Here is a 144179-nt window from a genome sequence, read left to right on the forward strand (position 1 = left end):
CATATGAGTGAAGTCATATGGTATTTGTCATTCTTTGACTGACTTATTTCACTTAGCATGATACTAACTCCATCCACGTCCTCGAAAATGTAAGATTTCATTCTTTTTGATGGCTGAATAATATTCCTTTTAAAAGTTTTTATTTATTTATTTTGAGAGAGACAGAGAGAGCGCAAGCACAAGCAGGGGAGGGACAGAGAGAAAGGGAGAGAGAGAAAATTCCAAATAGGCTCCACACTGTCAGCATGGAGCCTGATGCAGGGCTTGAATTTGTGAACCATGAGATCATGACCTGAGTTAAAAGCAAGAGTTGGATGCTCAATCTCTTGAGACACCTAGGCATCCCTGGATGGCTCAGTAATATTCTGTTGTGTATGTGTATACATATACATATACAAATATGAATATAAATAAATAAATATAAATATAAATCACCTCTTTTTCCATTCATCAATTGATGGACATTTGGGCTATGTCCATAGTCAGCTATTGTAGATAATGCTGTTATAAACACCGGGTGCATGCACTCCTTAGAATTAGTGTTTTTGCATTCTTTGGGTAAATACCCAGTAGTTTGATTACTGGATTATAAGGTAGTTCTGTTTTTTTAATTAAAAAAAAAATATTTGTTTTTTATTCATTTTTGAGAGTCAGAGAGAGACAGCATGAGCAGGGGAGGGTCAGAGAGAGACAGATACAGAATCCAAAGACAGGCTCCAGGTTCTGAGCTAGCTTGAGAACTCCAAGTGTTTTTACAGAGTGGCCACACCACTTTGTATTCCTTCCAGAACTGCAAAAGTCTGTATTTCTCTACATCCTTGCCAACACCTGTTGTTTCTTCAACACTTGTTGATTTTTAGTCATTCTGACAGGTGTGAGGTGATATCTCATTATAGTATTGATTTGCGTTTCCCTGTTGGGAAGTGATATTCAGCATATGTCTGTTGGCCTTCTGTCTTCCTTGGAAAAATGTTTATTCATGTCTTCTGCCCATTATTTTTATTTCTGCCCAGTTTTTGATTGGATTATTCATTTTTTTGGTTTATGGGTCTGTTCACATTTTCTGTTTCTTCCTATTTCAGTTTTGTAGTTTAAATATTTCTAGGAATTTATCTGTTTCTTCCAGATTGCCCAAATTGTTGGCATATATAATTGCTCATAATATTCTCTTACTATTGTTTGTATTTGTGGGGTGTTGGTTGTGATCGCTGCTCTTTCATTTGTGATTTTATTTCTTTGAGTCTTTTTCTTTTTGACATGTCTGGCTAAGGGTTTATTTGTTAATTCTTTCAAAGACTGCTCTGTTTCTCCCTATTGAAGATGACATTAGCTGTGGGTTTTTTCATATATGACCTTTATTATATTGAGATATGTTCTCTCTAAACCTACTTTGTTGAGGGTTTATATCATGAATGGATATTGTATTTTCTCACATGCTTTTTCTGCATCTATTGAAATGATGTATGGTTCTTATCTTTCTCTTGTGAATGTGATGTATCATGCCAATTGCTTTGTTAACAAACCATCCTTGCAAATCAGGAATAAATACCACTTTTTCATGGTGAATGATTTTTTTAATGTATTGGTGGATTCAGTTTGCTAGTATTTTATTGAGAAGTTTTGGATCTTTGTTCATCAGGGATTTTAGCCTTTTTTCTGGCCTTATTTGGTTTTGGTATCAGTATAAGGCTGGCCTCATAAAATGAATTTGGAAGTTTTCCTTCGACTTCTATTTTTTAGAATAGTTTAAGAAGAATGGGTATTAATTCTCATTAAATGTTTGGTAGAATTCCTCTGTAAAGCCCTCCAACTCTGGACTTTTGTTTGTTGGGAGGTTTTTGGTTACTGATTCAATTTCTTTGCCTGTTATAGGTCTATCCAAGATTTCTATTTCTTCCTATTTCAGTTTTGGTAGTTTATATGTTTCTAGGAATTTATCCATTTTTTCCAGGTTGTTTAATTTGTTGGTATATAGATTTTCATATTTTCTTATAATTGTATTTCTGTGGTGTTGGTTGTTATTTCTTCTTAATTGTGATTTTTTTCTTTTGGATAAGTCTAGCAAGAGGTTTATCAATTTTATTAAATTTTTAAGGACCAGCTTCATTAATCTGTTCTGTTTTGGTTTATTTATTTGTTTGTTTGTTTCTGTTTCATTTATTTCTGTTCTAATCTTTATTATTTCCTTCCTTCTGCTGGCTTTAGATTCATTTGCTCTTTTTCTAGATGTAAGGTTAGGTTACTTGTTTGATTTGTTTTTTGCTTCTTGAGATAGGCCGTATTGCTATATACTTCCATCTTAGGACTGCTTTTGCTGCTTTCCAAGAGTTTTGGACCAGTGTGTTTTCATTTTCATTTGTTTCCATGTATTATTTTATTTTATTTTCTGGCTGAACAATTCATTGTTTAGTAGCATGTTGTTTAACCTTCATGTATTGTGGCCTTTCCAGATTTTGTCTTGTGTTTGACTTCTAGTTTCATGGCATTGTGGTCAGAAAAGGTGCATGATATGATTTCAGTCTTTTTGTATTTGTTGAGGCCTATTTTGTGACCTAATATGTGATCTTTTCTGGAGAAGGTACCATGTGCACTTGAAAAGAATGTATATTCTCCTGCTTTAGGATGAAATGTTTTGAATATATCCATTGAGTCCATCGAGTCCAGGTTTATTCTAAGCCATTGTTTCCTTGTTTATTTTGTGTTTAGATAATCTGTCCATTGACATAAGTAGTGTTAAGTCCCCTACTATTATTGTATTGTAAGCTAGTTTGTGTTTGTTATTAATTGTTTTATGTATTTGGGTGATTCCATGGTGAGTGCATAAATATTTACAATTGTTATATGGAAGGTGTGTGTGTATGTGTGTGTGCATGTAGATATGGATATGATTTGTGTCTTGTGATGAGCTGTCTATCCCTCCCCAGCCTCTGCCTTTGGTAACAAGTCTGATCTCTTTTCCTGAGTATTTTGTTCTGTTTTGTTTTAGATCCCACATATGAGTGAAATAATACAGTATTTATCTTTGACTTATTTTACTTAAAAAATACCTTCAACATCCATTTATGTTGTTGGAACTGGTTGGATTTTCTTGTTTTGTTTTGTTTTTTAATGGTTGAATAATACTCTATTGTATATATACACCACAACTTTTCATCTATTTTACCCATCAGTGGACACTTGGTTGTTTCCATATTTTGAGAATTATAAATAATGTAGTAGGAACTTTGGGATGAAGATATCTTTTCAAGTTAGTGTTATTTTTATTTGGATATATTACCAGAAGTGCTATTGCTCAAATATATGATAGTTCTATTTTGATTTTTTTGAGGATTCTTCATATTACCTTCTGTAGATAATTGCCATATGTTTTTGTGTGTTTTATTGTATTCTATTATGAGGCCTTTCATTTTATCACTTTAATTCAACACAGACTCACATGCTAATGGATTTTCCCAATGTCTGCAGACTCAAGTTCATAACTCACTGCTACCTCACACAATTCTAATTAAGACAAAGGATAGATTTAATACTAACTTCTTTCTTGGTTAGGACAAGTAATATATATAGCTTGACTTTTCTTCTAATCAGATATAATTCTACAGAACTAACACTTTATAACTTCTTTAGTCTATAAAAACAGAACTTATTAGTACCAAGATATTCTGTTACAAACAAAGTGATGAATTCAAGTGTGTTTCCACTGTTGTATTAAACAGGATTTAATTGGTATTCAGGCAGAAGAAACCAATTGAAATTCCAAGGGTGCTTTGCTTTTAATAATGAACAGTAAAGCCACAGGCAATACTTAAAAACACATAAATGATAGGAAATTTTAACAGCTTGGTGTGCCAAATACAATCCTTTGGACTGATGTTCTGAGGTAGCTGCTGTGAATCGAATCATTCCTCATTAAAAGCTCCAGGTAGAGCCCATTTATTTATAAACTGTTATGAGGATGTTGGTACAAATGATAACTGAGATAAAATCAGTTGCTTCCAAATGGTCAAAACAAAAACCAGTAAAATAAGCATGCTTACTGTGTTGATATGGGTACTAATAAAACCATTTTTTCAAAATGAATGATAATTATAAAATTTTTCAGAATGAATATGAAAAACAAATTATTTTCCTTATATTCTAGACCATTTCTTTTCAGTACACTGAATAAGTTTAATTTTTCTATCAGCCTAACATTTCAGCTAATTATACCCACAGTATGGAATGACACATCATTGTATAAATCATTTTTTGATATCAAAACTAATTGCATGAAGATCTACCATCAGCCAGCACAACCAGGTAAGAACAAACCAAAAAAAACTCGAGCCCCTCAAAAAGTTATATGATGAAGTCTTTGGAAAAAGAAAAGAAAGGAATAGAGTAACACTTAATTTTGTAGCATTTCTCTTACAGAACTGTACATAAGAAGTTAAACTCTGCAGGACATTTTGTGTGTAATGTGTAGAGTCCAACCCAGTTTCTTGAAATTGTCTCATCTGCTCCAGAGAAGTTCAATAACCATTTTGAAAATTATTGTACCTTTCTAGAAAGTAGTAACAGTCCTAGCAGTAAAGTTATGTTAGAAGGTGTTTTCTTTGAATAGTAATATTCTAAGGATACCAATCTGTTTTCCTCTTTTGACAGTACTTGCCACTTCTCACTTTAAAGTTTCCCTCATTCTCCTTCATATAACCAACTCTAAAATTCTTTGTTTGGTGTGTACATTTTACTAGAAATAATTTTTTTCTTGGTTCTAGTCAATATTTATTGAGTCATCATTCAATTGTTCAATCCCTATAGATTCCCACTTAATATACTTTGTGTGTATAAACATACCCTGAATATTATTAATATTAATAATAAGTACTTAATAACTGTCCATTCCTACCGGAAGCTTGGAAAGTAAAGTGGAAAGTAACACTAATAACTGGACTTAATACTCATCAAATATATATTTGAGTAATTTGAGATGACTTTGTTTTTGAAATTTTGAGATATCTAGGCATGGATTTAAAAGGGTTTTCAAAAATTGTGCTTTTATTCCTCAATAACAGAGAAAGACTGATCCAGTATAACTCTTTTTCTTTAGTAAGGAGCCCAGCAGAAAACTGTATCTTATATTATTTATTCGCCCATTCATTTATTCATTCAACAATTATTTATTTGATCTCCTCCTATGAGACTAACTTCATGCTAGAAGTTCTATAGAAAGGAAGCCAGGCAAAAGAAAAAAGAAAAACACTTTTTTTCTCTTTATCTTAAAATTGTTTAACCTTACAGAGAACTTGAAAGAATAATATCATAACATCCACATTACATTTGACATTTGACTCCAGTAGTGGTGATGGTGTTATTGCCTTTTCTTTTTCCTCTTCTTTCTCCTCTTCTTTCTGCTTGCTCTCACACACTTTTCTAATAGGAAAAATAAAGTTTAATTTATTGATTTTATTTTATTTTATTTTTAATGTTTTTATTTATTTCTAGGAGAGAGAGAGAGAGAGAGAGAGAGACAGCATGAGCAGGCGAGGGTCAGAGAGAGAGGGAGTCACAGACTGAAACAGGCTCCAGGCTCTGAGCTGGCAGTCAGCACAGAGCCCGACGCGGGGCTCGAACCCACCAACCGCGAGATCATGACCCAAGCGAAAGTCCGACGCTTAACCGACTAAGCCACCCAGGCGCCCCTAATTTATTGATTTTAGTTATTAAATTCGTTTATATAGAAAGGTTTCCCAACGATTTTTTCTGTTTCATGACTTTGACATTTTGGAAGAGTCTAAGTTTTCTTGTAGAACACTTCATGTTCTATATTTCTCTGGTAGTTTTCTCAGTGTTGAAATCTGCATGGTAAATGTAGTACATAAACAATGGTGTTTTTATGTGTGTGTTTTACTTTTTCTATTTGTATTTCAGTTTCTTCACATTTTTATGTACGTATCTGCATATTCCTGAATTCTTTTAAATCTGTAAGGCATTTTGTGTGGGGATTTGTGTATATCCTAGAAGATGTTTTGTGTGTGACATTTGTTATAACTCTGGCTAATGTCAGTGGCTGAGATGCTACAAATTCCCCTGGTCATACCTTACAGTATGGGCTAATATTTCAGGGGCTTGTCTAATTACTGTTGGCTTTGAGTCTGCTCTCTTGACTTCTGCTCTTCCCTTTGTACTATTTCCAAAAACAATACCCTGGAATTCCAGTGTCATCTTCCTTAAAGCTTGTTAGTGTGGTGGTCAAGGGTCAGTGGAAATTTCTCTGATGATCTGATGAAGACTTCATCTGTGGCTGGCACTGTGAAAGTGAATCTCAGTGGCATGGCTTTCACAGTGCTCTGCATCTGCTACCAATATAATGCTGACTCTGCTTCCCTTCAGAGGAAGAGATTCTACTCCTCTCCCACAGAACATCTGTCTATTATTAATTAATTAATTTTTTGAGTTTCTTTTTTCTACTAGATACAGGGAGATTCTACTAGAGCTCTCAAGGTAGTTGCATTGTTCTCCTTCCTTTTGTTCTAAGAGGAAGTCATAGAGATAATTCTGGGAGGATTTTGTCAGTGGTTGCTGATGTGGAAATGTTGGGGTTCAGAGCCAATGGCCAAGAAAGAATTCTTAAGATGTCTTTGGTGCAAAAAGGTGTTTTTTTGGTTTGTTTGTTTGGGTTTTTTTGTTTTAAAGAATGGGGACAGGACCTGTGGGCAGAAAGAGCTTCACTGAGATTGTGAGGAGAAATTGATTACATACTTTCTAGTTAAGAGGGGGTGAGGGATAGTGTACGTCTCTAAGGAATTTTGAAATCAATATTTCTAGGACCTTGAGGGGTCTAACTATTGTTAGGAAAAGGTCAAGGTCATTAATTACTGTCTAATAAAACCATAGTTATGAGACCCTTCAGATGTTAATCATGTTTGGAGAATGATTGTTAATGCTAACAAATTTGGGGAGGTAGAGATAAAGGAAGTTTCCAAAGGAATTTTTTGTTTTCAAGTAGACTTACAGGCTCCTGGTGGTCAGGATAATGTTAAGCTAAGATTGCCTTTTGCCTCTAGCTAAGTATTAACACAGAGACAGCTGAGTTCCTAGAGAAAGGTCACTCTCTCTGTTTTGAGGACTTGTCAGTGGGCTGTAAGTAGCAAGGGAATTTAATTTTTTCTTTTGCCTTTGTTTCCCACACCAGCCACTATTCCTCTCATCCAGCCAGTATCACAAGAAGTTATTTTCAGAAATCTCTCTCATTTTTCTCATTAATCATCTAGAAGAGTTCCTGTAGGAACTTCCCTTCCCAGTCTATAGCCCCAGATGCTTCACTGTTTTACACTAGCCCAAAATGGAACATTGGGAATTCTTACAGGCTTTTATGGCATTACATGGTGTCTTTGCCAAGTATATAGGTATCCTGGTCCCGTTTCTGCCTATAGGTGGATACCTCACTACGTATTTTGGGTCAGTTGTTTGCCCTCCAGTTCTCTAATGAATATTAAAAAAAAAGTTGTTTTCAATGTTTCTAGTTTTTTTTTCCTTGTTATGTGTGGGAATAGCACCTTTATCTATTTGTATCTCCAAGACATAATTTTTTAAAGCACCACTTTTTTTTTAAACAATGATAGCAAAAAGTGTGCTCATCTCAGCATCTGGAACATACCAGGAGTTCAATAGTTATAAATTCCTTTTCCAGTTCCTTAATTTAAAAGTATTCTGCCCATTTGAAGCTATTATTTATGAGTGATCACACTTTAAACTAGATTTTCCCACAATAATATTCTTTTTTTTTTTTTTTTTTTACAAATAGTTTATTGTCAAATTAGTTTCCACATAACACTCAGTGCTCATCCCCACAAGTGCCCTCCTCCATGCCCATCCCCCCTCCCCCCCACATCCATCAGTCCTCAGTTTTTGTCAGCATTCAAGAGTCTCTCATGGTTTGCCTCTCTCCCTTTCCCCCACCATTTCCGCCCTTCTTCTCCCCCTTGTTCCTCCGTCAAGTTCCTCCTAATCCTCCTATACGTGCAAACATATGATATTTGTCCTTCTCTGCCTGACTTATTTCGCTCAGCATAACACCCTCAAGGTCCATCCATGTTGCTACACATGGCCAGATTTCATTGTTTCTCATTGCCATGTAGTATTCCATGGTATAGATAAACCACATCTTCTTGATCCATTCATCCGTGGATGGACACTTAGGCTCTTTCCATGTTTTAGCTATTGTGGAGAGTGCTGCTATGAACATTGGGGTACATGTGCTCCTATGCCTCAGCATTTCTGTATCCCTTGGGTAAATTCCTAGCAGTGCTATTGCTGGGTCATAGGGGAGTTCTAGTGTTAGTTTCCTGAGGAAACTCCACGCTGTTTTCCAGAGGGGCTGTACCAGTTTACATTCCCACCAACAGTGTAGGAGGGTGCCAGTTTCTCCACATCCTCGCCAGCATCTAGAGTTCTCTGATTTGCTCATTTTAGCCACTCTGACTGGCGTGAGGTGGTACCTCAGTGTGGTTTTGATTTGTATTTCCCTGATGAGGAGGGATGCTGAGCATCGTTTCATGTGTCTGTTGGCCATAAAAATATGGAACGCTTCACGAATTTGCGTGTCATCCTTGCGCAGGGGCCATGCTAATCTTCTCTGTATCGTTCCAATTTTAGTATATGTGCTGCCGAAGCGAGCACTCCCACAATAATATTCTGACAAATATCCTTCAGCAAAATGTTAATTGGTAACTTGTGGCAAGAAGAAGGGGATGGAGGTATAGTATTCCATCAGTAAATAATTTGAGAAGAAAATTGGTTAATCAAAAAGATTTCTTTAATGAAATCTTTCTCAGAGCAATTATGCACTGTATAGCACCTAGATAGAGGTGTAATATGCACATTAGGTTTATCATAGAACATCCCCTAATAATTCCTAAAAATACATACAATTTTTTAAAAGTTTGTCTTTAATCTGTTGTTACTTATATACTTCACTGAGATTGAAGAGATTAAATCTGAGACAAAATTTTGCTAAATAGTAAAAAGAAAACTATGAAAATACCAGGCATTAAACATGAAATAAAACAATTAGGAACTACTAACGATGTTGAGTAGTATCACTTGTGATGGGAATGTTCATATATAAGGGAATAAATGTGTATGTTTCATAATAACTATATAAAATTTGTATGCCAAGTAATCTAATGATTAAAATTGAAAAAGACTTTGTAATATACATATTAATTTGCCTCAGAATTTTTCTTGTTTGTTCATTTAATATTTGTTTGCCATGTGAAATTTTATGCTTTACCTTTTGCCCAAAATATTTCCACTGAATCTAATTTCGTTCTGTTTTCACATTAGGCTAAGATTTGCAAATTCTATACCCATATTTCTCTACATAGTTACAGTTGAGGATGATACATCATATTGCCTAACGTACAGCCTCTTTTAGCAAACCAGAGAGTTGTTATTAAGATAAATAGCCATTGAACTTGCACATTAGAGGTGCACAGCGGGTAGTCTTTGCTACTCTATGATTGAGGTTCATGACATAACTTATGTATGTCTCTGGAGGATGTGTTGAGCAAACTAATTCTAACAATTCAATCAGTCTGAACTCTTTCCTGAAGGAGATTTGTCTTTTTTTCTCTCCTGAGGTTTTCTGAGTCAAATGCAAATAAAGGGGGAACATCAGTGTTATCTCTTCCCTAATCACAATTGTCACCTCACATCTCCTCAGGGTGGTAGACTCTTGCAATGTTATAGTTCTCAGAGCTTAAGAGAATGAAAGCTGAAATTTCTAATGAAGAAAAACAAAATGAAGGCATTTCTAATATATATCGCCCTAAATATAATGTTAATAAAATATATATAGTTTTGAAATTTTGAAAAAATAATGTTAATAAACAGGTTTTTGTGAATTAAAATACTAGTCAATCAAATGTAGTTTTAAACTGAGTTGGAATTTAATGTCAATAACTGTATTGCCTTGGATATGAATATCATTACTATTAAGAATACACATAAACATCAATATACTTTTCATTAATGCTATTCAGTCCTACTTGTTACAAATATGGAGATGTACTTAAAACATGTCTAAACACAAAAAAAAATATTCAGGGAAGAAGCATTGATTAGTGAACTCAGTTTTGTAGCCCATCAGTAAATATTTTATAAGAACAACCATCAGTGATAGGGCTCTTAGATGGAAATGGAGGTAGAGTAAAAAGAATTTTATGGGATGCAGTCCTAATTTTTGCTTAGTTATGTAAACGTTGGAAAGATAAATAACATAATTGCTCTTCAGTTTCCTTCTCTAGTTAAGAGAATTATGTGATAACCAGATTCAGAATATTTTCACAAATATTTAACTTTTTCTTTTTTTACATTTGGACCTATTAATCTTTTTAGCTTTTCATTTATTAACTATACTGATAATCCAAGTCATCCACTCCCCTTCCTTCCTTAAAGCTAAATTCTTTCTTTTGAATCCATTTTCTTAATAACGTTTTTCTTTCCATCTTGCATTCAAAGGTTACATTTTCATTGTTCAGACAAATAAAACCATGATTGTTTCATCCATCCCAGTATCTACTAGTCATCAGTAGGGGTGAGTTTAGAATCACTGCAAATTGCTTGGAGAGCATTTAATATTACCGGGAAATCCTTTCCAAATCTCCAATGATTGAAGTTCACTCTCTAAAGAATGTTCCCAGAGCCCTGATTCTACCCTATATCCATTTCCCCAATTTCCAGTTTCTTTGCAAACTACAAAAGTCTGACTTCTGTTTATACCTCCATTACAGAAAAAAAAAGACAAATTCTGTGATTTCACTGATCAATATTCTTCCTCATCTTACTCAAACTCAATGAAATACATGATTGTATCATTAACCAAATTGTAGAACAACAATGATTATTTGTCATAAGTTTTTATGTTAACTGGGTGGGTTTGTTTGTCTGTTTTGTCTACAGTCAACTCAGACATACATTTATATGCATTTGTGGTCAAATCTCTAGGATCTCAGACATTAGAAGGGTTTTGTTAGGGGGTTGCCTGGGTGGCTCAATTGGTTGGGTATCTGACTTCAGCTAAAGTCATGATCTCGTGGTTTGTGGTTCCTGGGTTTGAATCCCACATCAGGCTCTGTGCTGATAGCTCAGAGCCTGGAACCTGCTTCAGATTCTGTGTCCCTCTTCATCATCAAGATAAAAACCTTCTACACTGCAAAGGAAATAGTCAACAAAATCAAAAGGCAACTGATGGAATGGGAAAAAGATATTTGCAAATGACAAAGCAGATAAAGAGTTACTATCCTAAATATATAAAGAATTTACCAAACTCAACACCTGAAAAACAAATAATCCAGTGAAGAAATGAGCAGAAGACACAAATAGACACTTTTCCAAAGAAGACATCCAGTTGACCAACAAACACATGAAAAGATGCTCAGTGTTACTCATCATCAGGGAAATACAAGTCAAAACCACACTGAGATACCACCTCACACCAGTCAGAGTAGCTAAAATTAACAACTCAGGAAACTACAGATACTGGTAAGGATGTGGAGAAATGGGAACCCTCTTGCACTATTGGTGGGAATGCAAACTGGTACAGACACTCTGGAAAACAGTGTAGAGGATCCTCAAAAAATTAACAATAGAACTCCCCTATAATCCAGCAATAGCACTACTAGGAATTTATCCAAGGGATACAGGAGTGCTGATTCATAGGGACACATGTACCCCAGTGTACATAGCAGCATTTTCAACAATAGCCAAATCATAGAGCCTAAATGCCCGTCAACTGATGAATGAATAAAGATGTGATTCATTTATACAATGGAATACTACTTGGCAATGAGAAAAAATGAAATCTGGCCATTTACAGCAACATGGATGGAACTGGAAGGCATTATGCTGAATGAAATAAGTCAATCAGAGAAGGACAATATCATATGTTTTCACTCACATGTGGATCTTGAGAAACTTAATAGAAGACCATGGGGGAAGGGAAGAGGAAAAAATTGTTACAAACAGAGAGGGAGGGAGGCAAACCATAAGATACTCTTAAATACAGAAAACAAACTAAGGGGGGTTGGGGGAGGGGAAATGGATGCTTGCGTTGAGGGGGCACTTGTTGGGATGAGCACTGGGTGTTGTATATAGTGACGAACCATGGGAACTTAGCCCAAAAACCAAGAGCACACATTGCACATTGTATATTAGTCAATTTGACAATAAATTATATTTAAAAAATAAAAATTTTAAAAATTTTAATAAAAAAAACGATTCTGGGTCCCTCTTTCTCTCTGCCCTTCCTCTGCTAGTGCTCTGTCTCTCAAAAATGAATAAACGTTAAAAAAAAAAAGAAAAAGAAGGGATTGTTGGCTTGACTTGTTCACATTGTGAAGGGAGAAGAGAAGGAATAAAGGAAGCAAGATGTTTTGAGTCATAAACACAAAACTGCATGGTGATGTTTTTCCTTCATTCTATCCCACCAAGTCAGAGACCTGGTCTAGATTCAAGGAATGGGGAAAAGATTCCACTTTAAATGGGAAGAGCTGAAAAAAAGACTGCGATTATAGAAAAAGGAATAATTACAGACATTTTTGCAGGCAGCCTACCACAATGACACAGTTGTCTATGCTGCCTTTTGGAATTCTCCTTCCCTTCATTTAAAGGTATCATTAACTCATTCTCTCTTTCAAACTCTAGTACTTTTCTCCTTCATAAGGCTCCTCTTAATTTGTTCACAGTTGTGGTGTTTTTTAACAGTAATTCCATCTTTGTTCTTTGTTCTCACACTATATTTTCCTTCTAGGGTTTTGCAGCCACATCCATGCTTTTGAAAGCCACTTATAAGCAGATATCATTAAAACTATACTGGAGGCACCAGAACACATACCAACATTTCACTTGGCCAATGGTAGGACATGTAAAAACAGAAACTTACAAAACAACTCTTCTTCATAGCATTAGTTAGTATATCCTCATTGTATGTTAATGATTCACCAAATCTTTAAAAATGAAAATGTTGAAATTTTGTTTTCTCTCTTTCTTAAATTTTAACTATAGAAAACAAAGGCTGTTTTATCACTGTTTTATATTGGGCTAGTCTCTCATACTTATTGGTTGGGAAGCATCTAGAATAACTTTGTTGTGAATAAATTGTAAGCAGAAAGTAAGATTTTTTTTATCATTTCATGGTCATACCCCACCTTAGTAATTACCTCCAGTTGGTCTTGTCAGAAACCTGTGAGTCATCTTTAAAAACTCCTTCTATGTCATCCTTTAAATCCTATCAGTTCAAATTATTAATCCTGCCAATTCTACTTCCTGTGTTTTTGACACTCCCAAGATACCATTATCGATTCCCTGTATTACTATAAAATAAGGATATTCTAGCTGGTCTTTGATCATCCACATTTTTTCTCAGTCGCAAACCACAGTGAGGCAGAGATTAGAGATAAATCTTGTTATCATGCTCTGCTGAAACACACTTTGGTGATTTGTCATTACCTTTAGAATAAAAAACAAAGCCCCTCGCCAAATTTTCATAAGCACTATATGATCTGACTGCCATGTAATTCTGAAACTCCATTTTATACAACTTTTTCCTTTTCTGTGTACTTCAGTCATATTTACTATATTCTATTTCTTGAAAACAACCTTTTTTTTTTTTTCCCTCAAAAGAATCTTTGAACTCCTTCACTATTCCTTCACACCTCATTTGCAAGCCAGTGCAGGTCTCTCCATCATTTTTTTATATGTATATATTTCAAAAGGCTTCCTGTCATTACATAATTAATTTGTTTCTCTTTTGGGTTCTTTTAAAATACTTTGATTGCTTTGTTCATCTTTGTCTCACCAGTGTTATGCACAATCCCTGACATGTATTAGATACTAAATTAACTTCATTATTATTGAATAGAGGTATTAGGCAATGATTCCTTAAAAATAATTTTACATACAATTTGCTAGTTGCCCTTGGAGGGAGAGCAGTTTTTTTTTTTTTTTTTTGTCAATGTCTAGTTTCTTTGTACTTACTGCACATAATTGCTAGAGCCATTTAACAGTAGCATTCATGTTTAAATTCTAGCCTTGAGGACCTAGAGAAATAGACTACCCTATTTTCTGATATGATGTTCAAAGGATTTGTCTTTTTAATGCAGTCTTTATGTCTACTTTTATTTCAGAAGGCCTTTGGGCATGACATATTATGTTTCTTTATAGTTTTAGAGTGTTCTTAATACTGTAAAATTTAATTTAATTTTACCTGGCATAAAATTCCAAGTTGATGTTATATAAAAGAAATCACCTATGAGTGCATTAGGAATATTTTGTCTGTTGCTTGTGATGTTACTATAGAAAAATAAAAAAAAAAAAAGAAAAATAAAAAGTAAGAAATGAGAGATCTGTATCCAAATTTCACATCCTACAAGAAAAATTAGGAAGCTTGTTATCTTGAATTACTCTACCAGCAAGTTTTAAATCTGATTGCATATAATTTTAATTAAGAACTTCTGTAATCTGAAAGTGTTATAAATAGTTCAAACGTTCTTCAGTTATTCTCATTTTTTTTAAGACTAAAGACCTAAAGACCAAGCAATCCTCCTTAAGATACTACTGCATTAATTGAAATAATCTCTTATTTACTATGTATATATTAAAATAACAAACTTGAAATCAGAGCATGTTAGTATAAAGGGACAAAGTCAATTCTGCCCAGCAGTGTCTTAAAAATATTTAATGTCTAATGCTAGGTTAAATGTTCCATAGCCAATTGAGCTCAGCTAGCCATGACTGAGATTGAGGAACAAAGATAGAAGGTCAATTTACCTAAGATAATAATTATAATGTGCTTAAACTAAGTGGACTCTTTCTAAATGTCCAGGGAAATCAAATCAGTATTAGGAATGAGCAAATACATGGGGCGCCTGGGTGGTTTAGTCGGTTAAGCGTCTGACTTTCGCTTAGGTCATGATCTCGCGGTTCGTGGGTTTGAGCCCCACATTGGGCTCTGTGCTGACTGCCAGCTCAGAGCCTGGAGCCTGTTTCAGAGTCTGTCACTCGCTCTCTCTCTGACCCTCCCCTGCTCACACTGTCTCTCTCTCCTAGAAATAAATAAAACATTTTAAAAAATTAAAAAAAAGGAATGAGTAAATATAGGAAGTATACCAAAATAGATTTTTTTTTCCTTTTGTAGATGAAAAAATCATATATATATATAGCTTGAAAAGTGATTACCATGGGAAGCATAGTTACATAATGCTACATTGGCTTACATTTTTGATAATATTTCTTTTAATATTGCTTTTAGTTTAGGATTTTTTGATATATGCTCAAAATCAGATTTACTTCTTTAGAATCATAACTTTTTTATTGTTGCTGATAGATAGTATATGTGTGTTTCTGTGTGTGCATATATGTGATTTTTTTATTTAAAAATTTTTTTTAATGTTTTATTTATTTTTGAGAGGGAGATAGAGACAGCGTGAGCAGAGAAGGGTGAGAGAGAGAGGGAGACACAGAATTAGAAGCAGGCTCCAGGATCTGAGCTGTCAGCACAGGGCCCGACGCGGGGCTCAAGCCCATGAACCATGACACCATGACCTGAGCTGAAGTTGGATGCTTGACCGACTGAGCCAACCAGACACCCCTGCATATATGTGATTTAGACACAATTGAGGAAAGGATTTTAAGTTGCCATGCTATTGTATATAGCATGATGATTTTCTTTAAAAAAACTGAATAATCTCCATAGCTTGATATTTCATATCACTTAATCTTTTTTTTAAAGTCACAAACTCAACACCCAAAAAACAAATAATCAGTTAAGAAATGGGCAGAAGACATGAATAGACATTTTCCTAAAGAAGAAATACAGATGGCCAACAAACATATGAAAAGATGCTCAACATCACTCATCCTCAGGGAAATACAAATCAAAACTACAATGAGATATCAACTCACACTTGTCAGAATGGCTAAAATTAACAACACAGAAAACAACAAATGTTGGTGAAGATGCGGAGTAAGGGGAACCCTCTTGTACTGTTTGTGGGATGGCAAACTAATGCAGTCACTCTGAAAACAGTTGTGGAGGTTCCTCAAAAATTTTAAAGTAGAACTATTCTATAATCCAGCAATTGCAGTACGAGGTATTTAGTCAAAGGATGCAAAAATACTGATTCTAAGGGACACATGCATGTGTGTTGATAGCAGCATTGTCAAAATAGCCAAACTATGGAAAGAGCCCAAATGTCTGCCAACTGATAAATGGATAAAGAAGGATATATATATATATATATATATATATATATATATATATAGGCAATGATTCCTTAAAAATAATTTTACATACAATTTGCTAGTTGCCCTTGGAGGGCATATATATATATGCAGTACAGAATATACTCAGCCATAGAAAGGAATGAAATCTTGCCATTTGCAATCGTATGGATGGAACTAGAGTATATTATGCTAAGTGAAGGCAGTGAATCAGGGAAAGACAAATATCATATGATTTCACTCATATATGATATTTAAGAAACAAAACAGATGAACATGGGGAAAAAAGAAAGAGAGGCAAACCATTAAAACAGAATCTTAACTATAGAGAACAAACTGTGGGTTGTTGGAGGGGAGGTGGGTGGATGGATATGTTAAATGGATGTTGGGGATTAAGGAGGGCATTTGTGGTGAGCACCAGGTGTTATGTGTAAGTGATGAATCACTAAATTCTACTCCTGAAACTATTATTACCTACAAGTTAACTAACTAGAATTTAAATAAAAACTTGAAGCAACCACCACAAAAGTAAGGTCAAAGATCTAAAATATTCCAAAATAACTTCTAAAATCTGTTTTATCACTGTCAGTATATATAAATATAGGTACTGTATATTGTGAGTTTGGGGGAGTGAACACTCAATTGTTTAAATTTCAGTAAGCTCTTTTAAAATAATCCATATAGCTCTTTAGCCTCTCTTAGTAAAAACTATTCTACAATATTAATGGAGAAAAAAAATGTGCAAACTAAAAAAGAGAAAACTCACTGAAACAGATAAATGAAAATTAGTAGTAAATTATATGATTAAAATTAAAATCAAACTGATTAGCAAAATGGAGGAGGGTAGAAAGCATCAAGAATCAGTAGATTTCCATAATTCATCAAACAGAGCAAATATTACCATGGAATTATATCCAGAACAATGGTCAGAATATGTGAAAGAGAACTAAAATTGTCTATATTAGCTTTTCAGACACATCTTTCAGTATCACATATACTTTGGAATAATTAAAATTCTTCCACAGAATATATATACATATGTTTATGTATATACACACATCTATTCAATTTCATTCAAGAAGATATGTAGTCCTCCAGGCCTTTTTTTTTTTTTTTTTTAATAACTAACTTCTATAAAACACTTGACTTTTTGGTGGCCTACTGAAGAAATGGCACACACAAATTCTCATCACAAATGAGTATACTGGTACTTTCTACTCTTTAATAGGTGATGTTTTCTTATGAAATGTGAGTAATTCAGAATGTCTTTGTGTGCCAAAGTTAATGAGGCTTTTAAAAGTATTCAAATTATACTCACTTAAAAATTACTTTTATGAGCCTTATGAGAAACTTTAGTCCTTAAATTAGCTATCCGCATTGGACAGCCTGGTCTCACTCACCATTGTACTTCCGTTATTTCAGTCTCAGACTTTCTAGTCTATTCACTTTGATCATTCATGCATTCATTCATTTAGCATAAAATTCCTTGTTGTTGATATACCATGAACATAACACTCAAGATTCCAACCTTTCATGGCGCCAGGCTGACTCAGTCAGTATAGCATGCAACTCTGGATTTCAGGGTCATGAGTTTGAGCCCCATGTTGAGGGTTGAGTTTGCTTTAAAAAAAAAAAAAAAAAAGACCCCAACCATTCTAGGGCATAGAGTGTAGGGCATATACACAGCAGTAAGACAAACAGCAGAAAGCAGGATGTTAAAATGTAAAGCAGTAACTGCTATGCTTGGGGAGTGTGTAGTACTCCGTGAACACAGAGGAGATTTAGGGGGAATTAAAAATGCTTTCTGGAACCAGTGATGACCAAACTGACACCATGAAGAGAAATTGGAGCTTTCTAAGTGAAAACTGGCATATTTTGGGAGTTTTAGAATATGAGAGATAATGAAAATGTGCCCAGCAGAGGAAATATTACAGTTAAAGATCATTAGACAGGAAAGCAATTCTTAGAGGAACTGAAAGAAGGTTGGTAAGACTGGACCACCCCAAATGGTATTTATCCCATCATTACTGTTTTGGTAAAATGTATGCATGTGTGGGTGGGTGGTGAGGAAGGGGTGTGATTTCTTTGACTTTAATACAGAATTGAGTATCTCAGAAATGAAGATCATTTTTTTAATTGCATTTTCATTTCTGGTTGGATGTAGCAACACCTAATCAACTAATTTGGTGCTACCTGTGGTCAAAAAGAGCTCCTGAAAATTAAACTGTTCACATTTCAGTGAAATGTGAAAACTGTGCCTTTAAGTGTATAGTGTATTGTACAATGGAACCACATTACTGATTTATTTGTGATGTTGAACATTTAACCATATATCCTGTCTAAGGTTAGGCACATTTCTAAAGTAGAAGCACATTTGATGCGACAAGACATGTGCAGCCAGGCCAAGAAAAGAGAAAGGGGTGCTCTATCTTCAGTGCCTTCATTTTGCTAGGGAACGGAGTTTTGAGAACACCTTAAGAAAAATGAGAATGGATTTCATAAGTTCCATGGTCAGCAGAAATCAGTAGCTGTTTTCAATATTAGCCTATAAATATGCCAATATTGTTCTTTTAATTCAGAAATTTGGTACTTATTTGAAGGATTTAATATTCAGAATCACTTAGCATCTGATCTAGTCAAATTAGCTAGAAGTTAGTCACCTCCAGTCTTATTCCTGAGTTTTCTGTACTACATCATACTGACTACAACACTCAGAGAATTCTGAATTTTGTAACCGGTATTAAGAATTTTAAATGCATTTAAATAATACACATAGCTATTATTGTATATTGAAATATGACTTTAGGAATTCATTGGCATTTATTTAACATTGCCAAAATCTTATTAGAGCTAAATTAAATGCATCATTGGAAACTTTAATTTAAATCTTATTATTCTATATTTAAATTCAAAAAGTGCTACTATCCAGTATCTCTGTTTCTATATCCACCAGAGTGTTTAATAGTTTGATTTGAATCACTTAATCAAAAATTAATTTCAAGAGAGATGTTCTTGTTGGTGAAAAAAATCACTGATGACTTTTAAAGAGTAAAAAATATGTTTTGGTTAATTGGTTTCTTTCTAGTTAAATTTATTTTGTCAAGTGGAAATACTTTAAATACTTTAAATGTTTTTTTTTGAGAAAAATGTGATTCTATACTTTCATATGATTGCATCAAAGCTTACTGTCCTGAAAACAAAGTATTGCTTTGAGAATTCAAGAGTTTAAATTATGGAATCCTAATAATTTCTCACTACTAGTAGCTATCATAAAAATATAATTTGTTAACTATTTCCTTTATCTGAAGAGATTTATGTAGTGAGATATAGAAGCAATGATTAAATATTAGTGAACAAGTAGAATTTGAATCTATGTATAGATGGCTTTTCTTCTAAATTTACATAGTAAATGGAGTAATTAAGGTTTTTTTCTTGTTTTTGACTGTGTCACTGAGTTCTCACATTAAGGACTCATAATAAATTTAGTTGAATTAATGAATTTTGTTAATTCAAAATTCTATCTAGAGCTAGATAACAGAGATTTACCCGGGCTTTTATGTGAAGGAGATAAAACCTCATAATTTGTCTAAATATAATAGGTTTTTGGCAGGAATTTATACAGGCTTTAATGTATGTCTGTACTGGAGGATTATGTTATGTGCCTTTCCCCCAATCCTAAATGATCATGGAGCACTTTATTTGTAGACTATTTTATGATGATAATGTTATACTCTTCAAGAAATACTACTGGGGCTTAATTGTAGAGCATCTTGGGGTTGTAAGTTCAGGCCCCACATTGGGTATAGAAATTATTTAGAAATAATAAAAAAAAATCTTTAAAAAATACTGAGTACTTGTTAAGTTGAAGTAAAATAATAGTAATTCTTAAATTATGAGATGAATAAGTATCACTTTCTTTCTTAAAATTTTTTTAACGTTTTATTTTTTGAGTGAGAGCAAGCACAAGCAGAGGAGGGGCAGAGAGAGACACACACACACAGAATCCAAAGGAGGCTCCAGGCTCTGAGCTGACAGCATAGATGTGGGGCTCGAACCCATGAATGCGAGGTCATGACCTAGGCCGAAGTCAGACACTCTACTGACTGGGCCACCAAGTACCCAAAAGTATTTTTCTTATTCAAGCTCATCATCTACTGCTTTTCTTGCTTAGAGGAAAATATAAAATTTTTTAAAAGGATAAATTTGTTTAAGGTATACTTTGAATGATCTATGTCCAAATCTTCCACCCAGGATTAATACCTAAATACCTCGTCCAACACCTACTGCAACCATTTTTTTCCCTTAAAAGATAAATGCTTAATTCAGCCTGTCTATTGGAATTTCAAATCAAATGTCTTGCTATATGATAATAAAGAAAAAAAAAGTAGAAAGGAAAGCATTTTTCTCCTATCACCTAAAGCAAAAATGGTACACGTGAACTATTTTAACCCCCTAAAACCAGAGTGCTAATCTTACTTGTTCTGTACCTGACATTACTTAGCCTGTTAAGGTTAGGAACATTTGGGAGGATATTCCTTTAAATACCTTCAACTACATGATCACATGAGAAGAAAATATTTTCTTTTAAGCTCTAAGATCCATGCTTAAGCAGAATCTCCCATCATGCCTCTTTGTACTCCACCCCATCCTAAGCTTTACTGAGATATAACTGACAAAATAATATATATTTAAGTTCAATAACCTAACTAGCAAATCAGGTGAAATTTTCACCACAACTAAGCTAATCAACAAATTTATTACTTCATACCTTTACCTTATTTTCCTTTTTCTTTTTAATTTCTTCTCCTTCTCTCCCTTATCCTACTTCTTCTGTGGTGAGGATACTCAAGCTCTACAACAAATTTCAAGTATATAATACTGCATTGTCAACTATAGTCACATTGCTGTATATCAGTTCTCTGGAAATTAATCATGTTGCATAACTGAGGCTTTGTAGCTCTTGACCAATATCTCCACATTTCCACCTCTTTGAAGCCCCTGATAACTACCTTTCTGCTCTCCGATTCTATGAGTTTAATGATTTTAGATTCCACATGTAAGTGAGGTCATGCAAAATTTGTGTTTCTGCATCTGGGTTATTTTGCTTAGCATAGTAGCCTCGAGATTCATCCATGTTGTTGCAAATGACAGGATTTCCTTCATTTTTAATTCTGAATAATATTCTATTATATGTATATACTACATTTTTAAATCCACTCATCTATTAACAAACATTTAAGTTGTTTTCATATCTTAGCTCTTGTGACTAGTGTTAAAATAAACATTGGAATGCAGATATCCCTTTGAGATACTGTTTTCATTTTCTCTGGATATATACCCAGAAGTAGAATTGCTGGATCATCTGTTAGCTCTATTTTTAATTTTTCGAGGGACACTTATACTGTTTTTCTGTAATGGTTCTTCCAATTTATACTCCCACCAACAGTATACAGGAATGCCTTTTCTCCACACCCTTTCTAACATTTGTTTTCTCTTGTCTTTTTGATCACAGCCCTTTCAATAGGTGTGAGGTGATATTTCATTGTGGTTTCAATTTGCATTTCCCTGATAATTAGTGAAATTGGGTACTTTTTCATATTTGTATATATTATTAAGAAATGTTCTCTGCCCCCAAAGGCAGAGAATGAAATCTTGCCATTTGCAACAACGTGGGTGGAACTAATGTATTATGCTAAGTGAAATTAGTCAGAGAAAGACAAACATCATATGACTTCACTCATATGTAGAATTTAAGATAAAAAACAGATAAAGAGAGGCAAAAATAATATGAAAACAGGGACAAAACATAAGAAAATCTTTTTTTTTTAATAGTTTATTGACAAGTTGGTTTCCATACAACACCCAGTGCTCATCCTCACAAGTGCCCCCCTCCATGCCCATCTCCCCCCACCCCCCCACCCCCATCAGTCCTCAGTTAGTTCTCAGCATTCAAGAGTCTCTCGTGGTTTGTCTCTCTCCCCCTCCCCCGCTATTTCCCCCCTTCTTCTCCCCCACGGTCCTCCGTTAAGTTCCTCCTAATCGTCCTATACGTGCCAACATATGGTAGCTGTCCTTCTCTGAAAACATAAGAAACTCTTAAATATGGGGAACAAATAGGGTTGCTGGAGGGGTTGTGGGTGGGGGGATGGCAAGGGACGTTAAGGAAGACCCTGAACGGGATGAGCACTGAGTGTTATATGTGGGGAATGAATCACTAGAATCTACTCCTGAAATCGTTATTGCACAATATGCTACCTAACTTGGATGTAAATTAGAAGGAAGGAAGGAAGGAAGGAAGGAAGGAAGGAAGGAAGGAAGAAAGAAAGAAAAGAAAGGGAGGGAGGGAGGAAGGAAAAAGAAAAGAAAGGAGAAAAGAAAAGAAAAAAGAAAAGGAAGTATACTTTGCCCATTTTAAAATCAAGGTTTTTTTTTTTCTATTAAATTATATGGTCCCCTAGATATTTTGAATATTAACTATCAGACATATAGTTTACAAATATTTCCCCATTGTATAGTTTGCTTTTTCAGTCTGTTTGCTGTACAGAAGCTGTTTAGTTTGGTGCTATTGGGTTTGTCTATGCTTTTGTTGTCTGTGATTTTTGGTGTCCTGTCTAAAAAATAATAATAATATTGTCCAGACCAAAGTAGGAAGCTTTTCTCATACGTTTTCTTCTAGAAGCTTTATGGTTTCAGATCTTGCATTTATGTCTGTAAACCATTTTGAGTTGATTTCTGTATATGGTGTTAAATATTAGGCCAGTTTCATTATTCTGCATATGGTTATTCATTTTGCCCAGCAATATTTATTGTACAGACTGTTCTTTCTCCATTTTGTGTTTTTTGGCATTCTTGTTGAAGTTAACTGAAGATGCGTGGATTTGTTTTAGTGTCTTTATTCTTTTGCATTTGTTCATATGTCTATTTTTATGCCAGTGTCATTCCATTGTGATTACCGTAGCTTTGTAGTCAGTCTTAAAATCAGGAAGTGTGACGCTTCCAACTTTGTTGTTCTTAGTGAAGAGTTCTTTGACTATTTGGAATCTTTTTGTAGCTTCATTTGAGTCTTAGAGTTTGTTTCTGTAAAGAATGCCAATAAGATTTTGATTGGGATTACATTGAATTTTTGGTTAGTATAGACATTTTAATAATAATCTTCTAATCCATGAATGTGGAGTGTCTTTCCATATAACTGTGTTTTTAACTCCCTTTATTAATGTTCCATTTCTCATGAATCCATGATGTTACTATTCAGATTTAATGCAAAAAAAACCCCCAAAAAACAAAAAACATGTCTCATGACATGAATAGAATTAAGTGCTAGTTTTGGCCAACATATTTTTGTATCTGAAGATATCATTTTGTCTCTGGACTTACTTGTTTTTCTGTATCTTAGGGGAAAATGAGAGGCTGAGTCTTGAAATCTGCTGTAATTTCTGAGTCCAAGGAGTCAGAATGTAGCCAAAATTTCAGCTCCCTACTTTGGGGCAAATTATTAATATGTGACTATAATATTAAAAATCTTGTATGTATCTTTTAATTTTTAAATGCTTTTTAATTCTTTATTTTTTTAAATTTAAATTCAAGTTAGTTAACATATAGTGTAATATTGGTTTCAGGAGGAGAATTCAGTGATTCATCACTTACATTTTTTTTATATTTTATTTATTTCTGAGAGAGAAAGAGAGAGATAGCATGAGCAGGGGAGGGTCAGAGACAGAGGGAGATACAGAATCTGAAGCAGACTCAATGCTCTGAGATAGCTCTCAGCACAGAGCCTGACGTAGGGTTTGAACCCATGAACTGTGAGATCATGACCTGAGCAGAAGTCGGATGCTTAACTGACTGAGCCATCCAGGCACCCCAATGATTCATCACTTACATACAATAACCAGTGTTCATCCCAATAAGTATCTAATTATTTAATTTTAAATAATTTTAATTGTCTAAATTAAATAAATTTACTGATTTCCCCTAAATCCATAAAATATGCCATTTTCTCTAAGTAACCCTGGGAAGAATTCATATTAAGATTTGTCATTTTGGAATCATGACAAATTTCTATTTTCTTATGCTTTGTAATTTTCTTTATCTCTAAATATACTGATAATAGCTAAAAATGTTCTGTGTCCTATACTGATATTGTTATAACTTATGCTGATGTCATTGCTTGCCTATCCTGTACTCTAAAACAAGATGTCACAACATCTGGTTTTGTTTTACATATATACTAAATGAAATTTTATTTTGTGAATGATTCATTCAACAAATGGATACTATGTTATATGTTTACTTCAGGACACATTAAAATAATGTAATATACCACTATTATTATTATTATTGCCTATGGCGTTTATCATTTATTCACTGGTTACAAAAAAAAAAAGAAAGAAAAAATATGATTTTCCATAGGGCATAAGCATTCCTCAACATTAGTCCATGTGTTTGAATGGGGATATACTTGCATAACTTGCAATTGCCTTTTGTCTCTTAACAACCTCTGAACATCTAGGTATTTCTTCAGTGTTCATTCTGCTTTCCTATTTTAGAACCAAACAACTATTTTTATTATTACTTTTGTGTGCTGATGAGCAGACATGTGACTTAATTGCCATCAGTTAAATATGTCTGTTTTAAATGGAATGGAAGAAGATAGTTGCAAATGACATATCAGATAAAGGGCTAGTATTCAAAATCTATAAGGAACTCACCAAACTCCACACCTGAAAAACTAATAATCCAGTGAAGAAATGGGCAGGAGACATGAACAGACACTTCTCCAAAGAGGACATCCAGATGGCCAAAAGACACATGAAACAATGTTCAGTGTCCCTCATCATCAGGGAAATACAAATCCAAACCACACTGAGATACCACCTCACACTTGTCAGAGTGGCTAAAATGAACAAATCAGGAGACTCTAGATGCTGGCGAAGATGTGGAGAAATGGACACCCTCCTACACTGCTGGTTGGAATGTAAAATGGTGCAGCCTTTCTGGAAAACAGTATGGGGGTTCCTCAAAAAAATTAATAGAACTCCCCTATGACCCAGCAGTAGCACTGCTAGGAATTTACCCAAGGGATACAGGAGTGCTCATGCATAGGGGCACATGTACCCCAATGTTCATAGCAGCACTCTCAACAATAGCCAAAACATGGAAAGAGCCTAAGTGTCCATCAACTGATGAATGGATCAAGAAGATGTGGTATATCGATACAATGGAATACTACATGGCAATGAGAAAGAATGAAATCTGGCCATGTGTAGCAACATAGATGGACCTTGAGGGTGTTATGCTGAGCAAAATAAGTCAGGCAGAGAAGGACAGATACCATATGTTTGCACATATAGGAGGATTAGGAGGAACTTAATGGAGGACTATGAGGGAAAAGAAGGGGAAAAATAGTGGGGGAGAGGGAGGCAGGCAAACCATGAGAGACTCTTGAATGCTGAGAACAAACTGAGGGCTGATGGGGGTGAAGGAAGAAGGGAAGGTGGGCAATGGGCATAGAGGAGGGCACTTGTGGGGATGAGCACTGGGTGTTATATGGAAACCAACTTGTCAATGAACTATTTAAGAAAAAAATAAGACTGATATTCAGAAAACGGCTGAGGAAGGAGGTGGCCGTGTGTGTGAGACCCATTGTGCCTGTGCAGGTAGCAGCGAGGATATACAGTTGTAAAGGAGTTGGGGGAGGAGACAGCTCTTTACGGAAGTAGAGGGAGCTTAGTTTCAGTATTGCTAACAGTGTTACTACTCCTGCTTAGATAATTTTGAATTGCAGTTCTATCTAGAAGCTCATCCTGGAGCTTAGTCAAAGTATTTTAAGCTTCTTACTTATACAAACAATAAAAACAGAACTTCCTGCCTAATACAACAATAATGCTATTTTACCTACAATTAAGAACCCTAATTGGGTCATCTAGGTGGCTCATTGGTTAGGTGTCCAACTCTTTATTTCGGCTCAGGTCATGATTTCACGGTTCCTGAGTTTGAGCCCTGTGTTGGGTACTGTGCTAACATTATGGAATCTGCTTGGGATTTTCTGTCTCCTCTCTCTCTGCCCCTCCCTTGCTCATATTCACTCTCTCTCTCTCTCTCAAAAAATAAAAGTAAAAAAGAAAAAAAAAACCACCTCAAAACAAGCAAACAAAAAAGAACCCCAACAGATCTAAAATGACTCAACTAGCTGTATCAGGAGAGGTCAATGGACTTGTTCTAAAATTAATATATTTCATGTCCTTGGCCACATTATAAACATTAAACGTCATTAGAGACAATGAACTACAATTCTCAGGATGTTGTTTGAATAACTGAGACATAAGACGCTTAATGCCTCTGGGTTAGCTTGTACAAATCTGTTAAACCAGGAATATTGTTAGCCTGAGGGGTATGTCTGCTTGAGAATGAAATGGGGGGATGATATAATACCTTAATAAAATGATTTGACCTTTGAATCAAAGTGTATCTCAAATCAGATGTACCCCTAGACTGTTTACTTATGAAAATCAATGTTTCCTATTTTGTTTAAATAATTTTGCTCTGGTATTCTGCCATTTTTCAAAAACATTTTTAAATATTGCATATAAGAACCATTGCTGTAAAGATACATACAAAGAATTCATGCTTTTGAGCAGTAGGAGGGGCAGATTTTTAAACAAAGAGCAATGTAAAGCCTGCTAGAATAAAGGTATTTTCAGTGTCTGTGGGGAAGAATTCAGCTTTTGTCGGAAACCTACAGCAACTGGAAAGATTAATTATCAAGGAGGATAATTAATTGCTCTGGAATAATTGTCAAAATTTAATAGAATAACTAATTTGACAAGACTGGAAAAAGTCATTTCTAAAAAGAGACCTAAAGATCTCTAAAAAGCCTCAAAGTAGACTACAAAATCTGTAGAAATAGAAATTATATAACAAAAAATGTTCACTAAATAACTGAAAATTTCCTAAGAAACCCTACTCACTCCCTGTACTTATTACTTTAATGTAATAATGCACCTTGCAATGTCTATTCATAATTTTCCTGAAGCTCACTCAGCGTTGGTTGTTCATGTTTCATAATTAGGCACAAAAGCTCCAAATCATAATGCACAGAAGTAATTACTTGGTCATTTTATGAACAAGACAAGTAAATCTTGTACATCTTCTCTTGAAATCTAAATAATCATCTTTACTAAGGTAAAACAAAATTTCAAATATATTTAAAACCCAACCTTCTTCTTTAAAGGTACAATCATATAGTCACCATGATCATCACAAAAGATTTTACTAGTGTTACCATTGCCTTAAACATCTTGACTCTGCAGATGAAGTTTTTCCTTCATTAAAAGATCGAAGTGGACTCTCGAAAATATTTTATCAGAATAGCAAAGCCATTAAGAAGTATGTGGGGGTGCCTGGGTGGCTTAGTCGGTTACGTGTCCGACTTTCGCTTAGGTCATGATCTCACGGTTTGTGGGTTCGAGCCCCACGTCGGGCTCTGTGCTGACTGCCAGCTCAGAGCCTGGAGCCTGTTTCAGTCTGTGACTCCCTCTCTCTCTGACCCTCCCCTGCTCACGCTGTCTCTCTCTCTCTCCTAGAAATNGTCTGTGACTCCCTCTCTCTCTGACCCTCCCCTGCTCACGCTGTCTCTCTCTCTCTCCTAGAAATAAATAAAAATATTAAAAAAAAAAAAAAAAAGTATGTGGCTCAAATTGTCTTGGGAAAAAGCAATGTTCAAGGCATTCTTTTAAGAAAGAATCTTCTTAGAATGAGTATAGAATTAGTTTTTTAAAAGGGTGACAACGATAGTTGCTATCAGAGTACATTTCACCTAGGATTAAAAGATAATGAAAAGAGACAATGGCATGTAGACTGATATTCATCTGTGCCCTTAAAAGAGTATGTGTGAGATTTCTTTATTAAAGAAAAAGTATGTAGTAGGAAATTATTAAATTCCAATCTTAAAATATGAAATGAAGTTGAATATAAGAGTTTAAGTGAAAATGCTGAAATACGAATAAGCTATATTCTTGATAACATTGAGGCAACAGAACAAAAGGCAAAAAGCTAAAAGGAGAATAAATAGATGAATAAAAGAACTTATTTCCTAAGAACTTTAGCCAAGACATAAATCAGCTGAAATACTGAAATGCCTAATGTGGATAAATAGGACACTAACATTAGGGATGACAGGATGATTCAGAGAAGTAATATTTAGCAATATTTTTCATTAGGGTAAGAATTTTACTGAGGAAATGTAAGTTCAGAGAGGAGTAGATTGCTTTTCAAAAAGCTTCAAATCAACCAATAACTTGGTAAAAGAACTATGAGAAAAAACAATAAAACTTGGATTTGTAAGTGTTCTTTCTTCCGAGGGATTCAAAATACTTTATATATTGCCACCCTTCTATTCAAAGAATAGACGGTAAAGTATTTACTTTTACAGGTAAATTAGTACTTCCCAGGTATTTGAGATCGTGTCATTCATTAGTGCCTCACATTGAGGCAAACCTGAGATTGTCCAAGTTGAGTAATCTACACAATATTCAAGGAGATAAGTTATACCTATAAACATTAGGATTACTGAGAACATCAGTAAAATAAAACAGATAATTTTTGTTTCTCATTTACTGCATTATAAGATATTTATATATCTTAGCTCATTGAGTCTTTATGATAATATGAGATTGCCATTACTGTCATTATTATTTTATGGGTGAGGAAAATGAGGCACAGATAGGGTAAGCAACTTGCCCAAGACCTAGTACATGACAAGCCAGGATCTGAACTAAATCACCAGATCTTGTGTCCCCCTAACCATGATGTCACTCTTCTCTTATACCTTCTAGATTAGGTCGAATCTAGGTGTTCAAGATAAAGACAGAACAGTAAGAATTCTCCCTGCTCTTGTCACTTATAAATTGGAAGATATTTTCCTGGCCTCTTTTAACAGACTGACACCAAAGACTAGCTGACTTTTCAACCAATCACTAGAAAATGTAAAGGGAACTATTATGAATGACTTATATCAACCCTGATTCATCCATAAATTATTCACTGGAGCTTGGTACAATGGCACAGTATTAGACAAAACCTTTGTGCAAACTTCTCAGATTCCTTTATCCCCTTCCTTTATTCTCTTGGTAAGTGCTCTGTTCCCTTCATGTCACTCCTCTACTTCCAGATTGTGATGAAGTATGGAGCCTGGCTTTCAGAGTAGCTACTGTGGAGCCCAATGACAACATACAAGAACATAGAGAATCTAACTCTCAGTTAGGTAAAGTTCAATCAGTGAGAAATAAGGAAGAGAGTTAGGAGAGAATCAAGCATATCCTCCTCCTTCTGCCTTCATTGAACTGCCCTGAGGTGATTTCCCTTTACAAATGTTCTAAAATAGAATCAGTACACTTTTTAAGTAATCTGTCATAGTCTCTTCATAGCTTGCTGTGAGTCAACCATCATCACTCACACACAGTTGAATTGCTTTTGATCTTTTACTCACCTTACTCTGTCGTTTTCACATTTATTTACCTCTGCAATTAGCATCTCTCCATTAATCACATTGTAAATCTTTGTCTCAGGCTCTGCCTTCAGAGGACTGAGGCTAACACAGTACCAAACTAAGTCAATAGAATTCAAGTTCCCTTACCAAGGAAGAAGAGGAGGTTTTTGTTCAATAGACAAACAAAAGGCCCACCCCATTGCTGAAAGTTAGTAAGTGACAAAGGCACTTCAAACTTTGGTTTACCAAACCCTAAATTAGGGGTTCCTAAATATTAAGTTAAATTATATTAACATGAGTGCAAATGTAATAATTGAACTTTCTGTGATACAAATTCTAGGTACAACAGCAAGACTAGGAATTAGGTTTTCTCTTACTCCTCGATATGTTCAAAGGGGAAAAAAAAGATTCCGGGAACCTTTACCCATGCTATCTTACCTGCCAATCCTGGTAATTATTCCAGCCTGAGAGTTTGATGGACACTTGTCTTTTCCTCCTTAGTAGCTATAATTAATGTTCCGTGCTGTACAACAATTGCCTGGGATGAAAATCATCTCGGTGGTGATGCTTTATTGCTCCAGTTCACCAGGTGCACCCTCACAGAGAATGGGGAATTGAATTGTATAAAAGGCATGCACCTTAATCTATAGTCTGAAACAGTATTATCAATCAGCCTACTCTGTGCAATACCAATTAGATAGAGATACAATGACAGAATTTTACCTCTAACTTCTATTTGATTTTGGACCTGTGATTGAATGTCATTAACTATTTCTATCAATCCCCTGTTCATATTCTCAGATTGTGTAACAACACAAATTTCATAAATTTTATTATTACTGTCCCCATGACTGCCAAGTTGTCAAGGCATGGGAGAGTCAAGTGATGATGAGTAGGATTCTTAGCATCAGAGGTGATATTAGTATAATTCAGATTGTCATTTTTTCAGAAGCAGAGCCTTCTGTACTTAAGGATGAGGATCATGGGATGAGCTGATTTGTAGTCTATGAGAGAGACAGGTTTGTGTGGAAAAGAGGAAGTGAAAGGTGACCCATACAGGTCAGCAGGGGGTAACTAGCTGGTCTAATGTGTAACTAGTTTACATTTGTAATTGGATTGGATTTCACCACTGTCAAATATTACCCAAGGACCTTCCTCTCCATACTGCCACAATGCCTTTGAGAATCATGAAATCTATATACTTTTTTTTGAGGCTATAGGACTATTGAGAATTTCCATTTAGAGCAGTTCATTTAATCACAGGTGAGTGTCTACCCTTGAGCAGATTTCACTTATGCAGGACATACACTCACTGGTAATACTCAAGGAGCAGTTTAGAAAAGTCTAATCAAATAGTAATGAGAATGATTAATGTCAATGCAAGTAATATGTGGTAGTCACTTGAATGGTGATAGTGACTGCCAGCATTGGCTTGTCCTCCATTTAGGTTTCTGGTCCTTATGCCAGGCGGTTCTGGGCCACATCTTGATGCTGATTTTAGTACTTGGACATTGCCATTTCTTACAGGCTCTACTGCCTATAATTTTTCTCGTTAGTTTTCTGTTATCTCATCCACTAGGATCTGTCTGTTCCAGTTCCCTCCTGCCTTTTGCATGCTTGCGTATTATTCAATTCTCCTCTTTTCCTTCCGCTCACATGAAATTTGTTTGGTGTTCAAAGGGAGTGGGTCAGCATGGATTTTCCTCTAGTGTCTTTGCAGTATTTTGTCAAATGCTTATGCAATGCCCTTCTTTAAAGAAACTTATTTTCTCTACCACATCTTGCTTTTGTAAAGGAAAACAGAACAGAGTTTTACAGTTTTTCTTCTGATGTTGGATTCAAGAGCTTATTGTGGAACTCCAAAGTAGAATACTTCCCTTTCTTCTTCATTAAATTTCTACTCTATCAAGGCAAGTTCTCTTCCTAATACATGAGTACCAAAACAAAAAACAATAAAACCAACAAACAAAACCCACAAAGATTAATATTTCATGATGTTTTCTTCAAAATGTGTAAGAGTGGTGACTCTCCAATGTACATATGTGTGGAGAGAAAATATTCAAGTTGCTCCCATACCAGAGCTACCAGAATTAGAGCCTGAAGGTTAATTTCAGTCTGTTTTATTCTCTTTTCCCCTTATTTCCCTCCTTTATTCCCTGTGAAATTTGCTAGTTATGCTCCTCTACTTCTCTCAAGAGTACCCTCTTACTCTAGCTTGGGCATCTATCTAAGACTTGAGCATTATTTTTATAACATGCATTATACATTTATTATATGTGCTGATTATTGTCAAAGTATCATGCTTATTTAATGTTGAACTCAATAACATTATTCAACTGAAGAATACATACTTTATATACTTTTTCTGTTTAAATATGTTCAAACTGTTAATGCTAAATGACACTGTGATGAATTTGTGATAAATGAGATTTTGCTTATTGGTATCGTAGTTATTATTATCAGCATCTATAATATGTGATTAGTCAGTGACCTAATTAACTAAGCCTTGTTTCCTTTTCCTCAATGTTCAGAAATTTATGTGGCAAATATGGAAATCTTTTAGAATTATGATTTGCAAGGGATTTTTTTTTTTGAGAGAGAGAGACAGGGAGAGGGAGTGAGGGAGGGGTACGGGGAAGGGAGAGAGAGTCTTAAGCAGGCTCTATGCCCAGCACAGCCCAATACGGGCTTGATCTCACAACTGTGAGAACCTGACTTGAGCTGAAATCAAGAGTGGGATGTTTAACCTACTGAGCCACCCAGGCACCCCTGCAAGGGATTTTTAAAAGGTAATTGCATTGCTATAAATATTATTGATATGGATCTAATCAAGCCTCATGATTTGAGTCATAACAGTGTGGGAGAAATGCTATAGGTGGGAGAAGATGTTCAACAAACACTATGAGGATGTAGTCAGCCAAATCCAGAATGTGAGAAATTCTATGGAGCAGTTTCTTCAAAAAATAAACATCTCAAAAGGGAAAGCTCTTAGAGATTAAGAGTTTTAAATAAATATCAAGTGCCACAAGTATACCTCATTTTGGGGAGGAAAAGCTTGAAAAATACATTTCATTAAATATTGGGGAAAAAGTATTATCAAATTATATTAAAGAATTGTTAATTTTTGCAAGGTTGTGAAAATGGTACTGTGAATTTTATTCTTAAAATGTATGTTAGAAATGCATACATAATTATAGGTGAAATAGGTGAAATCAGATGATATATAGGCTATACTTTTAAATACTTGGTAAGCATATATATAGATAAAGTGATTAATTAGATAAATACATAAATACACATATACACAGAGATACACAAATATGCACAGAAACATGGAAAAGGATGAGTTTCTTTAAGGTCATGTTGATGGGTATTTCTAAATGTCATATATTTAAAAACTGCTTTCTAATAGCAAGTGATCCGAAGGTGGCATTCTTGTACAAACGAAAGATTATCATGTTCCTTGGGACTGTTGGTATTTATAACTACTGTTTCTGACTTACAGCCATATGTAAAAAAACATTTTAGCACAGAGAAGTTTTTTATGAAGATAAATAGAATATAATTTATGACTTACAATACTGAAACAGTGCAACTCATTTAATCAGTACAGTAGATACAAAACGCTTACAAAATTGACACCGAAAACACTACTCTTAAAGAGCTTTTATTTCTCCTTTACATTTTACAGTAGCCGTAATCCAGGGAATAATCAACTGTGTAGAGCCTCTTCCCATAACATAATATCTGAAGATAATTGTTTATTCTTTTAATCAAAATTTTGTTTGACACATAATTTAAGTTTTTAAGATTATTTATTTATTTACTTAGAGAGAGTGTGCATGAGTGGGGAAGGGCAGAGAGGAGAGACAGAATCCCAAGCAAGGTCTGCACCATCAGTGCAGAGCCTGATGCTGCGCTCAAACTCACCAACTGTGAGATCATGACCTGAGCTGAGACCAAGAGTTGGATGCTTAAACAACTGTGCCACCCAGGCACCCCGACACATAATTTTAAAATTAGCATTTTTGCATAGGTAGCATTACTATAATACAGATAGATATTATATTGGGTCAAAGTTCATTCATCTTGCTTTATAATAAGTTCCTAATTGTAAATGTTAATAACAATTCAGATAGTCTGTAGGCTAGCAAAGGTACTTGGAAAGTTATCAACAAAGCCTTACTCATTAAGGTCAGCTTTATCAAGGACTTTTCATCATATCAATATTAGTCATTTTCGAGTATGTTGAGACTAGCTTCTCAATTATGATCTTAAAGTCATACCCACTTAGAGGGTCACGTACCTTTTATTATGGTTTCATTTCTTAAAACCTAATGAGATTTCTGCTTTGACTCATGAAGGATTGACTACTATGGGAACTGAACTCTTGCTGTGGGCAGTGGACTCAATATGGCTGTGATCTGTGAGACAAGGGAAATAAGCTAGTTTAGCTCCATGATTGTCATAGTATATTGGCCAAAGACAGTTTTTAGGTCATCGTGCAGAGAGAAAGAATTCAAACAGAAGTCCTGATAATGAATTATTGAGACAGAAATTGAGAGAGGCCAGATGTATGGTTTGGGGAAGAGGGAGCTTGCAGAGAGATCTTCTGAGATCAGCAGAAGGATCCATCAGATTTCTGCCTGGGGGCGCCTGGGTGGCTTAAGCGTCCGACTTTCGCTTAGGTCATGATCTCACGGTTCGTGGGTTCGAGCCCCGCGTCGGGCTCTGTGCTGACTGCCAGCTCAGAGCCTGGAGCCTGTTTCAGAGTCTGTGACTCCCTCTCTCTCTGACCCTCCCCTGCTCATGCTGTCTCTCTCTCTCTCTCCTAGAAATAAATAAAACATTAAAAAAATTAAAGATTTCTGCCTGAATACTCGTCTACATATCGGTGATGGGAAACTCTACAAGCTAGCAAAGAATTGTCAAAACCTGGAAACACAGATAATTCCCAAAGTTCACATATGGCTTGTAACATGAGAGATTACATGCAGGTAATGCAGGAGATTATATTTTCATCAGAGAGAAGAAATGTCTTCATACTTGGGGCAATTGATACAATAATTGCAAGTTATTTTTATTTTTCTTAAATTTATTATAAGATTTTTGCTTAGAATTGGTATTCTGCTTAAATGTTTAGCAAAATTCAGTGAAACCATCTGTGATCTGTGTTTGGAGTTTTCTTTTAGGGAAGGTTTTTGTTGTTTGTTAGAATTTCAGTTACTTTGATATACTGTGATTCAGGGACTCTATATCTTCTTGAGAAAGCTTTAATAATTATTTTCCTAGAAATTTGCCCATTTCATTTAAATTGTTGGATTTACTGTTGGGGAACGTCATTAAAAGGATGTGACTGTCGATTGACTCAGGAGTTGCACCCAGGCATTCAGAGAGGCTCCTCAGCCTTTCCACTGTCCTTGGAATGTGGGCTCCACTTGCTTTCCTACTCACAGAGATTGTTTTGAAGACAAACCCTTGAGAACATCTGCACAGTTTATGTGACTAAACCAAGTTAGGACCTCTTTATATAATTATAGGATTTGGTGGGCTGGTTCTAGTGATCTATGTGTCTTGCTGCCACCCAAGGCAAGCCTACTATATCAGTTTCTTTTGCGTATTAACACTGCTACCTGCCAACCTGGAGTGACTCTTTCTTTGGTCTCTCCCTCTGTGAGGGCCAGTTTAAGGTTACAATAAGAAGGCTCCTGGGAGGGTTGCAAACCAACATTTACTATGACAAATTTGGTCATAATATTCTCTTATAATTCATTTAATGCCAATATATACTGTGTAGTTAAGTTACCTCTCTCACTCCTTTCCCCCCCATGTATGTTTATTTTTTTTTAATTTTTTTAATGTTTTACTTATTTTTGAGAGAGAGAGAAAGAGAGAGAGAGAGAGAGAACAGGGGAGGGTCAGAGAGAGAGGGAGACACAGAATCTGAAGCAGGCTCCGGGCTCTGAGCTGTCAGCACAGAGCCTTGACGCAGGCTCGAACCCACAAACCGTGAGATCATGACCTGAGCCGAAGTCGGACGCTTAACTGACTGAGCCACCCAGGCGCCCCTGTATGTTTATTTTTGAGAGAAAGAGAGAGAGAGATAGCAAGAACATGAGCAGGGGGAGGGGCAGAGACAGAGAGAGGGAGAGAGAGAATCCCAAGCAGGCTTTGTACCTTCAGCCCAGAGCCTGATGGAGGGCTGGATTTCAGGAACCATGAGATCATGACTTGAGCTGAAATTAAGAGTCAGAAGCTTAAGCAACTGAGCCAGCTAGGTGCCCTCTCTCATTCCCAATATTGGTAATTTGTATCTTGTAACCTTTTTTTTATCTGGCTGGAATTTTATAAATTTCAATGATCTTCTAGAGAAGTCAGCATTATATTTCATTGATTTTTTTCTGTATTTTTATGTATTTTTCTGTTTCCCATTTCACTGATTTATTTCAATTTTCTCTTAGTTGATATTTACTTTGTTTTGGGATTTTGTTTAACAAATCATCATTAAGAAAAGGATTTTTGCTTGCCCATCTTTAAGGTTTGGGATAATAGAATAGTTTCTCATGTCACAGTGACAAAGTACCACAAATTTAGTAGCTTAAACAACAGGAATTTATTCTCCTACAGTTTCTGGAGGCAAGGAGTTTGAACTGAGTCTCATGGAACTGAAATTGTGGCATCAGCTCAAGTTCCTTTCATTTAATCACATCTGTGAAGCTCCTTTTGTCATATAAGTTAACTTCACAGGTATCAGGCATTAGGGATTATATATTTTAGGGATCACCACAGGTAAATACAGCTATATTGTGCATTCTCAATCAAATACTCAAGAAGTTAAATTGCTCAATCAAATACTGGTAAACTGTCTTTGAAAAAGTTGCAACCACTAACAATATTCTTTCACGATTAGGTTAAACATGTCCTTTGGTCTTCTGGTCTCATAGTCATGCTTGAAAAAGTACTTTACATTCTAAGCAACAAAATGTCATATACACTTTCTTGTATTATTTTTAGAAAATCAATCTTAAACCTTTCTGCAGTTTACAAATGTTGATGTAAAATAAATTTTGTGTATCTTAAATCAGCATCTTATTTGATAAAAATTTCCCCTCTTTCATTTTAAATATCTTAATCATTTATTAACTTCATTAATTTAATGCTATTAGCTTTCATTTCATTGTGTCTAATGTTAATATCCTAATTTTATTTTTATTTTGAATGAGTTTTATTGGTGTGTTCCATGCCCATGTTTTTGTTTTAAAGCTTACCATGTAACTTTGATTTATACATTTCATTTATGTAATTTGAAGCCAGATTGTTGCTCTTTTTAAGTGAGATTTTCAAATGTATGTTTGACATGATTCTGTCATCTTATATTTTTCTTTAATTGGCATGCTATTTATTTTTCCTCTATTTATATTTCCTCTATTCTTCCTCTGTTAGATTGAAAATATATAGTTTGTTTTTAGTTTTTCTGGTGGTTATTTAACATCTTTAAAAATTGTTAGAGTATCGTATTGCTTTCCTGATATGAAACATGGGAAAAACTAATGAGCTTGAGATTGATCCACCACCTTTATCCTGTTATACTCCTCCTGTTACCACTTTACAAGTTTTTTTATCCATCCCATTATAGTTCATTATAATTGTATATAGTTGCATCATAATTACTGTGTTATTTAGATGTGAATCATTTTTTTTCTTTTTCTGTGATATATATGCATATGGGATATGGTAAAATGTATTTATTTTTCTCTCTACTTATCTATCTAAAAGAGAGAAAGATATTTACTGAAGGGAATATAAAAAGCTAGAAACCCCAATCTGGGAATAAAGGAAGTAGGAAACTTTGAGTAATATTTTTTAAAAACTGAAAAGGTGGATGTACATTGTTAATTTAATTCCATAGAATGGTCAAATCTCTAATTTGAATTTATTTTTCATTGTCATTTGTTTTATACTTTTTTCTTGTTTATTTCCATGGGAGCATAGCACACACAAACGTACAATACCACAGCTTGGAACTAAAACTTTCTGATTATTTTCTTCTGAATTTAATAAAGTAGGAATCAAGCTGCAAGACCTTATTCTCATCTTCAATTTTAGAAAACAAAACAACGGTGTAGTAAGATTAGAATCAATGTCATTCTCTTTCATTGATTATGGGAGGGATGGATAGTTTCATGAGGGTTCAAGCCTCAGAAAAATCATTGCTTTTTAGAATCAACTTTTGAGGGATTCCTTATTCATAGATTTCGTTGAGACTCTGACAGTACCCCTGACAATACCTATTTCCAACACACTGTCTTTTCAGTACAGCTTTTGGTAATTATACCTGTGTTTTAGATGAGATGAAGTCTTTATAATGATCTAACATGTTATCAGTTATATAGAGAAAAGAGTTATGGCCATGGAAAGATACACATACAGAAGAATTGAAACCTCCTTCAAACAGCCACAGATAGGAGGCTGGAAGTAGTTCCTCTAAGCCAAGACAAGTCTCAGATAATCACAGTCCTGGTCAACAGCTTGTTTGCAACTTCAAGAGAAACCCTAAGCCTAAGCACCCAGCTAAGCTACCCCGAGTTCCCTGACCCTCAGAAACTCTAAGATAATAAATATTTGTTGTCTTCAGGTACTAAATTTTGGAGTGATCTGTTGCAAAGAAATTGAAATCAAATCATACAGTGGGAATTCAGGCAGTAATAAGATGAGAAAATCTCTTGACAATATCAAGGATAAGGATGGATTTCTTTTAGCCTTGAAAGCTATCTGTCCTGTTCAGGTCAACAATTCATTCCTTTAGTGACTATTAGTTCTTGTCAAAGTGATAGTGAATTAAAGACTAAAATATAAAAATGAACAATTAAAGCTTTGCAAGTTATAATTAGAAATGTGTGCCTGTTAATCCCTCCTTCCCTGCAGTCTGTTTGCCTTCTTTTCATATCATTTTTCTCCCTGGTTTTTGCATTTTAGGTTAGGTATTAAATAAAATGCAGCCTTTCAGTAGTAGGCCTGCTCCTCAGTTCTGAATGAAAGTCAACACTTTATTGAACACTATGAAGCATGTTTACTATTAGACAATGACACTTTAGTTAAACCAAACCAAACCAAATATCAAAACATCATTAAGAGCAATTGACTTAAGCTAAGGAAAAAAAAAATACTATGAAAAATTTTCTTACAAATATAACTGATTTCATGTTAATTTTGATTAAAATTGAAGCTTTGGGATTAAAATCAATATTTAAAAGGGTTATGCATGTCCTTTTTAATTGAGCAGCCATTTGGTAATTTTCATTTTGGCTTAATTATTTCAAATGCATTTGGTTATGTGTCATGAAGTCTGTTATATGTTTATAAACATGAACTGATTAACTGATTGGGAACTTCAGAATGCTGGAGGGTATTGCAATTGACTGTGCATAGTTGCATAGAATCCATGAGGTGAAAAGCAAATGGATTGAAAATGGGAGGTGGAATGACAATGTGGCAACAATGGGAGGTGCTGGAAAATTGTCTTCTCTATAAATCAGAAGTTCAATATTGCTTAGAATAAATGGACTTGTCTAGATGCAGAATTAAAATAAATATTGACAAAATTCCTTCCACTGCCAAGTCTTCCTTAAAAATAAATAAAGAATAAATAACACTCCCCAAGCACATCTAAATATCTGCTGATTATCTACATGCACATATACATACATGCATACAAATATGTATTTGTATATGTATGTATACATATGTATGTATACATATGTATCTATATAAGTATAGGCATATGGAAGTATTTAGATATCAACAATATAAAGTATATTTAATTAATGTTTATCCCTTTTCAGTTGTAAAGGAACTGCTTTTGAACAGTTTATAGTGGGAAAAAATTGTTAATCTTTTCAATTTAGGTATGAAATTAAACTTATTATTTCTTGAAAATTTTAACCAACATCTGTTCTTAATTTTTTTAGATATCATTTATTTAAAAGCATAGTTTTATACTATTTAACAGAACACTTAAATTTAGAAACTATTCTTGTACAAAGAAAAGTGACAAAACTCTAATGCTGGTTGATAAGATAGCCATTTATTTTTGAAGTATTATAAATATAGAAAAGTGAAACAATATATTACCAGCTAAAAACTATAAAGTGACATTTTTTTATTCAGCTTTTGCTTCCTTTCAGGCCTTCATAATTCCCCACCTTTTCTATTCAGCTCCAAGATATATTCTTCTAACAGGTCTGTAGGCATCAAGGAAAAGGAAAAAATATATATATGTCATATATAAAAGTATAATTCATGTGCATTATGTATAAAATAGGAATGATACATAATATGTAAATATGGTTATTATTTACATATATATGTTATTTGAAAAACTGGTTCTCTTTTTATGTAATTTATAGCTTAGTGGTGTGATAGACATTAATTATATAATTCCTTAAAAATGTATATATTTAAACCTTTATATGTGCTATTAAGTAAATGATCCCTGGTCTGAATTTACATCCAAGAACTGAGATGGCTTCCATGAGGCAAAATAGAGCTGAGATCTATGAGCCAAATAAGAGTTGGCTGGGCAAAGAGAGAAACTTTATTTCTAATGAAAGGGACAATGTCTTAATGGCTGCCTTGAAAAAACTTTGAGAATTTGGGGAAATAAAGGGATTTCAGAGTGTCTGGAATGCAGAGATAACAAGAAGAAGAAAATGTTGGGGGCGGCTGGGTGGCTTAGTCGGTTGAGCCTCCGACTTTCGCTTAGGTCATGATCTCGCTGTTTGTGGATTTGAGCCCCGCGCGGAGCCCCGCGACCTATAAATTGTCAAATCTAAGATTCGCTTCTCTTTTATTTTACTCAGCATCTCTAGAATATTTAACATAGTTTACCACAGTCTCTCTTTATGGCACATGTGAATCTCTTTGCTACTGTGACAGGTTAAATAATGACCCAAAGTGTACACATCCAAATCCAAGAATTTGTGAATATGCTTACACCTTAACATGGTAAAAGTGACTTTGCTAATGAGATTAGAATAAGCAACATGAGGTGGGGAGATTATCCTGGATTATCTCAGTAGGACCAATGTTGTCTTAAATTCCTTACAAGATATATGTAGTCCCAGAAGATGTGACAACTGAAATAGAGGTCAGAACAATGAATGCAGGAAGCCTCTAGAATCTTAAAAAGACAAAGATTCTTCCCTAGAATGCAGCCTTGTCAACCCGTTTTAGACTTCTGGCCCCCAGAAATGTAAAATGTAAATTTGTGTGATTTTAAGCCACTAAATTTATAGTAATTTTTTCAGCACCAATAGGAAACAAATGCAGTTATTATGACTCTGGATATTTTGATTTATTTTTTCTTACCACATTGGTCAATATTTTAATATCTTCTTTACTAGTTCTGTCTCCTCCTCTTGAAATAAATCTTGGGGCAACACAGGCCTTAGTTTTGAGGTTTCATGTAGTCATCATGTGTGTATGCTCTGTGTTGCATAGTGTTTCAGTGGATTTAAATAGCTTCTTTATGTTGACGGCTTTCCATCCCCAACTTCTGAATCTTTACACTGAACTTAAACTATCTACTTAAAAGTTGTGTTGTATGTCTGACAGGCACATCAAACTCCACATGACGAATCTAGACGTAGCTCAATTTCCTTCTCTCTGTAAATGACACTGCTGTCTTTCTATATACTCAAGACAGTTCTGTTTATTGTCTTACATTCAATCTAAAATCAAGTATTCTGCCAAAATATATCTCAAATCTGTCCATATTCTCCATCTCTTTTCCACTATCTTAGTGCAAACCACAATAATTATTAACTATTATTAATTATTAAATTGTTGCTACTATTCTTTTTTTCTTACTTTCTAATCCAATGGTTACATGGCAAACAAAGGTGTTTTTTTAAATTAAACAATTATTTCACTCTCAGAAATAAAACCCTCCAATTGCTTTCCATCTATCTTATAATTAAACCTAATCTAATCTTTCAGTATGAATTCTAAATCTCTATGGAGTTTCACCCCAAAGATTAAGGTTAGAAAATTGTAGTAATGAGGTACCTGGGTGGCTCAGTTGGTTGAGTATACAACTCTTGGTTTCAGCTCAGGTCATGACCTCATGGTTCCTGATATCAAGTCCTGCATAGGGCTGTGCGCTGACAGAATTAGGCTCATTTATTTACATTTTACTTATATGGAAGCATATTCACTCTCTGTCCCTCCCCCATTCATGCAGACATACTGTCTCTCCCTCTCAGAATAAACTTAACTTATAGTAGAAGATACTGGAAATGTAGGCATAGTACAGGGAATGTTTGATGTCTTACTAAAGAATTTGAGCTTTTCCCTGTGGCTGAAAATATAGTTGTATAGAACTTACATGACAATGTCAGATTTGTCTTTTTGAATGACTGACACTCATGAGGAGAGTTACTGAAATGAAAAATTATTGGAATATAAATTATTGTGGATCCTGATGGGGAACAGTGGACCCCGATGGGTAAGCTTATAGAAGCCCAGTGAACAAAGCCATTCTCTTGTGCTAATACTGTTTTTCAAAGTTATATGATCTTCTTTCTTGTACATCTAGAAAGTTTGAGTTTTAAAATGATCTTAGTGGTAGTTAGATGATACATTTATTTTATAAATAAGAAAACTAGGTAGATACTAAGAGGTTAGGAAATGTTCCTTAAATCATGTACTTAACAGTGAGGACAGGTATAATTTTGTAACTTTACATGTATGTGTATATGTTTTGTGTGTGAAATTATATATGTTATTAGAGTATATAAGGCTTTTTTACATTTTCATAGAAGGTTTTTCAACATTCTTTGATGACTCCAAAGCATTAACAGAAAAGGTAAGTAAAGTCAAGTGTCTTGACTCAGCGCCATCAAGCAAATAGGATACAAACTAGAATTTAGGTTTCCAGATTGTTCTTCTTCATTTTCTGCTATATTGGATGACAAGTTCATGGGATGTGTCATGCCAGCAGACCCTGAAAATTGAATGTGATTTCTTGTCAACTTCCTAATCTGATCAGTCTAAGAAGGACCCCAAAACATCTCAAGAGAGATGTCCTAAGAGTAAAAAAGGAAGAACTAGGTTCATTAACTTACATTTTACTGATGTGGAAGCATATTTTGCATTACAGTTAAACTCAAATGTCACTACTTCATTTAACATTTTTTTCTTCAAGCAAGAAATTTCAATGTCTATTAATGATATAATAAAAAAGAACAATTGCTTTTATGTTTAATTAAGTGCTATCTATAATATTTTATTTATATAGTATTATGCTTTCCATTTTAAGCTGTAAGATATAAAATAATTCTCATTTATATTAGTATTCTTCAGATAGTCTTTTAGAGAAGAATTCTAGGGAGATTGGAATCAGTCCTCAAGTCCTGAATACCAAGTAGATCCAATACAGCAGTGTGCAGATCAGCTTCTTAAAACTGGGTTGGCAGTAAAATACCTGACTAGGATTGTGGGATTTTAGAAAAATTTGTTTCTTCATTCTAAGGAAAAATGCTCACTGTTCATTTATTCAAGAATATTTATTCAGGACTGGTTAACCAAAGTGAATTGGAGCATAGATTTTCTAGAAACCTGCTTCTACAACTTTCTAGGTATGTAACCCTGGGTAAGTTAAGTCACCTCTGTATGACTTGTGTTCTCATCTGTAACCCTCCTGATGAGGTAGTTGTATTAAATGAACAGAATTTATAACATTTAGCATGAAAATACAATTTTGTAAAACACTCAGAAAAATTTTAATTATCCTTTGTAAAATAATTAAAACAGAAATGATACAGGCATACCCCCTCTCCCTTTCCCCACAACACAATCCCTCTCTTCTTTCTACCTATGTCTCCCCTGAGTCCTTGATGAAAAGACTTTCATGCAAGGTTTACAAAGTTCTCAAAGGGACTATTTTGAAATTGCTATAATCCCAAGTAAGTGACATGAAGCTGGGGTAATACAAATATGTCCAGCCTTTATACACAAAGGAAACTGCAACTTAATCAAACAACAATGAAACATGCTTTCTTCTTTGCCCTATAAAAACCAGAAACATGCTTTGCCTCAAGATATTACCTGGTCTTTAGCTGTTCCTTGTTGTATATCAGGTCAGGTAAGCCTGTAACCTTGATTTGGGTAACATAAACTATATATCTTTTTCTTGACAACCGTCACTAAAATATAAGTTCAGTGGATGTAAGTTAACTAGAATTAGGGATATTAACTATTTTTTTCACTCTTATAATCAGTGCCTTTATCATTGGCTAGAATACAGAAAGTGCTCAGTTTGTATTTGTTGAATGAAGGAATAAGAATCTATGTTGTGCCAGGAACTGTGGTAGTGGTGATATAATCATGACCAGGGCTAATAAAATTTTTCGCTTTATAGGTCTACATGGGTGTTGTATAAATTCTTGATGTATTTTGGATGCTAATCCTTTTTGGATGTGTCGTTTATAAATATTATCTCCCTAGGGAATGGGAGATGACTTTTAGTTTTGTTGATTGTTTCCTTTTCTGTGCAGAAGCTTTTTATTTTGATGAAGTCCCAGTAGTTTACTTTTGCTTTTATTCCCCTTGTCTCAGGAGACATATCTAGAAAAAAGTTGCTACAGTCAATGTCAGAGAAATTACTGCCTGTGTTCCCTTCTAGGATTTTTATGGTTTCAGGTCCTTACGTTTAGATCCTTTTGAGTTTATTTTTGTATATACTGTGAAGAATTGATCCAGTTTCATTCTTTTACATTTTGCTCTCCAGTTTTACCAACACCATTTGTTGAAGAGACTGTCTTTTTACCATTGCATATCTTGCCTCCTTTGTCAAAGATTAATTGACCTTCAGTCTTGGGTTTATTTCTGGACTCCATATTCTGTTCTGTTGATCTATGTGTCTCTTTTGGGACCACTACCATACTGTTTTCACTACTACAGCTTTGTATATCTTGAAATCTGGGGTTGTGATATCTCGTTGTTTTTTTTTTTTCTTTTTTTCTTTTTTGAGATTACTTTGACTCTTCCAGGTCTTTTGTGGTTCGATACAAATTGTAGGATTATTCATTCTAGTTCTGTGACAAATAGTATTTTCATACATATGTATTTGATATATATGTATTATATGTACATATTTTGATAAATATGTAGAGTACTTTGGTTAGTGTAGAGATTTTAACAATTTTTGTTCTTCCAGTCCATGAAATTAAATTTTTCCTAGGTATTTTATTATTTTTGGTGTAATTATAAAGGAGGCTGTTTCCTTAATTTTTCTGATACTTTATTATTAGTGTATAGAAATGCAACTGATTTTTGTATATTGATTTTGTAACCTGTGACCTTACTGAATTCATTTATCAGTTCTAGTGTTCTTTTTTTTTTTTTAATGCTCATTTGTTTTAGAGAGAGAGAGAGACAGAGAGAGAGACAGAGACAGACCGACCGTGAGTAGGGGAGGGGTAGAAAACAAGGGAGACACAGAATCCAAAGCAGGCCCCAGGCTCAGACCTATCAGCAAAGAGCCCAACATGGGACTCAAACCCAAGAACTGTGAGATCATGACCTGAGCCAAAGTTTGATACTTAACTGACTGAGCCACCCAGGTGCCCCTATTGGCCTGTAGTTCTCTCTCTTTTTCTCTCTTTTGTAGTGTTTTCATCTGGTTTTGTTATCTAGTTAATGCTGGACTCAGAAGGAATTTAGAAGTCTTCCTTATATTTTTTTGGAATAGTTTGACAAGAAAAGGTATTAACTCTTCTTTAAAAGTTGGTAGAATTTACCTGTCAAGGTAGCTGATAGTTGACTTTTGTTTGCTGGGAGGTTTTTTATTTGATTTCATTGTAAATAATATGTATATTCAAATTTTCTGTTTCTTCCTGATTCAATTTTGGAAGGTAATATGCTTCTAGGAATCAATCCATTTTTTTTCTCAGTTATACAGTTTATTGGTATAAATTTTTATAATATTCTCTTATAACCCTTTATATTTCTGGGGTGTTGGTTGTTATTTCTCCTCTTTCATTTCTGATTTTGCTTGAGTCCTTTCTCTCTCTCTTTCACTCTTTTGAAGAATCTGGCTTGCAGGTTTATCAATTTTGATGATCTTAAAAAAAAAACTAGCTCCTGGGTTCATTGATCTAGTTTATTGTTTTTGCAGTTTCTTTTTCTTTGTTTTTGTTTTGTTTTGTTTTGTTTTTTAATTTCTGTTCAGATCTTTATTACTTCCTTACTTTTACTGGTTTTGGGCTTTGTTTATATTTTTTCTAGTTCCTCTAAGTATGTTTGATACATGGTGTCATATTTACATCCTTTTTTTGTTTTACATCCTTTTATTTGTGATTTTCTTGTCTACTTTTTATAGATATATGTAATTTTCTGTCTTTTTGCTTCCTACCTTTTATCTAATCATGGTCTTTCCTCTCCACTCAAAAAGTCCCCTTTAACATTTCTTGTAGGGCTTGGCTTAGTGGTCACAGACTCTTTTAACTTGTTTGTCTGGAAAACTCTTTATCTGTCCTCATATTCTGAATTATAGCCTTGATGTATAGAGTATTCTTGGTTACAGTCCCCCTGCCCCCACTTTGAATGTATCATACCACTGCATTATGGCCTGCAAAGTTTCTGTTGAAAAATCAACTGATAAACCTATGGGTTTTCCCTTATATGCAGCTGTTTGCTTTTTCCCTTGCTGGTTTTTTTTTTTTTTTGATGTTTTATTTACTTCTGAGAGAGAGAGAGAGAGAAAGAGAGAGAGAGCATGAGCAGGGGAGGATCAGAAAGGGAGGAAGGCACAGAATCTGAAATAGGCTCCAGGCTCTGAGCTAGCTGTCAGCACAGAGCCCAATGCAGGGCTCAAACCCACGAACTGTGAGATCATGACCTGAGCCGAAGTCGGACGCTTAACCACTTAACCGACTGAGCCACTGAGGTGCCCCTCCCTTGCTGCTTTTAAAATTCTGTTTTTGTTACTACTTTTTGCTATTTTAATTACTATGTGTCTCGGTGTGGACCTTCTTTGGTTGATTTGTTGTGGGCTCTCTATTCCTCCTGGATGTGAATTTCTGTTTCCTTCCCTAGATTCAGGAATTTTCAGATATTATTTCTTCAAATAAATTTTCTGTCCACTTTTCTTTCTGTTTTCCTTCTTGGATCCCTATAATTTGAATGTTACTATACTTAATGGTGTTGTTCAGTTCCCTTAATCTATTTTCACTTTATTATTAGTCTTAGATCTTATATTCTGCAACCTTGCTATAATTGCTTATTATAGTAATTTTTGGTAGATTTTTTTCTACATTGATAATAATGTCATCTGTGATTCTTATTGTATTTAGCTAAAATTATTAGTATAATGTTGGAAGGGAGTTTGAGGGGCGACTTAGTGGGAAAGCTTTAAGTATGATGCTAGCTGCAGGTTTATTTTTATTTTATTATTATTTGTTTATTTTGGAGAGAGAGAGTATGCACAAGCAGGGGAGAAGGAGAGAGAGAGAGAGAGAGAGAGAATCTTAAGTAGGTTCCATGTGCAATACGGAGCCTGGCACAGGACTCAATCCGATGACTCTGAGATCATAACCTGAGCTGAAACCAAGAGTCAAACACTCAACTGACTGAGCTACCCAGGTGCCTTTAGTACAGGTTTTTTTAGGTAAGCTTATCATGTTGAGGAAGTTCCCCTTTATTGCTAGTTTACTGAGAGTTTTTAATATGAATAGGTGTTATATTCTGAGGCACCTGGGTGGCTCAGTCGGTTAAGCGTCCAACTCGTGATTCAACTCAGTCATGATCTCATGGTTCGTGAGATCAAGCCTCACATCAGGCTGTATGGTGACATCATGGAGCCTGCTTGGGATTTCTCTCTTTCCCTCTCTCTGCTCTCTCTCTCTCTCAAAATACATAAATAAACATTTAAAAAATAGTGTTAAATTCTGTCAAATGCTTTTTCTAAATTTATTGATCTGATTACATGATTTTAATTTTTACAAGCTTATAATAATCTATTTTACTGTTCAAATGTTGATTATGACCCACTCAACTGATTTTCATGATTTATTGGATGTGACAAGTCAGTAAGTAGAAATTGAGGGTGAGAGAGAAAAAATGCTTGTTTGGAAAGATGTATAGATAATGGAACTCATTTTGAGATAAGAGGAGGCTTAGGTTTGGGGTTATGGTTATTTCTTTTGTCTTCTATGAGATTTTCAATGGAGGTAGCTAGTACTTGGCTAAATACTATTCTGGAATTCACTGAAGAAATTTGGACTAGATAGGAATACAGAATTTTTTAGTAGCATATGAATTGATACTGACTCCAAAATCTGACCATTGCAATTAATGGCTGTCGAATAGTGAGCAAATTATTCCACTCTTTTCAATCCTTTTTTCTTTATGTATACAATGGAGAACACAACAAAAATAATCCTCATCAGGATTAGATTGAATTAGTGCCTGGGGAGTGTTTAGCATATAACTGGTACATGTAAGTGCTCAACAAATACTGGCTATTATTGTTACTACTAATTCTCTGAGTCCCTAAATGCAGTATAGGTTAGCAGTTAGCCGACTGCTTTATTTTCTACTAAGGATAATCAAGTGCTATGCATGGTCTCAACATAGCCCTGCTTATGTACCCTGATCACAACTGCCTGTACTTCCCTGAGTGCAGCATTATTATAGAATAAATCAATAAGGGGTTTCTCCACTTTACCTCAACCTATCTGATAAAGAAAAAGGGGATAGGAACCAAATAAGGATACCTGAAGAGTATATATAATGAAACTCATAATTAATGCTAGCTTAAGGAAAGGAGTTGTTTTTGTTTGTTTGTTTGTTTGTTTTCACAGTAACAAGTTTATAGGTGGAGAGCTTACTGTGATAAGACAGTCCTGGGCACAGGCTTCACCCATCTTTCTTCTCTGCCATCCTCAGTGTGTTGGCTTTAGTCATTATAATTGTTACCTGATTGTTTCAAGATGATAGCTCCATTTTCACACATCCTCTTTCCATTAGAGGAGTTAGAGAGTTGAAAGGAAAGGATCATACAACAGGTCTAGGGTCACCTTTTTGCACCTCATATCTCTTGGAATTGCGTGGTACAGAAATTACATAATAACTTACTTTTAGTAAGGAGAAAAGGGAAAGGAATAATGTGTAAGCAATTAAATGTCTGCCATCAGTGGCTAATACAAAGCCTGGCACATAAAACCTGATTAATCAGATGACTGGATAAGATCCCAGAAATGGACAGGAAACAATTCCTAGGGCAGTTATTTAATAAATTTGTTCAGGGAATGTATGATCTTAAGACAGATTTTTTTTTCCGCAAGGGCACACCCTTTTACATGTTTTTAAATAGATTTTTAATAAAATTTCTTTCACTTGAGAAATTTTAGATTAGATACATATTATGTTTATCCACATGTGATGTGAGTGGGAGAGCAACAATTTATACATGGCCAGCGAAGAATGACCAGTCAATTATATGAGGCAGAAAGTAGGCTTAGGGAAAACACGGTGCTAAATAAACAGAGGCTGGACAGAGGAAATAGGCCTGAAATGTGACAAGAGAGATCACAAACAAAACATTCTCAAAGGAATGCAGAATCAACAGTTTGTCTGCTCCTAACAGATTAAAGTAAGAAAGTTGGGCTTATCTAGCCCCCAGAATATATATCAATGGGTGATATATGTTAGAGCAATTATAGTGAAGTATTTGAGGATGGAGTTAGAGAATGGTTAGATGAATAAGTATTAAGTGAGGAAATGAAAGATGTAGGATTGAGAATTCACTCAAGATTGTTATATATAAAGGTGAAGATAGTGATTGTGTAGCAGCTTGAGGGAAACATGAATTGAGGAAGCTTATTTTTTAGGATGTTAATGTGAAGACAGTTTGATAAAAATGTACAAAAGAAGAGAAACAGGGAGTGCAACCAGGAAAATACAGGAAAGCAAGGGAATAATATATAAATGGTAAGGAAAGGAAGGCAGAAGCCTACATGTGCAGAAAAGAGAAGGCATGAGATTATAATCCTGACAAAGGTCTGGCTTCAGAACCTTATGGGTCATCAGGGAATGTGGATTTCAGAAGACTTTTCAGTATCCCCAGAATGGATAAGAGTGGCTCATCATATGCTTAGCTTATTTTTGCAAACAATCTGGCTTATGATGAACACCTGCTTCCCTTCTGGGAGTCTGAAATTTTGATATAAGCTAGGCAAGAGTGCCTCCCTATGTGACCAGCCACCAATAAAAGCCTTTGGTGCTGAGACCCTAATAAGCTTTCCTGGTAGACAGCATTTCCCACCTGTTACAACTCCTTGTTAGAGGAATTAAGGGTGTTCTATTAACTCCAGTGAGAGAGGACTCTTGATTTCCCTTGGATGTACCTCATATGCCTTTTCCCTTTACTGAGTTTGGTTTGTATCTTTTCCTCTGTAATAAATCACATCCATAAGCATAACTATATGCTGAGTCGTACGAGCTCTTCTTATGAATTATTGGAACTTGAGATGATCTTCGGGACCCCGATACACCATGGAATTGAAAGCACGCATTGTGCTACAAGGTGAAGAATGCCTATTACTCCATAATTAGGGAACAGAGATTGTGTAAGGATAACAGATTATATTAAAGAAGGCTGAGAGTATTTTGAAAGAGAATGAGGAAAATTTAGAATAAGGTATTTGAGAAAAATGAAGTTTAAAAGTAATCTGTATAATTTAAGAGATCTAACTAGAAACATATAAGTGGTGTGCCAATGAGTACCCATAGCCCAGGTTCATTGGCAATCATGAGATTATAAACATGTTGCTCTGTATGTTTGTGTGCATGCACATTAATCCAGCAGCTCTGAGAATCCTGTGTACAGTCAGAAGGATAATAGCTGAACCATTTCATCGTCAGAGGTTTACTAAGTATTTGCAATGTCATAATGATGGGGACATTTTGAAGAAAGCAATTTATGTGAAGAAACAGGATTTTAGCTTTCTGGGAAAGAAAAATCAAGAAAGGATTGTAGAGTTTTATAGGAATACAAGGAAAAAGTAACTGGTATCTCTGTGAGGGAGACTGGAACAAACTACTGAAAAACAGCAAATGAGAAAGGCCGAGCTGATGAGGAAATTGAAATAGTGACTATGGTGCATGGAATAGTGGTGTCTCCACAGTTACATCCATATCCTAACTCCAGGAGCCTGTGACTGCGACTTCATTTGGAAGAAGTGCCTTTTGGATATAAATAAAGATTTCAAGATGGGATCCTCCTGGATGAATCCAATGGCAAGTATCCTTTATAAGAGACACAAGAGGAAAGATAAGGTTCTATGAAGACCGAGGCAGAGCTTGGAGTTATGCAGTCATAAGCCAAGGAATGCATCAGAAGCTAGAAAGGGCTAGGAAGGTCTCCTCTGAAGACTGCAGAAGGAGTGGGGCCCTGATACACCTTGATTTTTGACTTAGGGCCTCAAGAACTGTGAGGAAAAAAAATTATGTTTTAAGCCATGAACTTTGTGGTAATATGTTACAGCAAACCTAAGAAACCAATATAGTGATTGTGAAAAGTATGATTAAATTGGAGTGATGTGAAAATCATTAGCAATGAGGAAGTCAAAGATACGATATAGAAGGTTATTGAATCTGTCATCCAAGTGGAGTTAGGTGTCTCCCAAAATAAAAACAGTATCTAGACAAGAGAAAAAGACAAGTAGGAATAGTATGAAATACATCAAAAGCAATATATAACACATATGTAATTGATTTATAATTATAAAATATTATACAAGTATAAATTATATTGGAGGGTTTCTATGAAGAGTATAATTATATTAATTGCTATTGTTTTATTTCAAACATCATCTTTTACTTTATAAATTAATGAGAAATACCTGAATGCTTTCAGTTTTACTTATGGGTGCCTGAACATAAACATCTAGGAATTCCAAAATTGGCATAATTATTTCTTTTTTTAATATTATTTATTTTGAGAGAGAAAGTGTGCACATTTTAATGGGGGAGGGGTAGAGAGAGAGAGAGGGAGAGAAAGAATCCCAAGCAGGCTCCCTGCTGTCAGTGCAGGCACCTTGGTGGCTTAGTCAGTTAAGTGTCCAACTCTTGATTTTGGCTCAAGTCATGATCTCATGGTTTGTGAGATCGAGCCCCATGTCAGACTCTGCACTGACATCATGGACCCTGCTTGGGATTCTTTCCCTTTCTCTCTACACTCCCCCTGCTCTAGCATGTGTGTATTCTCTCACAAAAAAAAATAATAAACATTTAAACAAACAAAAATCTACCACATGTGGAGTATACCATACTGTTGCCCTCAATTGCTTCTGCTGAAATATTTCAATTCCTTTATTGCAGTCCAGGGGCTGAGGTTGTTGCAACATTTATAATGTGCCTGACATCATATCTTAAATCCTCATGTCAGTCCTTTAGACATTGTTATATCAACTCCTGCTCATGTCCAAAGAAATTATTGACCTCCAAAATTTCATAGCTAGTTAGTGCTTGGCAGTTAGGGACTTGAAGATAGGTTTTTTGAACTTCTTAGACTATACTTCTTCCCTTCACCAGATTTTCCTGAAGCAAGAAAGGAAGGTGCAAGTCAGTTATGCTTCTCATAAAAATGAGGGTTGTCCCTGAGTTTTCTGTAAAATGTCAGATGAGTGATTTAAATTATGAGGGGCAGCATTTTTAAACCTAACACATGATTGGTGGGGTCATTTTGCTTAATTGATTTGGCATCTCTGAAATATCATATCATTTCAATACTTTCCTAATCTATAAAATGATGTGGTACATTTTAACAACTCAGTTTTATATTTGGCCTTTCAAAAGCATCATGCTTTATGGTCCATCAGCTATATAGTGGCAATAACCAGAGATATTTTGTTCATGGCATAAGCTGCAGTTAGACTTTTTCATTTCACTTGTATAGGCTCTCTCTAGAAAAAAAATAGATAAATATCATCTAATGAGTAAATTTTAGGAAAATATAATATTGGTGATGCAATAGAAATAAATACAGCAGGGTATGCATCCTTTTTAATTGACTTTTTTCTTCATTATGGTTCAGTAATTAGGCCAACTTATGCTAACTTCCATACCAATGTCCAACTATTTGAAGTATAAATATGTTAAAAACCCACATAAAACTTTGTTCTAAAATACTGATACTTTTGTATTATTTCAGTTGGTATCTGTTTTCTATACCTTGAAAAATAGTCATCATGTACATGGCATACTAACTTTCAAAAACTAAATTAAAATAATGTTGATCATAATACAATCAATTAAAATTATTTGGTAGACATATTGAGAATGATAAGATAATAATGAACAGTAACAATTATAAATGACTAAGAATTACTACCTATATATAACCCTGTCTAATAGATAACAGTGATAGGGAGGTGGCTGAGCATCAGTTCCACAGTATTGATTGATTGTGGCCTTCATTATTTTAATATGTTTAATCTACTATATGGAAATAGAAGAATAACCTAGTTTTACCTTTTTCATTAGTTATTTATATCATTTTTGTTTTCACAGGCAAATCTGCTATATAATAATTCAAGTTATTTTCTTCTTCCTTTCCTTCTTTCCATCCATGATTTTGTTCTAAACAGTTTATTCATGGTATCCGATATTTCTCGATATCTGATGCTTCTAAACCAAATAGTTTAGCTCCAGCTGATGAAAGCAGAATTAGTATGGTCAGAGAGAATTGATGGCATATTCTGGATCATGCAGCCTATCTGATCAAGCTGAATGGACTGAGAATACACAACTGACTTCAAATCAGCCAATCCATTGTGTTTCCAACAACTTATGAGATAGCTTTTTTGAAATGTTCTGGTAAAATCAAGGTATATTTGATTGAATAAGCACATGTTTTATCTTAGATGTATACAAAAAAGGAAAAATCTTCAGATAAGTAAGTAAAGAGAAGACACAAAAATTGAATTTAATTCAGAATTCTCAAATTGTGACAAGGTTAGACCCAAAAGACTTTTTAGGCTTTACCATATTATCAGCATTCTAGTTTAATTCACAGAAAAGCATTTATATGTAACTACAGAGCTTTCCATCAATCCATTTAGTAGGAGAAATAAACAGAACATGCCCATTTACTAGGATTAAAAAATATATTTATTTTCCTTTTGAGAGAGAGTGAGCAAGAGAGAAGACGAGAGGAACAGAGAGAGAAAGAGAAAGAATCTCCAGCAGGCTCTACAATGCTAGTGCAGGGCCCAGTGCAGGATTCAAACCCATGAAATGTGAGATCATGATCTGAGCTGAAATCAAGAGTCAGACACTTAACTGACTGAGCCACCCAGACACCCCTAAAAATACATATTTCTAAGAAATATTCACATCACAACACAAAGGCAATGCATTTGGGTTCTCATCTTACTTTATTGCACTAATAACTTAAATATGTTATATTCACCTGAATCTAGTGATTTTTAAGTTTTATAGCATTTTTTGAAATTAATTTTATTAGATAGTATAGGTTTAGCTTGATCGCATATTGTGTGTGATTTATACGAATACTGACATAGCTCCTTTTTCCGATTTACTAGCAACCTCAAATAGTTTTCTTCATATTAATATAGTAGTATTCATCATAATAAATTCATAATCATATGATTACAGTCTTTTCTGAGCACTGTTACTTTCTGGTGCTTTACAAATATTTAATTTTCCCAACAAGCTGCAAATTAGATATTATTAACTCTGTTTTTGAAGTGAGGAAACAAAAACTTACAAAAACTAAATGATTTAACTACTCTATAAGTCATAAATCAAATGTGTAACTCCAAAGTCTGCATTATATCTACCCTCTAATTTCTTCAGAAAACACTTGCTTTGTTGATATATATGAGATTGAAGTTACATTACATTTTATTTATACAGCTTCTAGGTGCCAATGTGAAAGGACACTATGAGGCAATGCTTTGTGTTCTTTTTCTTCTTTTATTGCAAGGAATTAAATATTTTTGCATAAGTAAAGAATTGTTTTCTGCCTCATAGCTCTAGGTCATTAAACTGAATAACCCCATTAAAGTTAGTTTACCATATAAGATGATGATAATAACTACATTGGTATTGTGAATGTTATGTTCATATTATATATGTTTTTTGGGGGGTGCCTGGGTGGCTCAGTCTGTTTAACATCCGACTTCAGCTCAGGTTGTGATTTTGCGGTTTGTGCCCCGCAACTGGCTTTGTGCTGACAGCTCAGAGCCTGGAGCCTGCTTAGGATTATGACTCTCCCTCTCTCTCTGCCCCTAACCTGCTTGCACTCTTTTTGTCTCTCTCTCTCAAAAATAAACAAAAAAAAATTTAAATATATATTTGGGAATTCATACAATCATTCCCACTTTTAGGGTGTAATTTTATTAATGTTGTGGTAATGGGGGTGGAAGTATACATTAGAAGTGGAAGAGGTGATGGTAGAAATAATTGTCTCTATTCAAACTTAGTTTTGCTTAAACCATGGTTAGCTCAAGAAGGTTACAGATTCAAGAAGTGAACTAGTTTGGAGCTTCAGCCACCTGGAATTGATGATGAAGCCCAAGTTAGTGTTTTTGTTCATTTTTATTTTCTCTAGCGAAATGTGAGTATCATGACACAGTCTGTGCATAGTATGCTTTAGTGTTATTTAAGCCTTCACTACCCGACAGAAGTTGGCATCATTAATGCTATTATACTCACATGAAATTTTTCTCTCACTTATAATTATAACTTTCAAATACAATTGGTGACCTAGGATTTTTTTTTTTCCCCTCAATCTTATATTCTCTATACAGCTGCCTGGAAAGCCTTTTGAATTGAAGTGCAACATAGTAGATGAAGATACAACTTTCATTTCCAGGCTTCACATTAGGGAAAATGTCCCCTGGAAGATAGTCCAATATGTTGACTGTTGTAGAAAGGAAAGGGATGACACTTACAGCCAGAGATATTTTAATGCCAGTAAGTGGAGTTGAAAAAATGTATCACAAATGTATCACACTTGGTACAGTTTAATTAGAAACTTATATTCAACAATTTGAATATCTGGAAAGCAGGTAAGTTAAGATTACATTCAAAGCAAAGACATGTGACCCCTTGGCATTTTCATTCTCCTGCCTTAAGCAAGAAAAATTTCAGCTGAGATTTCTGACCTTAACATAAACCTCAATATAAAATACAATTCAAATACTGTCATTTCCTGAAGATTTTCAATTATTTTCAGGTGAGGAGAGGTTAAAGGTTTTTTTCTTGGTACTCTGTCCCCAAATAGCTCATACTCCTCCTCCACTGGGAAACAGAAAAGAAATGTAACTTTTTAAAAGTACTCATGAGAAGGGGAAAAAAGGAATAGTTAAGGAGGAAGAATATGAGGAGAGAGAAAGGGAAGGTGGTGGAAGAGGAGATGTGTGTCTCCACAGGCAAACACAGGAACTAACTGCAACAAACTGTAAGAAGAGAGGCCGAAGCAGGCAAGTCAGAAGAAAATAAGGGAAAACACCTTAAGGGAGAAGAAAAGGTAAAGCAACGCAGAGGAAGAAAGATTTAAAACAGGCTGTTGGGATTTGGGATTGAAACAGAATTTAATATTTAAATGAGTTAAATTAGTAGCATTTTTATAATTGGATTGGATAGACAAGAGTTTGTGCTACATTGGGGCACCTGGGTGGCTTAGTTGGTTAGGCTTCTGGCTTCAGCTCAGGTCATGATCTCATGGTTTGTGGGTTTGAGCCCTCCGTTGAGCTCTGTGCTGACTGCTTGGAGCCTGGAGCCTGCTTCGATTCTGTGTCTCCCTCTCTCTCTGCCCTTCCCCTATTCATGCTTTGTTTCTCTCTGTCTCAATAATAAATAAACATCAAAAAAATTTTTTTGAAAGAGTTTGTGCTACATTAATTAAAATTACATATATTCTTATTTTTAAAAATCTACAGGCAATTTATTGTACAATATAAATTCACTTATGAAAGACATTCTCCTTTTTAAAATTCTTTTTCAGTGTTCCATTATCAGTGCTCAGTCTTCTCTTACTTTGACCTTATTCCTTAATGTACTTGTTTAATTGGTTAGGATACATTGAAAAGTATATAGAATTCAGGTTATATTTGACAGAAATGGTTAAGTAAGTAGGATAGCAAACAAACAAAACAAAACAAAACAAAACCTAACTAGTTTTGACCTCATATAGTAAAATTGCCTGTAGATTTTTAAAAATAAGAATATATGTAATTTTAATTAATGTAGCACAAACTTTCAAAAAAATTTTTTTGATGTTTATTTATTATTGAGACAGAGAGAAACAGAGCATGAATAGGGGAAGGGCAGAGAGAGAGAGGGAGACACAGAATCTGATTCAGATAGAAAAGTAGGGTTAATACATTCTTTTAATAGTTTTTGCTTGTTTCATTCATTTCCAAGGGCTAATCGCATACTTGGCTTACTGCAGTTGTGTCTATTATCTGTGTGATTTACAACTACTAGTAAATGTTTTATGGAAAAAAAAGTATGCATTCACATTGAGTTGTAGGTTTGACAATAAACTGTATTCATCAGATGTCACTGAAATTGTATGGCTTACATAGTTAGGACTGAGCATCCCTAAATGCCTACAGACTTCTTATAATCACAGAAAAATCCCAGTGGAAGGGCCATGCCAAGACATTAGTGTGCTTCATTTTTACCAGGGGCCTTTGAACTCTGCCTGGTTCTCTTCTTGGTCATCTTTCTTGGTGGTCAAGTTTGATTCCCAAGTAAGCAAAATGTTCCTGTTTCCTTAAACTGGAAACAGGCCTAAAATAATTTTAACAGTTACCTCTCTTTAACTCTTTGGGCCTACCTGATATATAAATAAATGGTCCTCAGAGGCAGTGAGAGAGATACCTTCTCCTGAAAGAAAGGAGCCTGGGGCCCCCTTTTATCTGCTGTGCTGCCATGAGAGATTTTAGCGAAAAAAAAAAATAAAATAAAAAAGAACCCATATAGGAAAAGGAAACAAGAAATGTTCTCACATCCAAAGACCTAACAAAGACCAACTGAGAAAATTCCAGTACAAGAGGAGTTATTGTTGTCTTTCCCTTAACACATATTCTAGGGCTACCTTTGATTTGATTATTGTTACTCTGTATCCTGACAAAGTAGAAGGGACAGATGTGAGCCTCTGGAGTTCCTTTGATCAGATACAATGCCAGTATTATTGGTGGAAGTCATGAGTGTGAAAGGCATTCCATAAATAGAGAAGTGAAAATACTGACAGATAATATGACAGGCAGGGAAGTAAAACATTAATTTAAAAAAATGCTTTTCTATAAGAAAGAAGAAATTTCTTCTATCCATGAAGAAATCAAACTGTATTAAGGATCTCAGTGCTATTATAAAGTATCATCAAATATGGGGCCCCACATTGGTCAATGCTTCTTAAAAGTTGCACAAAAACATGGTATCTGGGTCATTTTTGTTGAGTCCTTGTTTGAACTCAAAAGTAGCTTCTGTGTTTGCTGTTATTGTCCCTTTTCATGAACCCATTTGCCAAGTGTTATAGTAGGCAAAGGTGACTGGATAATATCCAGGAAATAGATAATTTTGTTTAATTTTGCTTCTGCAAAGGTGGGCTAAGATTTCATATGTTACACAGGTATCCCCACACCCTCTCATTACATGCTATACTCTATCGAGTCATATCTTACCAAACTTTCTTGTCAACAGTTTTCCAAATTATTGGATCTTTTCCAAAGTCATTGAATATCTCAGCAAACCATTGCATATTAATTAGTGATTATTCTTATCTATACTGTCTTCACTAGAAGAGTGGGGAATAATTTACATTGCATAGATTTTAGCCAAAGCAAGACTTCCCTATTTCTCCTCTGCACAGACCTTCTGAATTTCCTTGATATAACAGTTGGCAGGCCATTAGCAGCTGGTTTAGCCTACCATGATGAGTCTGGGCCATTATGAAAAATATATTGCAAGTTATGCTCTAATTAAAAGAGGTTCCATTTCTTTTGACTAAAAGTGGCTACGTATAGAATTTGTGTAGAATTTATAACCAACATACATTCTTTCAGCTAAGCATCAGCAGGTTGACCATAGGAGCCAAATGGCTGTTCTGTGAATATTTCAGCCTGAACTAACAAGTAAGACTTCCCTTACTTTGAACTCCGCTTGTGAGTCTACTTGGTCAGTGGGTTGAAGGACAAACCCAAATACGAGATCTATTTTCTCAAAAGTCTAGAGATCCATCAATTATAATTTTTTTATACAGATGTAAGAGACAATAACTTCCTCTTTTTTTTTTTCCTTGGAGGCAATATCCTAGCATTCTTCAGATCACAACTGATAAATTAACTGAAGGACCCTTTTATTTTCTGATAATTTATATTCAACATACATATGTATATTAGCAAGAAATCTAGGATATCTGTACTTCTCAAACTTTAGGACACATCAGCATGAAATCATCAATGTAATAGATTTTTTAAAAAAGTTCCACAGACACTTCAGTCTGAGTATGATCTAGTGTTGTTGAATTGATGTGTTCAAGAGTTATGACCCTGAAGGTGTACTGCTCTTCTTGTCCAGTAAAAGCAGACATCTATTTACAAGAATAGCAAAATAGTTATCCAGGTTACTATGCTACATAGGAGATTTTTAAAAAGTACCTATGTTAGACTAACACCAGTAAGAAGACTATATATGGAATAACATATGAAATTGGTGACACTAACTCATTAAATTAAAAATAAATTCCTCTCTCTTTCCCTAAGAACTATCTATCTTCTATGAATCCAGTCAAGAAAGTTAAATGAAAGTGAGGATGATCACTCCTGCAACTCTAATTTGTTTGATATTGGCAACAATCAATGCCATCTTCCAGAACATGGTAATTTGTTACTTGATTTGATATTTAGGTAGAGAGAAGGTCATAAGTGTTAATTGGCTCTCCCTTCAGTTGTAACACTGACTTCACAAGATAGGAAACCATTGTGAAGATAAAAGAAGCTAAATAAATTTGTTTCTACTACAAAATCAGGAATGCAGGGAGTAATAAATTGGTAAATTTAGATTCTTCCTAAGATTAACATGAAGTAGATTTTCACCAAAGTGCTATTATAATGATACATTTGTAAGTCTTAGTGACCAATAGGCTCAGTGACATTGTAGAGATCTGGGAATTTACTTTACAACCAGTGCTCAGTAGTTTACAAATCATTTGGTATTTAATTATGTCAGTTTATCTTACTTTAAAGAAGTCTTGGAGGAAGATTTGCAGAAGCTACTTGTAAAATAGCTGTTAACGTCTTCTTAAAGAGTGTCCAGGCTCTATTTCATTAAAGGGCCACAGATTATGTGAAATGATCTGGGAATTGGATTTGGATGAGGAATTCTCATTTTATATTTTCTCAACTCATGACCCTGTTCATTATACCTGGGTATCTTCCCTAGTTGACAAATCTATGGACACTTACTAGGCTACTCTTGACTTTTGTACTAGTAATCCTGTGGTTAATGATGCACAACCAGGAGGAGCAAAATGCCTGATTTTACTTACCTCTTATACTCATTTCTTATTTTTTTAAGCTTACTTATTTTGAGAGAGAGAGAGAGAGAGAAACGAGCACATGAGTTGGGGAGAAGCAGACAGACAAGGAGATAGAATCCCAGTTAGGCTCTGTGCTGTCAGTGCAAAGCCTGACATGGGGCTTGATCTTATGAACCCATGAGATGAAGACCTGAGCTGAAATTAGGAGTCAGACACTCAACAGATGGAGCTACCCAGGTGCACAATTTCAATCTGTAATTTTATTTCAAACCTTTTTCAACCACTCTAGTATATTTATATTCAGCCAGGATCATATTTCTACTTACTGCTACATCAATGGCATTTATATTTTACCTCATCTTGGAGAAAGGGTCAGTTTCTCATTAAGAAGTTCCAGGTGACAGGGCACTTGGGTGGCTCAGTCAGTTGAGCTTCCAACCTTGGCTCCGGTCATGATCTCACGATTCGTGAGCTTAAGCCCCTTGTTGGGATTTGCAATGACTGTGCTGAGCCTACCTCAGATTCTCTGTCTTCCTCTCTTTCTGCCCCTCCTCTGCTTGCTCTCTCTTTCTGTCAAAAATAAGTGAACATTAAAAAAAAACAAAAACTAAAACCTTAAAAAAATAGTTTCAGGTAACAGGAACTATTAGGGTAGAAATGGTGAACATTCTATCATTTTATTCTGGTCATAGGTTCTTAGGGTGTTTTCCCTTTTGACTATTTCAAGTCTGGAATCAGGAGTTTCACATCGTCTTGGTAAAGTCTCATAAGATCCCTATCCTTCCTTAAACTCACAGCTAGTGGAAAGCTACCTTAGAAGGAAGTTGTATAGACCTGGATCAATGTATTGTTATCTACTGATCTAGCATGGGCTAATTTGTGGCAGAATTTATAATTAAGCAAGTAGGAGTTCTTGTCTTAATTGTTTTGTACCCCTTAGATCCATCTGCAATTATCTTTTTTCATTTTCTTATACCTTTGACATTTGTATATACTTTTTTCTCTAGTGCTTCTCTGTATTACCATTAAAGAAGCCCACATTATATGTATACTGGTGTTCCCCAAAGTTTGTCTAGTAATTTTATATGTGACAGAATAATAAATCCTCTTCAAAAATATAAGTTGGGGCATAAAAGGGTGTGATGGTAAAAGAAGTAGCTCTAGATGGAGAATTAGTGGTCTGAATTAAAGTTTCAGCTCTACTTTCTATTACTGTTATCTCATATAATTTAATCCCTCAGATATTCCCATTTTCTTATCCATAAATATGAATAATAATTTGTTTATACTACAAAATTAGGAACACAGGGAGTAACAATTTGCTAAATTTAGAGTCTTCCTGTGCTTAACATGCAGTAGATTTTCATCAAAATGCTATGATCATGGGACGTTTGTTGAGTCTTAACTCTGATCCGTAAGTTCCAGTAGTATTGTAGAGGTCTAGAAATTTTTTAGCGCTAGTGCTCAATAGTCTACAAATCATTTGGTATTAAATTCTGCCAGTTTAACATAAATGGGCTTTTATAGGAAGTAAATGAGACACTATTGGTGAATGTGTATAAATCACTATAAAATATGATAATATTTTGTATAGCACAGATTTATGCTTGTGTTTTTTTGGTGCTTGAAAACTTACTGGAGGGGCGCCTGCGTGGCTTGGTCAGTTAAGCATCCGACTTCAACTCTGGTCATGATCTCATGGTTCGTGGATTTGAGCCCTGCGTTGGGCTCTGTGCTGACAGCCAGCTCAGAGCCTAGAGCCTGTTTCAGATTCTGTATCCCCCTCTCTGCCCCTCCCCTGCTCGTGTTGTCTCTCTCTGACTCTCAAAAATAAATAAAAAACATTGGGGCGCCTGGGTGGCTTAGTCGGTTAAGCGTCCGACTTTCGCTTAGGTCATGATCTCGCGGTTCGTGGGTTCGAGCCCCGCGTCGGGCTCTGTGCTGACTGCCAGCTCAGAGCCTGGAGCCTGTTTCAGTCTGTGACTCCCTCTCTCTCTGACCCTCCCCTGCTCACGCTGTCTCTCTCTCTCTCCTAGAAATAAATAAAACATTAAAAAAAAATTAAAAAAAAAATAAATAAATAAATAAAAAACATTTAAAAAAAGAAAGAAAACTTACTGGAAACGGTTATTTCTGTGAATTAACTATTTTTTTAAGTTCATTTATTTTCAGAGAGAGAGAGAGACAGCACCAGTCGGGGTGGGGCAGAAAGAGAGGGAGATAGAGAATCCCAAGTGAGATCCACACTGCAGAATTCAGTGTGGGGCTTGTACCTATGAAACCATGACCTGAGGCGAAACCAAGAGTCGGAAGCTTAACTGACTAAGCCACCCAGGCACCAACTGTGAATTACTATTTATAATAACTTACCATTGCTACTAACATAACAAACAAGCTTACCTGGCAAAGGCAAATTACTAAAATATCTTGAATGAAAACATGTCCAATTTAATATACTCTATTGCTCTTATTCGTATAATACTTGACTTTTGAATCTTTAATAATCTTTCATCTTCAGATTAAGTATGAGAAGAAATTTTATTGTTTAAAAGAAAAAAGTAAAAAAAAACTATTAAACCTGTTTCACTTATATTTTTTATATTCATTAAATAATCAACATTTTGAAAGAATCAATCATTCCAAAGCAAGTATATATCTTTACTTTGTAGCTACTTTCTTATTAAACTTGTTTCATTACTGTTAACCATTCATACCAAAAGAGAGTATATTTGTTCAAATTAGATGTTTTTTAAAAAAATTTAGATATTTTATATTTAAAAAATGTTTTTATGATACTAAAATGAATTTAGAATAACAATCATCTATATGATAAAGTGTACAGTTTCTGTTTCCATGTTAAATATCATTTTTGAGAGTAACCTCAAAAATAAATTACAACCATAATTAATTGTGTTTAAAAACATTTTTAAGAAATTTGTATTTTATTATTGATATGAAATTGGTATACACTATATGAGTTTCAGATGTACAGCATTATAATTTGATATTTGTATTTACCAAAAAGAAAAAAATGATCACCATAGGTCTACCATCCATCACCTACAATTTTTTTAACAACTCAGACAAAAATGTATAAGTATTCAGATATAAGTGAAGAGTCATGTCTAGTGAACAATGTGTTACCTCTTCAGTAATACCTGTAAGCTCTCTCACTGGCTTAGGATAAAGCATTGACTAAGAACCACAAGTGATCAGGGCTCAGGTCAAAAGTTGGACCTGCATGATTCTCTCCCTCCTAAACATTTAATTCAGAAACCATGCCTAAGCCAATTCTTGCATTGTATGCCCCTAGCAACACACATTGACATGTGACCCAATTTATGTTAATAAAATCCCACAACAGCTAGGGCGATTTTTGCCATCTTGAATAACTAGGTACAAAGCTCCTATTGGATGTTCCTTGTCAGAATTACAATTTTGTTATCTGTGACTTTTCTTACTGTTTAAAAGCTATTTAATGTGAATTTCTTTCTAAATTCAACCAAAGGTTTCTAAAACACTGCTCTTTATAAGAAGTGAATTAAAAGGATGTAAGACATAAGGAATAACTTTAAGAATGGAAACAAATAGGGGCGCCTGGGTGGCTTAGTCGGTTAAGCGTCCGACTTTTGCTTAGGTCATGATCTCGCGGTTCTGTGCTGACTGCCAGCTCAGAGCCTGGAGCCTGTTTCAGTCTGTGACTCCCTCTCTCTCTGACCCCCCCCTGCTCACGCTGTCTCTCTCTCTCTCTCTCTCCTAGAAATAAATAAAACCTAAAAAAAAAAAAAAAAGAATGGAAACAAATACAGACTCAAGAATAAATGAACACAGAATAATTATTTCAATGCAAACCACTTTAACATGTGAATATAAATAATGAATGAATGCTAAATATCTTGAATTATTAATTTAACATTTATTATTTACTCTAAGCTGAGCTCAAAATACCATGACCCATCTTGAAGAAGATAATATCTACCTGGGTAATTTCATATTACAAAGTGTGATAAGTGTTAGGGGATTAAGACATTATGGAAGAGTAGAGGAGGATTTTCTGCCTGCAAGGAGAAAGCAGTCAGAAGATGTTTTAAAAGGTAATTTGAGCTTAATCAAGAATTATGAAACTGTGAGATTGATTATTACATGGACTCATTGAAGAAAAACTTAAGATCTTGTATCATATGTAGTATCCAGAGCAGTGATACCTAGTGATTACTGGTGTTGGCAAATGATTTTTTTTATTACTGAATAGGATACTATGGAGAAATTAAGGGACCTGAACTTGACAGGGTAGTTGGGGGAACCACCTTATGAACAAGTTGTTATTTTAAACTGAATTTGATATTCCATTGGATTTTTTTTTTAATGTTTTATTTATTTCTAGGAGAGAGAGAAAGACAGCGTGAGCAGGGGAGGGTCAGAGAGAGAGGGAGTCACAGACTGAAACAGGCTCCAGGCTCTGAGCTGGCAGTCAGCACAGAGCCCGACACGGGGCTCGAACCCACCAACCGCGAGATCATGTCCCAAGCAAAAGTCGGACGCTCAACCGACCAAGCCACCCAGGCGCCCCTATTCCATTGGATTTTTAAAGGAGTACACACCTTGTCAGTTTTGGTTTTAGAAATTTAGAAAGCATGATTATGAGCATTTGGTAGTAAGGGTAAGATATGAATGGTTAGTAAGGAAGTGATCACCATTTTCCATGCTATAAATAATAAATAGGTAAACTAGAGTAATAACTCAGAGCTCTGGGAAAATATTCAGAGTTCACTCAAGCTTTTTGTGGGTTTGAAACATTAAAAAGAAAAAACAAAGAGGTATAAGGAAGTGTTCTGTAAGCATGCAGAAAAACGAGTTTGTTTCTATACAGCATTAAAAGACAACTTTTTAGTTACTAAAATGGTAACTTTCCTCTCTTCACTTAGCTCCCCGTTATACTAGTATCTTATAAGTAGTAGTCTTCAGTATTCAATTTCATTTTCTTTTTCCTGAGATATTGTTTTCCCTCGCTGCAGTGAAACTACTTTTGTCATATGTTTTTAAAATTTTTGTTGTATTTAACTAGTTAGTAGCATTTGACAGAATTGATCATTGCCACACTTTTAAAAATCTGCTCCTGACTTCTGTGGTAGTTTCCTCTTCAGCTGTCCCCCTTGCCTCACTGACCACCATTCTGACGTTCTCAACATGTCTTTTTTTCTAAATGTTTCAGATTCTCAGATCATAGGTATGCTTTTCTCATTTTTTCTTCTATCATCACTTGAAGTTATTTCATTCACTTAAATACCATCCATACACTTTCACATGTGTAGCTACAGCCAAGATATTTTCACTGAGCTTTTGATATTTCCACTTGGATAGCTCATAGACTTCTAAACTTAGCCAATCCAAAATTGAAATCTTTAATTTTTTGTCCTTTAAAGTCTAATAGTTTGCCAAGTTTTAAGAGCTGGAATAACAATTTTCCCAGTTATTGAAGTCAGAAACTTTAGAGATATTTTGCATATTGTCTTTTTCTGATCCACAATACTCAGTCAATAGTTCTTGGCCAAAAGATGTATTTCACCACTAGCTATTCCTTTTTTAAAAAAATTTTTAGTGTTTATTATTTATTTTTTAGAGAGAGAGAGATAATTCATGCAAGTGGGGTAGGGTTAGAGAGAGAAGGGGACAAAGAATCCAAAGCAGATTCTAGGCTCCTAGCTGTCAGGACAGAGACTTGATGCGGAACTCGAACCCATGAATTGTGAGATCATGACCTGGGCCGGAGTAGTATGCTTAACCAACTGAGCCACCCAGGCGACCCTCATCACTAGCTCTTCTTAACTTCTTAACCTTTCTTCTCACCTAGACAACCCCACTAACCTAACAGCTCTTTTTACTGAGGTATTTTCTTTCTTCCCAACTGTTTTGTACACAGGGTCTACAGTGAAAATTTGAAAATAAAATTATTTATTATCTATTCACTTCTTTCCACCAGTGGTTTCTAAGACATTTGTAATAAAATACAAACACTTTCAATGACTAAGAAGGTAGTGGATGAAGTGCTTTTAAGCTATGTTAAGTATGCCATGTTCAGCTTTACTATGCTGCTTTTCTGTTTATATTCAAGGCACACAGTCATCTGTCATTCCTATTATACCCAATCCTGTTCACTACCCCTGTATTTTTCAGTTTGTTTCCATGCCCCCCATATTCTTTTTCTTTATATGATTTTTCTCATTCTTAGTGTTTCAACTCATACTTCACTTCTTCAGTCAACCCAACACAAAAAAAGTACTACTTTCACTTTCTTCCATAGTACCTTGTTATTTTCATGATTACCATTACATAGTACCTGTATCATTGAATTATGTTTCTGTTTATTTGGTTAATGTCTGTTTACCACACTGAAATGTGTCAAAGAGGGAAAGAGACATTTATTTAAGGTGACAAGACAGATTTTTTTTCTATTGTAATAGTAGGATGAGGCATTGGTATAAAACTAAGACTGTGCTCATTGCCACTAAAACAAAAGGCATGGGGTGTTTTAAATGCTAAAGGGAAAGTACTAAAGGATTTAAGAGAGGGGAATGAAGGAGGGAAGGGATAGATTGGTCAATGTAATTAGGCCATCTGTGTTTGCTAATCAACTCTTATTGAAATTAGGCTCCTACTCTCCCAGAGAGTTTGGAACACAGGAATTCTGTTCTTGAGGATTACATTTCAAAGGGATTCCTTCTAGGTCCTTTAAAAAGGCATTTTGGGGTTGCAAAAATTTATATCTTGATAAAACAGAAAAAGGATTTAAAATTGCAAGTTTTCTAAAGTAAATGCTCTAAGGAATAGGAAGTCAGAGGTCTGTAGTCAAGCTTTGGCTGGAAGAAACACTAAATTCTTTTGGGAGTGTTGTACTTTCTCAGAAAGGTAATTTAAGGGAGGTGGGTCATCCTCAGGAGAAGGTCTTGAGCTAATAGTATTCATGCTAAACTTTGGCCAAGTGTGTGTGTGTGTGTGTGTGTGTGTGTGTAAACACACATGTGAGAATGTGATTAGGGTATTCAATGGAGTCATTTGGGCCAAGAGTTTGTAGTTCTCAATTCCTTTTTGTTTAAGGGAGAGAGTGGATCTCTTGCTTGCAGAACAATTTTTAATCATGGTGTCAGTGTGTTTGAGAAGGGTCCGGCCTTTGCTTCCAGCCACTGTGCAATTCAGGAAGGGTCAAATTGCCACCATTAGGCAAACAGTGACACAACTGTTCAATAGAGACAATGATACATTCAAAAGACAAAAGCATGACCATTAGGAATAATGTAAAGAATATCTTAAGGAGTTTCCTAAACTATCCAGTAAGTGAAGGAAACCATTTAAAAAGATTGTGAAATAATTTTTTTCTGGAGAGGTGTAAGTTATGTTGGCTGCTTCTCAGACATGCACCTTTGCTGTGACTATTTCCTGAGGAGTAGGTTTTGTGTGTGTGTGTGTGTGTGTGTGTGTGTGTGTGTGTGTGTGTGTGTGACTCTTGTTTACAAACATGCAGCCTTGGGATCCCACCAGTGCATAAACATCTCCTTGAGATGCCAGTAAGTAGAATAAGACAAACTTGGTTTATAAAGTCATTTTGTGAAGCTTAAATATTTCATGGTTTAATGAAAATAGTTTGACCTAAGCTAGAGATAGATTGTTCCAATTCTAGGCTAAATTTTCTAACACCATTTGTAATTTTATAGTATATCTCCCAGTACAGAAGAAGGGTGAAATGACAACACATAAGATACTGAGGACAGAGTGCCTTGTAAGTTAAGCCTGAGTCAGTGGCTTTCTCGAAGACCTGTTTAAGGCTACTCTACCATGATTTGTTCTGAAGTTTAAGGATCAGAGTTTCCAGGATATTTAATGTTTCCAATTTTCAGTTTGAGAAATTTATTTTAGATAGCCACTTGAAGAACAACATAAGCCACAAAACAAGGATCAGTCACGTAGGCTGGTATGCTTTTTTACTGCATATAAAATAATATCCCTTAAGAACATAACATTCTTGGTTGCTACTTCTCGTGGTTATAACAGAATCTTGAAGGGCTAATTGGTAGTAGGCTCCAAAGAGAAGTTCATATCATCATCTCCTGATTGGGTATTTTGGTCTCATTTAACCAACAATTTCTTTTACTTGTATTCTATATTAAATAAATGATCTTGACATCACAGGGGCATTAAAGGAAAATGATGTCCTTAAAGGGAGTTTGTTCCTTATAACAAGTTCTAGTTTCATGAAAATAGATTTTACCTTGCCATAGGGATATGGAGAATTTACTGTGTCCCACAGAGCAACTATATTTATTAGATTGATTACTAATAAAACTTCACTTTCTTTGGTTTAAAGATGCTATATAGAGACCTGTCTTGAGAGCAAATACAGCTTAGTGTACTACCATTCAAAAAGGGAGACCTTTTGGTGTATGTGATGTTTCCTGTCAGAGCCACATCTAAAAGCATAAGTGGGGCAATTATTAAGGGAATATCAGTTTTAGAGCTGGGGTGGGGAACCATGAGAGAAAATCTAGCAATTGCTTTGATTTGTTTTATGGGCTACTTGGTGGACATAATGGTCCCAATAAGAAAACATGGGATAGGGTGAGATAAGGAGCAAAGAGATGGGGATCAAGGTGGAGAACTGGATGTATTTGGGACAAGAAGGAGGAACTTTTAGAAAAAGAGACAGGATGTTGTGCTAGATATAGGAATAGTAGGAACATGCTTAGACATTAGCAAGGATGGAAAGAAGGGGAATCTGTGGAGAATCTTGTTCTTGGGTAAAAGCTGTCTGCCATCTACTTATTCTGTAGTTTGTCAGAAGGCTGTCTGCCTCTGGTGGTAGTTGATTTCTGGAGGTTCTTGGTAGACCTTATTCTCAGACCTCTAGTGGGAGTATTCTTCTACTCTGAATAGTTTATTTCTTCAGCTTTAAAAAAGGATCAGGATTGAACACCCTGTAAATTTGACAGCAGTGTTAGCAATGACTAAAACAGCATGAGGGCCTTTACTTCTGGGTCTAAGGTTAGTTTTCCAATAGTGATATTCCTAAAATACCAGATGTCCTTTTTTAAGTCATGTAAGGGCTGACCAGAGTATTTGAGGAGAATGGTAGCCTTGACTTCTTGTTTATTATAAGTATGTGTGCATTAAGTTAATCCCTAACTAAATATCTGAGTCAATTACAGTGGAATCCTCTTTTAGCCAGAATGAGTAGAGCATTCTCATGGATCTTCGTACAGTTATTTCTAAAGAGTATAATCATTGAAGAGGTAGGTATGACGATTTTAGTGTCATGAGGGCAGTGAGTAATACTTGTGGCCAAGTTCAGTTCAGTTCTTCAAACAGTTCAGGCAGTTTGGCCTTGAGGATATCATTGGCTGTTTTTAATGGGGCCTGATGGCTGAGGATGATAAGAACAGTAGAGTTTTTGACTAAGGCACCTTGCCTTTTCAATTTCTTGTACAATTTTGCCAGTGAAATATGTCAGTAGACATGGTAGAAGGAATACCTCAAGTAGGGAAAATTCATAGTAGGATGACTTTGGAAACTGATGTTCTGAGATGTTTCAGCAGGGAAAGTTTCTAATCATTTAGAAAACATGTAGGTGAGAAGGGGTACATATTAGAGATATGTACATATTGGAGATCTTTTGGCCACAAATATAGAATTTTATTTAATAATTGATTTAAGTTCTTAGTTGAATAAGTGCTAGGGTGAATGGTCAGAGGAACTTGGGGAAGTAAGGTAAAGGGACATAAGCATAACTGTGATAGTATAACTGAAAAGGAAGTTGTGCTGAGCTTTAACAGATCCTATAGAAATGGTAAAATGTTAAGAAAGAGGCAATTCATAAGGTAAATTATCAAAATCCCTCACTGATAAAGTTTTGTAACTCCAAGGAAGGGAGGCAGGAAATAAGATAATGTTAATAGGAGAATGTAATGTTCCATTATTGATGAGAAACATGGTGAAGTCCTTTTGAATTTCTAGTTGTTTTTCCTTATGAGTTCAGTGGCATTTGAAAGCATTGGACATTTCTGTCCTTGGAGGGGAACCAATTACTTTCTTGTAAGATGGTGGGGACTTTAAATTTTCCTTTCCCTCTTAAGGACCAGGCAGTCTCAAGTTCACAGCCCCTGTTCCTTACAATTTTAGCAAGTGTTACAATCAGTGGGAGCCCACAGTGGGAGTTTGCTGTGGAATAAATTTTTCAGGTTCCCTAAACGTTGGTCTTACTTGAGAGCAGATACGGGCTGCATCCTGGGTTTCATCTGCAGAAGATGGGGTCCCTGGTAAACTGTACACTTATAGGGAGTTGTAGGGTTAGAGGTACAGCTGGAGGAAAACATTCTAGGATAAAAGAATGCAGGGGAAAGCTAGGAGAAGAATATGAAGGTAGTGTAGGGGCTATAGGGCACTTACTGAGTCAAACATTTATTTTCTGAAGATATTATTTAAGAGCCTTGAGAACTGGAATTTGAATGAGAATTTGGTTTACTTAGTCCTTTATTTATTTATTTTTTTTTTTTTTGCTTTATCATACTGAGCAAAGTAAGCAGACTATGGTACATCTAAGATTTTTGTTCCCATTTGCTCTAGAGATTTCTTCTTAAATAGACTGATTTGGAGATATTTCAGGAGATTGAGAGAGGCTATTATAGCTCGAGGGTTTTTGCTCAAGTTTTGCCAATAAGAAAGAAAGTAGATAGAATTAGGGCTGTAGTGGTGAAACACATAGCATGAAAGAATTTCAGAAGAGGATGTTCTAGTCGACTAAGAACCTTCCATGTTCTTATCTAATGATATCTTCCAAACAGGGAAGCCTGGGCCTGTCTCTCAGTCTAGAGCGTATTCAGCAACTTAAGACTTGTCCTCATGTTGTGTCACCAGGCATGTGTCTGGGACTGTATCAGGAGTTGAACTGATCACTGGATGGATACACAAAGGAGCAAGCAGACAGAGGTCTTGGAGAGTGCTTTTCAGTTCATTTGTTGTGTCCTGGGGTCTGGTGGTGGTTCCTATTCATATCTGAGTAACAGCTCCAAGAAATAGTCCAAGAAAAAAGTTCCAGCCATTGGTAGAAGGTAGCTAGACAGTTTTTATTTGTACTACTGCAATGGGGAAAGAGGCTCCAATATAAAGTGAGCTCAACTCTACTAAAACAAAAAGTGGGAGGTTTTTAAAATGCTGGGGTGTGCTAAAGAAGCAATACTGAAGACTACTTTTGGTGATTATATTTCAAAGGGATAGCGCACGGGTCCTTGAGAAAAACATTCCTGGGTTGTAAAACATTTACGTCTCAAAGGGATAGGAAAAGGATTTGCTATTGAAAATTTTCTAAAGTAAATGCTCTAAGTAAAGGGAGGTCAGAGACCTATAGGTTTGTGGCTACAACAAACAGTAAATACTGTTTTGGTAGCATTTCTCATTATTAAGGATGCTGTTGCTGCCCAAGGGGATACAGCCTTGAATAGAAACAAACATGCTAAATTTTGTCACTTAGACAATGTGTTTGTGGAGGTGTGATGGGTGGTATTGGATTTGGTCATTCATGCCAACAGGTTTTCAGTTCTCAGATACAGGCTTCATGGTAAGGGATACATTGTTTCCTTTTTCCTTTATAGCCATTAGGTCTGATTTCCTCTCTCTCTCTCTCTCTCTCTCTCTCTCTCTCTCTCTCTCTCTCTCGGGTGAATGAGAGATTAAACCCATTAAGCCAGAAGGCCCAAATGCTTAAAATGTGCTGGAGTAAATTACCAAGAGTAGATACTATATAATTGTTTAATTGAAATACATTTACTTTTATTATAAAATAATAATACTGCCATATTCATTAAACTATGTAATAACTCCAGTTTTAAATTTTCTTTAAAATTATGTCAATTTAAAATATTTTATACTTGTTCATAAAATCCGTTATCATTTTTTACTACACTTGATCTCTTCCTGATATGAGATGAACTTTAACAAATAGAATAGCTGAATTCAAGAATAAAATAGTAACTGTCTGTAATCAATGGTAACTATGTTAAATATCTAAGGAACAAATTTATACCCTTGCAGTTTTTCTTTTTTGACAATATTTTCAGATTTAATAAAATATATGAAGGTACACCGACTAGATTTATATTGTATTTTTCTCTGTACAATTTAATTGATTTAATGGTTGTTATTTAAAAAATTAGCAGTACCTCTTATATGCATAGCATAATATTCTACACTTTGTAGGAATTGCAAGAATTATTATAGTCCCAAGAAGGGATAATTTGACTTGTTCCTAAAAAAAACTGGTATTTAAATGATTTCATAAGTAACAGTTCTGTTCTATTCTTTCATTCTGTTTGTACAGATATTTACTGAACAGCTCTCAGGAGCTAATAGATTCTGTGCCAGTGCTTTTCTTTGTGAAGAAGATCTAGGTAAAGTCTTATTTAGTGTACTTAGTGTATTTAGTGTCCTTTTACCTTGGACCCCCAAATCCTACAGATTTATTTGTATTGTACCATGAGCCCTCAAAGAACATACAAGGGTTCTTTTCCAGTAAAATCCCTGATGAATTACAAATACTGACAATTTATCAGCACAGTGTTAAATTGGCTATTGAAGTTTAATAGCTTAATATCAGCACTCATTCTCTATCAAACTTGTTCTCTACTTCAGTTTTCCTAATACATCATAGATTCTCCAAAAGTAGGAAATTGTAGAAGATACCTTGGGAAGTCTTATTCATCCACAGAGACGTATAAATCTGTCAAACTATTTAAATTTATCAACTGTTTCTAAGCATTCAAGAGAAAGAAATTCTAACAGGTTAGTTCAATATTTAGATAGTTTGTGAGGGTTAAAATTTTCAAATTGCAACTGAAACTCTGTTTTTAAATTATCCTAGCATGTGAGAAAGAGAAGGCATGATTCATTTTATTCATATATGGAGATACCCACTAAGCATTAAGTGATAATTAGTTGATAATTGATGATAATAAGTATTTTTCCATTATGTTAATATATTTGACTTGAATCACTTAAATGAACAAAAAACATGTGGCATGTATTTTCAATTTCTCTTCAGGCTCCAAATATTTAGCTTTTATGAACTTAATTGATTCCAAGAAAATACCATTTTGTGTAATCTCTCAAAGTCCAAACTATTTCCAGTCTATTTTGCTCTTTTTTCTGTTGCTTACATTGATGCAGAAGACCAAAGAAAGCATTTTCTAATTATGAACTGAATCTACTTTGGGTAGAACAAGATTAGCCCTTGATATGTGACTTTTCATTGCACAAAGACTAGTGCATGTGATTTAGAGACAGAGGGAAAGAGACAGAGGTTAGAAAAAGAAGAAGAGAAGAAAAATCAGATGAAGGAATTGCTCCTGTCCTTTAGAAGTACCTGATTAAAAAGTATGGAGTAACTGATTTAAAAAACCCAAAACACTAAAAAGTGAAATTATACACAGCTTCTAAAATCCAAATTTAAGTTTTTACTTTCAAATAGATTTATTTATAGGAGGTCTTATATACATCACTAAATGGCTTTTAAGAGTTAATTCTGAAGCTGATTCTTGAAAGTAAAGATATTGAAAAGTGAAAACTTGGTTATTTACCACTGGTGTAGCAATGTGAGACCCAAAGCCCTTAGACCAGTGTTTCTCCATGAAAGCTCAGCCGAAGGCAATAATTATGTGCGGCTCTCGCTCTCTCCCTCTCTCTCAATCTCTCTCTAGAGATGGATCAGGAATGCACTCCCAGTTTGGAGATGTCGGCTTCACTGTAGTGAATCCGGGGACCCACTTTGGCTACCTTTACTGAAGTAGGGGTGGACAAAATGACAGTCAATGGGCCCTTCCAGAGGGATTTTAGGGGCTGGACATTTTATTCCTTTATCCATATTGCATCTCTGGGTTTAAAGAGGTGTGTTTATAGTCAGACTCATAGGTCATCATTCTCTGACCCAGTGGTGAAAGGTGGTTAAGGTAAAGTCAAGGGCCTGCATCTGTTGTTTTAGGGTTAGATTGTCTATCTCATTTGGATTCCCCCCTTATGCCCCTGATAATGGGGGGAGAGTGCCCATAAAGGATCATAAGGGGAGAACTCAATCTGCTTTTTTAGCCTCCCACTTGCAGCTGCAGTCTGCCTCCCTGAAGTTCCCTTATCTCTCCCTGTCTAATGTTAACCCTTTCCCTCTTTATTTCTCCTCTGGAACAGGGCCTGGAACTGCTCTTGAGGAACAGGGACAATGAATGTTCTGGTTTCTTAAAGTTGATAAGGGATGATGTATGTGTATAGTAGTTAGAGTCTACCCAAAGGATGGTCGAGTGACACACAGTATGGTTTTGCAGGAAGGCTGGCAGGCATGAAGCAACATAGACATTAGTAGGCATAAAGAGAAAAACACAAAGTAAAGATTATACTGACCAACAGGATGACATCTTAAGATAATGTTTACAGTTTCCAAACCTGTGAAACAATCTAGGAGAGACCCTAACTTTGTAAACAACATGTCAGGGAATCTCTCATTACCCAGCTAATGGAGAACCAGGAGCAATAAATAATGGTGGCTCTATTTTCAAGAGTTTGGTCTTAACTAAAAAAGAATTTTTTAAAAGCATCTAATGATTATGAGGTGTTATTTAGAGTTTTGCTGAGTAATAAGCTTTATCTTGATGTGTAAAAACATTTTCAAGAGCCAGGTGTTCTACTAGAGAAAGAGTCAAGGCACCCATTTACCATTATTAATTTGTAATTTTTAGGTAAGCCAAACCTGAGTATTATTTTATAAAGCAGAATTTTTATTACTTTTTGTGCCTTTTCTGTTTTGTAGGGGAAAGCCCCTACCCAATTGGTAAAAGTATTAACCCATACCAACAGATGTTGGCTTTTTTTTTTCTTGACCTTGGCTACTGAGTGAGACCTAATTGATAGTCTTTTCCTGAATAGTCCCTAGTTCCTTGATTGTCTGGGAGAGCAAGTTTGTGGTTGAGAGGATTGTTTTTAAGGCATACTTTACAGCCTGATACCACTTGTAGAACTTTCCTTGACAATTTCTTTTTCCCAGCAAACATCCTTTGAGCCATTTCATAAGTTTTGTCCCTCCCTAAAGAAAAGGTCTGATGCTGTGTTTTAATAATCTTTTAGCTCTGTGACCTTGGTAATAGTAATTGTCCTGCTCTGTTTTAACCATTCCAAGGGCTAGAGATGGTGTTTAGGAGTCAGACCCCAGTTTATTTATTTATTTATTTTGGGGGAGGGGAGAGTAAGTGGGATTGAGTCTTTTTTAATAATTGATATAGCAGCAAACTAATTACCCAATAATTTTCAAAAGCTCACATAATTGTTTACCTGTCCTGAGTTACTAGCACCAAGCCTCTAATTTAGTTATAATGTCTCTTTCTAGCAAGAGAGTAGGCTCTCTGGCTTTATCAGGAAAGAATGAGAAAAATATTAGATTTCCCCATATACATCCTAGGGGCTGAGAGAAAGATTTAGTTAGAAGTTTTCCAGAGGTGCCCCTAATAGTCATGCTGCATTTGGATAGTTGGCCTGGAGTGGAAAGGACAGAAAAGGTAGCTCTGGTGTTAAGGAAATCAACCAGTTTTTCTATATTTAGAGTTACCAAGGTTCTGGGTTTCTGATAGACGGTTGGTTTAGGGGAGCCACTATGAAGAGCCCTAGGTCCCGGTTAGTCCCTTCAGGGGACATTGGCTTATCTGAGCCTCACAGACAGAGGTCCCTGAAGGCTTTCAGATCTCCAGTGATTGTTTCCCTATCAGGGGCATGGCTTATGAGGTTTCCATTTTGACTGTCCCCTCTGAGGATGTTCTGATTTAGTGCTCTGAATGGACATAGAAATGGCACTTGGTGCCAGGACCTTGGGAAGTCCGGTCTGACATAGTACGTAAGGCCACAACTAAGGCCTTAGATTTTTTTTTTTTGTTTGTTTGTTTTTAAACCTTCTTTTCTGTAAGAAGAATCTGTTTGTAATCTACCCAATTGGCAGCTCCTAAGAGCTCCTCCAGAGTTCCTTGAAGGCCAACATCCAATTTTTTGCATTTTTTTGGAATATCTAGGGCTGATTGAGTGACAAATTTGTCTTTTAAAATTATCTCAGCCTCATGGGTGTCCGAGGAGATAGCCATATATTTAATGAGAGCCTCCCTCATCCTCTCCAGGAAGGCCATCAGGCTCTCATTTTGTGTTTGTAAAATAGTGGCTAATTTAGCATAATTTAAGGGCTAAATCTTAGATTTTCTTCATTTTTTTCTAAAACATCTGTGTCATTAATAGTCTGATTTAACAAAAGCATGATACCTTTTCAGATCAACTCAAAAATATATGCAATACTCTGAAATGTCTTTATACATTTATCCAATTAGAAAATATACCTACATCTCCTTTTATCTATCTTAAACCTTGTAAAGTAAAGTATTTTTTTGTTGCTGTTGTTGTTTTGTTTTGTTTTTACCCCTCTGTTTTCTGCCTATAGGACCTTGGGGGTAGGACTGTAACCAAGCAAGATTTTCTTGGTTGTCTTAGGATGCACTAATTTTATTTTGGCCCAACAGTAACTTACATATTGATCATTGGCCATTGAGGGAGGAGGTTAAAGGACCAAAGTCAAGATCTTTCCCCTGCCGTTTTCAACAATGCCCACAAAAATATGTTTCAGCCATGTAGGTATCCATTTTTGGCATACCATGAGCTGAGTTTAGTAAAATGGCTCCCATGTTTCTTAGTAAAAAAGCCCTTTATGTCATCCATCCCTCACATAGCAGAGTCATCCATTCCTGTAGTAAACAAGAACAGAACAAATGAGGAGGATTTTGAGACTGGCATCAAGGGTATTACTATCATTTTCCCAGCCTTTGGATCAAAAGAGAAAGAATTTTAATCCTAATCCTGTATACTTTTAAAATCCGTTTATTTTCACCTTAGTCCATCTTGACCATATGTAAAATTTCTTTTTAAAGATTATCCTTCAGGAGCCTTCTGCAACTTTTCTTTTGCATTTAGACTTTGTCCCAAGTTGTTTTTCTCCAAATAACCAGTCTCATTTGGGACAAAATCACTTTCTTTTATCTTTAACAAAAATATAGTTTCATTCCTTATATCTTTCTTACATACCTCCTACTTTCCTACATACAGAGTTACTTTCCTTATTTCTAATAGTCTTAAGTACACTTAGCAGAATTTTAACTGCTAGAAACCTTAGTCTCCAATGAAAACTAAGTAGTAATCAATTGTGAACTCTATGTTATAGCAGAATCTTATTAATGGCAAACTCTATTAAGCACAAAGCATGTTTTTCACCAGTTCCAAATATCCTTAGTTTTTTTTTGCAACAAGTCAAAAGCACAAACCTACATCTAGTAATTAGTGCTTTAGCTTCTTGTCTCCTTAGATAGCCAATGAATTCAATCTCAATTTATCATGCAAGCAAAACTTTAATGTTTTAGCTTACCAAGGATTTGAAAGCTATCTTAACAATTACCCATGAAAACTATGAGACAGACAAAATTAACCATCATTTTCACTATTCCTTTTCTTAACATATTGGAACAGAGATAACATGAGCTTATCTGGCCTTCAGCAAATCTAGGTAGAATACATGTTTGTTTCTGTTTGTTTTTTTTTTAATGTTGATAAACACTTCCTATCTCAAACCAACAAACTTTAACTTAAACACTGAATACATTTTACTTGAGTCCACCTAAGACACTTTGCTCCCCATGGTTAATTTTTACCTGGAAAGTTGGTGGGGAAATCTGACTTTGGTGGTCTTTGCTCCTCAACATCTAGGATAGGAGGAGGAGCTGATAGTGCCTGAGGTACTGAGGAGTCAGTCAAGCAGCCTGCTCCCCCCCACCCCCCAGGTGGTGCAGAAAAGGAATGGGGGAAGGTAGGGCAAAAGAGGAGAGGTGCCAGTAGAAAGCAGAGAAAGAAAATTCCAAGTTTTAAATCTTGTCAGCTCAGAGGAGCAGACTTCAGGTTTCTTTAGTTTTGTTTTCCACCAGTGGAATTAGGCAATCCATGTCAGTCCAGATAAGACAGGGAATTTCCCCAAAACAAAAGGAGTTTCGGCAGCTGCTTGGGAATATTCCCTGAAGTCCCTGTTCTGAGGTTAGAATAACCAGCGACAGTTGGCTCTAATTATTATAGTTATTGACCCAGAAAGTGAATGAGAGACATATCCCCATGCACAGTTACACAGCGACTCCAACCTGCCGTCCAGCGCCCAATGCCTTAGAGTTGCAGCTTTGTTCCTCTTCCCTTGTGGAACTACTAGTGCAACCCTGGGAGGTGATAAGGCCCCCCTTCTGCCTATTATGGCAGGTCTACCAAAATGAACCTGGGTTCTTACCAGTCTGATGGGCGCTCCCTGAGCTGGTTCCTGGGTCTCACCAGTTCCGTTGGAAGGGCTAGTCTCCTGCAGATCAAAGGGTCTGCTTGCACCAGGTGAGCCGCCTCTCCCTGCGCCTTGAGGTTTGCATCCCCGGTGGCAAAGGAGGTGGAAACGGAATCCCAGATGAGCCCCCAAGGAATGTAGCAGGATTCTCGCACAGAGATGGTGACACCGAGGCTTTTCTTTCCAGGAAGCAACTTTTTCTAGCCGGCATTGCTCAATTGGGTTCGTACCAAAAAAATGAGCCCTAAACACCACATGGCATGTTTTTATATATATTTTTTACTTCTTTGTCTCCCATATATGGTAACACACAAATATGCAGTCTGATTAACGTGGTCTCATGTTACAAGGTCATGAGGGATGTCGTCACATACAGAAATAGCAAGGTTCCCTTGAGATGTTCTTTTATTTTTTCTTAGGGAGGGGACCCTACCACAGTATGTATGCAATAAAGGAAACCTCTTGGTTTCAAATTTATACCAAGAAATTCTGTTAAGTAACAGAAGTAAAATCCAATAGTACTAAGAAACTGTAACCATATTTTATAAAATTCAAGAACATTGACCACTATGATTATTTTGTTCTAGTTAACTTTAAATTTTTCTTTCTTTCTTTCTTTCTTTCTTTCTTTCTTTCTTTCTTTCTTTCTTTCTTTCTTTCTTTCTCAAATTTGAGAGACAGGGCAGATTGGGGAGGCAGAGTGGGGACAGAGGGAGAAGGAGAGAGAATCTTAAGCAGTCGTGTGCTGAACTGACTGGGCCATAGTTAGCTTTTATTATGATGGAAGCTTGAAGTCAAGAAAAAAAAAGTAATAAAATTTGACATTTTGTCAGTTTATAAAGGAATGGAATAATTCATTCTAATGATTTAGGATTTTCTTCTCTGGGATTCCTGGGTGGCTTGGTCAATTAAGCATCTGACTTCGGCTCAGATCATGATCTTGTGGTTTGTGAGTTCAAGCCCCGTGCTGGGATCTGTGGTGACAGTGCAAAGCCTGGAGCCTGCTTCAGATTCTATCTCCTGCTCTCTCTGCCCGTTCCCTGCTCTCTCTCTCCCTCCCTCCGTCCCTCTCTCTCTCTCTCTCTCTCTCAAAACTAAATAAACTTAATATATATATATATATATATATTTTTTTTTCCTGACATCTACCCATTGTGCCACAGGCCATTGTGAAGCAACGAATGCTCATGTTTTCAAATAGCAAGCTCAAATTTTAAGACTATTGCTTCATCATTTGCCTATGTCCCATCCTATATTAAATCACTAGAGAGGTGAATCCGAAGCTTCTATTTACCCTATCAGGGGCCAATTTTGGGATGGTTTTTAAATGCAGGGTGATTGCACATTCAATATAAGTAGGTTTCAATCCCTTTGAGGAAAAATGGACAGAAACTGTGCTTGTCCCTTCTACTTTAAGTTTTGACTGATCCTGCAATCATTTTTTAAAATTAGGGTATGTTTTCTAATATCAGGCTTAGTCTAAAAGATAAAACACAGTAAGAGATAAATAATGTTATTTATTATTAGGGAAGCTACTGCAAAAACAGGAATTGAGTAACAATGCTATTTCCTAAGAGAGCAGAATATGTGTTGGTTTATTTGCTCAAGCCTCAAGCTAACCATTCTATTGATATACTCAGTTGTAATTATTGCAGTAAAGAAAACATTATTTGGGCAGAATATTCTTCAGAATGTTTCTGCTTAATGCTTTCTGCCAATCTGTTGAATTAGATTAAATTGGATTCTATTAGAAATTAGAAGGAAAGGGAGAAAAGATTCTTTTAGTTGCTTAGCCTCAAGAATAGTTTATTTCCAATATAAAATACTAATAGTATTCCATATGTGATATATATCTTAGATTTTATGATAATAAAAGAATAATTGGGAATAAAAAAACAAAATCTGAGTTGAAAAATAAAGCACTATGGTTGGCTGGATTTATCTGATTTAAATTAAATTTTAAAATACCCATTATTACAATTTTATATAGCTAATAAAATGTTTAGTTGGTATTCTTAAAGAACTTTGTTAAACTGCTGTCTGTGTATGAATTTGATAACTGTAGAATCATTTTAATAACTTAAAACTGAAATAAAAAATCCAAAATCATACTCAGATGATATTAGATGTTCTTGTGTTTCATCTCATTCCTGGGGGAAAAGCAGGCAAACATGAGTTGTTCTTAGTGACACATAGAATTAATTGATTAATCATTATATATTTCAACTACCACTTTCAAATTTTGGGATAGGGAATTTAGTTTTTTTCTAAGATTCTCAGGAGTATCTTATCACTACTTTTTGGTTTGTTTAAGACCTTATTATTTAGAGCAGTTTTAGATTTACAATAAAACAAGAGGAAGGCACAGAGATTATCTCAGTAGTAAATATTATATGTAAAAGTGTTTTGCTAAATTAATTATATTCCTTCTAATTGCAAAATGGATTTGGGATGAAGTTCTTTAGAATCTGTAAGAAGAAATACACATATATAAGTAAGTATTCTTGTTTTGCTTTATTTTTAGAGTGCTAGTTTTCTGACATTATATACCATTTGATTAAAGATAGAGACCAGTCAAGTGTCAGGCCAGTAGGAATAAAATAAAAAGTTACTCTGTGATGATATTTATTGGATTCAGTTAATAAAGAGCATATATTATACTTCTATTAATTATGGTCTGAAAATAAATAACCCTTAAAAAGCAGGAAAGATTAAATTTAATAAATAATTCCTAGGTCTAGAATTGTTTTCTAGATATTATAGTTATTTATAATTATAGCATATTTATATTTAATTTATTTCTACATGTTGTAATATAGCATATTCATTTATTTAATACCAAATAAGATTCCTTAGATCTCTGGAGAACCCTCTTTTTATGTGATTCAAATTCGGTGCTGAATTATTTTGGAAAATTTCATGTTTGGACATGCATGTGTGTAAGTGTATGTGTGCATACACACCATTTTTTAGTGGTTATCAAGTTGGGACTCAGCTACTAGTGTCTCATCCTTACACGTGGTCCTCTCCAAATGCAGTCCATAAAGGTCCTGCCAAATATGTCCAATGCTTCAGATTTCTCTAACTTCTCCTTCTCCTAACGGCCAGAGAAAATTTCTATTTACTGTTTTATTATTATTATCTTTATTTATTTTGATAGAGAGAGAAAGCATGAGCAGCTGAGGGAAAGAGAGGGAGAGAAAGAATCTCGAGCAGGCTCCATGACCACAAGATCGCCACCTGAATCAATATCATGAGTAAGACACGCAATCAACTGAGCCTCCCAGGTCCCCTGAAAATTTCTTTTTCATGTATTTGTATGATTACATTGAACCTACTCAAATTACTTCCCTTTTGGTTTATAATATAACATTTTGGATAGTATTTCATCATTTAAAGATCCCACCAACATTCAAAGGGGGAGGGCAAGCATCATTAGCAGCCATTCTGAGAGTTCTGTCAACTACAGAAATAATTTTAGTATTCACAGGTATACCCATGAATGAAGTCTATGAAAACTTTATATTCTGCCTTCAAGGAAAGTGAATAGCTTACTAGCCTTAAGATTTATTCCAAGGTTCATCAATTTAGCTTTTATTTGAAACACAGGCTTTTAATTTTTCTTCAAACAAGATATGAACATATTTCCAGAAATTTCTACAGTATTTCATTTCTGCAAATCTTTACTCTAGGAAAAATATGACCTGCAACTCTCATAAGTTTTCAGTATAAGATTCTCTTTCAGCTCCTGAAAATGCTTTGTAGAACCCTAAAGTAGTTATAATAAATGGTGGGACTTCATGGGTTTTAAGCATAAACCACCTCCACCACCACCACCACCATCATCATCATCATCGTCATCATTATCATCATCTTCATCCTAGCAAAATGTAATTTGAAAGACTCTACTCCATTATTTAAACATACCAGGTTCTGTGCTTTGTTCCCTCATCTAATCCTTCTTTTCTTTCTTCTTTGACCTAAAGTGGTGTAAAAAGCTTGTTGCTTATTACAACTTGCTGCTTCTCAATGCCTTTTTAAACTTACTTTTGGGCCTTGCTGTTTAGCTGGCACATACTACTGCTGATATATTAAACATGCAGTAATTGTAAGAATATATTAATGATAACAGGTTATTTTTATATGGAGTGAAGAAAACACCAAAATCCTTCTCATTAGCAACATCAAAATACATAGGCATTATATTAATGGGTTACCAGAATCTTGTATAACCATATTGCTCAAATATTTTTTCTACTTTCTCTCTAATTGGGATATAATCCTTCATCTTATGTTTATCCTTTTCTTATACTCTATTTTATGTTCACTCATCTGTAGGAATTGAAATGTCTGCAATTCACCAAACAGTCATAGTTTCTGTTTTATGAAACTTAACTGACTATGGCCCAGGAGAATTTTCTTTCTTTTACATGAATTCCTAAATATATCAAAATATATTCAGAAAACAGCACTCATACTATTTTTCAAGTAGAACTATAATATAGTAGTACTATATAGTTTGTTCAAAAATAGGCATTATTATTTTGGTGCCAGTGTTAGGGAGAGACTGATAGAAGTGGCTGATTTTTCCTTGAAACCCTCACCAACACACCACAAGTGATGGTGTCAGATTCTAGGTGTAATGTCGTATAAGGAAATAAAATTATACACTTAAGTTTGAGCTCTGAATCAATACTTTCTTGGATATATTTCCTTGAGAAAATAATAAAATAAAGTTGAACTATGTCCTTTATTTTGCGGCACTTTGCAAATTTGAAATTAGGTAATTACCCATAATCATTTTTTTATTGCACATCTTTTCAGCTAAATCCAACTAGATCACTAAACTTCATAATGTCAGAGACAGTTTATCAATGAATGTCCGAGACCCAGAAGGTTATCAGGTGAAGAAAACTGTTCAATAAATACATGTCGGTTGGCAAATTCATGAACTAGTTAAAATACTTTCACAATTGTGAAATTGTGAAAATGTGAAATGTGGTAAATGTGGTGTATCAAACAATATAATGCCCGTGAAAGCTGTTGATAAAACATACATGATTTAATTTTGTGTCTTATGATAAAATGTTGTAAATAATAAGCTGTTTAGGGTAACATTCAATGCCATCAGAAATAGAATGTGTGAAGACAGACATTATTCAACAAATTATTTTTCTCTTATTAGTGACTTTTCAGACCCTTTTTGATATCTAAAAATATGTAAAATTTAGTTGAAAATCTATCCATGAAGAGCCTGTTAAGTAAAGAAACTGGAGAAGCTTATATTGGAAGGAGGCCTCTCTCATTTTTTTTCTGTAAGTTCCCTACTGAGTCAGTTCCAAAATAGAGGAGTTTATCATTTGTTTACTATGGAATGCTAATTTCCCCAAGAACTCTGGTAAAATATGTTTAGAAGGCTCAAGTTTTAGCATCTTGACAATTTTACTTCATATTATTTGAAAAATTTCAGCATATTTTGATGAGAGATCAAAGTTGTTAACCTCAACTACCTACTTCAAACAAGGACACCTTATCCTTTTATTTGCTTTTTATAGACTTTTCTACAAACTTGAATTCAAATTTCTATTGTACCATGTGTAGGACCTCCTGATGATGATTACTATTCAGCTACAAATTAAAGGACAATTTTGATCAAAGTGATTATAATTTGGAGCACAGACCCATGATAGAACAGTTCAAAGGGTAATTTCTTACTAAGTATGTGGCAGAGGTTTACAAAGTTGATTAAGAAATTGTCAGAACCTGTTTGCCAACCATGAGTAAGTGATTGCAATGTAATTATTGATATTATGTACCTTAATAAAAGTAACTGATATACTTTATAAATTCTGTATTGAAACACTAAAATATAAGGTAAATGAAATTTTTTATTTAAGAAAATAAAACAATTTTGAATATCTAGATTTATAAAATACAGTTGCATAATATGTACCATAATATTGTTTTTTCCCCACATTTTAAATGGTTTAATGTTATGTGAATCTTATCTTTAAGCTGTTGAAAAAATAGTCCAGAGAGTTCCAATACATGCCTCATTCACCTTTGTTTTGTGTCAACAATAACAATAAGCAATGTCTTGCACAAGCATGGAATATAAATTAAAGCTAAGAAATTAGTCTTAGTACAATATTATCAATTAAATTATAGAACTAAGATATTTTTGCATTTTCCTACTAATTTCTTTTTTTTCAAGTCTTTATTTAAATTCTGGTTAGTTAATATACAGTGTAATATCAGTTTCAGGAGTAGAATTTAGTGATTAATCACATCAATATAACACAGTGCTCATCACAAGTGCCGTCCTTATATCCATCACCCATTTAACACATCTTCCTGCTCACCTCCCCTCCAGAAACTCTCAGTTTGTTCTCTGTATTTAAGAGTCTCTTATGGTTTGCCTCCCTCTCTCTTTTTCCCCCTTCACATATGTTCATTTGTTTTGTTTCTTAAATTCCACATATGAGTATATGAGTGAAATCACATGGTGTTTGTCTTTCTCTGACTTGTTTCACTTATTATATATACTCTAGCTGCATCCACATTGTTGCAAATGGCAAGATTTCATTCTTTGTGATGACTGAGTAATATTCCATCACACATATGTACTACTTCTTCTTTATCTATTCATTAGTCAATGGACATTTGGACATTTTTCCATAATTTGAGTATTGTTGATAATGCTGTTATAAATAGCAGTGCATGTGCCCCTTCAAATCAGTATTTTTGCATCTTATAAGTTAATACCTAGTAGTACAATTGCTGGGTTATAGGCTAGTTCTATTTTTAACTTTTTGAGGAACTTCCATACTATTTTCCAGAACGACTGCACTATCAGCAGTGTAAGAGGGTTCCCCTTTCTCCACATCCTCACCAACATCTGTTGTTTCCTGTGTTGTTGATTTTAGCCATTCTGACAAGTGTAAGATGATACCTCATCATGGTTTTGATTTGTATTTCCCTGATGATGAATTATGTTGAGTATCTTTTCATGTGTCTGTTAGTCATCTGTATATCGTCTTTGAAAAATATCTATCCATGTCTTCTGTTCATTTCTTAAGTGGATTATTTGTTTTTTTGGGTGTTGAGTTTGATTAGTTTTCTATTTTTTTTTTTAATATTTATTTTCGGAAGACAGAGACACAGCATGAACTGGGGAGGAGCAGACAGAGAAGGAGACACAGAATACAAAGCGGACTCCACACTCTGAGCTTTGAGTACAGAACCCAACATGGAGCTCGAACCCAAGAACCATTGAGAGTGAGATCATGACCTAAGTCAACGTCAGACGCTTAACCAACTGAGCTACCCAGGCATCCCATTAAGTTCTTTATATATTTTGGCTACTAACCCTTTATCAAGTATGTCCTTTTCAAATGTCTTCTCCCATTTCATAGGTTGCCTTTCAGTTTTTCCTTCGCTTTGTAGAAGGTTTTTTTTTTTTTTTTTTTGATGAAATCCCTATAGTTAATTTTTGTTTTTGTTTCCCTTGCTCTGGTGACATGTCTCGTAAGAAGTTGCTAAGGCCCATGTCAGAGAATTTGCTGCATCTGTTCTCTTCTATGATATTGATAGTTTCCCATCTCACATTTAGAATTTCATCCATTTAGAATTTTTTTGTGTGTGTGTATGGTGTGAGGAAGCAGTCCAGTTTCATTCTTCTGCATGTCGCTGTCCAGTTTTCTGAACAGAATTTGCTGAAGAGACTGTCTTTTTTCCATTGGATATTCTTTCCTGTTTTGTCAAATATTAGTTGACCATATTATAGTGGGTCTGTTTCTGGGTTTTCTGTTCTGTTCTACTGATCTACATGTCTGTTTTTTATATTAGTATCATACTGGTTTCATCAAGACAGCTTTGTAATGTAGCTTGAAGTCTGGAATTGTGATGCCTCCAGCTTTTCTTTTCTTTTTCAAGATTGCTTTGGCTATTCAGACTCTTTTGTGGTTCCATACAAATTTTAGGATTGTTTGTTGTAGCTCTGCAAAAAATGCTGGTGGTATTTTGATGGGGATTGCGTTAAATATGTAGATTGATTTGGGCAGTACAGACTTTATAGCAATATTTCTTCTTCTAATCCATGAGCAGGGAATGTTTTCCATTTCTTTGTGTTCTCTAAAGTTTCTTTAATCAGTGTTCTATAGTTTTCAGAGTACATATCTTTTACCTCTTTGGTTAAGTTTATTCTTAGGTATCTTATGTTTTTAGGTACAGTTGTAAATGGAATTGATTCCTTGGGTTCTCTTTCTGTTCCTTCATTATTGATGTATAAAAGTGCAACAGGTCTCTGTTAATTTTGTATCCTGCAACTTTGCTGAATTCATGTATCATTTCTAGCAATTTTTGGATGGAGTCTTCAGGGTTTTCTACATAGAGTATCATGTTGTCTATGAATAGTGAAAGTTTGACCTCTTTCTTGCTGATTTGGATGCCATTTATTTATTTAGTCATTGTCTGATTTTGAAGCTAGGACTTCCTGTATTATGTTAAATACAATGGTGGGAAGGGACATCTCTGTCTTGTTCTTGACCTCAGGGGAAAGGCTCTCAGTTCCTCCCCATTGAAGATGATATTAGCTGTGGGTCTTTCATATATGGGCTTTATGTTGAGTTATGTTCCTTTCATTCCTATTTTGTTGAAGCTTTTTATTATAAATGGATGCTATACTTGGTTAAATATTTTTTCTGCATCTATTGAGTGGATCCTATGATTCTTATCCTTTCTTTTATTAATGTAATGTATCATATTGATTGATTTGTGAATATTAAAGCAGCCCTGGAGCCCAGGAACAAATCCCACTTGATGGTAGTAACTAATTCTTTTAATGTACTTTTGGATTCTATTTGTTATTATCTTATAATAGATAATTGAGAGAATTGTTGCATCCATGTTCATCAGACATTGGCCTGCAATTCTCCTTTTTTGTGAGGTCTTGGTCTGGTTTGGAAATTGAGGTAATTCTGGACTTGTAGGAGTTTAGAAGTTTTCCTTCCATTTCTATTTTTTTGGAAGAGTTTGAGAAGAATAGTTATTAATTCTTCTTTAAATGTTTGATAGAATTCCCTGGGAATCCATCTGGCCCTGGACTTTTGTTTGTTAGGAGATTTTCGATTACTGATTCAATTTCTTTGCTGGTTATGAGTCTGTTCAAATTTTCTATTTCTTCTTGTTTCAGTGTTGGTAGTAAATATGTTTTTAGGAATTTATCCATTTCATACAGATTCCCCAATTTATTGACCTATACGTTTTTATAACATTTCCTTATAATTGTTTGTATTTCTGCCATGTCAGTTGTGATCTCTCCTCTTTCATTCATGATTTTATTTATTAAGTCCTTTGTCTTTTCTTTTCTATTTTAGAATGAAAGAATCCTAAGCAGGCTCCAGGCTCAGTGTGGGGCCTGATGAGGGGATTGGTCCTATAATCCTGAGAACATGACCTTAGACAAAATTGAGAGTCAGATGCTCAATGGACTGAGCCTCCCAGGTGCCCCTCTTTTCTTTTTGATAAGACTAGCTATGGTGTTATGAATTTTATTAATGCTTTCAAAAAAAAAAAAAAAAAACAGTTCCTAGTTTCATTAATCTATTCTATTTTTTTCTATATATTTATTTCTGCTTTAATCTTTATTATTTCCATTTTTGTGCTGGCTTTAGGATTTATTTGCTGTTCCTTTTCTTTCTCCTGTCAGTATAAGGTTAGGTTGTGTATTTGACTCTTTCTTGCTCTTACTATATACTTGCCTATTATAACCACTTTTTCTGCATCCCAGAGGTTTTGGATTATTGTGTTTTAATTTTCATTTGTTTCTATATTTTGTTTAATTTTTTTCTTTAATACTATGCTTAAACCATTCATTCTTTAGTGGGATATTATTTAACCTCTATGTATTTGTGACCTTTCTAAATTTTTTCTTGTGTTTGACTTTAAGTTTCATAACATTGTGGGCTGAAAATATGCATGGTATCATCTCACACTTTTTGCACTTGTTGAGGGCAGATTTGTGAACCAGTATGTGATCTATTCTGGAGAATGTGCACTTGAAAAGACTGTGTATTCTGCTGTGTTAGCATAAATTGTTTTGAATATATTTGTTAAGTCCATCTGGTCCAGTGTGTCAAAGTCATTGTTTCCTTACTGATTTTCTGCTTACATAGCCACCCATTGCTGTTAGTGGGATGTTAAAATCCCCTACTATTATTGTAGTGTTATCAATAAGCTACTTTATATTTATTATTAATTGTTTTATATATTTGGGCGCTATATGTTGGGGGCATAAATATTTACAATTGTTAGCTCTTGTTGGAAGGTCTCCTTCATTATGATATAGTGCCTTTCCTTACCTCTTATTACAGTCTTTAGTTTAAAATCTAGTTTGTCTGATATAAGTATGGCTACTGAGTCTTTCCCTTGATGTTTATCTCTATGATAAGTATTTCTCCATCCCCTGTTTCAATCTATAGGTGTCATTATGTCTAAAATGAGGCTCTTGTTGGCAGCATATAGAAAGGTCCTTTTTTTTTTTTTTACATTTTTATTTATTTATTTTTTAAATCCATTTTGACACTCTATGTCTTTCTTTCCTCCCCAAATCACATCTCTACACCTCATACTTTCCACAGTGTGGCCTATTTTCTTCCTCTTGTTGTGCAGTTTGTTCTCTCAGTCCTCAGATTGAATTTTTTGGGTTTTCAGAATGATTTGATATTTATCTAGCTGTATTTGAGGGATGAGGTAAGCATAGAATCCTACTACTACTCTGACATCTTCCATGATAATGTTTATGCTAAAAGTTAAGCAACTATAAAAATCCTGTGTTTTAGTGCTAACTTGGGCAGCACATATACTAAAAAAATCCTATGTTTTGAGATTCTATATCAACTTGGTTTTGTGTTCTTAATATAATTTTAATGACATATTGGTACCCCTGAATTATTTCTAAAGTTGAACTATTATTAAAAGTACTTAACCTGATCATAAATCAATTGTATTCCTGCTGTCTAACATCATTGTTTCTTAATCCAGTGTTCTGCTCTTTCACTGACCAAAATCATTTTCTATAATCAGCTTTACGTTCTGCTGAACAGGGAGATGCATATTTGTGTTTCAGGCAACATTCTATTGGATTGATACTTAAATCCAGTGCAATGAATGTAAAATTTGTTCTTTTGCTGTCATGCCTTTGACTGTGGTTCACCATTGTGTCATAAATCCATAATTCTAATTCTGTTGTGTTCATAGGAGTCAGTTAACAAATAAATTTAAAAAAAATACTGACTTGTTAGGAAAAATAAGCATTATTTTATAAGAAAGTGATGAATTACCAGGTCTCCCTATCTAATTAAGTTGATAATTCCTTAGCATGTGTTACTTATACGTTTGTATTTCTTAACATTTTATTGCTTTTTGAAGATATTCAGCTTCATTCTCATAACCCTAATTAATAATAAAATTCAATTATATTTTGAGTCAGAATCTTTAATGCTCTCTTACCATTGTAGATTTAAGAAAAAAAAACAATATTTACACAGTATATTAATGTCAAGACAAGCCCATAGCATTCAGAGCATTTCCTAATGATACTATTACTCTAGTAATAAATTATTACTTTTATTAATAAATGATAATAAATTATAACTTTATCATAAGTGTTTGAATTAGAACTTTGAACATTTTGCTTCTATATAATGACCATATGTAATGTAATGTAAGGAAATTATATAATAAATATGTATAATGGCTGATCATCAGGGGAAAGGATCCTAATAAAGAAACCTATTAAACTGTAGAAAGTTATCTCTCTAGGGAAGTTGCATGAGCATCATTGTTTAAGTCATATAAAACTGGACCAGAAACAAAGAACACTAGAAATTACACCAGGGGGATCAATTCTGCTTTAGCAAAAGGAGAAAATAGGTGATGTAATGATTGCCCTTCTACCTTTCTGCTATAAACATTTATAGCTTGTATCTCAGAGAGCTCCCTTTCTACATATTGTTGGGTTCAGTATAACAGACACATGGGCCTTTTATCTCTTCTTTGGAATATTGACAGTTTAGACTCATGAAGATTTATGTCTCAATGGTAATTACAAAATGTATCAGTACATGATTTATTTTCAATTTAATTCAGAAAAATTTAAATTTATTATTAAAGATACTACACATAGGACTATAGATGGCACACATTATTTTATTTAACTTAACATCCCAGTGATTAAAAGGAACGTAATTTAATATTTTCATTTATTATGAAAAGAAGGCTGATATCCTAATGGAGACATAGTTGGATCCTTTAAGCTACAGATCAGAGAGAGAAATATTAGAGAAAATAAACAAACAAAAAACCCCAAAAGTGCTGTATATTTTTGAATGTGTGAAATTAAGACCTGGCTAATAGCAATTAAACACTCATGTCCTTCAAATCTTAATATATAGATAATTTTGGAAATTAGTCATTTGGTGAATTGGTGAGTGTAGAGTAAGTCAAAAACTCAGCTGTGAGTTTTGGATACAACTTTAGAATATAGAAACAGTACATGGATTATTTTCTACAATAAAGAATTTGATCATCTACACTGTACTCACTATAAACCTTGTCCTTAAGGACATGGGACACTATGGAGATCCTAAAATTAACATGGTTCTTTTTTTTTTTTTTTTTTCATGGCACTTGTACTCTGGTGAGAAAGAACTCTATCAGTATAGCCTCATATACATGCTTTGAGGGAGAGTTACATAATCACATAATAGCTCTAAGGAAAGTTGCTTGACGTGAACCTGGAGGAAGAAAGTTGCCAGGTCAAGATTGCAGAAGACCATGTGTTAACTAAGTGAAAAGCACAGAAGAAACTAGGAGCAGATTGTATTCTAAACAGAGATAGTAGCATTTGCAAAGGTCCTGTGGAAGGCAAGAGCGAGTAGTATAAACTGAAAGAAGGCTTAGTGACGCAAGTATAAAAACTAAAGATAAGAGACTGGCAAAGTAGGCAAGGTGATGAGGGTGCCTGTTTATTGGGATTTATGCCTTTAAATAGCAAGTTTATATATAGTGGAATTACTTGTCAAACTGGAATATTTTTCTCTGTTAGGGTGAAGAATTTTTAATATACTTAAGTTATTATTTAGTTTAACGTGATCTTATTTTGATTAAAAAATCCAGTCTAGGAAGATGTTTGTCTATGGGTGTTTTGTGGATTAAAATAGCATCTTGGTATCAGAGGGAAGGATTTAAAATTGTCTTAAGTGGGGTTTTAATTTGTAAGGTCAGGAGTGTGAATATTTTACCTGTAATTAAAATATATATGAGATGAAAGATAAGCTTTATATGTTGTATATTTAATCTTGTTTTTGTGATTTGGCAAGACAGCTAATAAATATTTACAATATAAGGTTTATACAGGATAAAGGATAGTCTAAACTAATTATTTATTTGAAAAGCATGCATGTTGTGTATACATAGATTCTTCTATGTTCAGTAACCATTGGTTGAATTATACCTTATGGTTTATAATATTGGCAAATAATAGTTTAAACTCAGTTACAGTTTGCTTGACTGTGTTAAGCCCTTTGAAAGCTCTAGCTGAGATACATCACTCCCAAATTAAAAAAAAAATACTTACTAAATCCAAATGCATGGCACAGTTAGTCATGGGACAATTGTCCCATGGGGCAATTAGTCATTAGTGCATTGAAAAGCCTTATTTAAAAGGAAAGAGTGGGTAGTTTTAGGTAAGGTGGTCCTGAAGTAAGAACAAGATTCCAGATACAGGGGGCGCCTGGGTGGCTTAGTCGGTTAAGCGTCCGACTTTCGCTTAGGTCATGATCTCGCGGTTCGTGGGTTCGAGCCCCGCGTCGGGCTCTGTGCTGACTGCCAGCTCAGAGCCTGGAGCCTGTTTCAGTCTGTGACTCCCTCTCTCTCTGACCCTCCCCTGCTCACGCTGTCTCTCTCTCTCCTAGAAATAAATAAAAATATTAAAAAAAAAAAAAAAAAAGATTCCAGATACAGTTAATTTCTACATACCTCCAAATGTTATGGGCCCAGAGTAGGAAGAGGTACACATTTGTGGAAAGGTTGCTAGTTTCCTGAAGTTTTGTGATTAAGCATGTTTATCAGTTATGATAGGCATGTTATCTAGAAATGATTTGACTTACTGAGGTATGTACAACCAATAATTTTATGTGCTATGTAATATGAATCATGTTAATTGTGCTGCTTATTCAAGGGGTTTATAATGTATGGACAATATACCATTGTAGGTATTACTCAGTATCATATGCATGGGATAAATTGTGAATGTGTGATTATACTTAGAGTGCCTTATATATGATAGAATATATGTACTTATACATGAGATCACTGGATACACAAATTACATAGTTATGGGAGGATTTATGATCTATTTTTTGGTACAGATATAGTACATGATAATAATGCTTCTCTTTTCATGCACAAGTTTCCAGGAAGTAGTTTAAGTAGAATTTTAGTCTTGGGTGTGATGATGGAGTTGAAGCTTCTTTCCTGAGTGTTAGAAAGAAATATTACTCCTCTTTTCTGCTTTATAAGACTAGAGTAATAAATATACTACAAATACTATTTATTTTAGAAATTTGTTTTCAGTAATGCTTGTGATTGATATAACTAAGAGAATAAAGAGAAAATACGGGACTGATGCTGGTTGGCTAATAATTATGAATGGATGTTCAACTGGTTGTCCTTCAATTCATGTTAGCGTTAATAGATATTCTACAAGTAATCAGAATAGGAACATGATGGAGAGACCGGAATATTATGTTTTGTTGTTTTTATATATGAAGTGTAAGTAAGGCTGATTGCCAGGATTACAGTGGAGAAAATTAGGACTAATATGCTGCCCAGTTTATTAGGGATGGATCACAGAATTGAGTAGATGAATAAGAAATATTGTTCCAGCTTGGTGTGTGGAGGAATATTTAGGAGATTAGCTGGAGTATAATTGTTTAGGTCTCCCAGGAGATCAAGTGAAAATAATACTATCTTGGATAACACTAAAATTAGTAATATGACTCCTAAGATGTCTGATTGTGTAATAATGGTGGAATGGGATTTTATCTTTGTTGGATGAAGTTCATGATGGTTTGTAAGATCCTGTTCCTGGGACAAATAATAATTGCATGACTACTTGGGTTGAGATGATTAATGGAAAGATGCAGCAAAAGTGAAGAATCAAGTAGGGCTGCCTTTGTCGACTGAAAATCCTCCCCAGATTCCTTCTGCTAAACTAGTGCCAATGTAGGGGACAGCTGACAGGTTTGTGATGCCTGTTGCTTCTCTGAAGGATATTTGGGCTCATGGTAGAAAATAATCTATAACTGCTCTGGCTATTACTGTGAATAGCAGGATAACTTCAATATTTCACCTTTCTAAGAAGGTATAATATCTGTAGTATAGACCTCATTCCATGTGTGTGAATAGGCAGATGAAAAATATGGAGGTTGTTAGTGTACATAAATCAGATAATTCATCCATGATTTATGTCTTGCTAGGTATAGCTTACTGATAAACAAGCATTTCTTATATCTGATGTATACTGTATAGCTAGGAACAGCCCTGTTAAAATTTGTAAGACTAAACAGATTCCTAAAAGAGACCCAAACTTTTATCATACTGAGAGAGATTTGTTGAGGCTGGTAGGTCAATGAAAGAGTTGTTAAAAATCTTGATTAGTGAGTTTCACTAGGTCATTAATGTTCTTATAGTCGAAATACAGTGGTGATTTTTCATGTCACTGGTTATGGGTAAATTTCACATGAGAATTTGTTCTAAGTACTAGTTTTGTGCTTACTTTTCTAGGGTTTTTGAAATTTTCACCTATTTATGGTAGACTCAGATTGATAATGAGTGGAGGAAATGTGAAATTATAATAAATTTTGGTGTATTTTTTATGTTTAATATTTTTAAAGATTTATTTCGGAGTGGGAGAGTATATTGGCCATTATTTGGATTTATAAGGGCTATGGCATAGTAAGCATTATCCTGAGATTTGACCCTTTAATATGACCGTCTTGGGGACTTTATTTTTCAGAATTGTTGATAGAGGGTATAGTGGTTTTAAATATCTTGAAGAATGGTAAAGTAAAAATTATCTTTGAATTTAAAGGATTGGGGGATTAAGCAATTTTTGATCCTGGAGATACTGGATTTTTTTTTTTTTAGTGGGGAAGCTATGGGGATTACTATGTTATATACATGTGGGACTTGACTGGCAGCTGTGACTGGCTGGTCTTTATTCATTCTGCTTATTATGGAGGTTATATATAAATTAAATAGGGATAAGCTTAAGATTAATGTAATGAATAAGGAGAAGAAATGTAATTTAATCAGGCCGTCTTGATCACAAATTAGTGTGGAAGTTTTTATCTGGAAGTAGATGAATTTGGTTCTAATAAGATTAAGTCTAGTAATAGTGATTTTTAACTTGCTGATAAATTCATGAATAGTAGAAGGTGATATATAATGGTTGAAAAATACCATGGGAGAATTTGAATTGGTTTGAAGGGTGATCAAATTTTGGATTTTGTGATATAAGATTGAGTTCAATTGCCAGAATAAAACATAGAATAGTCACAGCATGCACTGTTAATTTCAGATAATAAGGCACGATTATCTGTGGAATAGTCATTGGAGTAATATTGTTGGAAATTAAGAATCCAGTGAAGATACTTCTGATCAAAAGCCATTTAATAGAGTCGATTAGGAGTGGGTTATTTTCACAGTGAAGTCAAGGGAAGACTGTATTAACACAGGAGGAAACATTAGAACAGTGCATCAGATGTAGAATTATTAGGTGCTATTACTGTCCTGTCACTTTTCTGTGTAGGCAGGCAGAGAAGATAAGCATGTCAGGTGATAGTACTACAGTGATGAGATTCTTGTATTCTTTAAAAAATAGTTATTTCTGTAGTAGCTGGAGGTTATACATTATTGGTGGCATTGTGTCTGATTTTTAATAAAATTATTACTTGGCCATTGTAACACCTTTCTCTAGTTACAGAACCTAAGATGAGAAAAAAATATATTCTTAGCTTATTCTTAAAAGTTGTAAATACCTAATATTTATTTCAATTTAAAATTGTCAAACAGTAGATTAAATCTTAATGTACAAATTACACTTAACAGTATAAATGTGGTATTTCATCTTTTAGCTTAAGGATTTCGCTATGGGCCCTATCTAATATAATACAAAAGGACATTTGAGATTGATAATATGTAAAATATGATTCTATTTTTGTAATAAAATATTGAAATCATTAATATTAACCAGTTTCTATCTATTTGTTGCTTGTAACATCTATCATTTTAAGAATATTTAAGACTGCATATGACATTGCTTTGTGACTAACCATAATTTTGAAAAATACATAAACTTGTAAACATATCAAATTATAAATGATAATATTCACATGATAATATGAAAATAATAAACAAAAGAATATTCCATTTCAATAGATAAACTCAGAGTATAGATTGGTTTTGAATCACAATTAGAATCTCAAATGGACCTCACTGTTTGTATTGACTCAAAGACCTGGATAAAATTTTGTTTTAAAACAGACAGTTTGTTCTGTGTTTCAGAAGCACTCTTCAGAGGTTACAATTTTTTTCAAAATCTAAACATACCCAAAACTTTTTAAATGTTCCTCTAAAGTTTTGGTTTAAGCCTATCAAACTCCTAAATCCACTCTGAGGTTAAGAAGTTAAGGATAACTAATAGAAACACATAGATCCAGAATTAAAACCTCTTGTTTAACTTTCAGAACATCTAGGTGATTTAGAACTCATCAGAAGCTGAGCAATACTGTATTAAAAAGGGATTGTTACTTCCCCACTTCCCATTGTATATATAAGTTGAACTTTATGATTTTAGGCTCAAATGTCAAGAAGTCAAGAGAAAAGCCAGACCCCAATACACCTGTTGTTTATTCTATGTTAGACAAAAAATATAGGAAGTCACTTCAATTATCACTAACTCTGCCATTACCATTTTATTTTATTTTTATTGTATTGCTTTCCTCTAGCCCAATTAGAACCCAAAGTCAGTTCTTGAAGTTTTCAAGGTCCCACAGATTCCCTGTAATGCTGGATTATAACCTCAAGGCAGCTCTAAACTACAGTATTATCTATATTGAATAGGCATTCTGGTATTGTCCTTCAGTTAGTGTTAAGTGAGTGATAATGATAGTAGGAAATCAAATAAACCCTGAAATGCTTGTAGAAGTCAGGATATAATGACTATTGTTCAATGGAACTATGAATAATGAATGATCTCTTCTACAGTTAAATGATTATAGCACTTGGATATAAGAGCCCATGGAAGATATTGAACGCATCTTGGATCTATAGGACAGTAGAAGTTAATACAGTAAGATTTACAGAGTGAAAGAAACATTTGTCTATGCTGCTCCATTCTTTCAACAATATTTATTAAACGTCTGCTAGGGAGAAGATACTATGTGCTTTGAAGCACACAGAGATAAATCAGATGAACATTCTGTCCTCTAGGAGCTCACATAGGATATAGACAAAGAAGTGAACACACCATCAAAGACAAAAATAAAGTATAAGGTAAAATACTGATTTAGATAGTGTATACAGAATGAAGAAAGGGCATGGCAGTTCAGTGGAAGGGGATTATTTCAGAAGTGAAACAGGAAATGGCTTTTAGAGCACTTGGAATTTGTGGTGGGTTCTTAAGAATTTGTAGGATTTGAATATAGGAGAAGAACTAATAGAAAGTCCAGGAAAAAGATAGATAAAGTCCTAAAGATGGAAAATGGTAAGATAAGGATAGTAAACATAAAGTAGTTCAATCTGGCATCGCTGGAAGTGCTATGATATTGTACTGTGGGAAATAAGCTTGGGAAAGCAAAATGAAGTCAAATATTTAATATTTAGCTTTTAACATATAATGATTAATGTAAAGGTTAAGCACAGTGTTTTGAAAGTAAGACAGATCTTGTTTAATTCCTGACTCTTGCACTTAGTATTGCCTCAGAGTTTGTATGAAGTCAGACTCTTCTAGGACTCCTTTTTCTCATCTGTAAAGTAAGGGTAATAAAAATACTTAATGATTTTGACATTATGAATAAATGAATAAAATGCATGACAAGTGCCAAGCATATGGTAAACATTTAATATATATTATAATTAAGTGTTTTAATAATACTATAAAGAATTTTTAAAAAAGTAATGGTAAGATCAAAGCTGTGCCTCTGAATGAATTGAGCAGCTTTTGAATAAAATAATTTACATGATGAAAAATGGAATAGTGGAAGAAGACACTGGAAGTAGAGAGATCAGGAATAAGGCTATTGTTTCCAGGCAAACTCCTGAGCTAGGACAGTAGTATGAAAAATAAATTGTAAGAGGTAGGTACAAAATATTGAACTGTATTATAAGCTACATCAAGGATGGGGTTTAGCAAATGATGTTGAACTCCTGATCACTGGGACCAGGGATGGTAGAATTTTATGTGCAATAATTTCTAAATCATGAAAGGAAAACACTAAAGAAGTAGATTTTCTATTTATGAATATTCTTAGTCATGTTACTTTTAATACTGTCTTAGATTTAGCAGTTAAGTACCTTTCCCTGGAACTACTTAAAAGGCATATTAAAAAAGTCATTAATACGTAAAGAAATATATTGAGTCCTCAAAGTACAGTGGGAATAGGTATTTTTTAGGTACATTGTCCCTAAATCTAGCCTGTAGGGAACTCTTGAATAGTTCCCTCAGATTAAATGACCCCTATTCATTAATTTACCCACATTAATGAGTGGCTTCTTTTTTGCAGGGTGTGGGGGAAGATAGATTACGAATAGTTGCTTTGGAAGGCAGCATGGTACAGTGAGAAGTGGAATAACCATGAAGCCAATGAAGCTTATGCTCAAAAGCCTCTCATAATGGCCTTTATAAAGGTCTTGTTACTAACTGTATTTATAATTTTGAATTATTTTTCTTAAGATTGACTCATAATGTTGTGTAATATTCAGAAATCCACAAGACCTGATTCATCCCTGGGGAATAATTTGAGAGCTCTTAACTTTTTATTCATTGTATGTGTTTTGGATGGTACGAAGTCCTCTGAAGTTGCAGGCAACCTTTTGTGTATGTGAGCATTTGTCAGTTGAGAAGGTTTATGGATTTTATCAGATTTTCCAAGAAGGAGGGAGGTCTTAAAACAACAAAATTAAGAACCTCAAGAAAAAAATTGTGAATGTGGGCATCAGGACAGAGGTGAGCAGAAGGAGGACCAGGACACCAGATCAGGGCATGTTTTAAGCTCCCCAGGTGACTCTTATGTGCATCCAGGTTTGAAAACCAATGATGTAGCTGCTATTTATCCTCCTGAACTGTGTTACAATAGTTAAAAAGAACAAATCAAGATTTTGCTGTTGGAAAAATCTCATTGTGAATGCTATGACCACTTGGGCAAGATATTTAACCCCTTTGAGCTTCAGTTTCTAAGTTAAGAAAATCAATATACTATAAATACAAGCCATGTTATCTAGGGTAGGTACACATGACAAGTAAGGAGAGATCACTGAGAGTGAACAATGGTAGAGTCAGTAGGTAGAAGATCATGGTGGCATGAGTTCTTGGAGTCAGGGTATTAGATTGTATGGACAAGGAAGTTAATTTGATGAAGAGGAATAAATGCTCATAGATGATAATTAGAGAGAGGGATGTCTGAGGCAGAGATTACTGAGTGAGTGCTGCCACTGGTCCATGACAAGATCTAAGATATGATCATGTAAATGGATGACTGAGTTCACACAGGATTTTGGAGATAAGGATAAGTGGGACTAATTGGTCATGGAATTGGAAAGGTTTTCAAAGTGGTTTTTGAAATTGCCAAGAACTTGTCAAAGAATGAAGAAGGATGATCTCAGATTCTGTACAGAGAGAGGTAGTCACATTTATTATTTCCATGCCAAGAATATTCTTTAGCATTCTCAGTTTTAGAAGCGTAATAATAACTCCTAAAGTGTTACCTTAAAGTATCATAGTAAGAAACATAAAATTTTACCCTGGGTCATCATGCAAAGAAAAATCAAAGACCTGGATTGGTTCATTATTTTACTTTTTCTTTCGCCCCAAACGTAAGGTAAATAATTAAGATGCCACCTTAATGTTATCATTAATCAGGCTAATTAGTAATATTATTTAATAAAAAGGAACTGAATTTGGGAATTTCCTGTCAGTTGGTACAAATGTCAGATTCTGTGTAACACTTTCTCAAACACTGTTGAGACTAAAATTCAGCATAATATTGGAACTGACTCTCACTGCTCAGCTAGCCAAAAAAAGTTTTGTTGAGTCAGGAGTTTGCAGATATAGGAAGAAGATCCATATTTACCTTTCCATATGTCTCTTAATGTTTTGCTGTTTGAAATTTTATTAAATTTTTTTTAAGAGCTGAAACAAAGTAGAATTCTCCTAGGTTTCCAAAGCTCGTTGCTGACACAGCTGTTTTTTGAGGTCTTTCAGATAGCCTATTGCAGAAATGTTGGTGCATCTACTCACTGCTACCACTCGGTCCCTCCTTCTACCAACTTAGCACTTAAGCACTTAAGACACACAGCTTCTGAACTTTCCACTTTTTAAGTGATCTTTAACTTCAAGAATTTGCCAATTTTCCCCTCCTCCACCAATACCTTTCATACCTCCACTACCCCTCCTATTGAGACAAGCAAATATTAAAAAAAAAAAAAAAAAATACCCATTGGTTTTATACTCTTTAAATTCTCTAGGAGCCACATATCACATTTTTGCTGTTGTGCTATTTAGGACATTTTAATTCTTCATCTGTCCAACTCTGCCTGACATACTCACCTCAGCCAAGAAACTGCCCCAGTGGAAAAACAATTGTGTATTGAATTCTGTCCCATTTGACAAGTAATAAATGAGATCTTTAAAGGGGAATGACCAATGTTTTCTTGCTGAACACTGTGCAAACAAATAAAGCTTTAAATGCTATAAGTCAAGTTTCCAATTTTTTAGGTGACTGAAAACATGGAATTTTTCTAATAAAAATTGAGCCTTCTGACAACAGTTAATTAGATCATTTTTATCAACAACTGATTCTCTATTATGTATTTGCTTACAAATTTGCTAAGTATAATAGAATCTCATGTTCACAAATCTCATTTACTGGATTTTATATAAAACATTTTCATTTACACATAATACTTCAGTACTTCTCAAGTACACCACATCCATTGCCTTATTTGATCTCAGAAATATTGCATAGACCAAGTATTATTATTTCCACTGTGTATTGAGATCCAGGGAGATTAAATTACTAGTTCACACAGAACCTCTAGGGTTGAAATCAAGTTATTCTTGACATTTAGCTGTTTGCTCTTTGCACTTCATATTATATCATGTTGAAAATTCTATGGGTGTCCCAATAGAGTTTCTTCATATATATTTATATGCTCCTGAATTTGTATATACTAATTGAGTAAGGGCCTCAAACTTTAAATGTACAGACATTGCTCTTTAAATAAATTCTGACATGAAGTTTGACACCTTTAAAAACCTTTCTTAAGAAAGACTCACTTATTCTGAATAACTAATACAAATTAGAAAGAGCATGATACATACATGGCTTATGGAAGTAATTTTATCCAGTATGGTGAATATGTTTTTCTTTATACTTCTCTTTTTTGTGAACAAAACTGACATCAGTGTATATGTATATGAGTATGTAACATTGCCAGTTGATTTTGCCCCTTGTTTTTAAGAGAAGAGATTATTTCTAAACTACTCTTTTAATATTTCTCCATTCCTTTATTCATTCTGCCTCTAGATATTTAAATAACTTCCAAAACAGACCCTTGTATTTTTGCCTTGTTCCAAGCAATTATTTTTGAAGCTATTTATTTTTTAAATATCAGATACTATTATAGGAACTGAGAATGGAGAATTAAAAAAAAAAAAGTAGTGAAGAGTGACTTTGTATAGTGTCAGGAAAGGTCTCTCTGTAGCTATTTAATAAAATAAATGAGGGAAGAAAGTACCAGGGAAAGGTTTGGAAGAGTATTACATGCAGAAGAATAAATAGGAAGAGCTTGAGGTGGGAGAATGTTTATTGAAGGCCTATCTAGGATGTCTATAATGGCTTTAGAAGTTTGACCAAAGGTGAATACAAGGTTAGGAAAGGAGAGTTTTAAAGGGTATTCAGGAATCAGAATATGTAATGCATGTTCAAGTTTAACAAAGAGGCTAGAGAGAAATGGAGTAAACAGCGAGACCAGCAGAAACACATGTGATTTCTTAGAAATCAAATGAAGAAAATTGCTCAAGAAATAAAAAGGAATAAGTTGATTTGAATGCTGCTGAGATTTCAGGAAATGATAATCGAAAATTAACCTTCGGATCTAGCAATATCAGGGGAAAGGATTTAAAACGTGGTTTGTTTTGAACAATGTAAAAATATATATATAAAAAAGTCAGATGGGTTTAGGAGAGCTTGGACCATCAAGAATTGCAGACAGTAAATATAAGCAACTTTTAGAGGAGTTTTGCTGTAAAGGGAAAAAGATAGCATTGGAGTGAAACATAGTTTCACAACTCTGCTTTGTTTTTGTTGTTATTGCTGATGCTCTTATAGTTTCAGATGAGAGAAATTTCAGTATGTTTGTGACCTGATGGTAATTTTCAACTAGAAAGTAAAAAAGAGAGGTTAATTGTAATAGCAAATTCCCTGAAGAAACAGGTAAAAACATAAAAATAAAAAAGTATCTCTTGAGTGCCTTCATTGCCTTAGACAGTAGCAAAGACTTCTCATTAATTTTTACATGAGGGAAGTCAGAGTACAGATGTAGAGAGGTTTTAGATTTCAAATAGGATCATTAGGAAATTCTCTTCTGATTGCTTATTTCTCAGTCAAATAAGCAAGTTCATCAGCTCAGTAAGAGAGAGGATAATATATCAGAGAAGAAAAGGTGTAAAGTGGTATGCACTTAAAATAGAATATAAATTCCTTGTGAATTGATTTTAACTACCTAAAATCAAGTTACAATTTGATTTAGTCTTATCCTATCTCTCTAACTTCATATGTAACCACTCTCCATTTTCTTTCCCATTTTTGTTACCAACTCAAATCTAGCAGCCCCTAAGAGAAGGGCACAGCACACACAAACATTCCATCCATGAAAAGTTGTTTTTGACTTCAGAAATGTATTGACACACTTCACCCACATGAATAAGTCAACGATTAAAAATATGATACTCTCTTTAGATATAGTCTTTGACTAAATGTTAACTTTCATTTCAAATTAAAACCTTATTAAATATAAATTGTGAATAACTTATATTAACTATAATTATAAATATAAAAATAATATATAATTCATATGTATATTGATGTATAATACAATATGAATATAATATTAAAAGTACACATAATATAAATATATTAAACTGAAATAATCCTGTAATATTATGTAATATAGCATAGCATAACACAATCAACATATTATAATTTACATAGTATAATTAAAATAAGTACACCATGACAAAACAATAAAAAATTATCATTAAAGTTAAGAACGATACAGGGATACACTGCCATCACTATTATTGTTCATTATCATGATCTGGAAGTAATAGCTTATATAATTAGATTACACTAACAGTAACAAACAGGCAGCAGTATTAACAGATAGTAAAAGAATCAACACAATCATTATAGTGTGAATGAATAAAATTACAGACTAATTGCTATCTCACTTAAACCTAATAGTCATATGAGGGAGGTGCTATCTTTTTCTGCATCTACTAGATGAGAGAACTGAACCTTAGAACGATGAACTTGGTAAACACAACACATATTCATTAGCCAAGTGTGAGTTGATTTGAAAGTAGTTTGAATCCAGTTTAGGGGTACTCAAGATATGAACATGTGAGGGAGACGAAACTTAGTAACACTGAAGTTGAGAGTCTCTTACCTTGTTTAGAAGTATATGAGAGTGTAAATCAAGCTTTTTCAAGCCAAATCAGCTTATGGGCACAACTCAAATCATACTTGAAATAAAATGTAAATGTTGCTAGCCATTTGCCCCACTGTGGCAGCCACAGTCCCAGAAAGAAGGACCCTGTTTCAAGTACTTTTTGGAGTTATCTTGGTATCCCTTGTAAAGTCTCCATCACATACTTCATCTTAATTATAGATGCAGCATGGGACACCTGGGGGGCTCAGTTGGTTAAGCATCTGACTTCAGAACAGGTCACGATCTCACAGTTCGTGGGTTCGAGCCCCACATTGGGCTCTGTGCTGACCGCTAGGTCAGAGCGTGGATTCTGCGTCTCCCTCTCTCTCTAACACTCCCCTGCTCAGGCTGTCTCCATCTCTCTCTCAAAAATAAATAAAACATTAAAAAATAATAAAAATTGTAGATGCAGCATTCGTTCTGCATAGAAAAAGAAAAAAAAAACGGAATACCTTTTCAAGGCAAATGAGAATAGATTATTACATTGAAATAGAGTTTTTTTGTAATGAATGTAAAAGAAGATTAAGATGTATATAAAAGTTGTAATACATAGGGGGAAGAAAACACAGCCTACTCAAATAGCAGTGCATTTTACCAAAGCTAAATATAAGCTAGAAGTAAAAATTAAGAAACAGATGTCAAACTTTTATAGTTTTCTTTCTGAAATAGTCTATGAATAACAGACATCATTGCATTTCAAACAAATCATAAAATATCCCTTAACTTTAATTCTGTACTTGTGTAATTCAATTTGTTTAATTTATACTTCTATAAAAAGTTTATTTATTTTTGAGAGAAAGAGAGAGTGAGCAGGGAAGAGGCAGAGAGAGAGGGAAAGAGAGAGAATCTCAGTCAGGCCCCACGTTGTCAACACAGAGCCTGATGCAGGGCTCAAACTCACCAACCATGAGATCATGACCTGAGCCCAAATCAAGAGTCAGATTTTTAACCGACTCAGCCAACCATGTGCCCCTAAATTATATATTGACCTGGCTTTCGAAATGGTACTTTTAGGATCAAATTTATAATGACTCCCCCTTCTCCCTGATAAATACCTGTATAAATAAGACATGCTTGGGAAGCCTTATGGAATAGTGGTTAAAAGCCTTGATTTGGAGACAGAGTGCTGTGGTTTAATTTCTGGCTCTCCTATTTTATATGTGTGTATATATATATATATATATATATATATATATATATATATACACACACACATATATGAGCAACCTTGTGAAACCTTGGTTGACTCACCTGTGCCTCATTTCCTCACCTTAATTGGGGTTAATACAATTTTCTATGTTGCAAAATGACCTGAAGTTCAAACATGATAATTACATATAAAGCAATTAAATGAATCCTTATCTATAGTAAGGCAAAGATACAACAATGTGTGTGTGTGTGTGTATGTGTATGTATGTGTGTTTAATGCCATCCCATATGAAACAAATATCAATATTCTTGGAAAAGCATATTAGTCAGTTTTTATTATTATGACAGAAACACTGAGTTAGCACATACTGAAATAATGCATTCTTTTTTTCTAATGTTTTTATTTCTTACTGAGAAACAGAGACAGAGCATGAGCATGGGAGGGGCAGAGAGAGGGGGAGTCACAAAATCTGAAGGAGGTTCCAGGCTCTGAGCTGTCAGCACAGAGCCCAACGCAGGGCTCAAACTCAGAAACTGTGAGATCATGACCTGAGCCAAAGTCAAATGCTTAACCGACTGAGCCACTCAGGTGCCCCTAAAACAATGGATTCTTGATTTTTATTTTCTCACATCATCCATCTAGTACATTAGCCAGTCCTGTTGGTATCACTCCTATTTAAAATATACCCCAAAATAATCTTTTCTCATTACTCTTGCTCCCTCCACAAACAAGATGCTCTCCACATGGTAGTCATATAAAATTGTAGAGAACACCTTGCATACCTCTGTTGTCGTTTTTTAAATTACTGTCTAAAAAAATTATTCTATAAGAATAAAGAACATCATCTGCAATATCACTACTCTATTAACTGATAGATTAAATTCATTTTCCAGAGATTCAAAAATGAAGACTAAGAGTCACATACACAAACAAACAAACAAACAACCATTAGATGCATCAGAAATATGACATTCCTCCATGACATCACCCTAGCATCAGGCTGTGTGGTTGCATAATTGGTGAAGCTGACCAGGACACACATGACTGATTCAAGGACATCTTGCCTGATTGAAAGTTCAAGCTTTTTCTTCTGCCTCTATAAGAGGCTCACAAATTTATGCAGAGGAAACGGCTTGTGTGGATTCTTGGCTGAGAAAAAAATATATCTTATTCCTGGATTTTGAAAGAAGATTCAGCCATGATTTGATGTCTAAAGAGATATTTTATTGATACAAGTGAAAATTTATTTTAAACCAATTTAGATCCCTATATAAAAAGTAATTTCTGTGTTCTAAAATGAAAATATTTGTTTTAGTGTTCTTAGTTGCCATACTAAATATGAACTGTGGCATTATTTTGATTCATTTATTTTAAATCAGAAAAATCATGTTTGTGAGACTACCCTGATCATAATATTATTTGTGGAAAAACACAGTGGCTCTACAGTTTTGCAGACATGGAGTCCAGACACAACTTTCTGCTTTCTTTGGGATTCTTTGTCATTGACCACAGATATAGCTGAACAATCAATGCTGTATGGCATTTAAAAAGCTATCCAGTCATTTTAAAGGCTTTGGGTCATAATATCTTTAAATAGCAAAGCCACTTTGCAATTACTACTGATATAGTCCTATGGATTGTACTAACCTAAGGACCTCAATTATTGTGGCCAGAAATAAACTTCTTCAGATCCTATAGGTACCTTTTATCATGTGCAATATAGTGGAAACAAATGCATGCAGCATGCTTATTAAATTCATGTAGTTGTAATCTCAGCCTTGTGACTGTGTGTCTTAGGGCAAGTTAACATCCCTAATTTGCACTGCCCTCTTTTACAATATTGCAGGTGATCAGATATCACAGAGATATTATTTGTGGAGTAAGGATAATATCACAAAAGTTTTACATCTTTCCTGAAGTAATGATTTCTCAAAAAGAAAGAAAAAACCTTTATTATTATATAGCTTCTAATATGGCACAAGAGGTATTGCCATTTGTATCCCCCTTAAATATTAGACACAAAAATGTCTTGTTTTGTTTCTTAAGCAAAATATCATTCTAGTTTCCAATTATATGGATGTAATGTCTAAGATACCAGATCCTGAGGGCAAAGATCCATATTTTATTACCTTTTTATTGCTATCATCGATTACTGTTGAAATAAAACTAAATGAAGTGGGGTCACACGGGGTAACAGTTGCTCACTACCATATGAGACCAGTGCCACAAAGAATGCCTTGAGCGATTAGTTGATGGATTTCTTCAATGACATTGCAGAATAAGTAAAAAAGCTTGGCTTTTGAGAGCAAGCAATAATTCCTAATAAGTTAGGTATGCTTGATTTAAATTCTCATTTCTTAATATATCTGTGTCTTAGAAAATGTATTTATCTTGAATATCTATTTTATTAAAAAGATGCTAGTAATATTTATCTTATAAGGTGATTGTTGAGGCCCAGCTAAAATAATTTGTGAAAAGTTGCACAAAATAAAATCCTGAAACTTGTAAACAGCGTATCTAAAATAATTTGTGAAAAGTTGCACAAAATAAAATCCTGACACTTGTAAACAGTGTATATATGTTTGTTAAATGATTTGCCTTGCCAAAAAAGAGTGGCTAATAATTAGTAAGCATACAATTGGTGCCAGTTTTCTCCATTCTTTCCCATTGGTTGATGTGTTCTGAAAATAAGACTGCTTGTGGTAGTAATTATGCTGCCTCAGACATGTTCTTGATCAGTTTTTTAAAATAGTGTTACCAAGTGATGATGAAAAACACATTTTTAGTCAGTGTCACACTGCACATGCACATCAGAGTCTTTAGAAATAAAACTTGTGTTTTAATTGAAATCTTGAAAACTGCAACTTGACCTCTACAGATGTGATAAAGTTAACTGTGAGAAAATATTGAGATCATTGATCTTCCCAGGAAAAAAAAAAATTCTACTTCCTTCTTTTACTCATGACCAGAATGAAGATTAGAGGAATCTTCAACATCTTAAGCAGATATTTATTAGCATTTACTGTGTTACAGATACTGTGCAAAGCCCAGTAAATATATGTGTTTATGCTTTTTTTATTTTCATGGGTTATCGAAGTCCTGGACTTATGATCAAGGGTTTGGAGGATGATGAACCATGTCGGGTTTTGCTCTGGCCCTGCCGGTGTGTCAGGTTAGAAAGACTTGACTACAAAGCCAATTGGTTAATATATTTCAATCATAGAATCTTACCCTACTTATTAAATGATAATGTCTGCTTACTTTTTTGATGAATTCTTTTCTGGATGAATTATTGCTATTTAGTTGGCCTGGGCTATAAATCCAAACACATCTGCTAACTTAAAAAATGTGTTTCTTATCAATGTGCTTGGAAAATATAATTGCTTTAAAAATAACTCCTATTAGAAATTCTTATATAGTATTTGCTTTTAAAGCACCTTAACCTTGTTGTTTGGCCAGCATAGTTCAAATAATAATAGGTGAAACTGAGAGCTTTTGTTAGATATCAAACAACATTCATTTCTTCATCAAACACTGTTAGAAGCATTTATGAAACACAAGACTTTGACTTAAACACAAGTCATGTGAAACTACTAAAGGATATTTCACTGCAGAATGTTTCATGTTTTGTAAACTTGACTCTGCCACTAGAGGTGTCTATTCTCCTCTTCAAGTTTGGAAGCCTGCTGTGATCTGAAAAAGTTGTAAAGAAACAGATTTGTTGCTTATCCAGATAAAGCAATTCTTTTATTCTGAAATGCAAGCTTTCTTACTGAATATTATGGACAGCATTCTATTTGAAGCCACTGTTTTATTTTGGGATATTTTGATTCAGTCTTGCATGCTTGTTTCTTCATTCTTTTCTAATAATTATCAAAAAGTGACATCAAGATTTAGGATATGTTTGGGGTGTCTGGGTGGCTTAGTCAGTTAAGTGTCTGATTCAGTTCAGATCATGATCTCATGGTTCGTGGGTTCGAGCCCTGCGTTGAGCTCTGTGCTGACAACTCAGAGCCTGGAGTCTATTTCAGATTCTGTGTCTCCCTGTCTCTCTGACCCTCTCCGCTCTCACTCTGTCTCTCTGTCTCTCTCTCAAAAATAAAAAAACATTAAAAAAAGTTAAAACATATTTAGGATATGCTCTACCTGTAAAGCAAATCATTAAAGTGATACATGATTAACTCCCAGATTTAAGTTAGATTGAAAATACAGGTTTTCTTAATGTGATGTTGGCTTCCTTTGTGCAATTCTGACATTAAAGTTGTGATATGTTCTTTCAGTCATTCAGCCTTCACATGGCATGAGATAGAGTAAATGGTACTGCTGATGTTATAATGTAAGTATTTGGGTACTATATACTATCAGAACAATGTCTATTAATATATAAAACTTCTGTGGCATTAAACTATTTAATGTACTATAAGGGCCTCATGTTGAATATGAAGTAGATTGAGATATAGTGTGTAGGTTACATTCTGAAGTATTCTGTAGTATGTGAAAAATGTATTTGTACTATTTTATGTTTCTTTTTTCTTAAAAACTATCAGTGTTTTAATAAAACATTGTAGAAAAATATTTTATGGGAAATCATGGTAATACATAAATACAGGGAGGTAACATTTTCAGGGCACCAGCAATAAACCACAGTGATCAATGGAATCCATATTAAAGGGAAGAAAACATCTTGGAGAAAGAGAATTATGAACTTTCATAAGCTAGAAAGAAAACTCTTCTTGTGTCTTTTTTTCCTTTATTTTTTTGACAACATGTATGTTCAAGAGTGTTTGAGAATAAAAGGAAAGGTAATGAAAGAAAATTAATTGAACACTCATAGACTTCAATAAGGGACATATTTTAGGAAGGGTCAATTGGCTGAGTTAATTTGCTCTGCCCTAATAATAATGGGTTAGTGATTTAAGATTCTGTGTCTTTTACTTTCTAGAAATATAAGTTAAGCCTAAATAAAAACCCTTTCACATACTCTACTTTCATTCCTACCAAATAACACTTCTCATAATCCATGAAGAGACTGTGTGGAAGTTTAAAAAAGCAGCGTGCAAAGTATAATTCTTGGTATATACCTTAAGATTTTATAAAATAGAAAATTAATAGAAATCATATTAGTCTCTTAAACAAGTGAAAATGGTTCTCTGTAGTGTTTAAATATTCCATTAACACCTCATGAGAGGTAAAAAGTGAAATTTTGTGTGAGAAACTAAGAAGTGAAATTGACTAGAAGAAATCAGAGTGAAACTACCTACTCTGTATTCATTGTTTAAACTCTACTGTGCATATTTTGTAACTTTCCAATCAGTTCTCTTCTACAGACAGAATAGTTTTGGTTTCAGAACAATTGAGAGTCCTTTCTAGAAAGCTACATTCTTACAGCTGATTAAATTAGTATATCATTAAGAATCACAGTGATAGAATTTCTTATAATATTCGTAGTCTTCAGGTACATATTTTGCAGTATGAAAATTATTCTATAAAGTCAAGCTAAAGTCAGTGTCAAGTAACAGCATTCACTTGTTAATCATTAATGTTGGAAATAAAATTTGAAAATAAATTTAGGTTTAGTAAATAATACGTTACTTGGAATACATATTTGCTTACTCAGAGCAAATGTACTAAGTTAATATTGCATGGAGATTAATAGAGGATGGACTGTGTATTTTCAAGAGGAGTATGGTACTTGGAGAGTTTTTCTTTTGTATTTTTAAATCAGTGATGACTATAATGCAACATATTATCATTTTTTTATCATGCTGAAGCATACAGGAACAGAAAAATTATTTTTTATCTGATGCTATGAGGTAAGGTTTTGATGGTTAAATTTTCTTTTTATGTTTCATTTATTTCTGAGAGAGAGAGAGAGAGCGTGAGCACGGGAGGGTCAGAGAGAGAGGGGGACACAGAATCCGAAGCAGGCTCCAGGCTCTGAGCTAGTTGTCAGCACAGAGCCCGATGCGGGGCTGGAACCCATGAACCATGAGATCATGACCTGAGCTAAAGTCAGACGCTCAACTGACTGAGCCACCCAGGTGCCCCTTGATGGTTAAGGCAATTAAGTTATAACATTGATTATGTGATTAACCTATATATTTATTACTTGATGAAGTGCTGCTGATATAATTTTGTCTTTTTTGTTATAAACCATTTATATTTGAGGATTGGGAAAAATCTAGTTCTGTTAAGTTTTGTATTGATAAGGAATATTTCTAGGTAGGTATATCACTAAGGAAACTTTGTCTTCAAGTTAAAAAGGGTACAGGTTAAAGTAGCTTTAATAATATGGAACTTTTATATACACCCAAAAAGTCATCCACAGAGTGGCTCCATGGTGGGTTTATTCATTGAACCAATAGCATCACAGAGGATCAAAATTTTCCATCTTTGTTTTTATTGTTGTTAGAATGTCACTAGGCTTGCATTACAATGGTCACAAAACCAGTTCAAACAAACATGGCAGTTAAAACAAGAAGAAGATGAAACCATATGTCCATTAATAACAAGAGAACTTTTCCTCAGGAAACCATCAAATAATTTAGCATTTTATTTTCTGGAATTACATAACCCAGCCATGCTGAAACAAAATGCATGGAAAGGAAAAAAGAACATTGTGTTTTATTTAACAATGTCTCCTGTTTATTCAGGTGGCACTGAAGTGAGCCTCCTAAAAAAAAAAGAAAGAGGGCTGCAAAAAAAACAAGATCAAGCTTCTTGTAGAAGGAAGAGAATTTTTTGGAGGAAGAAATAACGGGTACAGTAGTTCTAATGCAAATAAAATTCAGATAATACCTGTTGTTTTAAGTGTTATAATGAAAGTTATACATCAAAATGATACAAATTCATGAGTTGGGACAGAAATTCTTTCATATAACAAAAATCCTAATCAAGGCATGAGCATTTCCATACTCTAGAATGCTCCTTGCATCTTTTTTTCCAGTTCATTTCCATACCACATAAAATGACTACTTAGATTTCTATCATCACAGATTATTCTGTAAGTGCTTGTGCCTCTTAAATTTAGACAATATATTTTGTGTTCTTTTGTTCCTGGTCTCTTTTTATATGCATCATATTGACCATATACATTTTTTTCACTTGCTTCCATTATTATGAGTATGTCATATTTTGTTTCTACATTGCTTTATGATGAACTTTTGGGTGCTTCAAGTTTTGATTATTATGACTAAAGCTTCTAGGAACATACTTGTACAAGTATTGATGTGGACATATGTTATTACTGCTTTTAGGTGAATACCCAAGTGTGGAATTGTTAATTCAGAGTGTGGCTCTATGTTTACCTTTACAAGAAACTCTTAAATAGTTTCCCAAATAGGTTTTATCACTTTACATACTCACAAGCAGTGGATGAGAGTTTCAGTTGCTCTATATCTTCTTCACTGTTTGTTGTGATCAGTCTGTATTTTTTTTAAATAGAGTTATATTTAATTGATTTTTAGAGGATTTTTTATTTGAGGTATAATTGCCATATAATATTATATTTCAGATACACAACATAATGATTCAATATTTGTATATATTGCAAAATGATCACCACAAGCAGTCTAGTTACCATTGTCACTATACCTAGCTATAATTTTGTGTGCATGTGTGTGATGAGAACTTCTAAGATGTACTCTCTGGGCAACTTTCAAATATAAAATATTTGGAATGCAGATTGCATCCCAGGACTTATTTATTTTATAACTGTAAGTGTATGCCTTTTGACCACCTTCAACTATTTTGCCCACTTCCTACTCCCTGCCTATGGCCATCATCAATTTGTTCTCTTTATCTGTTTTGTTTTGTTTAGATTCAACTTAAGTAAGATCATATGCTATTTTCTCTGCTTGATTTATTTCACTTTGCATAATGCCCCCAATGTCTATCCATATTATCACAAATGGAAAAATTTCTTTTTTATAGCCAAATAATATTCCATCACATATATAAATTCTCTCTATAAATATATAGAATATATATAAAATTATAGATGCATATTAACTAAGTTCATATACATACACACCTTCACAAACACACACATATCACATTTTTTTATTCATTCTTCCATGAATGGACTCTTAGGTTATTTCCATGTTTTGGTTATTTGTAAATAATGCTGCAATGGACATGGAGGTACAGATAATCTTTTCAAATTAATGTTTTTGTTTCCTTTTGATAAATAACTACAAGTGCAATTGCTGGATCATATGGCAGTTACAATTTTAATGATTTGAGGAAACTCCATACTGTTTTCCATAGTGACTATACCAGTTTACATTCCTACAAACAGTGTACAATTGTTCCCTTTTCTTCATATCTTCACCACAACTTATCTCTTTTTGTTAATAACCATTTTAAAGTTGTGAAGTGATACTTTATTGTAGTTTCGATTTACATTTCCCTGGTGATTGGTGTTGTTGAGTACCTTGTCATATAACTGTTGGCCATCTGTATAGCTTGTTTGGAATAATGTCTATTCAGATCTTCTCATTTTTCCATTGATTTTATTTTGGCTATTAGGTTATATAAGTTCTTTTTATATATTAGATATTCTTTAACAGATACATGATTTACAAGTATTTTCTCATTTTGTAGGTTACCTTTTCATTTTGTTGATAGTTTTCTTTGCTGTCCAGAACTTTTAATTTTATTTATTTTTATTTTTTTTAATGTTTTATTTATTTCTAGGAGAGAGAGAGAGAAAGCGTGAGCAGGGGAGGGTCAGAGAGAGAGGGAGTCACAGACTGAAACAGGCTCCAGGCTCTGAGCTGGCAGTCAGCACAGAGCCCGACGCGGGGCTCGAACCCACGAACCGTGAGATCATGACCTAAGCGAAAGTCGGACGCTTAAGCGACTAAGCCACGCAGGCGCCCCTGAAATTATGTTTTAAAGGCTAATAAAGATGAATAAGGTTTCGGTAAATTTTAAAGNGGACGCTTAACCGACTAAGCCACCCAGGCGCCCCCAGAACTTTTAATTTTATATGTGTCATTTGTTAATTATTTTTTTTGCCTTTGCTATTAGTGTCATGGTTTTTATTTTTTATAAATACATTTAGTGATTAAAATAATCTTATAAGGTACTTCAACTTTTGTTCCTGTGTCTTGTGGTCCCTAAGACTACTCTTAGACTATGCAATCTGCTTGAAGGAAGCACAGAACTCAGAAAAGCTGTTATATTTATGATTATAGTTTATTGTAGTGAAACGATAGAGATGAAAATCAGCAAAAGGGAAAGATGTATAAGGTGAAGTTGTGGAGAAACCATGTATGAATTTTAAGACATCCCTTCCCAGTGGAATCACTGAGGAGTGATCTTCATTTTCACAGCAATGTTAAGTGTCAATAGGTACCATAGCCTGACAGCCAGTCACCCAAGACTTAGTCAAGAGATTTTTGGAGGGTAGTTTATTCTGTTAGCATGTAGTGCATGACTATGATAGCTACTTAATCTCTAGTTGCCCAGAAGTCAAACTAGTACAGCATGGCTCAGGACCTCAGACATACAAAATTGGTTGTTTACTACAGATAATACTGTTAACCATAATCTGGTTACACTGATATAATGTGACCCTTTGGCTAATATCCCCTTTTTTCTCACTCCGTAGACATCACCAATCACCATTCTGCCCTCTGTTTATATGAGTTCAGTGTTTATAGATTTCACATGTAAGTGATAACATTTGTTTTTTTTTTTGTTTTTTTTTTGTATTTGTTTTTCTGACTTCTTCACCATAACACCTTCAAGTTTCTTTTATTGTTGTAAGGATACTTAGGTTGTTTCAATATCTATGTTATTGTAAATAATGCTGAAATGAACATGGAAGCACAGGTATCTTGTTGAGATCCGGATTTGATTTCCTTTAGATATGTAGAAGTATAATTATTGATCATTTAGTAGTTCTATATTTAACTTTTTGAGGAGCCTCCATGTTGTTTTCCATGGTGGTTGTACCAGTGTATATCCCCACCAGTGGTCTGCAAGCATTCCCTTTTCTTCACATCCTCATCAGTATTTGTATCTACATGTCTTTTTAATGATAACCATTCTAACAGGTGTGAGGTGACTTTTTTTGTGACTTTTATTTGCATTTCTCTGATGATTAGTAATTTTGAGAATTTTTTAAATGTTTATTTTATTTTTGAAAGAGAGAAAGAGAGCAAGCAGGGGAGAGGCAGAGACAGAGAGAGAGAAAGAGAGAGAGAGGGAGGATCTCAAGAAGATGCCACTCTGTCAGTGCAGAGCCTCACCCATGGCTTGAATCCACAAGCCATGAGATCATGACCTGAGCTGTAATCAAGATTTGGACTCTTAACCTCCTGAGTCACTCAGGCGCCCCAATGTTAAGAACGTTGCATGTGACAGTTGTCCATATGTAAACCTCCTTTGGAAAAATACCTATTAAGATGTTTTGTTTATTTTTTAATCAGATTGTGCTTTGTTTTCCTGTTAAGCTGTATGAGTTTTTTATATATATTGGATATTATCTTCCTATTAGATGGGTAGCTTACGAAGAATTTATTCCATAGGTTGCCATTTTATTTTGTTAATCATTTACTATTCCATAGGTTGCCATTTTATTTTGTTAATCATTTACTTTTCTGTGCAGAGGTTTTAATTTGATGTACTCCCATTTAGTAAATTTTGTTGCTTGGACTGTTAGTGTCATACCTCCAAAAAAATCATTGCTAAGACCAATGTTAAGGAATTTTTACCTATCCTTTTTTTTTCCCTAAGAGTATTGCAGTTTTAAGTCATATGTTTAAATTTTTAAACCCTTAATATTGTGAGTTGCATAAGATAGGGGTACAAATTCATTTTTCTGCATGCGATCATCCACTTTTCCCACAACCATTTAATGAAGAACTATTCCTTCCACATTGATTAATTTTGGCTACTTTGTTAATATGAGTTCACTGCAAATGTGAAAACTTATTCTAAGTTCTTGATTTTATATTATTGGTCTGTGTGTCAGTTTTTATGCCAGTACCATATTGTTTTGATGTCTTTAGCTTTGTAATATAATTTGAAATAAGAAAATGCAGTGTTTTTAGCTTTATTTTTCTAGGTGTTGTTTGGCTATTCAGAATTTTTTGTTGTGTATGAATTTTAGAATTATTTTTTTCTTTTTCTGTGAATTTGCTACTGAAATTTTGATAGGAATAGCATTGAATCTTATATGGCTTTGGGTAGTATGAACATTTTAACAATATCAATTCTTCTCATCCATTTACATGAATATCTTTCTATTTGCATTTTTTATTAATTTATCCATGTCATAATTTTCAATGTACAAATTTTTCACCTTCATAGTTAAATTTATTCCTATGAGTTTTACCATTTTTGTTATTATGAACGGTATTGTTTTCTTTATTTCATTTTTAGGCATTTCATTGTTAGTGTATAGAAACACAACTGATTTCTATATGTTGATTTTGTATCTGCAGCATTACTCTATTGATTAGTTCTAAGAGTTTTCTGCTGGATACTCAGATTTTCTGTATATAAGATCTTATCATCTGCAAACAATCTTTCTTCTTCTATTCTACTATAGATACTTTTTATTCACTTTTCTTGCTTGATGCTCTACCTAGAATTTCCAATTTAAAAAAAAATAATGTTTTATTTATTTCTAGGAGAGAGAGAGAGAGAGACAGCATGAGCAGGGGAGGATCAGAGAGAGAGGGAGTCACAGACTGAAACAGGCTCCAGGCTCTGAGCTGGCAGTCAGCACAGAGCCTGACACGGGGCTCTAACCCACGAACCGTGAGATCATGACCTAAGCAAAGGTTGGACGCTTAACCGACTAAGCCACCCAGGCGCCCCTAGAATTTCCAATTTAAATAGGAATGGTGAGAACAAGCATCCTTGTCTTATTCCTGATTTAAAAGAAAAAAAAAAAAAGAAAAAAAAGCTTTCAGGGTGCCTGGGTGGCTCAGTCAGTTAGGGTCATGATCTTGCGGTCTGTGAGTTCGAGCCCTGTGTAGGGCTTTGTGCTGATAGCTCAGAACCTAGAACCTACTTCAGATTCTGTGTCTCCTCTCTCTGCCCTCCCCCACTCATACCTCTCTCTCTCTCAAGTAAATAAACATTTAAAAAAAGTAAAAGCTTCCAAATTTCACTGTTGAAGTTGATGTTAGCTGTGAGCTTGTTACATATGGCCTTTATTATGTTGAGATATTTCTTCTGTACCCAATTTGTTGAGAATTTTTAACTTGGAAAGATGTTGAATTTTGTCAAATGCTTTTTCTGCATCTGTTGAGATAATCATATGAATTTTATCTCTCATTCTATTAATGTTCTATGTCACATTTATTGATTTGTATATATTGAATCATCCTTATATCTCAGAGATAAATTCCATTTAGTCATGGTGTATAATCCTTTTAATGTTTGAATTCAATTTACTAATATTTTGTTGAGAATTTTTGCATCTGTTGTCTCTAGGTATATTGCCCTGTAGTTTTCCTATACTGTTCTTTGATATCAGGCTATTTAATTCTGGCCTCATAAAATGAATTGAATATTTTTTTCCTCCTTGTCAATGTTTTGGAAGAGACTGACTAAATAAAAGATGGATGCTATGATATACAGCATGTTCCAGAAATATTACTTAAGTAGTGGAATTTAAGGAAGTACTAGATTTTAGTTTGCTTATCTGAAATTTTGCAAATAATGCATTGAATAAGAAGCTCCAAAAATCAGTTTAAGAATCTGATTTTTAATAATAGTGTTAAATGCTAAAACAAGACAAAAAACAACTTCCCTTTCTCCCACCTCCAAAATGCTAAAAACATTGTGCTTTTTATCCTTGTCATTTATCATGTTAAATAAAGGAGAATAGTTCTGGTTTGTTAAACATTAATTAAAATCACAAATGTAGTTCTTGCTAGTATTGATGATAGTTTAGTTGGTGAATTATTCATTATAACTAATAATAGTTTAGTTGCTTAGCTTCTGTTTATAATGCATATAGTACATCATTTTGAATTTGATCTTTCCTACATTAAAATCCACATTTATCTTCAACCTTTTATAATACTTTATAATCCTTCTTGTTTTAGAGACCTCCTGGATGACTTTATATATATAATTACAGAATTTGGTTCAGCACTTAGTGTCATATATTTGTGATTTTAAGGTAGTTTATAGTAACATCAGTATGTCCCCTCTTCTTATGAATGACATAATAAACCTGATTGCAAGGAACCAGAACCAGCTATGTAGCCAAATATAAAGAGTTGAAGGACATTGAGTTTAAGGAAGGTGTTGAATCCGCCAAACCAGCATTAAACAACTTATTTTATTTTTTCAAAGTCTTTATTTAAATTCAAATTAGTTAACATACAGTGTAATATTAGTTTTAGGTATACAATAATTAGATAACTTATTTTAAAATACAAAGATAAAACTAGTTCAAATACTGCAAAATGGGTGAGTTTTAGGAGTGAATTGAAAGGCAGAAGGGTTCAGAATAGGCTGTTAGAGTTTGACCTCAAGGTAAGTTCTTTTAAGTTACATCTTCCAAGGTGCACACATAATTAGGATGGTGCAAAATTAATGATCTTGCAGTTTAAGATGGGTGGACACATGAGGAAATGGACTTGAAGCAAGAAAACTGTTGTTTGAAGAAGGAATGGTGGCTTATTTGAGAAGATCCTTGTCTTCAATAAATTACTTTTTAGGCATTTCCCAAAGCAAACAGTAAAGTAATTTGTTGTTTTACAGTCTTATCTTTCCCAGGCAAAACTTTAAGTCACATTGACACAGATGGTCTCAGTTACCACAGCCAGCTAAAGCAAGAAATAACAAGTGTTTACTATTTGTTTGGGCCTTATGTTTTACTGAGTCTATGAAAAATTTACTGCCATCTTCATTGCTTGGCTTAAGAACTAAAGTAGGATTAGCCCCATCATCTGGTGGAATTTGGAGTAATGTCAACTGTCTTAGCCTCAAAGATCAAGACCATTTAATTTATTCATTGTTTTATTTTTTCCTTTAGGCACTCAAAAATTATCAATGGCTTTGTTGTAAGCATTCAACTTATTTCTGAAAACACAAATTAATATAGATATGGTTCTCTTATTTTGGAGAACATAGCCTAAATACTATTACTATGCATTCAGATTGCAGAGGAGCTACAGCCTATATACTATTTCTGTGCTTTTACATTGCACAGATCACCCCTTGCCACAGAACTGTTGAGATTCCTTAATTTCAAACAAACTTCGTGTTTGTGCATCAAAGGTAAATGTAGCAAATCATTAAGGTGCTTAATTTGCAAGCCTCCCTAGTCTCATTCTGTATTTCTCATCTCTTGGTTTTTATTTCAGACTCTTAAAGCTTAGCTTTTTAGTCTAGAATTCTGTTGCTTGACCTGTTCTTGTTAGTTTCCTTTCTCAGTTCTACTCATCAAATATCCAGTCACTGGCATGAGTTCAGCCATAAATCAGAGGTCTGCCAGAACCACAGCATAAATCCACAAGTTGCCCAGATTCTCATTTTTGGTACCAATTCTAAGTTCTCCATTTTCTGTGCATTTTGAATCACCTTTAACAAAGCCAGCCTCTGCAGCTCAATGAATGACCCCCGGCCTTTACTCTTGATTCAGTGGCAAGCTCATAACCTTGACTTAGATGACCTTTCTCAGTTTCTAATGTTTCACTCTTATAGGCTTTTTGGTAGGTGTCCCAGTTCCGTCACGTCTTCTACCAAGAGTACTCTTACTGTGGCTGGTGGGTGATATTCAAGAAAAAACCCAAAACAAAACAGGGTTTAAAACAGGGCAAAAAAAAAAAAAAAAAAAAGTGGCCATCAGGCTTAGGAAGCTAAACAAACACAGAGAGAGATTAAATAATAGGAACAATGCATTGTTTTTTTCCTAATTAGATTAGCTGAAACAATTTGTCTAGCAAAGTATTAATTAGCTAATGTCTATGTCCTGATTAGTACAGTGCATTTAACAATTCTGTCATATATGTTCTCAAATTATTTATCTCAGGGTTTCCATAGCTGTTTGTTGACCTGGCAATTAAGGAAAACTAAATAGACAGTTGAGGAGAATAATATAGTAAAAATAGTCAATATAAAAACCTTCATCTCCTGAAAGTAATTCTGGTTTGATACGCTATAAAATGACATTTGCATGTAAAACCTTATTCATTTTTCAATTATATTACTTTGGAAGCTTCATTCAGTTCTAAGCAAGATTATTATCATATTTGTTCTGAATAGGCTGTGCACATTTACACTTTTGTCCTTTTGGCAACTCTTCTGTCTACTTCAATCAGTAGGTCACTTACTTTCTCTTTGGCTAGCCACATCCCTCAAAGTCATACAATTATTTTCTAGCAAATTCCTACTGAGGACTAGCACTTAAACATTGTTACATGAACTATTCTTTATCCCTCTTCTAAAAATGGTATCTTTAGTATCTTCCTTAAGTATGCTAAATCACACAGATCTTTCTCTTTACTTGAGTCCTGTAACCTGTGAGCATATATGCCAGATAATTTAGAATTTAAGGTGTATTGCTTAGTTTTCTTTTTCTTTTTGCATGCCTTACCCATGTTTCTGAAATTAGGGGCCTTAAGAATAAAGAATAAAAGGAAATTTTACTTCATATCCCCTACAGCACATATCTCAGTGTATTCAACATATGCTTTATAAAAAGTTCTTCATTGAATCAGTGGATTGATCAAGGGTTTATTGATTAGGGTAGTAGTTTAAGCTGCTTACTGTAATATACAAGAGCACCAGGCAGGGTGATGAATGTATATTGAAAACAAAGAGTCCAGGGCACTCCTGTGATTGCCTCTTGGTAAATAAAGCAGTTAACTCTAATTCAGAAATTTGCACATCTACTTGGATATTCGTTATATATATTATACCCACAGGGCATTCAATATTATTTCCTGGGTAGAAAAGTCAATATTTCAGGAATAAAAATTCACCATGTAATTTGAAAATGTGTTCTCACAATCTTTAAGGACATGTCCTGCATTTTTTACATGCATAAAACACATTGAAATCATTTGGACCTTACACATAAAAGTGACAAATTACATCATTGGGCTGAGTAAGTTTAGGCTTAAAGCCAAATATAATTATAAAGCACTGAAAACATTGGGATGTCATAAAGGGAACTGAAGAATATAACACATTTATCTTTTAACAAGAAATACTGGTATGCAATTAATAAAATAATAAAATATTAATTTATTAATTAAAATAATACATTATTATGAAATTAAAATCCCATTTACAAATACTTCATCTGAAATGTAAACGGCAGCTTTGAATCCTAATGAATTACGGATGCAAAGTCAGAACAATGATTATTGTTTTTTCTTTCTCTAATGGGACCTTGAAAAAGAGAAAACTGAAGTAAAAAGAATCAAAGCACTTCTGACTTGCTAAATTTGGTCACATTTTGCTGTTTGGATACAAAGGCATTGTTATTAAATACGAATATTAAGCAAAGGGTCAATGCTCAGTCCCCCTCCCCATTGCAAAATTTGATTCTACTCTCTTCCTTTAAACATTTTAGTTACTTGCCTTATAAACATACACTCTGGATTTCCTTCTATTTCACTAGCTGTTTCATCTTATATTCACTATGTTGTGTATCTTTCTGTACTAATATTTTAATGTTGGAATACTAAAACTCAGTCTTTGAACGTATTCTGTAATCTTTCTTTGTGATCTTATCCAGTTTCATGTCTTTAAATAACATTTGGTATATTGATGATCCCAAATATTTATAGCTCACTTGTCCCCCTTGTACTCCACTTAGATATATTAATTAGCATTTTAAAATTAATATGTCCCAAGTTTAACTCGAAAACCACTTCTTGTCTCATTTAATAGCAAATATAGTCTCTTAGTTGGTCAGGTAAAAAGTTTGATATCTTCTTTGAGTCTTCCATCTTTCACGCTTCTCATCCTTTTGATACAATCATTATAATACATCCAAACATATCATAATACATCCAAAAGCTGTATATTTCTCAACAGTACCACTGAACCTGCCTTATCCAAGCCACATTTATTTTTTCTTGGCTATGTTATCAGAATATTTTGTTCTCCTAACCCAGCGTTTCTTTTTCTACAATTGTGTTCTGTGTGTCAGACATTCTTATAAGAACTTTATATTTTTATCTGTTTTTATTCATACAACTTCCTTAAGTTAATACCATGATTATCCCCATTTTATTTTTTAATTATTTTTTAATTTCTTTATGTCTTTATTTTATTTTGAGAGACAGAGACAGAAAGCAAGCCGGGGAGGGACAGAGAGACAGAGAGACAGAGAGACAGAATCTGAAGCAGGCTCCAGGCTCTGAGCTGTCAGCACAGAGCCCGATGCGGGGCTCGAACCCATGGACTGTGAGATCATGACCTGAGCCAAAGTCGGACGCCCACCCGACTGAGCCACCCAGGCACTCCCTTTTTTAAAAAAAATTTATGTCTTTATTTTATTTTGATCCTCATTTTAAAGAAGTGAAAATCAAGGAAGGCTAAGTTACTTGTCGGTACCTCACATCTAGTAAGTGGAAAAGCTGAAATTTGACATTGGACACTGCAATAAAAACTTTAATTTTGGTGTTAAAGATCTGTTGTTGAGTGGCTAAAACACACATTATATTTATAATATAATCTTTATATAGAGATTTCCACAAAAAATGGGCTAATGCAACAGCAGAGTTTAATATAAATTTCACAAACTGGTATTTAATATAGGCACATTTTATTTCATAAGTTTTAAAAATAATTACACTTTATGTTTGTAATTTGATATTGAATTTTAAAAATGAAATCAGAATAAAATATCTGTGAAATATCAGAAACTCTTAGGCTTGAATTATTGTGTTCAACATTCTTTTTACAATTCCTAATCTGTAGAGAATATGTCACAAAGATTAAGTATGGTATTCCAGTTGGTATATTTTGGTGTGTTTTCAGAGAAATACAAATTCCAGTCTAGCCTGTATAAACCTTGGATTTGGTTCTAGATAGAGCATTATTCCTGTTACTATTTCAACTTGTGCTTAATATTAATTGAAACAAATCAGTGTGATAACATGTGAAAACTTAGTTGGATAAAGATTGAGGCTATAAAATGCTTGAATGAATATTATAGATTTAAAGAATTCTATATTTTTTCTTCAGTTCTGGATAAGGAAGATAGGTTTTAGTTGGAATCCCTATTGGATATCCCATAAAAGGTATAAAGTAAACAATTCCCTTCATAAGATTGACTGAAGAGGTCAGAGCTGGAACTGGAACTTACTTGAATATAGATGTTACTTAAAGCCAGTAGCCTATGGGACAGTGATATATAGGATAACAGAGACCTGTGAACTATTTCTTGAAACTCCTAGCATCTAGCAATAAGAAAGAGGAAAGGTGTGGAGGAGGGTGTGTGCTCATGGGACAGACCATAGTAAAATTATTTTAGCACTAAATGCATTAAGTCATTTCAAGAATGGCAATTCTTTAGTTGATAATATGCATCAACTGGCAGTCTTGAAGTTAGGAAGACAAGACTACGGGTTGTTTTTTTTTTAATTATTATTAAATAAGCTTAAGTTGCTCACGGGACTGTAGGGTTTTGCAGTATATATCTCTTTTCACTAAAATTGTGTGTAAACCGATCCAATTGATAATGACTTGAATGTTTTCTTCATTTGCTTATACTGTAATTATTCTCCAACAAAATGGCTTATAGGTAATATAATTCACTCATTCTTTTACAAATCATATGTCCAGAGAATGTTTTGTTCTGACTTTTTCCTCAGATGTTATTGTGTGTGATGTCAAGGATGGGAGAGAAGTGATAGCAATTGTGATTTACGTTCCTTTTGCACTCTGTTTCTTGTTGAATCCTAGATTAGGCAATAATACCATTTCTGCTTTTCATAAGATCAAATCATTTTTCTCTAAGTTCAAACTGGCTCTAGTTCTCATGTTTGAATCTTAGATTCTTCAGCCTCTTCCCTGCAAGTAGGCATTGGTGAACATCTGTATCTGTGTAGAGCCAGAAGAGACACTTGGCAACTAATGATATGTCTGCCTATGATGATTTTGTGTTTCTTTTAAGAAATGAGGCATTGTTTAAGAGAAGCACTCTATTTTGACACTAAGTTGTACATTCTAACACAATTCTAACACTATCCACCAGGAATTAGTGCAGACCTCATAAATTAAAAGACATAGTCTCCGATAAGATTGACCTCACTGTAGATGCCAAGCCTGTACTTGGCTATCTCTAAGCCACCTGCACTTTTGATCAAGTGGCTATAAATACTAGTATTCCATAGCTTCCTCTGGTTTGATAGTTAACTAGAAAGACAGAACTCACTTATGGTTACAGTTTTATTATAAAGGATACAAACCATTACCAGCCAATGAAAGATATTTAAGGTGAGATCTGAGAGGGTTTCAAATACAGAACTTCCATACCTCTCTATGGAATCAGGGCACATCACTCTGGTGGTTCATTCATGTGTTTACCAACCAGGAGGCTCCAGTGAGCTTCAGTGTCCAGAGCTTTTACTGGAGTTTACTTATGTTGGCATGTATAATGGAATCACAGGCTACATGGTTAAACTCAAATCATCCAGCCCACCTCCTCTCCATGGGAGCTGAGCTGGTAAAGCCCAACCCTTTAATCACATGGTTAGTCTTTTTTGGTGGCCAGCCCTCATCCTCGGACATCCAGTTAACATAAACTCACTGTGATTCAAGGGGCTACGAATAACAAAAACATTCACATAGGAAAATTTCAAGAATTTAGTTTCCTTCCTAAGAACCTGGGACAAAGGCTAGTCAAATTCTGTGTTATACCACACAAATTTGAACAAAATGAATAGGGTAATAAAGGTTGGATGAGAGGTAACATGAGGTAACATGGAGCTAAATAGGATAGGATATACAAATTGTTTCTATATACTCTAGGAGGGCTTCAGATGAAAGGCCAATATGTTTTCTATAATTTCTGCATGCACATTTTATACCTCACTCTCCAATCAAGATCTATCATTTTCTTTTTAAAAAATGTTTATTTATTTTGAGAGAAAGAGGGGGAAAGGGAGGGACAGAGAGAGAATCCCAAGCAGACTTCACGTTGTCAGGGGACAGTTTAACATGAAGCCTGAACTCACATACCCTGAGATCATAACCTGAGCTAAAATCAAAAGTCAGATGCTTAACTGAGTCACCAGGCACCCTAAGATCTATCATTTTCAGTTGAAATCAATTTGGTCAGGGGCACCTGGGCGGCTCATTCAGTTGAGCATCTGACTTCAGCTCAAGTCATGATCTTATGGTTTGTCAGTTCATTGATATAACTATCAGTGCAGAGCCTGCTTCATATCTCTGTCCTCCTCCTCTCTCTCTCTGAAAAATAAAAATAAAACATAAAAAAAAAGAAATACAGTTTGGATATTTCTTTTAATGAATGGTGATAAGAAAGGTTGCAAAAAACTGAGGTAAAATACTTTACTCAGAAATGTAATATGAATTTACCAAAAAATTTAATCATAAAAAATTTGACTCATGTTTTAAGTTATGAAATAGACATTTATGTTTTTATTTATATAGTGATTATTTGAAATTGTTTCTGTTACTAAAATAACTTTCATGGTGTTATCCACATTAATTGTAATTAAAATGACTATGTTTGCATCTTTCTTTTTACGTGTGTGTATATGTATATGTGTGTGTGTGTATATACATATGTATGTGTTTATATACACATGTATGTAAATAGTGTGTTAATGTCTATATCTATATATATTATCACCTATGTAAATGCAACATTCGTTAGTTATAGGAAAATGACACAATTAATACATTGTACCTGGATTATGTTGTACAACATGAAATTTTAAATTATTGCCAATTGTTTAACTAAACAGTCGATAGAATGCATTTTTAATGATAGATAAAAAGAGAAGGGAAGATTTCAGATACATTGCTGACAAATCAAACAAAATAAAACTATTTGTTATATTTGTTTTGGGATTTTTTGCATTAAAACAAAGTTTTACTCAATTTTTAAAACAAATGATAGGTATCGATAAAGATAAAGAAACAAGAAATGCTTTCCTATTTTCTTTATTTAAAAAATGCCAACCCTCTTAAGGAGATTTTAAACCCTCTTCAGCAGAAAGAGGTATTTTAGAAATTATTTTTAAAGTGAGCATGGCAGAAGGTCACCTGGGTGGCTCAGTCAGTTAAGCATCTGCCTTCAGCTCAGGTCATGATCTCACGGCTTGTGAGTTTGAGCCCCAAATGGGGCTCTGTCCTGACAGCTCAGATCCTGGTGCCTGCTTTGGATTTTGTGTCTCCCTCTCTCTGTCCCTCTCCTACTTGTGCACACACACTCTCCCTCTTTCAGAAATAAATAAATTAAAAAAGAAAGTAAGGGTGGTGCAATAATTTTCAAGGGAAAAGCTGGAATAACAAATGACCATTATAACTGCTTAAAGTTACAGACGTCTCCATAGTGGAAGATACACATTCCTTGGAAGATACACATTTTGTGAAAAGTAAATATATGAAAAATTACCTAGAATTTCTGTTTCATAGAGTGTATTGAAATACTGGAATAAGTTTTTAAAAACATTGAACCTATGGGCTTGAAATTTCATAATGTAGAAGGGTTAGTGGCATGCCTGTTCAAACTATAGGTTGTGGTGCCCCAACCCCAGACACCTGGATTAAACATAAGTGAGTTAATCCCCCAAACCTGCATTTTCTTGCCATCATCCAGAATGACTGTTCCATAGTTAGTCTCCAATGTGCTTTAATAAATTATAAGAGGCTTATATAGTTTCTTAAAAAATAAGGGATAGGTCTTTTGCTGATCTGGAAAATAAGAATCTATGAGAATAGATTTTAAGAAAGATGGAAGCAAACACATATAAAAATAAATAAATAATAACATTTTCTTTATGTTCATGAGTATGTTCCCTGTAGCTGTAGCTTACTGTTGCCAGAAAACACACACCTAAACTTGATATATTTATGAGAAAAATATTTGGCTTTGCTAGAATAAAAGGTAGACTAACAATATTAGCAGATGACCTGATATGCATGTTTGCCTATCTAATTGTTCTAAACATTAGATGTACTTAATTATGATTTATCAGAATGTACTTTGTGGGACACCTGGGTGGCTCAGTCAGAGAAGTGTCCAACTTCGGCTCAGGTCATGATCTCACAGTTCATGAGTTAAAGCCCCACATCAGGGTCTGCGTTGGTGGTATGGAGCCTACTTGGGATTCTCTCCCTCCCTCTCTGCCCCTACCACTTATGCTTGCCGTCTCTCTCTCTCAAAGGAAATAAACTTAAAAAAATGTACTTTGGGTCAGTACAGTTTCCAAAATTTCAACAGTTGTGCATGATAATAATTTATCTGGTTTGTTGTTTTTGTTGTCTTGTTCATAGCATCAGTACCTCCATACTGAGCTTCGCTGCATGTGTGCACTTTGTAGAACACACTTGAAAGCTATTTTCTTATTCAAAAAAGAATCAGAAGATATCTTCTTGAAAGATAATGACAGCACTTATCAAAATCACCCTATGGTCAATGGAAATAAGAAAGTGTACAAAATGAATATATTTAGGAATCAAACCTTGAAGAAACATACTTTATGAAGTACTACCTTTGGAAAACTGATAAAGTGACATATGCATGTATACCAATAGATAAAACAAACCAACAGTACAATTCTCTAGTGAGATTAAGAAATAAAATACTTCTGGATTCTCAAATGGGATTACATTCATATAGGCATATTGTTTAAGTGACAATTCCTTTACATACTTTGAGTCAGAAATTATGCTCAGTGAAAGCTAAATGAATCAGAATAACTTTTGTGATATTTTGTAGTAACCTGTAGACTTTGTATCCTTTTTGTCTTCTGGGTTACATCATTCACTCACCTACTAATATTTCATGATGAAACTAGAGATGAATCGTGATATACACATGATATGTACATGATATATACATTTATCACAGTGATAAATGACTCAAAATCAATATCCTCAGAATAAGTAACCACTGCTATTTTTAAGGCTAAAAGATGTAGAGGAAAGAAAAATTTGTTGCTATTTCTTGCCTAGAATTCTTCAAGTTATCAGTAATGAACTTGTCCTTTTCTACTTAATATGTGGACATATCTTTATATTGATGAATGCTATTGCCTATAGAGGAAAAAAAATCAAAATAAAATTTAGCATCAGTAATTTAAAAAAATCTATAAATTATCTAAAAAGTAATGTCTTAACATCAGTAATTAAAAAAATTAGGTCCTCAGGTACATTTATTTTTCTTAGAAAAATAACTGTTCCTCCCAATGCAGAGAGAGATTGTCCACATTATATCTGATGGTCAAGGATATCCCTTTGAATAATTCACAGGAAAAGCAGTTTGCTACTTTGTAAGAAATTCCTTTCTTTGTTGGATAGATCTACACTCTGTCCACAATCAGATGAAAAAATCGTATCTCTAATTTTGTTCTTTTTGTTATTTTTATGTATTTATTTTTGTTGTGTTTTCTAGAGTGAATAAAGATATGATCTCTCTACTTCTTCTACCTAATCTTTCAAGGATGTATATGTGGCTTGTAGGTTTAGTCTTTCTCTCACCAAACAGCTTGCCAGTTAGCTTAGCTGCTGGCTTCAGACTTCTTGTGCTTTAAATCAGGCTAATTGACCTTTCTCAGCGCACTTTGCAACTCTAAACCTCAGTTTCCCATCTTTCAAATAAGAATGAATAACAAATTTTATATCCTAGGAATGTTGTTTGGAGTAGATGATATTTAAAAAAACAACTAAAGTAATCTCTGGAACAAACATTGAGCTTGATAAATGGTAACTTCTATGATTTGAATTGTAACTGAGTTCATATGTCTCTCAATATTTAAAAGAAATATTTTAAACTTGTTAAATAAAAATACAATAATTCTAAGATTTAATTTCTTATCCTACCATCTATCCTCATTCAACTCCCAAATTCATCTGATTATTCCAGCACCATATCAAAAAATTAAATGAATTGAGTTTTCCTTCTTTGTCTCTAACAGTTCTTAACAATACCTTCTGACTACAGCTTTATTTAAATACCCAAAGTACCTGCAAATAATCTGATTAATAATGAATTCTGAAATAATGTTGGCATTTAGCATCAAGCTTTACAGTTTCCAGAACCTGTGTCAATTACTACTTTATGCAAATTGGAACAAGTATACATTATCTTGAGCTTTTGCCAGTATGATATTTCAGAAGTGCATAGTGATTAATGTTACTCCTAAATTTAGATGAATCAGAATATTTCTCAGCATCAAATAAATACATTGAAATACTATTACATTGGCTTATTATAATATTATGGAAGAAGTATAGCTAGATAAAATTTCGTGAGAAAAGTTCAGTGAAATTCTGCTTTTAAAAACTGAAAATTTTAAAATCAAATGTTAGTTAAAACCTATAATTTTTGAATAATCTCAACATTTATCAACATTCATTTATTCTTCTAATTATCTCAAAATTTAGTTTCTCTATTCTTTTCTTGATTGTATTATTTTCTTTAGAATTGTCCAGAGATGAAGATTACCCCCTTCCACTACATTAACATTTTCTACTCAAGGGCTGATTGCAATATTATGCAAAATAGAACTCACCAAAAATAGTTGAAAGACAGAGAGGGCACTAAATAATTTATCCCAAATCACCCCAGATGTGGGAAGCTTCCTTTGAAATCCCAAATGCATGGTTTTGAATGCCCTATTAATATATATTTAGTGGGTTGATGAGCTATATTATAATATAAATTATGAATTGTTTGATGTGTTGTTCAACATCAGTTCTAATTACAATGTAGCCAATTCTTGATTATCCATTGTAATGGGGACATGAATAATAGAAAATCCACAGATTTTTTTTTACATTTTTAAAAACCAATAGTTTTGATTTTTTTTACTTACAAACTTTATCCTCTGTTTTCTTTCCTTCTATCTCTCTTTAACCGATAAGTAATTAAATCTATTACAGGCATAAGTTAACCTACATCTATTTGGTAACCAGTACCTGAATTTTAAAGTCTTATTTGAAATTTCTATGTACCTGCACATGGAGATGTGAAGTATTAAAGGAATATATTCCAATTATGATTCCACTATATATTTTGACATGTACTAATATGGGCTTATTAAGTATTCAGAGGAATTATCAGGATTATTCAAGGTACATACACTATGTATATCTAGATTTGCCTTTCTTACATGGAGTCACAAATTTGGGTACATATGGTTCTATACTCCCAAATATGTCTTCTTTATATTGTTTGGGTCAGTTAACTACCTGGAGTGCAAGCCTCAGTTCCCACTCTAGGAGAAACCCTGAAGTATAGCTAACACATTGAAAGGAAATAAGGTAAATATGAATGTGTCTACATTTTTCTTTTCTCCATAACTAGAAAACTACTGAGAGCAAGACCTATCCACAGGTAAGATTTCAATACAATTAAGTTTTCAAGGGTTAATTCCAAAGATTTGGCAAGTTCTTTTAATAGCTGAGACACAGGTCAGGCATTAAGAGGTCAGCATTGAGTAACTTGCTGGAATGCACTTTTGTAGTTTTCTGTGAACTGACTGCTGTTATCAGGACCTGTGCCAGCAGTATTGGTAGATTAAAATAGATTGTGGTAGGAGTATTTATCACAACACTTGCAAAAGCTACAAATCTGTTTTTCTATTTTGTTGTTGGAGAGTTTGTTACTAACACACACTTGTCATCATTAGGCCAATATATTATTCTAAATGGGATGATACGGAAAATAATATCATTCTTGATAAAAATATGAAGAATCAAGTTCTTCATAAAAGAAACAACTTTAAATTCTATATGATATTTAAGTGATTTATTTTTAATTTTTTTAAGTTTATTTATTTTGAGAGAGAAAGGAGAGAGAGAGAGAGAGAGAGAACAAGAATGAGCAGGGAGGAGCAGAGAGAGGAAGACAGAGGATCTGAAGAAGGTTCTGTGCTGACAGCAGAGAGCCCTATTTGGGGCTCAACCTCAGGAACTGTGAGAGATCATGTCCTGAGTTGAAGTTGTAAGCTTAACAGACTGAGCTGACTAGGTGCCCTTGATACTTACGTGATTTAGCAAAAGATAGGCTTCCTGATTCTGTGTCACAGTTTGAATACTAGATTTGTTTGTTTGTTTTTGTTTCTCCAATCCTGCACTTCTGTCTAAAAATACAATATCCTTATTTTCTCAAGATACTATCTCAAGTTCCATTCAGTCAAGATCCATATCTATTATATACAGAAACTTATAATGTCCTCAGTAACTGACCCAGTTACCAGCTTATAGTAGTCATTCAAAAGTATTTGATGAATAAATGCATTAATGTATAATTTTTGCTCAACACTAGATGCTCTGGGTTCTAGTCTAAGTCTAACAAGACTTGAAAACTGACTCTCAGTAAATGGAACCTTACTTCGAACACTAAGAGGTTTAATATTCCTTAATAAATTTAGTCGGACAAAAACTAACTGTATAATATTTGAAATAGTTTTTCTGTGCTACTGTGTAAATGATATTCTGGCTGCTCTCTGTGTTCTGGGTATCATTTTATATTTACCTCCTGATCTCCTCTACTTTCTATTAGCCTTCTATGTTTTTTTCTAGCAGCCTGCTATGTTGCTGTTGTCAGCTGCACCTTAGACTGACTGTTGACCATCCATTCCCAAAGAAGAAAAATAAAAAACATAAATATTTTCTAGTTTGCTCCATTGTTAACACAGGAAAGTCACGAGGTTACAAAGAACATAGTAAAAGAAGATAGCAGGCCTCCTTCCAATAATTTGATGTGCCTTTATTTTTCATTAACAAAGTAGTTTAAGCATCCAAAACACACTTTTTGCTACCCCAAACCTTCACCAGCTTCTTTGCTTGTCTGCAGAACAATGGAACAGATTACTGTGACAGAGAAGCCACGCGTGCACCTTAGTACTGCTCCTGGGTGACTTAGCATGTCCTCATCCCAAGCGCTTCCCAGTTACGTGGTCAGATAATTTATAATATTGTCCATCTGACTGATGCTGGAGAGCTAATACATTTCTCACAGACTATGTCAAACTGAAGGAAGCATGCGGGAGGCAGTGGGAAAGGATTTAAGTTTCAGTATAAAGGAAGTAGAAAGAAATAATTGTAAGCTTTTTAGTTTGATGTTGTACCACATCATCAATACACATAAATGTATACACACAACACACACAAAAGTGAAAATACACACAAAAAATGTGTATTTTTTAATTTTTGCTTGTGCTTTTGGGGTCATATCATTGCCAGAAAATCATTTCCAAAACCATTGTTCAAGAAACTTTCCCAATATTTTTTTAAGGATCTTTACATTTTCAAATCTTACATTTACATCTTTAATTATTTCAAGTTTATTTTTATGCATGATGTAAGATAGTGTCAATTTTCATTATTTTGTATGAGGACATTAAATTTTTCCAACTTTCCTAGTTGTTGAAGAGACTATTCCATGACTGTGTACTTTTGGCACAGTTGTTGAAGATTACTTGACTAAACATATGTGGGTTTAATTCTGGGTGTTCTATTCTGTTCCATCATCTATATGCCTGCCTTTATGGCAGTATCATACTGTTTTAATTACTATAGCTTTGTAATATATTTGTAATGAAAAAGCAATCTATGGAATGAAATAAAATATTTGTACAACATTATCTGGTAAGAGACTAATTCAAAAAATGTAAGTAACTTTTGCAACTCTGTAGTCAACAAAAAAAACATTGAGAAGTAGAAAAAGTACTTGAATAGACATTTCTCCAAAAGAAGATATATAAAGATGAACTGGTATATGAAAAGATGCTCAACATCACTAATTACCAGTGAAATGCAAGCAAAAACCACAACAAGATATCACCCAAAACTAGAATCATAATAATCAAAAGACAAAGCAAACAAAAAGACAATTGTTGGCAAAGATGTGGATAATTGGAACCCCTTATATATTGTTAATGAGAATGTTAAATAGTGCAGCTGCTCTGGAATAAAATGGAGATTTCTAAAAAAATTAAAAATAGACCTACTATATGATACACTAATTCAGCTTCTGCTAAAATAGTCAAACTGTAGAAGCAGAGACTAGAATGGTGTTTACCAGGGGTCATATAAAAGAAAAATAGGAGTGGTTGTTCAGTTAGTCTGAATTTTTAGTTATGTAACATTAATCAGTTCTGGAGATTTTCTATACAGCCTAATGGCTACAGTCAACAGAACAGTAGCATGCACTTTATTTGGCAAGAATATAGAACTCATGTTAAGTTCTTACCACACACACACACACACACACACACACACAAGAGATATAGGAAACTTCTGCATGTATCTGTTACCTTGATCATGGTGATGGTTTCATGCGTGGTATTATTCACTTGTCTAAATATCATTATATACAGAAAATATAATCAGTGTTTTGTATATAAAAATTGAGAATAAAGATATCAGTTGAAATAAAATAAGTGATTTTTAAGTAGGTAAGAGGTCAGCAAGGGGTAAAGGACACCATATATTTCTACAAGAGAGACAATATAATGCTATTAAATTTGATCTCAAATGTAAATAAATAAGAGTATTTGCCATGCCCATTTTAAAGAGTATTTAAACCTGCCACAGCCTTTAAAAGCAGACAAACCAGACACATACCAAACCGAAACAAAAGAAAACAAAACTATGGGAAAGAACCTCATAAGTAAATAGATCCTGGTTGCCAGTCTTGCCAAGAAGTATTGGAAAGCATATGCTAACTCTATACCATGGCCTAACAGAGCACAGAGGCATTCTGCTCCCACAATGAAAAATGTTTCTGAGCAGAGAAGAAAAATCTGTAGGGATTTGGACAGAACCATCACAGCTGTGCCAACATATGGCAAGCTGATAAATACATGTGTCACTAGTAAAATGAACCATGAAAAAATGTTATCTTTATAAACTGTTTATCTCAAATCTAAGTCTTTCCAATTTTATTTTTCAATTGCTTATTCAAAAAAATTAAAAGCTTGAATTTTCAAAGATCCAAAAGCTTGCAATTTAAAAGATTAGGGTGTTCAAAAACGCATATTCTGAGTCATTAACATCAGTTGATTCTCTTCCTTTTATGAGTCTTTGCATACTTTAGAAATGACCTCTTACAGAGGTCTCTGGTATTTGGCTATATAAGATTTACTCCAGATGTGTGGAGTATAATGTTGCTCTTTTCTGAGGAGAGAGGGGGACAGTGGGATAAAATAAGTGATGATTCCCTTTTTTCCTGAGGTAGAAATATGAAATATGTGATATTGAGGCAGTTCTACTCAATAGCACAGGGTAAGATCTGTCTTTAGGGATTAATGCATGCATCCTCAATAGGGAAAATATTGCCTTCAAGGAGCAATAACTGGTTTCGGGAAAACAAAGATATTTTAGATATTACAGTGATTTGTGGTTTTGTAAAAGGCCCAGTAAATAAATAATACAGCACAACCACAATGTTAAAAATTTATGCAAGTTGGGAGAGTTATTAGTAAATAAAAAAAATGATTTAAACAGTCACAGTAATGGGTAATAAAAACAAACAAAAAAACAAAGTTAACAAGATTGATTAACTCTGAGTAAATGATTTCTGGGTTCATGGGACAGGAACCAGCTGTCAGGACCAGAACAGGAAGCAAGAAGGCAGTTGTACAGCAAGGAGAGCAGTTAACCATGTAGTGAGTATTTATTTGCAGTTAATGGTATGGTAGACAAGCATTTAGGAAATGAAATGTACAGATAAAGAATCTCATGAAAGAAGAGCATACCCTTGACAGCTAAAATATAGGGCACTCAGTTAAATTTGAATTTCAGATCAACAATGAATAATTTGGGACACACATATATTAAACATTATTCATTATCTTAAATTCAAATTTAGCTTTCTACTCTCTTTTTTCATTTTATAATCTGGCAAGTCTTTTCTGTCAAAGTGCCAGTTATCGGAAAAAAGTAAAAAATAAATCAATGATCCTAGAACGTCAGTTATTAGTCTTAAATCTGTGGTCCCTAAAAAGGCTCTCTTTATTTTCAAAGGTTAATATATAAGTTAAGTAACTTGTCTAAACTCAAGAAGGCTGAGACACTAATCTATTTAATTTTTCCCCCATAGTCAATCTTTGTACTGTCACTGTCACCCTAGATCAAACTATACCTATTGATATGGAAACCACTTAAATATAAAATTACACACAGGTGTATATATATATACACACACACACATACTGAATTATAATTATGTGTGTGTATATTTCACACACATACTGAAATATAATATCATAAGGAATTCTTAATGATCCTTCATGTTAAGCAATAGGTTGGAGGGCATTCCACTTACTTCTGTACTTGAGCATAATTACTATTTGCATTTGGAAGATAGGTAGGTAGAGAAGTCTTACATCTGATTTATGAATAAATATATAATATACTGTCCATCAGGTGACAATTCTCCCCTGTTTCAACACCTCCATGAGGTAGGCATTTCTTAACAAAGGAAGATCTTTCATTTTTATAGGCTTGGCTTAGCCTCAGACTTTGAAGACTTCTGTTTTGTTCTTTCCCCCTTCTTTCTTGGTATCTTCGTAAGCATCATTAATTACTCCCAGTATTCAGTAAAAATCAGCCCTTACCATCTGTAATCTAAGAACCTAGATTACTGTTGTGTATGTCTCATTTCTTTTGGAAAAACATCAAGAATGTATCTGAAAATAGATTATCTGTTGGGCAGTTAGTCCTCACAATCCCCATTTCCATCCTGCAAACAGTTTTATGTAGAATTAATAGAAAACAGATAAAGTAACATTAATTGTATGACTTAAGTATGAAGATCTATAGTTTGAAAAAATAACAGTGCCTTGAAGGTCCTTGACATCTCTCTTTGTCTCATTCATAGTGATTGGAACAAAGTTGAGAGAGCAGATTATTTCTGTCCCAGATTTATTTTAAATTTTGATTCATTTCTATCTTTTATTAAGTTTTAAAATTTTAGTTTTGGTATAGTTAGCACACAGTGTTATGTTACTTTAAGGTGTACAATATAGTGATTCAACAATTACTCAGTGTTCATCATGATAAATGTACTCTTAATCACCTTCATCTATTTCACACATGCCCCCATCCACCTCCTCTCTGCTATGCTCCATTTTAAATGAGTACCCTAAGTAAATATTTTTTTTCAAAAAGAACATTTCTTACTTGAAGCTTACTTCAGAACACATGGTTCTGAAAGATATATATAAAACATTCCATCCATAAAAAATAGAATACACATTTTCTTCAAGTATACACAGATGAACCTGTGGTTAAATCACATAAAAAGATGCATAACAAATATTACAAATTTTAGAAAATTGAAATCAGACCAAGTATATTTTCCAACCACAGTGTATAAACTGAAGATCAACAACAAAGCTGAAAAATATACAATGTAAATACTAAATAATGTAAATATTAAACAACATACTCCTAAAAAAATACACTACTGCACAAATGGGCAAATTAAGAAATCAAGCGGTAAATGAAAGTATGTCTCCAACCAAAAGAAAATAAAACCAAACTTCCAAAACGTAAGGGATACAGCAAAAGCAGATATTAGAGTGGACTCTATGTTATAAATGATATATTAAGGAAATAAAGTTCAAGCAAACATTATACTGCAAGGAACCAAAAAAGAAAAAATAGCTAAAATTTAGTAGAGGAAGGAAATAACTAAGAAAAATAAGAAATAGGGGCGCTGGGGTGGCTTCGTCGGTTGAGCATCCCGCTCTTGGTTTCAGCTCAGGTCATGATCTTTGGCTTCATGGGTTTGAGCCTCATGTTGGGCTCTGTGTTGGTAGCACAGAGTTTGCTTGGGATTCTTTCCATCTCCCTCTCTCTCTCCCACTCCCCCACTTGTGCTGTCTCTGTCTCTCTCAAATGGATAGACTTAAAAAAAAAATCAGAAATAATAAATAAGAGGACAAAATAAAAAGTAACATTGAAAGTAATGACCAGTTTTTCCAAAAAAAAAAAAAATTGGCAATACTTTAACTACATTAAGGAAAAAAAGACTCAAAAACCAAAATGAGAAATGAAAAACAATACAACTGATAAACACAGAGCTACATAGTGTGATAGCACATTATTATAAACAATTACATACTAACAAATCAGATAACTTAGAAAAAATCCAGATAATGCCTAAGAACACATGTTACCAAGATTGAATCATGACTCTAAGAAGTAGGAAATCTTCTTAGACCAATAACAAGAATGAAAATTAAATAGGAATGAAAAATCTCCCCGCACAGGAAAGCCCAAGACTACATGGTTTCATTGGTGAATTCTACCCAAAATTTAAAAAATATATAATTAATAACAATCTTTACCAAAATCTTAGAAATATTAGAATAGAAAGAACACAATCACAATGTTTCTGTGAGGCCAGGACTACCCTGATCCCAAAGCTGCAGAAAAACAATACAAGAACAAAAAAGTCTAGTTTGTCCAATATTAGAATTGCTACTCAGACTTTCTTTTGACATCCATTTGCACGTTAATTGTGTCTCCACTACCTCACTTTCAATCTGCAGGTATTTTTAGGTCTAAAATGAGTCTCTTATAGGTACCCTATAGATGGGTCTTGGTTTTTTGTTTGTTTGTTTTCATTTTTTGTTGTTGTTGTTGTGGGGGTTTTTTGTTTTGTTTTTTGTTTTTTAATCTGTTCTGACACCCTGTGTCTACCTATTGGAACATTTAGTCCATTTACATTCAGAGAATTTTTGAAATCTGTTTTTTAATTTTTTTTTTTTTTGAGAGGGAGGGCACATGTGAGTAAAGAGCTGAGAGAGAGAGAGAGAGAAGCAGAGCTCACCTGAGAAGGGGCTTGAGCTCACCTGATGTGGGGCTGGACCTCATGAACCATGAGATTATAACCTGAGGTGAAGTCATGTGCTTACCTGACCAAGCCATAGAGCCCTTTTCTTCTACATTCAAGTAATTATTGACAGATATGTATCCAGTGTCATTTCATTACTTTTTTGTTATTGTTTCTGGAGATTTTCTCTGTTCCTTTCTAGTCTTCGTCACTTTTGGTCTTTCCTTTCCAGAGTCCCCTTTAATATTTTTTGTAGTGCTGATTTTGTGGTCATAAACTCCTTTAATTTTTATCTGGAAAACTTTTTATCTCTCCTATTCTGAATGATAGCCTTGCTGGACAGAGTATTTTTGGCTGCAGATTTTTCCCATTCAGCACATTGAATATATCATGCCACTTTCTTCTGGCTTGCCAAGTTTCTGTTGAGAGATCTGAAGCTAACCTTAGAGGTTTTCCCTTGGAAGCTAAGGACTTCTTTTGTCCTGCTGCTTTTAAGATTTTTTTCTTTATCACCATAGTTTGCAAATTTAGTTACAGTGTGTCTTGGTGTTAGCCTGCTTTTTCTCATTTTGATGAGAGTTCTCTGTGCCTCCTGGATTTGGATGTCTGTTTCTTTCCCAGGATTAGGAATTTTTCTGCTATTATTTCTTTGTTTTAATTTCTTAATGTTTATTCTTGAGAAAGAGACAGAGAGAGAAAGAGAGAGTGAGCACAAGTGGAGGGGGAACAAAGAGAGATGGAGATACAGAATCTGAAACAGTCTCCAGGATCTGAGTTGTCAGTACAGAGCCTGATGTGGGGCTTGAAACCACGAACCCTGAGATCATGACCTGAGCCAACATCAGACGCTTAACTGACTGAGCCACTCAGGTACCCCAGGAAACCCATTTTAATACAAATAATCTTTTTAAGAATGAGTATAGGGGCACCCAGGTGGCTTAGCTGGTTAAGCGTCTGACTTTGGCTCAGGTCATGATCTCACAGTTTGTGGGTTCAAGCCCCACATCAGGCTCTGTGCTGACAGCCAGCTCAGAGACTGGAGTCTGTTTCAGATTCTGTATCTCCCTCTCTCTCTTACCCTCCCCTGCTCATGCTGTCTCTCTCTCTGTCAGAAATAAAGAAAACATTAAAAAATATTTTAAAAAATAATGAGTATAGACTGAGTTGCAAAATACCTGAAAGATCTGAGAGGCATTGATTAAAGCATCATTTCTTACTGAGAAATTGCTGTATGTGTTGAGCAGTGTATTTCCATTAGTCTTCTATGACGCTTTTACTTACTATGAATAATACATAATTTGACAGATTTAACTAAAATATTTTCCAAAATCATGCAATTTAACATAAAAATGAAATCCCTGGGAGTCCAGTCAGAATCAGACTTGATCTGGGAGAAAATTAGTTCTGTCAATATTGTGAACATTGTAGACAGCATAGTCGGAATATTTAATTAAACAACTTTCTACATTTTACAAATTATTTAAACAATTATAGTGTCAATAGGACCCATTGGACCTCTAAATGTATATTTAATAAATGGGAAATAACTTTGCTATGTTATGCCTTTTAAAAATCTTGTATCGACTATAGGGGGGCTACAATCAGCAAATGAAGACAAATTATTTATCAGTTTACATCTGAAGCTCCTTTTGTGACTCTGGGTAATTATGTCATATTAATATTTAGTTGCCAATGAGAGTAAATTTCAGAGCTGTAATAAACTGATTTCTATGAACACAACTGTATTTCACAGAATTCTCAGATACTTAATAAATCAATTGGAGAATTATATATATGGACTATCAAGAGCATTGGTGTAGAGTTGTAGTGATATTTATGATATAATTTAAGTATTCTGATATATATGTTTGCTAAGTTTTTACTGAAAGTTAAGATACACAAGTTTGAAAAAGATCTTAATTATAAATTTGAAGGTAAATAAATGTAAATCAGTTCCTACATTAAAGGTTTCTGAGTCAACCCATATACATTCTAAGAATTCACTAATATAAATTTTCCAATCTGATCTGAGAAAACTACATAATATATTAGGAAAACTGAGTTATCTTTTTGCCTAACATAAGTGGTTTGCATAAGAGGCAGTTACTTTTCAATAATTTTAACTAACCTGAAGAAAAATCTGGTATTGTTTCACAAGTCCTATTGACAAGTCAGTTATTTCTCTCATCTAGTGATTAGTTTGATTTCCTAATTCCCCTAACTCCTCCTCTCCTTATCCTTAATTGAATTAATACTTAATATATGTTAAATATTCTTGGAATATAGATTAAATCCATTCTCGTGGGAAATTCATGAACTCATTCATTTTAATAATACAAGAACATCCTTTAAGAAGATGACTCCCATGTATTTATTTTCACCAGAATTTCTCAAACTTTGTCGTAATGCATATTAAACAGTAAAGGGACATTACTAGTTTGATACCTGCTTAGCACAGGAAAAATGATATTTCCAAATGTAGGAATTCAGGAAAACAAGAAGAGGATTTCCAGTTTTTATAGTCACACACACTACTCAATTCAAAATTTTAGGACATCATAAAGCTGAGAGCCTGAAAAATAAAGGAGTAGAAGTCCATCAAAGGATTTTTGTTTTTCAATGTCAGCATCAAGGAAAAAAATGTAAGAAGCAAAAATATGTAAACTTAATTAAGTTTGATAATGGGGCCAACTACCTTTTTGACAAGTGACTAAAATAACCTGAAAATTTGAACTGCCCTGAATATATGAATGTGATTTTTAGAAATCTATTTGAAACAAGAAAGTTATAAAGAGGAAAGAATGGCTGACATTCTTCTCCCCATGGTCCATGGAACATAAAACATCTACTGGTTTCACCTACTCTCCCAAAGCATGATATTTCAATATCACGTTTATGTTCTTCTCTCTGTCTGGGTTAACACCCCACTCTCCCTTACTCACTCAGTTCAGAACTGAGCCCAATTATTATCTCTTCCAGGAAGCCTCCATGAACTGGTTCAGATGATGTTATATTTTTTCACGTTATATTTTCCTCTACCTCAACTGTATTGCTTTGACTAGCCTTTCTTCTTCCCTATGATTGGCCTAAACAATAAATCCCAAGTCTATGAAGGGCAGAGGCCATGCTTATTCTTTTTTTTTTTTTTTTTTTGCATCAGTGACAACAAAAATCCTTATTCATAGCAAGAGAAAAATGTTGTTTTAACATTTTCATTTGTTTATTGATCCATCCATGCTGTTTTAAATATTTGAGATATACAGGTGCTAGGGTCTATGTATAAGAAGAAATAAATGTTCTTCTAGATCAAGATCTAGAGCACTCCAACTTGTGATAAGAGTACCTTATTAAATGGTCTTCATTGTTCTAAGGCATAAGAGGATATAGTAGGAAACAAACCAAATTTCTTCCTGTTGAGGGATGGGGTGGGGAACAGTAATAATTCTGGGTAGTATAAGAGAAGAATTTAGGTGATTGCCAATTCATTTAATTTTGCCATGGAAAGTCTCCTTTGTTATAATGACATTGAGCAGGACTTAGATATCTTGGGAATTAGTACTATAGACATAAATCAGCAAACATTAACATACAAAATCCTTGACTTGTGAGTGCTCTTGGAGTATTTGAGGTGGGATATGTGGGAAGCCAGTGTAACCAGAGCAGTCATCTTATGGTTGAAGAGTGATGTAGGGTCAAATAGTGGTTGTGCCTCGTAATGGAACATTTGATTTAGGATCTTCTGGGATCTCCCAGTTATTGTGCTTTTCAGGCTCACTTTTGAGCAGAATGATATCACTGTTGACCTTTGTTTTGAAAGATAATCTAGATGCTGTGTAGATGTGGGGGCAAAGGATTCTCTAAGGATCAGTTATAATCCAATGTTGATCTCCATGAACAACTAGAGCCAGATCTGAATGAAATGTACTACTGATTATTATAGCCCTGTGCCTGGTGTCTAAGACAGACCAAAGACAACCTGTATTAGCTTGTACTCATTTTTTGTGGATTGATGTTTGTACCTGTTGTCTATTGTGTTTTTGATATTAAGCTTTCTCTGTTCAAATTACTATGTGATTTCTCTCTCCTGATTGCATTCAGACTAACATAGTAGTTCTTAGATTCCTGTGCATTTTATAATGTACATAAGCACTGCCTTGGGATGTCAGTGTCTTAGAGACTTTGGTAAACCTGCTTTACTTTTCGTTACTTTTTCCCTCCTCTTCCCAAGAAGTACAAGGCAAGGCTACAAAACAATCAGAGGATTCACATCATGAATTACTTCCCTGATTGTGAATAATTTCCCCCTCACTACTATTTTTGCACTATATTTTTGCATGGTAGGGATACCATGGACTCTTTCCTAGAAGGCTCATTTTTTCCCCTTTCTGAATGATTTCTGGTGGCTTACACATGACTTATTCCAGGAAATACTCAACTGAGTTTCTGTAACTTAGATGCTAAATCTGTGCTGTTTTGGAAAATTGTCAAAAAATGCGCACACAGAAATGTTTTGGAATAATTCAGTATTAAAATGTTCATCCCAGATATGTATTGTTTGGTTTTTGTTTGTTTGTTTGTCATCACACAGAGCCTGAAAATATCTTAGAAATCATGTGAAGGGGCCAACAGAGAACCAAATATAATTAGCCTAGCTACTTGAAGAAAGTTCAACAAACTATACAAAAAGTTAAAAACAGTTGTACTGCATTTTCTTAATAGCCCCCCCCCCCCCCCGGGGGATGGGGGCTTTTGTCAAAATGCTTCTTCTTAAATCCTGATTTGTAAAAAGCCATGGGGAACTTGAATTCTACAGTCTTTTCAATATATTTGATCTGTTTGCATACAAGGCCAGCTCAGTCCTAGTCATCAATTAGAATTTCTTTTCTAGGGGCACCTGGGAGGCTCCGTTGGTTAAGTGTCCGACTTCAGCTCAGATCATGATCTCATGGTTCGTGGGTTCGAGCCCCACATTGGGCTCTGTGCTGACAGCCAGCTCAGAGCCTGGAGCCTGTTTCAGATTCTGTATCTCCCTCTCTCTCTGACCCTCCCCTGCTCACTCTGACTCTCTCTCTTTCTCTCAGAAATAAATAAAAAATATTTTAAAAATTTAGAATTCCTTTTCTAATAGAAATTACTTAATAGCTGAATAAACTTCATCATCAAGGTATTTAGCATATAATACAATGCAATTAGTATAATTTTTCAAATTTTATCCAGTATTAATGGATTATATAAACAGGGAGCATTTTCTTTCCTTTTGATTAACTTTGGCTTTGAGAATGGAAACACAGGCAAGATCATTACTCAATAATCTTAGTAAGTAAATTTCTAGAGGAATAAAAACAATTATATATAATATACCTGTGTGTGTATGTGTATGTATCCATAGGAAATGTAAGATTAAATTTAAATGTTTTTTTGAAATTTGCCACTTTGAGTTAAAATCACATGAAATATCTTCACTGTAGTAAACTCTTCAATTTATTAATCTTGAGCTCACATCTTGGCTCCTTAAAATAATATGTATATGAATTTAGAAATTAAGATCTAAGGGAAACCCTGCATTTAATTGTGTTTTCATTCTTACAGGAATCTAGTTGATAGTAATTTCCCAATATCATGAAAAATTACTAAATATTACTAAATAGTAATGCTTTTTTTTTTCAAAGTCCTTATCCATGGATAAAACCTGAATATCTCAATGTGTAGAAAAGAGAATAAATGGCAAGTTACCATTTTATGTTTAGTAATCTATTCTTAAATGCTTCTTATCTGCTAATACACTTTTTAGAATGGTGAGCAACCAAGTTTTCAGAAGCTCTTCATAATGATCATTCCAGAAGCCTCCATTATTCCCTTAAACTTTCAGATTCTCTGAAGCTTTGACTTTGACTAGCTCATCTAATGACCTTGATAAGACATACATAGGTTATATATTCATTGTAAAATGCTCACTCACAACACAATTTGAAAAGAAATGAGGAGGAATATAAACTTCATCTGATAAGAAATCCTTTCAGAGAAAAACAGTCAAAGGGAAGGAACTTGTCAAATAATTGGTAGCTATGACTGCATAAAGCATTGTTCATTTAAGCCATTTTGGCACATTCAAAAAGCATTCTAAAAAATCCTGTAAAAGACATAAAAATGATTTCTGAGACATGCAATACAACTCTCCTGTACTTTACTTCTAAATAAGAAAAAGAGAAAGGAAAATACAGGAAAAAAAAGAAAGAAGACAAAAAACAT

The 144179-nt window shown here is 34.3% G+C and overlaps 1 non-coding gene across 1 annotated transcript; it reads right to left on the reverse strand.

The window, feature by feature from the left end:
* Positions 1-8554: 8554 nt before the first annotated feature.
* On the reverse strand, positions 8555-8661 carry LOC120225140. The gene has a single exon (XR_005526748.1). It is a non-coding gene; the product is annotated as a U6 spliceosomal RNA (small nuclear RNA).
* Positions 8662-144179: the final 135518 nt, after the last annotated feature.

This window comes from Hyaena hyaena, unplaced genomic scaffold (genome assembly GCF_003009895.1).
Source record: "Hyaena hyaena isolate Hyena2069 unplaced genomic scaffold, ASM300989v1 scaffold_1336, whole genome shotgun sequence".
NCBI lineage: Eukaryota > Metazoa > Chordata > Mammalia > Carnivora > Hyaenidae > Hyaena > Hyaena hyaena.